The sequence below is a fragment of the Pseudochaenichthys georgianus genome, chromosome 14, assembly GCF_902827115.2.
Source record: "Pseudochaenichthys georgianus chromosome 14, fPseGeo1.2, whole genome shotgun sequence".
In the NCBI taxonomy this organism is placed as follows: Eukaryota; Metazoa; Chordata; class Actinopteri; order Perciformes; family Channichthyidae; genus Pseudochaenichthys; species Pseudochaenichthys georgianus.
Window position 1 is genome coordinate 28523024 of NC_047516.1, and position 144179 is coordinate 28667202.

Genomic DNA, 144179 nt, shown 5'->3' on the forward strand with positions numbered 1-144179 from the left:
TGGCTGGTCTACCTGCCAGTGCCATCAGACCTCTGCAGCTCATCCAGTAGGCCTATGCAGTATCGCTCTTCAACTCTCTGTCTACCAGTTGGTGTCCAAATCTGTGCCTTGAATGGATCAGGCTCCTTCTACATCCCATAAATAGTTAAAACATATCTAGCCTTCTCACTTTGCTTCCCATCGACTAATCGGCTTGCTTCTCCCGTAATGCGACTAGGATCAAGGAATCAAAAACATGTATGCTTCCCATTGAACTCAGGACAGCATAGAGTCTACACATCTTTTGTTGCGGACTGAAAAAAACAACCTTTTTCGCCCGCACCTAGCCTTACATGTTTAAAAGAAATCTCTATTCAGTACTCAATGTTTGACCTATTTGAAGCCAATGCAGTAGCACTTACAATGGTATTACAAGCTCAGTTACTTGCAGCATTCTTTTTTATTCTTCAGTTCATCATTGTTGATTGCACTTGTACAATGTAATAATGTAATAACAATGGACATATTCAATCCATTAAGTATATGCGCAGTTTGTCAATTTATGTATTATTTATGATAAGCATGATAAGACACTAAACTGTTTAAATAATACAGTGTCATATATGTTATTTTGTGATAAGGAAAACAAGTGGTTCTCCACCATGGTGATGTACACGAGTCCTGGGCCTTGATCTCTGCAGCTGGACACTATTGTTCAAGTTTATGGATGTTTTACATATTGCCCTTGGACTTTGTGCATTTCCTTCTAAAGAACAATGTGTTAAATTCCATCCCATCACTGAAGCTCTCATTTAATCTGCAGTCTAATTAAAATATGGCCATGGTTATGGCAAATCACATTTAGCAACAAACAAACAAAAGCCAGATACACACAACCTTCAAGGACAGCAACGTCATCAGCCATCATCATCATCATCATCATCATCATCATCATCATCATCATCATCATCATCATCATCATCATCATCATCATCATCATCATCATCATCATCATCATCATCATCATCATCATCATCATCATCATCATCATCATCATCATCATCATCATAGCCTTTATTCTGAGAACCAGGTACATTTAATTAGCACATTTGAGAACGTGCAAGCTTATGTACGTCCACATTAAATGCTGACGAGCTGTGAACTCAAACCAGATTGTGGACATTAGCCAGTAAGAAACAACTGGCGTATTAGTCCTCTCAGGTCTTATGCATGCAGACTAGGCAGCCAAATAAATGAAGCAGAGTCCATAATGCTCAGCTCACCTTACGATTGCACAGCAGCGGTTAAAATCAACAGTCAGCCTGCAGAGCCCCTGAATTGTCTGGACCTGCCAGCATGACAGTGATTGGACTATCGATGACTTGCCTGCACAAAATGTCAGGTAGCTTTTCTCACAGCCGATGTAGTATATATCTAGTAGCACTGGAGCGTGAACATCTAACTAAACTAACAGTCTGCCAGGGGCATGTACTTTTTATAAACACACACAAACAAGCCTTCTCACCCACCAACCAAAACATAAAAAGTTGTTACATTTTAATGAAGATTTTGGCAGCCGAAAGGGATAGTTCAGATGTTTTGAAGTTGTATGAGATCCATATTTGGTGTTTTACCTAGAAGAGGTGGCGATCACGGAAACTAAGCAGTGTATGGCTGAGTACGGGCGGCAGCAGCAATTCCGACTATTGAAGCCTTGATTACTTTATTAACTTCGAAAGACACCAGACCTCTTTGCCAAAAACATGTATTTTACTTCGCAAACCAAAGGGGTTGCTGGTATGCCTGAATAATTACGTTTGTTGAGTTAATGTGTGTCTTTGGTGTTTTTAAAGCGTTAGTTAGAATTCGCCAAGGTCACACAAAACGCCAACCAACTAACGGATCGAGCCAGCGTTTGACAAACACAGTTATTCTACCTTGTACTCGTCTACGTCTGGATGTGTTCACTTAGGTGCTGACTGACAGCAAGGTAAAGCATTGAAGTGTTAAACTAAACACGATTCCTTTGGGCTGCTAAAATACATTTTGCCGCCGCTGTGTCCGCTTCATTACATTGCTTTGCTCCTGTGCCTCAACTCTGTTCGTCCAAAATGAGGGACGTGGAGGTGGAGACCACAGAGAGTACACAGACAGGGATAAGTACCTTAAACAACCCCATTTCATAACTACATTTTTTAATAAAAAGGTATAATTAAAAGGGGTTATTAAACTGCATCCTAGACTTCAAGTCATTTCAACGATCTGGCAAACCATTTTCTCAAACAGGTTATTTTATGCCTCCTTGACTTTCTGTGGAACTTCATCTCTCAGTGAGGAGAGCCAGGCACTCCAAAGTCCCTTGTGCTCTTTGTTCAAAGGGCTATGGTTATCATCATTTCCCAGGCTATAGCACTCTCAGATGTTACAGTAATTGTTTCGCTGAGAAAACACATGCATCAATCCGAAGCTTACAAGATAACATTAAATGCAACGCAAGCACAGGAGAATCATTTGAGTATAGTTGCATTTTTCATGTTTCAAGGTCCTACTGAATCATTGATGTTATATGCTGACGCTCTGCATTGTAATTATAGGAGACACTGATCTTTGCTTACATTTCTGTCTTTTATGTATACAAACGGTTGAAGTCGTGGCAGACCTGCACACACACCAGAATATTCGTGGAGAGCTCTTAAGCAAACTATTATTGTTTTTGATGCACAACTGAAATGTAAGCAGCTGGTTTAATCTCGGCGATGAGTTTCACAACACGGCCCAGGTCCCCATCCCACAGCGAGCCGGGGTCCACATCCACTCTGGGGACCCGAGCAGCAGATGTCTGACCAATTTGTGGACCACTTTGCAAACACTCGCTGTCAAAGCTCGGGCTAACAGTGCCTTGATTAGGCGGAATCATAACCTGCCCAACATGCTGCGCAGATCAGAGTGGAGGTCTGATTAAAAACCATCACTAAAAACATCCATCAGTCTGACAGAGAGGGAGTGAGACGGAGACGAGCAAGAGCCAAAACCATTCCCAAAATGCAAGTGAGACTCCCAGTGATATTATTTATTCACAAGGATTGATTTCTAGACACTGCAGGTAGAGATAGATAGATAGATGGATACATAGATAGATGGATATATAGGTAGATGGATAGATGGATACATATGGATGACTTTACATTTGCAGCATTATCAATGATCTGTGCGGCTTTTTATGCACAAGTTCACACTTCAGTTGGAACACAGGAAGCAGCTGAAAGAGAGACAGAGAGACTTGGGAAGATATGCACCGTGTCTCACTGTTATTCAAAGGACATATACATTAGAGGAAAGGCTTTCACAAATGTGCAGCCTCCTCCTCCCTCTGCTTTAATCCTCTCCATCCTTTACGCCTCAGTCTCTTCTTCTCCAGCCTCAGCCGGCACATTACATTGAGCTTTTTCTCCCTCTTTCCCCCCAGAAAATAAAGCAGCATCTCGGGGCTAATTTATTCAGTGCAAATAGCGGATATAGTTGAGAGCCAGCAGATTTTTTTGTATCAGAGGTGCATGGATGAGCGGGCACGGACCGGTCCGGTGACTAATTGTCATAATAAGGCGCGCAAGTTCGCCAGCGACTCGGGCACGTTTTTTATTTATTTCTCCGTATTACCATGTAGCAGTGCCGCAGCGGGGAGATAATCGGGCGGAGGGAGCAGTTACAGAGAGAGGGAGAGAGAAAGGAGCACATGATCACACAGGCTATCCAGTCACTGATCAACTGGAGCATTCATAATTGCGCTGGCGACAACATATGGGAATACAACAAGGCGAGATTGTGGTCACACCTGCTTCGGAGGACACCGGAGGACCCGTGCGGGGGGAAAAGGGCGGCCAGAATCTGAGGGACTTTGCATCAAACACAGCCGAGAGAAAGCGTGGCATCCGAACGAAGCTTCATCCGGTAGGTGAGCTTTGATTGATGTGCACCGACTGCCAATATGCCGTTCATCATCGGATCTGTCCAAAATATATAATAATAATGATGATCACCCGATTGATTACGATGGCACCAACAAGTATTTGACTCGTATTGGTTGAGGCTCGGTGCAAGAGATAATCAGGTCTGTGATTGAAACAATGCAATCGCCTCTTGATTGAGGAATCGTGTTTTATTGAATAACTGGCATACAGCTGCACATATAGGCAGTGGTTTCTGGATCCAGGGCCCAGTTTGGACATAAATCCAAAAAAAGGAGAAGAGACAATAATTAGGCTACATTCATCTACAATAGGCCAGTGAGGGGTATGAAAGATAGAAAGCAGCATATTGAAGCAGCAAAATGTAAGTTTCCTATTGTGACATTTTATATTTGTACTTTGTATTTAATGTCTGGATTAATTACAATTATTGAAGAGACAATCTAAGCAGTGATTTCATTGAACATTCTGTATGTACTGAAATACTCTATAGACCAATATTCTGGTTTAGGTGAGGACTGTAAAGTTGGTGAGTTCTTCTGTATAACCGGAACGTGCACACACACCCCACCCCCACTGCCGGGTTCCCATTGAGTTATCTGACTTGTGGACAGAATGACTGCATATATTACTCCTGCAGCAGTGCCTCCTACCATGAATGCCCATTAAATTGCTATTAACTTGGTAAAACAGTTGAATGTAATAATGCCGCAGGCTGAAATCAAGACAACGTGCAGTAAATCTAAACATGTAACATATAAATGTTGTGCTTCAGAGCATCAGCCATGGGAAGTGCTCATGTGTGTCCACATAGAATGCTTAATCTGAATTTAAATGAAAAACGTGTCCTATTTTAACAGTTTTGCAGCATCTTGTTATGTGTGCAAACAAAGCAATGTTCCATCAATATAATCAATAGCTCTTTCATTCCCAAATTTCACACATAAGTGTCTGATTATGACGTCCAACATTTCCAATGCAACTCATTTAATAATCCTTTTTGCTGGGGATCAGGATGAAGGTAGATGTGTCTTGAGAAACCTCAGAGGGGCACTTCACAGAAGCAAAACATAAGACTGATTATGAATCATAAGAATAAGGAACTGCAGAGACTTGAGACATGCCTGCTGCAATAACTTGATCTAACCTGTGCACATGGTACGCGGGCGATAGACAAACAGATGGCATCTCCAGAGGAATTCATCTTGTGAAAGTTGGAAGAGATATTCTTGGATGGACTGCCCTCTGACTCGCTGGCACAGAGCCGCGGGTCTGGCAGCAATGATGGCATTCACGTTGAATGGCCTCGCTGATTGCATTGCTCACTTTTAGGACCTGACCGTACCTTTTAAAACGAAAGTAAAAATCACTGTAGTTGCATTGTAACTGATGCTGCTGCTGCAGAGGGTTGCTGACTTCATTTGCAGGGCTTCATCATCTATCAATACATGTGCAGAAATTGTGATTTGCAATTGGTGGTCTATCTCAGGCACAATGCAGCCTCTTCAAGTTGTATTAGGCAATAATACAGTTATTGAAGAGGCCTGAGCAATAATTCAAAATGGTATTATATGTATTGTGCTGAAATCGTATATCCAGATATCTTTATACTATAGAGATAATGTTAAAAACACAAAAAAGAAAGCAATTTACTAATTTCTTAGAAAATCTGAATTGCCACTCAGTTCAATGCAATGAACATAAAGTGCATATTTGGAAATATTTTTTCAATATTTCTCTGTAATTTCACTTGAAATTGTCCTGTAATTTTACACTAAAGTTTTTAGTCTAATGAGAAACATTATGAGAAAATTGGAAAATATTGAATTCACACTGACTGGAGTACATATTATATAGGTTTTAGCAGTATTTCCGAAAATGTATTTTGTGCTGTATATCGTTATTGAGATATCAAATGACCTATAGCATGGAAGATTATACGCCATATAATCCAGCACGATCATTAAATAGTGTGGTTTTCTTATCCATTTGTTTGTAGTCCCATCAGGCACAATTAAGTGCAAGGTATTCGTGATGTAAGGGTCTTTGTGTGGCTTGGCTGCGTGTTATTTGCTAATTTGAAGTTATGCGTAGATACTGCGAGACCCCATTCGAGCATGGGGGTATGGATTTATCTGGAGAAAGCACATGGCGGTCTTGTTGGATTTGTGATGTGTTGCTGTTGTTCACAGTGACTGCACTACCGCTGTCTTTTTAATTACTTAAATTCCATCAGGAGAGACTTATTTCTGAGGCAACGAATATGTATTGACATGTGCACAAGGTGATTGCGATTTGGCCCCATCATACAATATATTTTAAGTGGGAGGTGAAGCTGTAAGTAGAATAGGAAACCCCCCATTAAGTCTACACTGATGGTGATCTACCGTTATGAAATGAAGACAATGATGAAGATCTGACGAGAAGTGGTTGAGCTCAACCTGGGCCTTGGATATGATGCAATATCAGCTTTTAATGACAGCTGATGGGAGAATATAGAAGAATAGATATAACAGAAGAGACACGATTGGATATTGGAGATCATGGCTAAATGTAATTGGTTACAGCTGATTAGATGCAGCTGTAGTATAAGAGGGAGAAAAGAGAATGAATGAATGCATTGAACTAGGCTTCATTCGATCAAAGGAAAAAAACAGATGGGTTAAAGAAAATTGTCAGATTTAATAATGTATTTGGTAAGCAGCTATGTAATAGGTGGCATAATATATAGGCAGCCATTCATTATTGTGTCTTTGGATAATGGCCACCTCGCTGTGACTGTAGCAGATCAGAGACTCATGTTGTTGCTGCCAGTGGTAATCCAGTCTCGAATCATTAGGGCTACTTGCAATTGGCTGTTAAAGCAAGTTAACATTAAAACATGCATCAAAGATTTAACAGACAGACACAAATGAAATGATCCCTACTGGCTTTGTTTCACCTTTTTCCTTCTTGTTACACAACTGATTCAGATAGCACTGATGACCAAGCTAGCTGCCCTCAGCTGCAGCACTTTTTGCTCATACAGGAAATATGTGAACTCTCTGTCCATAAAACATAACGGCGTACCCATTATATTCATGACAGCACAGTCATTATAGGACCGACAGCCTTCCCGCTACCCGTTGTTGCCATTACAGCTGAAAAATGGATGGTTTGCAGTGTCTGTGGTGGGCAGTCAGTGGAAACCTGTCAGAACAGACTGGAGGTGGACTGAGAAGCAGGAAAAATAAATAAAGTTCAGATTGATTTGGATGGAAAGCACCAGTGTTAACTCATTGCAATATAATGCTGGGCGACTGTGAGTGTGTGTGTCTTTATGATGAGTCACTCTGGGCCCCTGTTCGCTAGCTTCCTATAGCTTATCAGGGTGTCATATTTAGTTTGGTGTGTGTGTTGCTAACAAGCAAAGGCAGTAAAGTGCCAAGCTCTAATGTATTTGGATCAGCGGTTCTGTAGAGAATTTGGTTAGCGCATCTGCTATAGATGCGCATCATAATCCACACAACAGCGCCGCCACATCGCTAACTATGTTTTCTTTTTCTCCCGTGTTGCAGTACCACTCTCTGCCTGTAGGGTTACTAATGCGTTGGCGCTGTATTACCAAAACACAAATAACGCTCTGATATTGACGGATGTTTAATTTAAATATCTGGCTCTTTCTTGACTTAATCCAAGAGGAATTGGGGCAGGAATGCAGGACATGTGTCTTTGGGACGACCATTTACTGTATATAAAAAGACAACCCGAGACAACTCGCCTCTTTTTATCTTTTCAAATTTGCTCATCCATTAAAAAATGTAACTTGGTGACGCCTGGAGAGAAAAATCTGTATCTTTCTTATCCTATGTTTTGAAGAAATATTAGTTTTAACTGATACAACAAAGCTGAGACACAAGAATACTAATTTTACCCAGTAACACAATGCAACACAAATGAGCAAGTATTCAAAGAAAAGAACAAATGCTCTTATATATGCATAGTCTTTTACGCAATAGAAGACAGTTTCAACCTTTTAAGAGATTGAATTCTTGCAAAATGCCTGTGGCAATGCTCCACATTTTATTAAGTTATTTGTCATCTTTTAACTGCTCTTTGCATCCAACTGTTTTTGTTGTCTAAAAAAAAAAGAAGCCGTTCTTGAGCTTCTTGCAGGAGCAGGGACGAACACAGTCCCTCTCTTCTCCAGGGAGAGCACTAGAGGAAACAGAAAATGAAAGAAAGGAATTGGAAGGAATGTCTTTTTGGAACCAGCGAGGTCTTTTCTTGGGTGTTTATGCCCTTGCCACAGGCCTGCGCTGAGCTGGACAGCCTCTTTCTTTGGCCACGTCCACAAAATAATTAGTTACATTACATGTGCAGGGTAAACAGCACGATGAAGCACTGCTGACAAAACTGAGGCTCATTCTCGCAGCGTTAGTCAGCTGGCTGGGAGACAGGAAAAGGGGGCAGCTTGTGACAGGATGTGTCTCTCTACCACCAGCTAATGAAGCATCTCTGTAGCCCAGTCTTAGCTCACTAATCCAGCTCTCTCTGTTTCATGCAGTGAATCCTTCCATTCCGATGATAAATACATATTGATTTATATGTAAATGCTGGTATTGCATCATCTTCCTTGTGAGACTTTTTGAGCAGCCATTAGTGTATTTCATTTGAGAAAAGTTGGTAACACTGTCTTTTGTGGATTTATCCAGACATTTATTGTAAACTTCCTGCCATCCTGTGCAGCAGACGCCTGAGTTTTACGAGTGCTATTTCTTTGGCAGAGCGGGAATGGCGATATCAGCACATGCGCTCCAAAACCCTAACCCTTCCAAGGCAAATAAAACACTAGTGGACACGAATACTGTTCCAATTGTATTCTAATTGATGTTGATAGCTGTAATGCTGTTTGCAAATCAGAATGAAATATGATATACAAATGAATCAATACCAATCAACAGAAAAGGAGTACATTTTCAACAGACATTGTGGTCATTTTGGATATAATTCATAGGCGGTTTAGTAAAATAAAAATGTAAACATGTTTTCTATACCAGCTTCAATTCGGCATGTAATTTAGAGGCCACTAAAATACATATTTTCAGGTGCTTTGATGCATGAAATGGACATGCAAACATATCACTTTATATGTCATATCCAAGTATCATAATGTTAATTAATGAATTCAAGCACTGAAAGCATGCAAATAAACCATAATGACCATAAGCATGACATACACAGTGCAAGGTACATTACACAGTGCAAAGTGTTTAATAGTGCTGATACGCTTATGAGTCACACTCAAAGAGACAGGTTATGTCTTTTTGAGTCAACCGTCACATATTGTACGTGCACAACTGAGAGAAAAACACAGTCACTCTTAATTTCAACAGACCAACATGGATGTTCATAAACATTATCTTTATTTTATTATCAGTACGATGTCACTGTGAAGAGCAGTAAATACCAAAGCATGTCAACATAATAACCCCCCTACTCTAAACATGACTTGACTCCAATTTCGTCCGGCTCACATCAGGCTTCCATGGAAAAGTAGCTCGCCAAAATATGAGTGATGGCAGGGCATAGATCAGTGAGTCCCAACCTCTAGTTAGAGAGCATGGAAAGATTGTGAAGTGGCTCGAAAACACATAATGTTTTCATTTAGCAATATATGCAAAAATGTACACCAAGCTTTGCAGAGGTGTTGATGCAGTTCAATTGGAATTCATGAATAGATATTGAAGTAGTTCGCTGTGGGTTTAACTTTATTGTCAATGCACATTGTACAAGTACTCAGACAACGAAGTGCAGTTAGCATCTCTATAAAGTGCAGTAGAAGCAGTAGTGCAGTGTCATGTAGTATCATATAAGTTTAAATATGATACAAGTAACGCAAAAGTATGTACATTCTGAACAGTATAGTAGTCCTATAGTATAGAAAGTGTATAAACACTATAAACAGTAATATAGAAATGTAATACACTAAAAAGCTGGTATAAATTAATGAAACCGTACAATATAGAATCTATCAGTGGTGAAAAGTCACTAAGTACATTTACTCAAGTATTCTACTTGAGTACTATTTACACATAATTGTAGGATGCGACTTCTAATCGTTACGTTTTTAGAAGCAAATATTGTCCTTTTTACTCATGATATGCTTTTGTAATATCATGCAGCGCTTTACTACTACCCAGTGTTTTCTCAACATTGACAATTTACAACATTCAAATGTATATGTTAATTAGTTGGGTGGGTAGAAGGGGGTATCATGCACCCCCTGAAATATACTTTTGATCAGCTTTTCTAGATTGAAAAAATTGTGTAGAAAACGATTAGCTATGTTAAAAAGTTGAAAAATTGTCCCACGTATATATTTTTACCCAAATTAGTGTTTATTTACCCTAAAAATCGAGTTTCACTCTTTTTACACCTTTCACTATATCTCAGCCATTATTGCAGATAACTGAACAAATAAGGTATCCAGATCCATATCTTTAGGGTCAAGGAACACAATACAACTATTCTTAAAGTGATCACATGTGTCTGTGGCATGCTATTATGCCAATTAGTGCAGCCATTACAAGAAAATAGCATTTTAGTCTTGTACCAAGAAGGGTGTATTTTGCACCGACACAGAAATATACTTATAATCAGTGTTTGCGAAGTGGAAAAAGTATGTAGAAAATGATGAGCTATGTTAAAATGTTGTCTGGATGTCCCACATGTATTTTTTATGCAAATTAGTGTCACCATTACCAAAAACTGAATTTTCACACTTTTCACTCTATCTCAGCCAATATTGCAGATAAATGAACAAATAATGTGTCCAGACCCATGTTTTGAGGGTCAAAGATCACAATAATACCATTCCCAAAGTGATCACATGTATCTGTGGCATGCTATGCAAATTAAGAGATGCCAATATTGCAGTACAGTAAGTGAACACATAAGGTGTCTAGACAGATGTTGTGTATTTAACCAATATTTATTTGTTTTGTACTAGCCTACAGCAAGGGTCAAACATCATAATATAAGTATTGATGTGACTACTCTTTCCCATTCCAGATAAGCAGTCAAGGTTTGGCTCTCCACTATCTGATTAATACTCAATCATCGTTTTCAATGCTATCATCAGAGTCAAATTCCACTTCCTCTTCCTCCTCGTCTTCCTGTTCACGCTCTGTCGTGTCCAGGAGATCAACCAGGGAGGTTGGTAGGACAGGACCACAGGACCACACCGGTCTCAACACTCCATCAGTCCTCATCCATCCCTGCTCCTCTTCATAGGGGTTTGGTTTTTCTAAAATGGATTCATCAGCTCGCTTGTACAGGGCGACGCGATGGTTCACACGTTGGACGTGCGGCTTCAGAGCATCATAGCATGGAGGAAGGCGAGCCAGGTCAACCTTAGACTTGGCAGTGAGTTTATCGTCCTGCCCCACCATTTTGCGCAGCAACTTGGCATGGACTACGTCCACTGAAGACTCACGACTCTCTCCATATAACAGACAGGTGAATTGCTCCAACAGCTTCAGCACCTCAGGCTTGACATTCCAGTTGTCACCGAGTTGACTGAACGCCCTGTGAAACTTTGGGTTCTTCTCCTGCTTTTTCAAGGGCCCCACCTTCCCCTTCCCTTTAAAGGCACTGTTGCAGTCTTCTCCGCTGAACACATGGAATCCAAGAAGTGTGGCACAGTAGTCTTCTCCCAGGGATTTTGCGAGCTCAGAGAGGTTGAGAAGTTGTCTATGTTTCCCTGACCCCGTATCCAGGTATATAGTCAGCCTGATGGCATGAGCGTGGTAAAGAAGAATCACAAAGATATCTGTGTCAGGTGTTCAGACTACAGCATTCTTGTACCCAAGGGCAGCAGCATGATGAAGGTAGAGTACCACCCTTGTATCAGTCTCTTCCTGGTTGCTGTAGATTGTGGGGAGCTCACTTACCTCAACCTGATACACAATGGGACATTGCACTTTGATCAATAATGAGATCAGACACTAGACTAGACACAAATCACAGATAATCACTTAGAGTATAATTAAACCATCAATCACTTTTAATATGGGCTTTCAATTTACCTTGCCATTTGAGGAGAGAAGTTGATGGGCTCTCCCTTCCACGACCAGCACTGCCATTACTGTTCTTTCCAGCCTTGAAGCTGCCTGTTGATCACTCCATACTCATAGCAGGAGCTGGCAGAGTTGCTTTTTGTTGTCATCATTTGTGAGAAACATCTTGAAGTCATATGGCTTCCTGGTTGCTGGTCCAGCCAAAATGATCTTCTCTGAACTGCCACGTCTCAAGCTCTCCTGTGCTTTGATAGATCCTGGATGGTAACTGTCAGTCGAGAACAAAAAGTGTTTTTTGGCCACCATCTGATCAAGCACTTGTAGGCATATCTCCCCACAGATTGGGGGAAGGTTGGTGAGGACATGGAGCAGAGCCATGCCATCCTGAATGAACAGGGCGTCCTTAGGGTATGGCAGATCCTTTGGGGTGGTGTCCGCCAGAATGTAAAGAAAGGGTCCAATCATAACCACATGACGGACAAATGTATCTGGCCAATACCAGATGATGGGTAGGGCTTTCATACAGACACCAAGATCAAATGTATTCAGGACCCACCTATGATCCACCTGATCAGTGGCTAGCTCAGAACGCTTCAGTAGCTCACGAACAACTGTATTGTCAGTGATCGGTTGATGGATGGGCGTGAAGTAGTCCACTGTTGATTTTCTGAGTGGAGGAGTACCAGTTGCAGAGGTGAAGTCCCCTAGTCCAGGCACAGGCTGCTGTCCATTGCTTCCGATGTACCTGATAAAGAGCCAGATGTAGTACACTTGCATCTCAGTTGCATTAGGGCTGTCCCGAATACCATTTTTCGGGCTCCGGATATTCGGTAGTAATCAGCAGCGAATATTCGGTGCGGAAAGATTATTATTATTTTTTTTTAAATAACATTTTTTTTTTACAAAAAAATGTCATAACACGCTCCGAGACACCTGACAACATGCTGTTAAGCAGAAGTGCAGAAAGAGCATACTATTACGATTTATATTTATTTATTGTCTCAGTACATACATACATACATACATACATACATACATACATTAAAACTAAATGTGTCCTCTGCATTTAACCGAGCCGCAGTGCAGCGCCTGGGGACCAAATCTGGTTCCAAATTACGTTTTACAACCTGAAGATACAAAACACATATTTATGTTATAACAACAATGCTTTTAATAACATAGCCGTAACAGTAGGCCTAACAGTGTAATACTTGTTACCGATACAGTAAACAGTATTTAAATAAATGAAGAAAGAAAAATAAATGAACGAACAGTATGCCAATAATTGCCTTAGTCCCAGATGTTCCCACATTGCTCCTATTATTTTCACTATTCGGATCAAATTGAAAAACTAATATAAAAAAACAATTCGCTTGCTTGCTTGCAACTATTTTCCAAGCAAAGTAAGTGCACGATTTTATCATGTGTAACGTTACTGTTTAAACGGCAGATAAAGCAGCTTCATCATGGCAACTTGACAACAGCTAAGCTAAGCTAAGCTAGGCTAGTACTTACAGCATCCGGTGACTTTTCAGAGTTGTTGTGCCACCGTGGTAGGCCAGTTTCTTGTCGCATATTTGGCACACTGCCTTCTTCTTACCATCGTCCAATTTAAAATGGTCCCACACAGCTGAAGTCTTCGGCATTTTGTGTTCAGGTGTGTGAAACGAGGTGAAGCGAGGTGAAGCGTGCCGTTTGCGTTCGTGACTGTGAGTGAACGCGATGTCAGGAGCACAGGCTGAGATTGTATATATTTCCGCATTTTAACAGTGCAATTCAAAAGTATAAATATAGTATAAGAATATGGAAATTCGCCTTTATTGATAGCATACATTTAGGAAAAAATTTTAAAAAACGAATATCCGAATAATGAAATTAAAACCCGAATAGTTGACCAACGAACGAATATTCGAATAGTCGAATATTCGGGTACAGCCCTAAGTTGCATAGACTGTGTCATTCTCTGCTGGCGGTGTGAATGATGAGCCATCATTAAACTTTGTGTCGATGACGGGTAGCATTCGGACCTTGTTGCTCTCAAACCCAGGCTTGACCACCTGGACCATGATTCCCCCGGCACTGTTGACAATGTTGCTGCCGTGCACACTGGGCGTGGTTTTATTCAAATTGTCCCACTCACAGTGGAATACCATGTTTCCCTCTCCTATCACAATTGCGGGTGTCCGATAGGATGAGACTTTGTCCAGGACCTTTGCCAGGGCAGTTTCCAACTCCAAACCAAATCCGTAGCTCTCAGAGTGGCCAAGCCTGTGTAATATTGTGGTGAGCTGCTTGCTTCTGAACAAGTGCCTGACAGTCACTCAGAGTATAATGTGTTTTGGTAACTTCCATTCTCCCTCTGACACTGCACGGCACAGTTCTTGCCCAATGGAGAATACCAGGCGCTTCATCTTTTCATTCGTCTCCATGTCTTCCTTGCCAGCCATAACCATGCTGAGAAACCAGACGAGGTCTGTGGGTAGGAGGTTTTCAGGAGTGAGCTCCATGTCGTCAGCTGTTGGCAGCCACTGTAGGTCTTTGGACTCTCTAAAAGCCTGCAGAATATTCTGGCGGAGTAGGAGAGCAACGTTTTTGTACTTGTCTGTGGTTCTGAGAGTGTAAGCTCGTGCAACGGCATTCGATACCGTGAATTTCAAGCTGTTTCATTTCAAACCTTTATTTATACAGATAAATCCCATTGAGATCATTGATCTCTTTTTCAAGGGAGACCTGCTCAAGTAGTTCCACATGAAACATAAAAACATAAATAGAACAAAAGGACATCATCCAGCATCATTTACATAATTATCCACATAAACAGGTACCAATAGCTTCCGATTGAGTAGCATCCAACCGAGCTTTAAAAACATTTAGTGGCACGAGATTGTTCAGTTTCCATTTAATTTGCAGACTATTCCAAGACAGAGGAGCTGCGCATCTAAAAGCTGTCTACCCATTCAATTTAAGCTGTACACTAGCCAGAAAGAAATGGCATCAGCATTGTCGTGGTCAACTCTCGTAAACTGGATATGCTCCTAGATTGGATCTTTCTGTAGCCGTTTCAGGAGTTTCTCTAAGCGATAATTTGTGTTCTCGTACCCATTCAATTTCAGCTCTTCCACATACAGCAAGCGCAAGGAAGATAGCTGTAGGACCTCAATTTGCTGGACTACATGAGTTCCAATGTGTTCCAGTACTGAAACAAATTCCTATTCATAGGAGGCTGACATGAAAGCTTGGTTGGTATCCTTAGCTCTTGCTTTAAGAATACTGCTGCGCTCATAATTGGCTAATGCTGTGCGGAAAGATTTAAAGCATGACTGATGGTGTTTAGCCTCACAAGCAAAGAGGTCTTTGCCCTTCACTTGTCTTTGAAGTCAAACTAGACCCATTTTCTCAGCCCGTGATTCTATTTGCTCCCATGCATTTTCTTTGTTCTTATAAGATGGGAAGTATTCAGGTCTCTCAGTTTTACGATGACCATCTTTGATCTAAACTTTGTCACAACTAACTAATTTTAGTTCGGTTTTTTTTTGGTGTGAACGCAACTTTTCAGAACTATATCGGAACTATTGTGGGAAAAGTAGCCAAAAGCAGCCATCATGTTCCACAGTTTAACCTGTTAAGCCCTGGGCCTATTTTTCAGGCCTCAGGCTCGAAAATGACATGCCCAGAATGAATGATTATATCTTCACAACTAAAAGGGGTATATGAATAATATTTTGTATCAAAGCAATGATACAATAATTAAATCTATCACTATACGATATATTTAAAAAAATGAATGCCATTTTAGTTTTTTGTTACTTTGTTCTGAAAGCTGAACCTGCTGCTCCTCACAGAGAGAAGAGGGAAGAGGCTGTGTGAATTACTTTACATTGTGGATAAGGGTGGATAGCCCCCATTGTTCTGTGTGTCAAAATGAAAGACAGCCCACACATGCAACATGATTCTAGTTGAGTTAGCTACTTACCTTGTTTGTTTGAAGGTTGAATGTGTGTGTGTAGTCAAGTTAGCTACTTGTTTGTTTTTGGCGGGAAAAAATGTTACTGCCGGAGCTGTATGCCACAGATACATGTGATCACTTTGGGAATAGTATTATTGTGATCTTTGACCCTCAAAACATGGGTCTAGACACATTATTTGTTCATGTATCTGCAATATTGGCTGAGATAGAGTGAAAAGTGTGAAAATTCAGTTTTTGGTAATGGTGACACTAATTTGCATAACAAATACATGTGGGACATCCAGACAACATTTTAACATAGCTCATCATTTTCTACATACTTTTCCCACTTCGCAAACACTGATTATAAGTATATTTCTGTGTCGGTGCAAAATACATCGTTCTTGGTACAAGACTAAAATGCTATTTTCTTGAAATGGCGGCACTAATTAGCATAATAGCATGCCACAGACACATGTGATCACTTTAAGAATAGTTGTATTGTGTTCCTTGACCCTCAAAACATGGATCTGGATACATTATTTGTTCAGTTATCTGCAATAATGGCTGAGATATAGTGAAAGGTGTAAAAAGAGTGAAACTCGATTTTTAGGATAAATAAACACTAATTTGGGAAAAAAATATATACGTGGGACAATTTTTCAACTTTTTAACATAGCTAATCGTTTTCTACACAATTTTTACAATAGAAAAGCTGATTAAAAGTATATTTCAGGGGGTGCATGATACCCCCTTCTACCCACTCATTAACATGATTAATATTCATTAGCATGATTCATATTCATTAGCATGATTAATATTCTATAATAATACAACACTGGGAACATATCCATTCTGCGCACTGATTACTGATTTGATACAAGAAACAACAGAAAATAGTAGCAGTACTTTATTTCTGAGACACGAAATTACATAAATTAAAAAAAACAATAATGTGTGTGTAGTGGCCTTTCCTGGTATTGGCTCGATGAAATACTAGAATGAATAAATCATTAACCTCTTGAGAGCAGTTAAAGGCTGATGCCAATTAGCTCTAAATGGCTATAATTGGCCTGATGAATTGGCCTACCACGAGTAAATAAGTAAAGGAAGTTGTGATGTTCAGGCTCACATTGTGAAAGTGAATCACACATATGAGTAGAAAGAGTAGACAGGAACTGCCCCCCCCTCTCTGCTGTGCTCGGGCTGTGTGTGCTGTGCATATCTCTCCCTGATTACATCAGCTGTGGCGCTGATATAACCATTTACTGTGGTTCCAGGCTAAAGAAACACAGCTTCCTGCATTCATTTGTCTTTCTGACTATTTTGAATGTCTGCCATTTCGAAAATAAGGAAAAAAAACCTCTTGCTGTGCCTCCGAAAACAGGCGATGTGACGCTGTGTGCAGCGATACTGGGGCTGTGCATGCAGAGTGACCGGTTCATCCTCAGATGAAAGCTCTGCCCAGATAAAAGCTGTGTGAGAGCGGGGGTGAGGGGGGTCGCGGTCGCCGTTGCATTGACGTTTTGCAATATGGAGTTTAAAAGTGGTATCCTGCTCTGCAAATTGAAAGTGCAATAACACTAGTTGTGGGAACAATCATCAATAGCTTGCAGCTGCTTGTGAGAGCGTACTGAGCTGGAATTAAATCGCAATTCTTCTGTCTCAAAAGAGCCTCTGCTGCTCGACCACAGGCAATATTATTTCCTCCTTCATACTGCCATGTTGAGAGAGTGGGAAAAAGCAAATGACATCCTCACTCCATTTGAATTTGTCCTTCATTTTTAGAAACAGGCTATGGCTACATTGATGCAGGAGAAGCATGATGCATCAACGCGGCAAATCAAACCTTCTGCTAGCTTTTCCCATTGGAAATATGTAGTTCTGGCATTTGGTCTTAATTTGCTCTGTCCTACGCATTCTTTTATTCCCACACTGACATCTTTTAGATATGCATCTCATAACTGGATTTCAATACAAAAGATCAACTGAATATAAAAAGCTGGTTTTATCTGAGTATAAAATAACAATACCTCTTTCACAATGCAGTCTCATGCATGCAGCCTTGAAAAATAGTGAAATATTGTTCATATGTTAATAGAATTATATTGTGTAACACAGGAGAGACTGCTGGAAGTTGAGGTCAACTTAAATGAAAAGTCACAATAGTAATAATTAATGACATTTCAATCCTAATGTCCAAAAGAACAGCAGCAAACAGTGTTTTTTCTGTCCCTATGTCGAGGCTCTAAATGAGACATGGAGGAAGCTTCCTCTGGCCCGATATAGTATTGACATTTGTCGACACTAAAGCGTTTAAATCCAGCACAAGTCACAGAATGTGTCTCGCAGTGATTTAGTGATCTGTTAAACCCCCTTGTACTCTGTAAATCACGGAAATCAGCGTCTTATGAAGAGCCGAAGCATTCATGCTCGGTTCAGTTTGTTCGTAATAAAGCTGTATCTGACATGTGTCGACGAATACCCACAAACACTGTCTGCTCACTCTAGCTGCAGATTGACGCACAGTTTGCTTTGTATGAGCCAAATGTATTAAATATGAATAATTCCCATGGGATGGAATATGAGAAAGTTGTATGTGTGTGTCATGGCCGGGCATGTAACATGAAAGGCTTCAGGAAATCTATTAATCTGTAAATCTGCTGCAGCAGAGCGAAGAATATCAAATAACGTCATGTCAAATCCAATGTACAGTATGTGATGAAATAGAGTATATTCCACCCACACATGATGTGGACAGACACTCTTCAAAAGAGTTGCTAAGCTAAACATTTTTCTGTGCAGCGCGTGATTGTATAATTTGATTGATGGAGCCATAGTCAAAGAGAAGAAAAAAGGCTTTTCCTGTCTCTCAAAATCTAAGGTAATGTCTTTAAATCTCCTTTTTTGTCCATCTAAAACCAAAATAAAATCACTTCAAAAAATATAAAACAGTGAAAAGCAAGTAACCTCAATATTTCAGAATTTTTAAACAGCTTTTCCTTCAATTTTTTGCGTTTAAAATGACTACATAAGGCTTAACAACTGAACAATTTGTTTTGCTGTTAAGCAATGTACTTGTGTTTGGAATATAATGGGAACAGCACCACAATGGGAATGACTCCATCAGCATGATTTCTTTACTGGAGTGCAATTATAATAATGATACACATTTATTTGTATAGCAGCTTTTATACAAGAAATCCAAAATGCAAAATGCTTTCACAATAACAGAAAATAGACATAGTGTGGAGATATAAACAGAGATAGAATTTCATAATTTTGCAATGCCAAATTGACATAAAGGTGAGACCTCTCACATAATTTGTCATGTATTAAAATAAAAGCATTCACAAATAACACATCGGTATATACATGTATAGGCTTAATGTTGTGGTTCGTGCACTTATCCGGACTAATGCATGAACAATCGCTTTGATTCTTTTTCACCATTAACATGAAAAAAGCTACTTTTATTTCCTTTCCATATCACGCTCACTCCTTCCCCTCAGCATTATTGCCTCCTCTCTCTCTCTGATGTCTACCTCTCTTATGTCAGGCTGCCATTTTTTTGGTTATCATCAGAGATAAATGAGAAACAAGAGAGAAAGAAAGCCGTGGGGCTCATGTCCTCACATCATCACCAACTCCCTTTATCCCCCCCTCCTTCCTCTTGTTCTCCATCCTCCATCTCTGTCTTCCTGAGTGACAGCTGGCAGCCGGTAGGGTACAGCGGGCATGCCAACACAAGTGCAGATATTTGCCAACTGACTTGAGAAAATACACATTTGAACGGGACTCCTGCCTGCTGTAGCTCTGGATCTCCTTTTGCTGCTCTTCTGTGGAAAGCTTAAACACACGAAGAACACTTTAATGTTCCTCCTGCCCGCAGAGCTGTGCGGCCATTAAAACATGCAACAGTTCATCCACAAAAGGCCAGTAAAAGAATCCAGCGGGGACGGGATGGAGGCAGAGTCCACGCTGGAGGACGCCATAAAATCATCCATTGAAGGCAGCACTGCGTGGAGAAGAATTGATTAAAGAAAAACAACAAAAAAACAATACATGTGGGCGGATTTAAAATGTAAATAGATTTTTTTCTAAAGATAAAGTTAGATTGACACCTTAAAATCTATTCCTTATATGATTAGGATGTGCATTCTTTCTGGAAGGCTGCTATGAATAGTTCCTTTTCTGTTTTGACTGGAGCAATAATTTAGATCTGCTTTGTTCCCGCTACAGCGTTATTCCGTCCTTTTTTCTTTCCCTAAATTAAAAATTAAAAAGCATTGACGTTTTCAATTAAGGAGTTTCATATCACAAAGCTAAAGGAAGACCTCTCCTGTAATGACTCTGCAATATGCAAACAGCACCTTTCATTATACAAACAGCATGTGCAGCCTTCTTTTTCAGAAACGCACATATATGAAAAATGCAGCTTCACACTACAGAGAGCACAGCTGATACTGAGTCTTGAATATGTGAATGTGCAGCAGTGATTTTTTAATAATTCCCACCATTTTCTCGTTTTCATGAATTCCCCAATGCCAAACCTCTCTTTCATTTCATTACAGCACTCTAAATGGAAAGTGGCATTTGGGTCAGGTTCTCTGGTTGATGTAGACTGGCTTTGGAAAAACACAGGATTTGATTAGTGCTTTGTGGAGGCCCGATTGCAGAATTTTACAACAATTTATGGCGGTGCGGAGGTCACTGGTTGCAGAGAGAAAATGACAAGACACAAGATTACATAAAGTACACAGAGTTTAAGAATCTGTGTGCCATTTAATGGAGTGCTTATAAACACACTAAATATCCCAACGTGTAATCTGGGATTACTGTTGTGCAGAAGGAGAGCATGTCTAGCACTTCATGCGACTCAAAAATGCGCAAAATAAAAAATAAATGAAACACAAGGCTTAGACTTGGACCTTAAGGGATAAAGCAGGAGAGGTGCTGATGAAAAACAGAGATGCAGGGATTTGTTGTTTTGCTTTGATGGAGGAGACAGACACAGGCAGAATCAGAGACTGAGACAGAAACAGCAGCAGCGATAATCTCCTGGAAACATAACATCTGATATCAGAGTGAAAGTTGCTTTTGGTGCCAGTTAAAGGTGTAAACATCCAGCAGCAATCTAGCAAGTCCTAGCTACCAGGATCGTCGTTGGCCTCGGACATTTTATATATAGCCCTGGATCTCAAGATCTTCTTTTTTATCCCAACATATATAGAATATAAAATAGGGAAGCTCCGATCGGGCATTTTGGGGCCGATCGCCGGAATCAGTATCGGCCGATACCGATCGCTGGTCCGATCATTGGGTGGGTCCCCCCACCTACCTATGGGGATCTTCCATTTAAAGTGATGTTTAAAACTCAGTTAATGGGGCTCATTTTTATATTGCTTCAGTTTATAATCGTAACGGATCGAACAATTCAGATTAATTTTTCAATACATGATGCGCTTCCACAAACAACATAATTATTACATTCAAATGAAGTACATTATTCAAGTTTACATTCACTTTGGAGAATAACACGGGAGAAATGAGTGGAAGCGCTCTCTTTTCCTCTCTCCCTCTCTCTCTCTCTCTCTCTCTCTCTCTCTCTCTCTCTCTCTCTCTCTCTCTCTCTCTCTCTCCTGACAGCCTGTCAGTATCTCATGCAGCTCGCTGATCCAGTAATGATTGACCTGACAGTGAATAATAAATATATTAATAACTAGTTTAGCTTGTTCCAGAGGTAGATAAAATAGCTAAGTGTGTTAGGTCTAACTCTTAGTGTGTGTTTCGCTCCGCTCACCGGTCCGTCACAGCGGGCGGAGCTGCAGGATTTCTCCTTCACACACGTTGCATACCGCTATTTTATTGTCTTTTTCGGACACCATAAAATACTGCCAGACCGGTGAAGCCATTTTGGCGAGCTTCTTTTGCCGCGCACAGAGAAAAGTGTCATGTATTTTACATCATGTGATCGGCTCTCCTGATCGGCCTTTATAGAGAGCACCGATCAATCGGCCGAGAGTGAATATCGGCCGATAACGATCGATCGGAGCATCCCTAATATAAAAGAAAATAGCTAGGATCCATCTGTCATACAGAGCATACCATAAAGCCCTCAAAATTACAAATATATATATTATATGTTTGGGTCCTCTCTTTGTGTCATTTAAACTTGGCTGTGTGTGTGCGTGACCTAGCATTGCTATCCTTGTGGGGACCTAAATCTGTTTACACAGTGATGTGTGGGGACTCGCCATTTTAGGGTGAAGACATGGTTAGGGTTAGGGTAAGGGTAAGGGTTAGGGTTAGGCATGTGTTGGTTATGGTTAGGCCTGTCGCGATAATCAATAAATTGACTTATCGTACAATAAATAAAAATAATAATAATAATAATAATAATCCTTATATTTATTATAGCGCTTTATCAAAGACTCTCAAAGCGCTTTACAAATACACATTACACATACAGATCATACATGTAATGGTCATCTACTGTGGACAATACCCACAGGAGCAAATTCGGGTGAAGTGTCTTGCCCAAGGACACAACGGCCTGACGCAGTGGGGCGGGAGCAGGTTTCGAACTGGAGTTCCCCAACGCCCTCTTGATCTGATGATCAAACGCACAGACCACTGCGCCACCCATCCCTGTTAAAAATAAAAAAATGGACTCGATAACTTTTCTGAGCTTGATAAATTGGCGTTTACATGCGTGTTTGTTTATATACAATATATATATATATATATATATGATGTATTTATACTTCGTGTGCAGCAGTGCAGCCAAATTAATAATATACATGTAGAGACAAGCAGGAGACAACTTGTGACTTAATCGAGGGGAATTTGAAGTTAAATGGAAGTGGTTGCAAAACCTAATACCACATCTCCGGTGTGGGAATATTTTGGATTTAAGCCAAATCAACGAGGCGAACCTACAGACTTGAATGAGCCGGGCGGTGTGTCGCATTTGTTTAAAAAAGGTAGCAACAAAAGCTAGCAATACGACCAACCTTAAACTGCGCCTGAAACACAACCACCCTATTCCGTTTTCCCAGCTGGGAGCAAACACGGCAGCTGGAGATGGAGAGACCCCACCTTCCCTACAGTTTGCAATCAAAGATGCATTTCCCATTTGAGGTTTCGTTTATGCATAGGGTAGATTCTTTTAATTACATTTCCTTTTTTGTTTTGTGTATTTTTTACATTTTGGATTTGCTTGGCGAGCTATTTTTAGAACATGCCCCGCGGGTGACTCACGTTGCCCCTGCAGCCACCGTGTTGGCTACCCCTGCCCTAGAGTATATGGAGTCCACCCCCCAATTGAAAACATGGATGTAGGATACTTTATACATTTGCACACTTTTTTTATGTATATAGTAAACTATGTCGTTATGTTTCTGTTTTTGTGGTATTGGTCTATTATACAGAGTTCTTATTTATTCTTTATTCTTCATATTTTGTATTCTTTGGAAACTCTATTGATATATTGATATATATATATTATAGTAGTATGATGTTCAGGCTGGGCTGGGCTGGGTCTCATTAGATCATAAACGCCTACAGGTCCTTTACACCTATGTGTCTATATTTCAGTCAAAAGCCACGTTCACACCGCAGTACTTTGCCCACTTTAGTTCAGAAATGTCGCGTTCACACCAAAAAGAGCCGGAACTAAAATTAGTTAATCAGAACCTTTTTTACCCCCTTTTCCGTCCCTGCTAGAGAGCAGGTACTTTCATGGGAGAAAAAGGTTCCTATGTCTGATTGGCTGGACGGAATGGAAACCAAAATTCCCAAAAACTTTTGTGAAGCCGCCATTTTGTTATCCTCGCATTAGCATTATTAGCATTAGCCCAGCGCACAAACGCAGAAAGACTAACTTATGGCAACACAAAAGAAAACATGGGAGCGGTGGAGATGAGGAGGTGTCGGCGTTCTGGCGATTTACTCGGAAGGCTTCAGTAGAAGCTGCTGGGAGTCCCAGCAGCTTTTAGTGAAGCCAGTCCCCAACTCCGGGGACTTCGGGTGGCAGTATACGCCGTGAAGTTGTTTGCGGCCTGTCAGTAAACCCAAAGCAGAAGAAGACAAAGTGACGTCAGCGGATGCATTTGCCTAATCCAGGGGTCGGCAACCCGCGGCCCACGGGCCGCATGCGGCCCTTTAAGCCCTCTGCTCTGGCTCCCTTGAGCTTAGACAAAAATAAGAAGGAAATAAAATAAAAGTATTTGTAGGACTTGTAGGTATTTGTGTTGCATGGTTGAAAATGTTTCGTATCTTGTATTTTGAGGTGATACTGTGACACATAAATAAAAAACAAAACGGTTTTAATTAGGTCAACTAAAATACGCGTCACATCCTGCTACGGTCCCGCGCGAGCGCCTTTTCTTGGAGGCGAATAACCTGACCCCCGGCTCGATGAGCGAACTGTGGATAAATCAAAGAAAAGTACCGGAGGAACACAGGATTTCATTCTGTGTGGACAGAGTTATCTGCTTTCACAGCAAACGATGCTGGTTTACCGGTATGTCTGATATGTAGAGAGAAGTTGTCAAAGGTGCTGCAGCCTTTAGAGGAGAGGAAGACAGCTGACGATCTTCAGTCATAATTCAATGAGGTATGTCATTTATTGGAGAAAACACTTTTTGTTATATTCCATGGAATGCTCTTAACGTCCCGATAGCAATGAATATATGAAATGCTTTGACAATAAATACATACAAAAATTAATCTCTGGAAGCCGTAGCGCTAGGGGTGGGCGATATGACGATATATCGTGGTGGCGATATTAGGTCTCCACGATATGCTTTTTCAGAGATATCGTATCTATCGTGATACATTTTTTTTAATTATTATTTTTTTGAACAAAAAAAAAACTATAAAAAAAATAAACTGATGTGAAATAAATGCTCTAAAGCTGTCTAGTCAGGATTCAGACAGTATTGCACTTCATTTATTGTCTTGGTTGATTCTGTTGGCTTATATTTATTTTATTTGCGTGCATATGAAACGCTAACCATTCCCATTGAGATCATTAAAACTGTCATTTGAACGGCGATCAAGCCTGAAGCCACAGAGACGGACACGATCCCCTGTCCGGCTAGGGTTAGGTTTAGCCAACACACTCTCACTCCATAATCGTCCAGGAGCGACGTTTGGTCAGTGTCCGTGGCGTGCAGTTGTGATGCTCCTAGGCTCCTTCAGCTTCATAAAGGGACGCAAATAGCTTTCAACTGATTGCAATGTATTCCCATCTGCGTCGGGATTTGACGCTCATGGAAGCACGGCATTCGTTTGTGTCGGCTGCCCTTAAAGGCAATGTGAGCGTCCATTCTCATTGGATAAGGGAGAATTGTACACCCGGAAGTAAGTACTCCTCTTACTGTCGATTGATTTTACAGTGATATCTGCACTACTCATCGACTAAAACACACCAGATTATCCTTGTTAATTACACAACATTGATTGGTTTAAATTGTGTGGAATGCTTTTTTTGATGTTTATTGATGTTCACTGCTAGTGCTACCTCAGAAAGTTCATTTTTATACTGAGAAACTGTGCCTTGAAGCCATATCAAAATGTTGAATTGTTCATTCAGGGTTTCATTTCAGAAATAAAACCAGCTTGAAATGCTATTTTGGTCTGTTACTCCTTTTTGTTTTAGTTTCTGTTACCTTGTAGGTGCTTGTACTGTTAAGTAACTTGAAAAATAACCATAATAACCGACATGAAAAAATATCGTGATATATATCGTCTATCGTGATACTGCTTGAAAAATATCGTGATAATATATTTTTCAATATCGCCCACCCCTACCTAGCGCTGTAAAAAGCACGACCAATCATCTGAGCCGGCCCGGCTAAAGTAACTGGATGGCCTACCTGCCTGTCAGCCTTCCTCTGTGCACAAACTTATCTCGTGCCTTCATTGGTCATGTGCGCGTTCGTGTGTGTTGGAGGAGGGGCTCTGTAAGGAAGTCTGAAGGAAGGAGGCATATTTTTTCCGGTTGTGTACTTTCAAATTCTAGCGCACTCGAGCTGGTTTCTCCATTCTTACCTACCCCACCTTTAACTCTTTTTAGGGTGCAGCTATATGTTTTATTTATTTCAAAGTGGGTCCATTTTAATAATATTTTGTTTTCCTTCGAATGTGCAGAGGACTCCCCCAAGTGAGTGTTTAATTTATTTTAATAAGAGTTCTTTGTTTCTTATTAGAGATTAACAGTTTTATATCATGTAATAAATAGCCTAATAAATGCAAAAAAACTGTAGTTTTTGTCTGATATAACAATAAAAAACTATGAAATATGTTTTGCGGCTCCAGACAAAAAGATGTTTTGGAAAAAGGAGCAAAATGGCTCTTTTGTTGAAAAAGGTTGCAGACCCCTGGCCTAATCCTTCATGAGAACTAAAGAGTTCTCATGAACCTTTGTGGGAAAAGTACTGCGGTGTGAATGCGCCTACGTCTAAATTAACAGCTTCCAGCTTCTTTTCTGCTTTTCTTTCTAAGTACAATGAATATCTTCTGTTTTGGGACATGCATTTTTTCACAATTTACTGACATTTTAACACAATCCATTAGTATATTAAACAAGGAACTACTCAGTAGATAATGAAATAATTGCTCGCTGCAGCCCTAATCTTTACCCTCTTCATTAAAGTGACAGAAAACCCTTTTTCATAAGTATTTCCAGATCCATTGGGCGCATTACCAAATTGTTCACCGTTTTTCCTTTCTTCTTTTTTTTAGCCTCTAACAAATATCCAACTGTTCCTACCACTTTTCTTTTTTCTTACCGACAAAGTAAAAGGATGCATTTTCAACCCCCTCTGGTTGAGCACGGCGGCCTGCAGGATTGCTGCTCCGCCCCTCAGTCATTTAAGTAACACTTAGGTTCCAGTGGTCATTGGAATTCCTTTTTACGAGCCCACTGATCAATCAATCCCGTAATTCAATCCCCTGGTCAATCATGTTTAAATGAATAATTTACAAACCGTGACAGAAATGGCTCACAAGCAGAGGCACTGCCCTTACACTACAAAGAGACCTGCAAGGAATCATTAAAAGAAATGGTGGTTTAAGATGAAAATGAAAACAAAAAGATGTATGCGGTTGCTCTTCTTACATTTCATTGTCAAATAAAAAAAGACCAGGTTGCCTTCAATAGAACAGAAATATTAAAGGCCCTGAAAATCTATTTTCCTTTGACTAAAATGTGATGGGATCCTCGACTTTTTTTCCTCACTGTTTTGAAGTAGGCAGGACTCATACACAAAATGGCAATATCCTGTACTTCTGTGCACCAATCAGGATTGTGATGCTGACTTGTTTGGTTACTGTCAATTAAATCTGAAACAAACGCAAACCAGTAGAGTCGCAATTAGGGCTGATTCGTTATTTTATTTTTTTTAACTAAAATAAAAACCTTTTTTTTACTTGATTGTTCCTTATTTACTCATGAATATTTAATGTGGCTGTAAACAAACAAAGTAAGAACATTAGAGTTTAAACAAAAGAAAAAACTACTGTGAAAAAGATGAATAAAAGAATACAAATATAATAATTAAGAAAAATGTAGACGGATGCAAAACATTTTTGAAAGTAAGAGATGTTGCTTTGCTTCTAAATTGTACTGTAGCTTAACTTGGGTGTGCAACAGTAGTTTTCACGTTGTACTCTACAAAAGAGACATTTCGACTTGGCGAACAACTTTTTGTTAAATACTCATAGTCTTCACATAAAACCATTGCTGTTCATTATAAAAGTGACCGTTTATTTGTTCACAGCTCTTTTGAAGTTTTTCTATGTGTCGTTTCAGATTGATACTTCCCATTTAGTGCTCGCGTGCAGTCTGCTATGGTCAATGCTATGGTAAAGCAGCATAGAAACATTAATAACTCACCGTTTCTAAACTTCGTAGCTTCACGCGAACGGAAGCAATCATGGCTTGTCGCAGCGCCCACACCGGGTCAGATTACAGCAACACATCCGTGTGGAGCCCCGCTAGGGTGCAATAACCAGCAGCCCACACACACGGCACCCAGATGGACAGGTTTACTGTTTCTGATTTCCTTCCCTCCTCCTGCCATCCAGCTCTCCTCTCTCCACACTCCAGGATTTGTGCCTTGTGAAATGATTGTGCTGAACATTTCTCAGAAGGTTTAAATTGGAGTTCTGTGGTCCCGGTCTGCCTCCTGAATCTTTTAACTTTCCTCCACACAGAAAGACAAATGGCTGCCCTTTATGGAACAGCCTTGAGCAGTTTGATTGTTAATACTGTAGGTGTTAAATATTGCAGTAGGTAGTTGTTAAATATCTAAACACATTACACTTATAATTTATGAGCTTTTTACAAAAATTACATCAGACCTTTTTTATACAAGAGTCTGCTTTCTTTACTTTTAAACTAATAACGTGCTTTACAGTCATATGGCCATGGATCTCTTCCAGAAAGCACACTCTCTGAGAATAAATGAATGAAAAGGCTATACAAAAATAGGCCAGGAATACATAACATTTCTTGACTTTGAGTGGCGGTTCTAGACCAATTTGACTGGGGGGGGGCCAGTTATTTTCTGAGGGGGGCACAATAAATGCAGGACGAAAAAGAGAACTAGACAGTATGAAGTAATTGCGCATAAGAAAACAATGCAATACAGTTATTGGTATTTGTTTCAGTACACTTATTTATTTCAAATAGATCTTATAGTTATTACTGTTAACTTCAGCTTAAGTTATAGTGCAATGTTTGCACTAACGCCATATTTATATAAAAATAAGGGCAATGAACAATTACATCTCTACTTTACATAAGGGTGTCTGCAAAATCTCACATTACAGCAACAAAATCCTGCGGTTTTTGGCAAACCGAGTACCAGAAAATATACATTAAAAAAAACAAAATTGTCATTGTTAGGGGGGCCACAGGGGGGTCAGAGGACAGTGTTACGGGGGCACTGCCCCCCCCCTAGAACCGCCCCTGACTTTGAGGTTATTGGCTTTGTGACTGGAGAGAAGCTTTATGGCAGGGAGCTTTCCAGAGGATAAAGGGAGACAAAGGAAGCTAATCTCACTTAGACGGTAAAATCTGCCATATAGCTAATGAAGTATTATACTGTGGTCAATGAGGTAGAGGCACTGCAGAAAGCCTATGCATGAGTGTGTGTGTGTCCTTTGTTGTATGAGTGGGGGGGTTGTTTTTCAGGGGGCTGCAGTGATAATGCTGCAATAGGGAAGTGAAGTCTTTCAAGGGAGTGTACGAGCAAAATTGGAAGCAGAAGGCAATGAAAAAAACCATACAGTATCTTGACATTAATATTCCACTGTCAGTGTTAAATACAATTTACTGCAGATTTTCTGCACTCCTCCTCTAGCTGTTCAATTATTTGCTTTTACCGGCTTAGTTATTATACCCACATGGCTGATGATTATTTAGCAAAATTCTAATTTTGTGAAAGTGGTCATCCCAACAATATTTTCATCAATATCAATTTGGAGGGATTTGGTCAAAACATTTCATATTTTATGATATTTCTTGCATTTTTCTCAGCCTTAATCTGTATACCATGTTCGTGTATTTGAACAAAAATGAAGTGACAGGTGCTTTAACTCCGTGAATCAGAGGTTAAAACTACTTTTTTTATCTCCATTAAAAAAAAGATCCAGGTATTCTGAAATCATTGAGATTACACACTTCTCATAGCTATATCGTTCAAGAACAGATGTCAAAATGGAAAAATAAAGGATTTAAAAACAAGAACATGGCTATGCTGAAACGATTCATCTTGTGAAAGAATTGCATTTTTATTTAGTTCTGAAAAATTGCTGTCGGTGTGATGTTCAGACACAAAGTCAAGGTTGAGTTGCTCTGTAGGCTGAGTCAAGGGCAGGCATTTTGAAGGATGACGACTACATTTCCCATAGCAGGAGAGGACATGTCATCAGTCCTGGAAATATGTTGTGGTCAAAGGTCATGAGAGAGACACTGTTCACACATAGAATTGTTTTTCTCCCCAGAAACCAAATGATGATTATATGGAGGTCAACAGGTTTAATGATAGACATAACAACTTGTTGGACTTTATAGATTGAGCTCAGACATTGACCTCTCAAAGAACTCCCCATAAATAGTGAAACCCTTACCATCCAAATACAACAATGATACACACTGATGAAACCTCCAAAATATGATTTTTAAAATGTCATGGAAATGTATATATTGTCAATTTAATTTTAGATTTTTCGTTTTGTTGCGCATTGTATCATCACATAACTGTTGATGATATGATACGCAAGAAATACACATTTTTCTTGCGTTCTCCTACGAATTCACAGCAACATGTGTCATTTTCTGCTTAGTTAAAGGGGACCTATCATGCAAAATGCACTTTTGTACGTCTTTTATACATGAATATGTGTCCCTGGTGTGTCAGGGAACTCACGAAGTGTCAGAAAACACAACCCTCTCTCTTTTCCTCCATACCCAAATCTCTAAAAACGGGGCTTCAACGGATCTGATACAGACTGATACAGATTTGAAATATCTCTGACATCAGAAACGGGGAGCTCCGCCTATATGGGCAACTCTCCACCAATCAGGGGAATGAGAGGTTGCCGTGGCATGGTAACAGCATGGTAACAGCATGGTAACAGCATGGTAACAGCATGGTAACAGCATGGTAACAGCATGGTAACATGACGCTCGTGCCTCCTTTGCAGGGGGGCGTGATCAGCTGCAGCTCATTTGCCACAGACTCAGCCCTTGTGAAGACAGGGCTGGAATAGAGCGAAATGAGGCATGGCTAAAATGCATGATCTGTTTGGTATTTTGAAAAAGAAACTTCACAGACATGTTTTATATAGGTATGGCCCTACAATATATTATTCAGATATAGCATGATAGGTCCACTTTAAATTCATACAATCAAACTGCTTTGTGATATTTGGAAAAGATTGGTTTTGGGTTGAAAACATCTACAGAAGTTGGAAGATTAATTAGATGAATCAACATTTGTGTTAAAATAACTCCACAGAGGACATATTATGCTCATTGTCATGTTAATATTCGTATTTAGTGCCTATACTCTGACATTTTTCCATGCTTTAATGTTAAAAAAAGGTCTTTATTTTTCTCATACTGCCTGTTCTGCAGCACCTCTTTTCACCCTCTGTCTGAAACCAGAGCCATGTGCTTTCTGCCGCTATACATTTGTCAAGACCTGCTCTATCATTTTATGCTTGACTCTCTTTTCCCATTACCTCAGGTGCAGACAGTATGGCCGCTCATGGGATCTGTCAACCTGAGGACGTATTAAATGATTAGACCTTGTTTATTGTGAACTGGCTGCTTAATATTCATGCAGCACGACGTGATGCTAACAGGACCACGCAGAAACAAATTATATAGCTTTGTTATTATAACTACTGCTACGGGTCAGGATAAAGATACACACAATGCCCATAATGAGGACCTTTACAAAGATGGAGTCTGCTCTGTGCTGCAGCCAGGTCAGGTTGACATGGCCAGTTGGATCAGTTTGGGCTATTTCTGTCTTTTTTAGTTGGTGTCGCTGCAGGCAGGAGAGGTTGAACACTGTCCGCTTGGCTGAGTGGTCCAGTGAGGGCGACCCATCACACAAAGAGGGAAGACCTTTTTGCCGGATACATTTTGGAAGGTGAAAGCTCTCACTGAACTGCAACTCCTGTGAGCTGCAGGCCTCTGAAGCTAGCAAGTGAGCAGCAGAAACTGGATATGGTAGTTTGGTTATAACACGCTCTGTTGCTCTCTCTCTCACTGGGCTGTTAATTTGTCATTAAACAGGCCATCCAGACATGAGTCATCTGTGAGATTAGTCTTTGTTTTACTGCATGCCCTCTGTCCCTCTCTATTCTTATCCTTTCTAATTTCCTCCCCATCTCACACGTTTTTTTCTTTCCCCCAGCATGTTGACCTTGTCCCTTATTCCAGCTTGTTCGATTGTGAGATATTGCACAGTGTTCGTGTGTGCGTGCGTGCGTGCGTGCGTGCGTGTGCGTGTGTGTGTGTGTGTGTGTGTGTGTGTGTGTGTGTGTGTGAGGAGACAAAGAGGAAAGGTTGAGGAGAGCAGTGGAGAGGGAGAGAGCAGTGAGGTGTCCAGCACTTAAATTGCCTGTTTATTTCCAGTCATTGCATCAATTACACCATACAGCTTACAAACGGCTGAGCTGAGTGTGTTTGTGTGTATATGTGAGACAGGGGTGGACCAGAGAAACAATTAAGAATGGTAGATATGGATATTTTTGTGCTGTACTCTGCATTTTTCTGGTTTCATGTTAGTCCCCAAAATATGGGGGGCTGTTACCAGCGAACGAAACAGGAGGAAATGAGTTAGATTCATGGATGTGAGTGTGTGTTATTGAGCCGACCTGAGATCAAGAGTGTGCTCCTCGTCTCTCTGGGGAAGGGGGGCGTGTCTGTGACAGGCTGCAGTGATTAGTGGAGCTCGGCGGGCAGAATTTATCAGACTCAGCCGAGGCCATGAACCATTTCGGTCTGCAACGCTGCAATTTGTCTCCCACTACGCGTCATATAACAGCCTCAAATGCGGCTCGCTTGTGAGCGTTTGCAACATTCAGTGTGCCGTGACTTGAGCATTTCTGATTGGCCTCCTATAGGTATATTTGAATTCATGAACGGTGTTACGACAAGGAGTGTACTACAGGAAGATGTATAGTACAGTATTCCTCTTAATAAAAAATGTTTAATAGCTTACTTCAGTTCTTCTGTGGGCTGTAGAAGGGTTGCAGGAGATCTTTTTGTCCGTTAAAGACATTATGAAGAAGTGCTGAAACAAATTGTCGGTGAACCAATAAGCCAATTTGTGGGGCTGCAATTTAGGATGATTTTCATTATTGATCAACCTGCCAATTGTATTCCCGATTTTTCTTCTAGTCTGTAAACTGTCAGAAAAATGTTTGTTGCAATTCCTCACAGGTGTCATCTCCAATAATGTCTTGCTTTGTCCAATAATCCAAAACCCAAAGATATCTAGTCTAGAATTGTTAAAGATTCTAAAAGGTATAAAGTCTTCACATTGGAGAAGCTGGACCTGTTTTTGACAAAGAAAAATGTATTCAATTATATAAATTAGTCTATCAGCTAATAGATGACTTGACAAAAATATAAATGCAACACTTTTGTTTTAGCTCCCATTTTTCATGAGATGAACTCAAAGATCTAAAACATTTTCTATATACACAAAATAACCATTTCTCTCAAATATTGTTCACAAATCTGAAAAAATCTGTGATAGTGAGCACTTCTCCTTTGCCGAGATAATCCATCCCACCTCACAGGTGTGGCATATCAAGATGCTGATTAGACAGCATGATCATTGCACAGGTGTGACTTAGGCTGGCCACAATAACACTCGGACAGCTGCTGCAACAATCGGTTTGCATAACCAAAGAATTTCTGCACAAATTGTCAGAAACCATCTCAGGGAAGCTCACCTGCATGCTCGTCGTCCTCATCGGGGTCTCGACCTGACTCCGGTTCGTCGTCGTAACCGACTTGAGTGGGCCAATGCTCACATTCGATGGCGTCTGGCACGTTGGAGAGGTGTTCTCTTCACGGATGAATCCCGGTTTTCACTGTTCAGGGCAGATGGCAGACAGCGTGTGTGGCGTCGTGTGGGTGAGAGGTTTTCTGATGTCAATGTTGTGAATCGAGTGGCCCATGGTGGTGGTGGGGTTATGGTATGGGCAGGCATATGTTATGGACGACGAACACAGGTGCATTTTATTGATGGCATTGTGAATGCACAGAGATACCGTGACGAGATCCTGAGGCCCATTGTTGTGCCATTCATCCACGACCATCACCTCATGTTGCAGCATGATAATGCACGGCCCCATGTTGCAAGGATCTGTACACGATTCCTGGAGGCTGAAAACATCCCAGTTCTTGCATGGCCAGCATACTCACCGGACATGTGAGGGATGCTCTGGATCGGCGTATACGACAGCGTGTTCCAGTTCCTGCCAATATCCAGCAACTTCGCACAGCCATTGAAGAGGAGTGGACCAACATTCCACAGGCCACAATCAACAACCTGATCAACTCTATGCGAAGGAGATGTGTTGCACTGCGTGAGGCAAATGGTGGTCACACCGGTTACTGACTGGTTTTCGGACCCCCCCAGACCCCCCCAATAAAGCAAAACTGCACGTTTCAGAGTGGCCTTTTATTGTGGCCAGCCTAAGGCACACCTGTGCAATAATCATGCTGTCTAATCAGCATCTTGATATGCCACACCTGTGAGGTGGGATGGATTATCTCGGCAAAGGAGAAGTGCTCACTGTCACAGATTTTTTCAGATTTGTGAACAATATTTGAGAGAAATGGTTATTTTGTGTACATAGAAAATGTTTTAGATCTTTGAGTTCATCTCATGAAAAATGGGAGCAAAAACAAAAGTGTTGCATTTATATTTTTGTTCAGTGTATGATAGCCAAATAATCGAAAGTTATTTTGCAAGTAAAGAAGCCAGAGTTTCATTGCCTCCAGCTTCTCAAAAGCTCTCTATTAGCTCTGTTTTTGGTCTCCACCATCTCCTGAGGGAAATATCTGGCTCTATCTGCTAAACACTCGCTGTGTTTGTTAGTCTCTATGTGTCATCTGCTTTTTGATGCAGAGCAGGAAGTGTGCAGTGGGTTTATCTGAACTTTTTCTCCCAAAACAACTGCCTGCTGGAGCTAAAACAAGATAAAAAAAGTGTGAACTAAAACAGTAAAGTTGTGGGCCGGACTGCCAAACCATGAGCTGCAGATCCAGGCGATTATTTTCTCTGGGTTCATCACAACAAGCGACCCATTTTATTTTCACATTCTTCAAATTAAAATATAAGCTATATCCATCACCTTGGTCTCCTTTTTACTGTTCTTTAACCTTTAAAAGATGAAATAGTTCTTTTAATGATCAGTACGACAGCTAAAAGACGAACTGCCAAAGAAAATAATTATTACTTCCTATACTGTTATGAAACCATTAGATTCCCTGTGTTAGAAATGCCAAAGTTAATCCATGTATTAGAGGAAACTACTTTTAATCAGGCGCTGAGCAGCCAATCATACCGGCCCGAGTCATTACTGTCAAAAGCAGAGAGCAGGAAAAACATGGGTGACAGATGTCGGGGCGTGCTTCTCTCCCTCTGGGATGCATGTCGTTTTTATGGTAAGGGGCGCAATTCATCACATGGCAATTAATCAGTGGATACATTTAAATTAACGTTCCAACGTGCAGACCTTTAGAACGGCAACCTCGGCTCGACCTCCACCTCTGTTTTATTCTCCTAACATGCACACATCTTCCTTTTATTTTTCCTCTCTTTCCTTTAATGCTGGTAGGTCTATTTACTAATCTGTGTTTCACGTAACACCGTCCCACTCAGTTTCCACAGCCCTTATTTTCCTCTCTATATTCCCCTCCTGTGTATAATTCACTGCTCAATACCTGCCAATGTTTGTTTTGTGGCCCCTATTTTCAGCTTTTTATCATCTCAATATCTTTTCCAACCGGTTAATTTGTCTCCCTATGTCCATTTTTCCTCTCTCTCTCTCTCTCTCTCTCTCTCTCTCTCTCTCTAGCAGGAGGGTTAAAAGCAATGGACGATCAGAGAGCGCTGTTGAAGAGGGAGAGTATTGGAAAGGCTCAGAATGAAGCCGGAGTGAGCAAAGTAGACATGCACACATCATAATAAGGGAACAAAGAGAGATTAATAATGATTGAAATTAAAGAAGACAAGAGGGAGAAAGAGATGAGTAAATTGAGCATTACAGGGTCTCTTAATTAACCACGTAGAAGCTTTCTTATTAGAACTGATGCAGTCCTCAGTTAACGAGAGAGAGAATGCTCTTTCAGTCGTCATTGAGACGGGCGTCAGAGGGAATAGTGAAACTACTGAATGTGAAAGAACGAGTACAACTTCAGGACAATGATGGAGAAAAAGGTCTGCGCTAACTGTTCATGTGAAATCATCTCACTTAGCGAGCTTTGTCTCAATTATCTGCCATCTTTGTTATCCCGGCGTACTCCGCCCTCCGCCACCTCCTTGTCGGTGAATAGACATTATGCTCAGCTGCATTGAAAGTCCGATCACATCGCAGGGTATCTGTGTGCGCAGTAGTGTGTGTGTGTGTGTGTGTGTGTGTGTGTGTGTGTGTGTGTGTGTGTGTGTGTGTGTGTGTGTGTGTGTGTGTGTGTGTGTGTGTGTGTGTGTGTGTGTGTGTGCTTCAAATAATTTCCCTGGCAGGTTTTGTACCTCTGCTGTCTATGACGATTAAATCACATCAGGGTAAAAACACACACATTTAATATTTTATTTGTACCCACATGGAATCAATGACCAAAGGGTTCACAGCAACAGAGAAATATAATCTCGCCTGATCCCGATTGTGTTCACTCCATGAGTGGTCATAAGCTGTTTTTTTATTGCAACCTTTCCTCTTTCCACACACACACACACACACTGTGCAATATCTCACAATCGAACACTCTAGACTTTGAATAATAGATAATGTTTGGGAGATATCCGTGTGAGCTTACTTCCTGGAAGTAAGCTGAGAAGAGTACATGCCCTGTTTGTTCAAAAGAAACTCGCAGGTCGATTTTCTTACTGACTCTATACCCCACATTTCAGAGAAATGATTGTATGCAAAGAGAAGTACGATTTTAAGTGCTTTTACAAGATAAAAGGGAGATCGAAGAACCACTTCATCAGCCGTCTTTAGAAACTGTTTGCAAAAAACACTTGATGGGATGAAGGAAGAAGAGCACAACATATTTTCCGTTACAAAAAGCTTTAAGATACATTCTTTCAATGAAGGAATTCTCCTTCTGCTCTTTTATAACTCATGGTATTGCAGCATATAGAGTGGTGCAGTGACTTTTATCATTTTTTAATCATAAATCTAATCGATAGATTTATGAGTCGAAAATTCTAAAGGTAGGGTAGACATGTGGAGATTATCCGACAAAACGTGATCCGTCTCTTAAATGTGTGACAACCACAGACCTCATTTCGAGCTATTTTCCAAAATCCTATGGAGAAATTGCTTCGCTTTTTTTGTCGAGGGAACCGGAAGGTACCCATGCGCAGCTCACTTCCGGGTTTTAGGACGCGTCACTGCACCACTCTATACGCTAACCTCTTTAGGAGCAGTCACCTCCCCATGTCTTCACACACGTTCTGATTGTCTACTTTGTCCACTGGTGCTCTGGACATTTCATCACTCAAAGCCTGACATGATATATTTCAGGTCATACAAAGAATATAAATCATGCAACAAGAAAATTGGTATTAGTAAATGTGTATTAAACTCTGGACAAAGCAGTTGTTTCCCCAGTTCCAGTCATCCAGCTGTCAGAATGTACACTTCATACTAAACTCAGACATATAAGAGCCTAGCTTAGCACAAAGGACGCCAGTGGAAACAGCTAGCCTGGGTCTGTTTGAATTGAAAAATCCACAACTCTCGAACTGTCCTCTCTGCATGTAAATGGACACAGTTTGTTTACTAGTGAACTTTAGAGGTTTACAGGTTGCTAACCTACTTCATGTTAAACTAAGCTAACCCTGTTGCTGGCTATACCTTCATATTTAGCACACAGACATGAGATTAACAATCTTCTCTTCCAACTCTTGTAAAGAGAGTGACATGACATACTTAACAAAATGTTAATGCTATTCTATTCCCCCGCCCCCCACTATGGATTTATAAACATTCACCAAACAAAAGGGGTGGATACACTGGCAGGAACTCTTGCCTAGCAAATTTACAAAGAAGCCCTTTATTAGCACTTTAGAAATTCTGTTTGATGCCTCATTTGAGAAAGACTAATTCTTAGTCTTAGTCTTTAGAGTTGGTTAAGAGTAAATATGTTGACAGGAGGTCAGCATGGCAATATAGGAGTAATTATAAGATCTGGTGACGGTGCCAAGGGACTTAGTCAAAGAAGACGGTTTTGCCCCATTGGACCTCTGTTGAAAGGGAAATGCAGACCCTTTTCATGTACCTCCTCTCTCTTCTTATGCTGTCACCTCCTGCAAAATGCCACTGTGTTTACTTGAGGTACTCCTCTAACAGGCCATAGTTACACAAATTAATATTATATTATTACCTTTGCAAATGAGGCTTGTTGGTCTGTTTGTCAGCAGGATTAAATAAAAACGACTGGCCAGACTTTCATGAAAATGGTTTGAAGGATGTATCATTTGGCCATGGAAGAACCCATTAAACTCGGAGTGGATCCGAATCACTCGGCCGATTCACTCCTTAGGTTTCACTTTTGTTAACATTTTAGAATAGGATCTTTGTGCTACATTCAAGTTATATCAAAATTATCAAAAATGTATTCCTGTGTGTGAGTAATAAAATGGTAAAAAGAATGCATCTATATCTTTCTAGTCTTTGCAACAAGTCAACGCTCTTTAAAATTAGTCATCATTCCCAAAACACTTATATTTAGAGTCTACCATACAACCTGCTTATAAAGGGAGAGCACTTTCACATGCATTCTTCATCACTTGATATCTTGAACATCAACAGAACCAAATGCCTTTTATCAGCACTTTAGAAATGTGCTTTTAAATTCCTCATTTGAGAAGAAAATATCTGAAGCCTCAAAGTTGGATGCGGGTAATGCAGTGTACAGTAAATATGTTGACGTGAAGCCTGTTTCAATAGCAAGCTCGAGCACATTTTTAAGTGGAGTTTGACAACTGTTTTGTTGCAGTTATTTTCAGGTTGCTCAGCCAGATCGGAGCCACAGCAGTCCAGATGGAAGACAAAGACTGTTCGTACAAGCTGCGCCTGAGTCAGCAGATTTTACACACAGCAAATCTGCTACCGCAGCTTTAGCAATTGGTTGTCTAAGATCAAACTAAACATTCGTCTGGGAAGGTGGGACTGTGCGGGTGTCATTGTGATTGACGGCTCTTGTTAAGGGCGGGATTTCAGAGGAGGGGAACAGCAGCTCAGGCTCGTCAAGGTCAATCGGGAGGTGTTTGGCAGGAATCCAATTGGAGATTTCAGCTAGAACATTTGAGATACGCAACCCAACCTGTGTGTCAGAGCTGGGAATCTAAAGGTCAGTTAAGTGTCATGGCAAAGATAGGAGGAATTATGGGATGTGGTGACAGTGCCAAGGGACTTAGTGTAGTCAAAAAGACCGTTTAGCCCCATTGGACCTCCTTGGAGAGGAAGATGCGGACCCTTTTCATGCTCCTCCTCAATCTCTGCTTATAGTGTCATCTCCTACAAAATGCCACAGTGTTTACTTGAGGTAGTCCTCTTACAGGCCATAGTGAGTTACAACGTTATTACCGCCGCCAAGGAATCTTGTTGGTCTGTTTGTCAACAGAGTGACATAAAAAACTACTGGCCAGATTTTCATGAAACATGTTTGAAGGATATATCATTGGCCATGGAAGAACCTACTCATGCAGTGGATCTGAATCACTTGGCGGAAACACCCTTAAGTTTCACTGTTGTTACAATCTCTAGATAACATATTTGTGCTACATTCATGTAATGTCAAAAATAATGACTTCCTACCTGAGCAAAAATATGATACATGGACTGCAACCACTCAAGCACTTTACAATAACATAAGTCATAATTCACACACATTTATACATAGTTAGAGTCCACCATACAACCTTCTTGACAAGGGAGACCACTTTCACATGCATCAGCCATCATGTGGCCTCTTGCAAAATGGGAACCCTCCCATTGGTCACGACTGCTCTTTCTCATTGTCCACACCTACGCAAAAAGCAAAACATCTTCTATGATCATGAACAAACCCAAGTCAAACCCGTCCGAGGAGCATGTGAATGCAGATTTGGGAGTTGGGCACTCTCCGAGTGCAGTTCTAGCTATGATGATACATCGGTTGATGTCCTCAGAATGTGTTTGTTTGTAGCTGAAACAGGTGTTACAAGTTGCCCTTTCCTCTGACATCTACGTTGAACATAAGCACCATCTAACCACACCCTTGTAATGCCCTTGTTTGTCGCTATCATTTGGCTCAGTTTGCTGATCTGCCACCTGGCATGGAAGATGTTGAATCACAGCACTTTGTTTTACTGATAGTTTAGTGGAATTAAATCATAGGCGAGATCCTCAACAGGAAAATATTATGCAGCTGTTGTTTCAGTTCCAATTTAGGTACAATATCACATATACAACTACCCCAGGGGGTAGTGGGAGATTTGAAAGAAGAAAGATAAGTAGGAGGTAAAATCAACAGATGTTCAGAAAACAATGGTAAATAGTTATTGCAGTTTATCTCACTGATTTGTCCCAATCATCAACACAATCAACAGTTTTGCAGCAACTGTTGTGACACACAGCCCACAAAGTCGATTACAGTTTTTCTCGATTGCTAACACACATTTTTTTGAAATTGCTCAGTTTCTCAGAACACTCAACACAATTCACAAAACCACACACCCAAAGTGCAAAACTCCTCATTTCTCCTGCACTCAAAACTACATAAACACTTTCCGAATGCAAACTTTTGCACCACATATAACACACTTCATTCATAAGACTAGATGGTTTGACCACCCAGCTACACACTGCTGAGCATACTCTAAAGCACTTCCATCTGTTGTGGGCTGTGCTCTGTACAGAGAGGTTTCTGCAGAGAAAGATTGCTTGAGTTTACAGAAATACAGTAAATGAAGAAATACAAATGAGTTGTTGAAAAAAATCATATTTTATTCAAAGATAACACCGTGCAGCATGCATCTCAGCACATGGCTACTCTGCTTCGGATCTCTCTAAGTGATGGCATTGTTTGCCAACACCAAGTTTGTAACTGCTGCTTCCTGTGCCTCATTGAACATCCTGAGCCTTCCACCTCTTTGTTTCTCAGTCCAAAGATATAGTGGTTGGTCAGTGTCTGTGTTGCATCAAAGTAAGTTTACCACAGTACATTGTGCAGGATGTCTGTACAGTTATAGTATGCAACAATTCAATTACAGTAATGAAGTAAATACGTTTCACACAACAGATATAAGCACTGATATATCATGAATTATGCAGAGCTACAAACTGGTAACTAACCTGTTTTCAAGTCTAAGTGTCCGGATTACAGAGGCAACAGTACATCGGCTTAGATTAGGCTGAACCCTCCGTCCAGCCTCTCTCATCGTCAAACCATGGTTGATAACATTTCATTTCATTAGAGAGTATTCTTCTTTGTCCACGTCCTCTCCCTCCAGCTCTACCTCTACCTCTCATTCTTCCTCCTCTCACTCTCACCCCACCTCTTCCTCCTCCTCTCACTCTCAGCTCAGCTCTTCCCTTTTTTCAGTTTTCTTCAGTATAAAAGTAATCCAGTGACAGCTATCTGGGTACAAATAGAAATGGCTAATAGCTCATTTAACATACTTTTACCAGCAGTTGTCTTGATTTATTTTCTGAGGCAGGAGGCCCCACATTGTCAGACTTTAAAAACCTGATATACATGGTTAAATTGTGCAGTTACCTTGGAAAACTTTTTTAAACGGCTCATTGGAGACGGCATGTTGAGGATTAAATGTTAAAGGAGCAATTCGGCTCTGTAGTTTGAGATGTCTGATCAGATGAGTTTAGGTTTGACAAGAGGAGTAAATTGAACTGACTCAAAGGAAGATGGCGTGCTGTCACAAAGCAGTTGATGTTAGCTGTGAGAAAGAAACATGATCGGCATCGATGTGGAGGAGAGGCAGAGAGATAAGGACTGGGGAGAGTGGGGGTTATATATCACACAGGCTCCGCCCTCTACTGGACTCTATGGGTACTACTCTCTATCATGCTATGCGGGCATTCACCTATTGAGTTGCATAAACGTAGCTGGCCAATCGGGTGAGCCTACCTGAATGCGCGTGCAGGCCCACAGTATAAAAGGCGACTACGCCTCCCGACTGTCATCCTTTTTCTCTTCAGCGAGAGGCAACAACTGAACTAAACGTAAAAGAAGATAAAGAAATAGGAAAATAATATGGACTCTCCACTCCTTGAACCTCGGCCTTGCCCTGGCTTAATTGCGGGCGTTGATCCCCACCGCTTGTGTTTCGAGTGTTTGGGGCCCGACCACACTGTGGAGGGCATCAAACATTCTCCGTCCTGCAGTGCCTGTCGTGCGCTCCCGTGGCTCAGACGCCAGCATCGCCTGGAACATTTCCAGGCGCATTATGTTTCGCCGGACGAGGCGCAGGACCAGAAGGAGCTCAAGGTGGTGGAAATGGAGGACTAGAAGGTGACCGAGGAGGTGCCATTTGTGTTCGCCATACCGGTGGGCCGGGCGGCCCCATTTGTCGAGGAGGAGGAAGACGAGGACTTCTCGTTGTCGGGCGCTTCTGGGTCCGGCGTCCACGAGGGTCCACCGCGCAGGTCTGCCCGTCAGGATTTCCCGTCAGGATTTCCCGCTGGTGATGGCCATGGCAGCAGAGCGTGTGGGTCTAACGCTCCCCCCTCCGCTACCACCCAAACCAGTGAGGGGACGTGGCGGCGTGGAGGCGACACCCTCTGAAAACAAGGGCTCAAGAAGACAGGAGAATTCAGGCCCATTCTGGATCTTCGCAGCCTGAATCGGCTCACTGCCTGCAAAAAGTTCCATATGTTAACTATAAAACAGTTACTGGGGCTAGTGCAGCCGGGCGATTGGTTCACAACCATCCTAGAGCTGCAGGCAGTGATGTTGGTCCTACAGCACTTCAAAACCTTAATACAGGACAAACATGTGCTAGTGAGGAGCGACAACCGCACCACAGTGGCGTACATCAACAGGCAGGGCGGAGTCCGCTCCGTAGCCTTGTTGACCGCAGTAGAGAACCTGTGGTTGTGGGCTTCACAGAATGTGTTGTCTCTAAGGGCCCTGCACATCCCGGGCGGGAGAACGGGGGGCCGACCTCATGTCAAGAGGCGGACCCCTGCCAGACGAGTGGAGGCTTCACCCGGAGGTGGTGAAGCAGGTCTGGACTCAGTTCGGGAGAGCAGAAGTGGACCTGTTCTCCAACCGGCGCAACAGCCACTGTGCCCTGTGGTTTCCCCTGGCCCGGCGGGACAATCCTCCCTTGGGGGTGGACGTATTTGCACACGAGCCATTTCCACCGCTGCATCTCATTCCCCCCCTCCTGGAGAGGGTGAGCCGATTCCTCAGGTCTGGGGGGCGCTGTCTCAGGACGCAGGTGCAATAGGGGCATTACCCACTATGGGCCAATCTCTCCAGGCTTGGCTCCAGAGAGGCACAGGCTGAGACAGGTGGGGCTATCTGACAACGTTATTCAGACTATCCAGGCAGCAAGAACAGGATCCCCCACAGCCTGTTACAGGCCGAAGTGGGCGGGATTCCAGTGATGGTGTGAAGAAAGGAGTCTAGAGCCTCTATTGTGTACGTTGGGCTCTATTCTGTCCTACTTGACAGGGGGCTTGCTTATTCCGCAATTAAGGTGTATGCAGCAGCCATTTCGTCCTGCCATGAGGGATTTGGCAGCAGGTCAGCCTTTCGTCAGCCTGTAGCGGGGCGACACTCAGACCAAACCCCTCCCAAGAGCCTAAGGAGTTCGTTCAGGTCAAGGGCTATTCAGTCAGGTAGCTTTAATCTTCCACCCCATATTGGGGACAGGGAGGCTAAATTGCACACTCTATCGGGTCTATGCACACTCTACACGTGGTATGGCTGTGTCAACAGCCTTATTCAACGGCGTGAGTGTGGAGGGCATATGCACGGCGGCGTCCTGGTCTACGCCAGGCCCCTTCATAACGTTTTATCTCTTGGACATGTCTGGCTCCTTCTCGTCGTCTGAGCTTGCCGGGGCAACACATTACTGGTGAGAGGGGGGGGGCTGTGGGTCAGTAGATGGCTGACCCGTGACCCCCCCCTGGGATAGAGTGCACTTATGTTTTTCCCATGCTCCTTAGGGACCTGGAGAACATGATGTGCAGTAAGCTCCATACAGAGTCTTCCGCACTATTTTTTCCATGCACACTCTACACGAGGTAAGCGTGTGTGAGTGGGCCTTATCCAAGCTACGGCCCCGACTTCTCCACGGTCACAACCGGATTGGAGGAAGTGGGGGTGCGGTGGCTGTGCGGTGGCTAGACCGGTCAGGGGCAATGTGATGGGTCGATGTTGTTGGACGACAGGGCGTTTATACATCGGGGCTCCACCCACTGTACCCATAGAGTCCAGTAGAGGGCGGAGCCTGTGTGATATATAACTAGTTATATAAGCACAGGTGGAGCCCTCTACCTGTGGGCCCTGTCTTTCCTATGCCGCTCGCTGAAGAGGGTGTAGGATGACAGTCGGGAGGCGTAGCCGGCGTATATACTGTGGGCCTGCGCACGCATTCAGGTAGGCTCGCCCCGATTGGCCGGCTACGTTTATGCAACTCAGTAGGTGAATGTCCGCATAGCATGATAGAGAGTAGTACCCATAGAGTCCAGTAGAGGGCTCCGCCTGTGCTTATATAGCTAGGGTTACAATACTAGGGTTACAATATGTAATCCCCCGTTTCCAAAAGGCTAGAAGCAAACATTGGGAAATCTTAATAATTTACTTTATAACCTTATGACTTTCATGCTAATGAAGGTATTGATTTAGCATAAACGAGGATACCATTAAATTATAAGAAAAAAAAATTTATTGGCAGATTTGTAGCTTTATATTTGGCGTTGAAATCACTTTTTCAAACCGTTTTTTGGGTTTCTTTCTAATAAATGTAATCTCTGTGATCGCAAATACACATCTGTTTTTTTCCTTTCTTAAATAAATGTCATGCAAGTTTGGCAAATAAAAACCACATCATTTAATCCTCTAACCAAGAGTAGATTAAGAAAAGTAATAAAGATAAAAAAAAGTGCAACACTACATACAGTGACATACAGTAAGGACATGCATGGCAGTCACGCAAAAAGAAAGAAAGTGTAATGCCATTAAATATTCATCAGAACCAGTTGACATGTGAGTGGCACTGACGGTCAGCTGCGTCCCCTTATGATTTTTCTGTCACTCTCTTTCTGCACAGAGAACCGATCTGAAGCCAGCGGAGACAACTGATCGACACCAAGGCTGAACAGAAAAACACAGAACAAGGAGCTGTGTCTGAAAACGCACCCCTACGCACCAGAGTTTATGGACTGCATGTCAACAAAATCCGGAGAAAATACAGCCCGCTGACTTTGAAGGAGCCGTGTTGGGAAGTTTGTGCAAATGGTGTCACAGCACCTCCTCCCCTGGAAGCCTCACAAAAAGTAAGCATGTATTCAGGTACCCCTCCTGTGAAATATCAAGAGTTTATACATTTTTCTGTGATCAAACCATAGCAAAGTATTTTGAATTTGAAATGCTCACCTGTGTTGTATGTATTGTCTCCTTGTGCTATTTAAACCCTATTGCCCAACATGAAGTAACAGAACATTTAAGAGTGCTAGGCATCTGTCTCTTTTAAAAATAAATACCTGGAGTCAGCTGGAAATCCTAGAAAGTCAATCCTCAACAAATAAGAAGATTTTTCCAGAACCTACAGTACAATGAATTTTCTACTGCAAAAACAATTAAGCTGTTTATTTTTCTCCTATTCCAAACAACATGGTTGCTGGTAATGACATTTCTTTGGATCAGAACTCAGTTATACTGATGTTTCTTTCCTATATTTTATATTTTATATTTTCATACCTAGTATTTTTGCTTTTGTTTTACAAAAGTTACATTTGGACCAAAATTCAATATTTTATGAACAGTTATACTGATGTTTCTTTCCTATATTTTATATTTTCATGCCTTATAATGCCTTTAATATAATTTTTTTACGAAAATATTGCAAAAGAAACTCGCGACTGGGGAAACTCGCAACTGAGGGCAACTGGGTTGAACAATTATTGTTAGAAAATATATTTTCACTACAAAAGGAATGTCATTCAGTCGATAAGTGAAGTCTCTTTAGAATCTGGGTTTTTTTAAATCAGAAATGATTATGTTTCAGAGTAATGAAAGCTTAGTGCTGTGTCTGGAATGAATGTGCTCCCGCTATTTAAACACCATCTATTGTTAAGCTAACTCAATGAACCTTTGTTTTAGGATCAAGATTTCTAAAGCATTAGCCTACAACAGACTTCTATGAAACCCCCAAATTACAATATAATTTCTGCTCTGAAATAAGACAACTGTCTCTGTACCGGCAGTTTCCTTTCTTCTCTGAAATAAAGGAAGTTCCTCTGGTTCAACTCCAAAAGTTACGAGACCTTACATCTAAAGCCAATAGAAACAAGGCCAGAGGAGCACCTTGGCTGTTGCATCTTCTTAATGGTGCCAGTAATTAAACAAGAGATAAAGGAAGCCGTTAAACAAACTATCACTTATCAACGGTTAGTGGCCAATAAAGCTCGATTATCACCCTCATTTTCTCCTTTTGGGCCGGGGGCCAAAAAAAGCAATCAGTAACAAAACGAAATATACTAACTCCATGATACCTCAATTTGTTTTTTAGTTCCAAAGCCAACACATATTGGTTTACAAGGACAGGATTTATTTGTTTTAGACATTTTCGACTCTTATTTTAAATTAAAGAAGCACTTCAAAATAGTAAAACCACTCTGTTCCAAGTAAAAATCCTGCGCTTGTGACCTACCTTAAGTAAAAGTACAAAGGCATTGACATGAAAGTTTACTTAAAAGTGTAAGTACTCAGTATTATGTAATGTTCTGTTTATTTATTAGTTAATTAACAGGGAGATTGCACATTATTAAGTTAGACCTGTTACATAGTATAAGTTACAATACAAGTACCTTACAATTGTACTTAAGTAGCATACTTGAGTTAATGTACTTTGTGACATTCCAGTTCTGATTTTCGTATATAAACCATGTTAAAGATAACCAATAAGTCTGAAGCAATAATATTTTAATCTTTAAAAAAGATTTATCAACAATAATACTTGTTTTGGAGCCCAGTCCGACCAGCTTTCTGGGGTAAAAGTGATACTGTGGGAAGTCATAAGAGTGTGAAGAGTTTTCAATGAACACACACACACACACACACACACACACACACACACACACACACACACACACACACACACACACACACACACACACACACACACACACACACACACACACACACACACACACACACACACACACACACACACACACACACACACACACACACACACACACACACACACACACACACACACACACACACACACACACACACACACACACACACACACACACACACATTGAGGAGCCCAAGTGTAAGATGTTTTCTGAGCCCTGGAGGCGGCCTGTACGTATCTATCAATCCACTGTTATTTTTCATATGGTGAGAGTCAAACTTAAACGGCTTCAAACACAAACAAAAGGAGTGCGAGTGCTTTTAATACACATCTCCAGCTCAGAGAAACGCCTGCGCACATTTTCTTCCATTCCTTAATTTAATGGTTCTGTAATTCATTTTGCAAAGTCGAATTGCTACAGAAACGAAGATTTGATAAGAGAAGTTGGATTTTAACAAGATGGGATTTGCCAACATTTGTTATTTAATCAGTGAAAGGCAAGCATTAGTTTTCCTTTTTAGATTTCTCTTGTGGCGATATAAAGACTGTATACAATGGGATTAAGCCAATGTTGCATCAAAAGGAGTTAGGTAGAGGGAAAGAGATAGAGAAGCTGCAACAGATTCAATGCTCTGGAATAGAATATGCAGAGAAACATGGAAGATGAAGAACATTAAAGGGGCCATATTATGCTTCATGGGTTTCCCTTTTCTGGAGTGTGTTATATTGGTTTCTGTGCATGTAAATGGTCTGCAAAGGCTAAAATCCCTGAGTTTCTACTCGCACTTATAGCCGGCATATGTGATCTGCTAAGGGGCGAGACATCTCTAAGCGGTTGACCAATCACAACAGAGCCAGCCAGCTAACCAATCAGAGCAGACTGGGCTCTGGTTTCAGACAGAGGGTGAAAAGAGGTGCTGCAGCACAGGCAGTATGAGAGAAATAAAGAGCTTTTTGAACATTAAAGCATGGAGACATGTCACAAGAGGCACAAAATACAACTTTGAAACCTGAAAATGAGCATAAAAGGGCCTCTTTAAGGCAACAGTGAAAAACATGATTGTAAGGGACGGTGTGAGGATGAAGGATGAGTGGCTCTCAGTCAGCATCCTCATTGTTCCCACATGTCACAAATACAAGAAAGAGTGAGAAGACAAATGTTGAGATACGCAAGTACTTTTTTCAATCAATGCAGGATGAGATTGGTTCCTCAGACATCCGCACTGCATGCATGAAAACGTGCACCAACATGTTTTGATTTTGGGGAGTACAGTGTGGGATTGGCAGTAAGTGTAAATTGTGCTGTGGAGGGTGTAGATGAGAATATGAATAAGCCGGCAGGGAGGTGAGCAATACAGTTGATTGGGAGCAGCAGGCTGAGATCATGGCAGCAACATGTGATGGAAACAGATCTGCTAGTACTTTCCTATTTTGGGGTTGTAGGATGTGAATTTGTTTCAGGTTAGAAGAATTTGTACTGTTTTCTGTAGAGAAAAGAGAAATGTACGTACAAATTATAATTGAAACAAGGGAGTGGAAATGGCCTTGCTACACATTGCAGAGAAATCTAACACAAAACTAAATATACTGATACATCTGCAATAATATTATATAAACTGATATCATCCTATTTCTTTAACACACAGCTTTACTGTGAACATCTGTATATAACATGCTGGAATATAACAAAAAACCTTTCCTTTGACATAAATGAAAACAAAATAATGATGTGGCTCTTTAAATAGAAAAACAGTCCATTGAATGTCCAATTGACTTTTAATGGGAACATTACTTTTAGTTAGACACAGAAACACAGACCTGCTGATAAAAAGCACAATGCGAGTTCCTCACAATTATTTTTGAATAATACAGCCACATCTGATTACATTTAGAATGAATGATTGAATTGCATTTAAAAAAAGAGGAAAGATGCAGTTGTTAATATTTCAAAGTTTCCTCAGTTGCTGCTGTCGATGTGTGAAGGTGTTTCCACTACATGACAGGGGGAGTTAGCAGCAGTGAAGTGATCAGTTTACACTAGTACACATACATCCCTCACACCATTTTAGCAGTGGTGAGATTACATTACATTGCATTTTTTTTTTTTTTTTTTTTACAGCTGTTCTAATCTCCAGTATGGCTGGCAGACATAACCTGACAGCACTGCTATCTTTTTCTTGCTCGTGATGTTTTTTCTGATGTGGGTACATTTGAAACCCTGGAAGCACAACCTTGTCATGTGACTCAGCTGCTGGTGCCTCCCAAAGTTCATTTAAATTCAACCAATTAAGCTAACAAACCTCCCTCTCTCCTTCTCAAAATAAGAATCTGAGCCCTAGCTTAAGTGTGACACCCACATCCGACTCCTTGACTCAAAGGCAGAAGATCAATTTGCCTTTAAAGTCCCATTTAAAATGATCAAGTATGTTTCTCAAAATGGAGAAGACTCTTCTTAGGAATAAACTGTTTCCTCTATTTAGCGCTGCACCAACATTACTGGAAGAAGCAGCAACATTAAAAGCAGTGGAGGTGATTTAAGAAGTCAGCGTGGCATTGATCAAAGACTGCATTATGATCACTGGCACAGACTGACACATCTGAGGTTTATTTTACAGCTAGACTATCACACTAACTGAACCATCCAGCAATGTGGCACAGCAGCAAGTCTCCCATTAAATATCAAGACCTTTCTTTTCAATAGCTCCAAAGAAATCCTGTTGTTTTGTTTCCTTAATTGGCATACGGAAGGGGAAGTCATTTGATAAAAAGGCCCTATGGGAGAAGAAATAAAAAATCCAATCCTTTTACAACAAACACATTATGCTCTTTTTAGTTTTTTGGTATCAGTAACTTTTCTGTGTAACTAAGCGGATACAGCTACATTTCTTTCCCCTTACATGTGATTTGTTACTCACCAAACCTGCCTGTAATCTGGCTGTCTGGAGGAAGAAACACCAAACTAAAATAATTCCGGATGCAGCAGCGGCAGAGGGGAGGACAGGGAATAAGACTGGTACCACGACAGAACACATAACAGTGCTGTACAAATAAAACGTGTTATAGTGCTGAAGCGCTATATATATCAAGTCACTTGAAGACCCTGTGAGCCACATACCGAACAGTAAACAAAAGGAAAGCTGAAAGAACAGCTTATATGAATTATGTGAAGAACTCCTTTGCTGCTTTACTACCTCTATCACTCTGCTGCAGGATCATTTCAAAGCAATATTGATTAAAAATAAGCACTATGAACATGTTTTAGGGCCAATATTGATTAGTATTTTTCTGTTTTTCATGTTAATATGGCAATTGATTGAAAATATGCTCTCTCAAAGTGCCTTGCCTTCTCATAATCGTAAATATCCAAATATTTGGTTTAACGGTTACGAGCCATAGCCAATTTTAAATGTGTAATGTGTTATTATAAATGGAATTAAACTGTTGTTTTTTGTACATGTTATTGAAGAATTTAAGCTCTTGGTGGAGTTTTTCATTCAAATCTTAATCCATTTTCACACAAGAGAAAATACAGCGCTCTTCACTTGCGTTATACTGTATAGACTTTATGACAAAAATAGGAACACTTATTTCATCCGGAAACACAAATCTCTATGTATGTCACATATGTCACATACCCTGGGTCTGTGCGTCAGCATTTTAGATGAGAAACTGCTTAGCGCAAATCCAATCTCTCCCACATGGCAGGAAATTGGTGCTGAAACCAAGAAAAAATGACTTAGTATGGGTTGGGATGAATTTATTTCATATTTAGCCTTTAACATGTCATTCAATCTGCCTCTATAGCATTCTCACAGAGCATATCTTCAAAGAATAGAAGATAAAAAGATATTTCAAAAGGATTTTAATGCTTTTGCACATCAAATAATTCAGAATTCAAATGTGTTGTGAGCCACTAACGCAGGAACTCATTTTGTTTCATGTGTTATGCGAGGCGCTGATTATGGATTGTATTCAAAACACTTGAACGTCATTTGTGATGATGACCGTAGTTTGTAGTAGTTTGTTTATTTGACACAAAAGTGACAATGAAGCTCATGTTTTTGCATTTTTCAAGGAAGCGAAAACGTTTTGGGCATAGCGCTGTGCATATTTTTGTCTTATTTGTTTATTTCAGGGCCTTTATATCTCCATGTTTTAATAGCTTGAAATTATAGTACATTATTGCAAAGACATGGTATCTAAATTAGATTATTTCAAGAACTATTACAGAAATAAAACCCTCTACGATATACCCAAAATGAATAGGCCATGCTAATCTGGCCTCTTTTTTTTCTCTCTCAGATCCATTTTTTCTGTCATCACCATAACCATCATGTATTGCGTCATCCCTTCCACATGTCCAATCTTTAGATCTAAAATGCGATCCATGGGCATGCCATGTAAAATAAGCTGTGGGCCACTATTATCTTTTCCCAGCCATCAGTCAAATGGATTTCCTGATACATCAGCAGCCCATTTGGTCAATCCAAAATCTGCTTCTTCAAGATTTCCCAGTCCTCTGTGGGTGACTTAATGGTGAGATGGGATTAAAAGGTCTTGCTCAAAGCTGCTTTCTGTCCCTCTCTCTCCCTCCCTGTTTTTTTCTTTTTTGTAAATTGATCCAGTCTTAGGTTCCAGTATTAGCTCGGGGGGTTGTCGTACTGTGCCTGAGGCGGCTGGCTGTCTAGCTAACACATTGCCCCACATCCCCGCTTCACTCCCCACTAAAGATAACTGAAATGTAGACTGCGACCTTATAGATTGTTCCCATATGGGTTAATGTTTTGCAATTTGAGCATGCATGGACAGACAAACACACAACACATCCAAAGCAGAAATATCCACAAACACAAAGAGCACTGAGAAGCTTTTTATACTTTTCATTTTATAATAGAGGAAGAAAAATGAGCAACCATAGGGCAAAGACATCCTGAAATGACCGTCTGCCATTCTTCGTAGAACCTGATTAATCCAGAGAATCACGGCTCAATATGCTCCGTTAATCCCTCAGGCTCTGGTCTGCACCATTTCAATCTCACACCACATCTATGTTGTTTTTAAAGGGCTGACCCAAATACTCCACTGTTCAAGAGACTCTACTGAAGCTCCTGGGAATCAAAAGTCATCCATTCTTTAGCACTACTCAGCCAAACACATATACACAAGGTTGTGAAAATGCTCCACAGAATTTGATGCATAGACATATAAAAAAGTTTATAAACAGCATTATCTTTTTATATTTAATTAATTATGGTACTCTTCAAGCTCCAATGAGAGTGCACTGACCCAACTTCAGTGTCTTGGAAAGGATTGGAGTAGAGAGGCAATTGAGTTTCATGATCAGTGAGCACTGAGTCGGGAAATGGTGGAGATGACCATAAATCGAAGAAGAAATTAGTAATAGTAAGGCTTGAGCTTCGAAGATAATGCAGTGACAATAGATGTTGTTAATAACAACACTTAAAAATGCACGTATTTAATACCAAAGCTATGCAGTCCAAAGCCTCAAATACAATGAAAAGTGTACTGTATTACAATATCCTACAGAAGAACAGAGGAAAGAAGCATGAACATTGAACCCAAATTATAAGTCACAAATATGTTATCCAACTACAAAGAATACAACTGAACCAAAATATAGTTTTTCATAAACCTTATATTATTTTTTTCTTGAAATGGTTAAAACCAACGATTTCCAAAATATAAATCTAAGCATGAGACTGCATTTACTGCGATATCCAACTACTTTAGCATACTGGCACATAGGCTTTATTTACTTTGAAATATACTATAATAGTGAATGACACGGTCTTTCTGATATCCATTCTCCCTGGAAAATAAAATACAATCAATCAATGTTTATTTACAGTGGGGCAAAAAAGTATTTAGTCAGCCACCAATTGTGCAAGTTCTCCCACTTAAAAAGATGAGAGAGGCCTGTAATTGTCATTCTAGGTATACCTCAACTATGAGAGACAACATGAGAAAAAAAAATCCAGAAAATCACATTGTCTGATTTTTAAAGAATTTATTTGCAAATTATGGTGGAAAATAAGTATTTGGTCAATAACAAGAGTTCATCTCAATACTTTGTTATATACCCTTTGTTGGCAATGACAGAGGTCAAACGTTTTCTGTAAGTCTTCACAAGGTTTTCACACACTGTTGCTGGTATTTTGGCCCATTCTTCCATGCAGATCTCCTCTAGAGCAGTGATGTTTTGGGGCTGTCGCTGGGCAACACGGACTTTCAACTCCCTCCAAAGATTTTCTATGGGGTTGAGATCTGGAGACTGGCTAGGCCACTCCAGGACCTTGAAATGCTTCTTACGAAGCCACTCCTTCGTTGCCCGGGCGGTGTGTTTGCGATCATTGTCATGCTGAAAGACCCAGCCACGTTTCATCTTCAATGCCCTTGCTGATGGAAGGAGGTTGTCACTCAAAATCTCACGATACATGGCCGCATTCATTCTTTCTTTTACACGGATCAGTCGTCCTGGTCCCTTTGCAGAAAAACAGCCCCAAAGCATGATGTTTCCACCCCCATGTTTCACAGTAGGTATGGTGTTCTTTGGATGCAACTCAGCATTCTTTCTCCTCCAAACACGTCTAGTTGAGTTTTTACCAAAAAGTTCTATTTTGGTTTCATCTGACCATATGACATTCTCCCAATCCTCTTCTGGATCATCTAAAATTTAAATGCTCTCTAGCAAACTTCAGACGGGCCTGGACATGTACTGGCTTAAGCAGGGGGACACGTCTGGCACTGCAGGATTTGAGTCCCTGGCGGCGTAGTGTGTTACTGATGGTAGCCTTTGTTACTTTGGTCCCAGCTCTCTGCAGGTCATTGACTAGGTCCCCCCGTGTGGTTCTGGGATTTTTGCTCACCGTTCTTGTGATAATTTTGACCCCACAGGGTGAGATCTTGCGTGGAGCCCCAGATCGAGGGAGATTATCAGTGGTCTTGTATGTCTTCCATTTTCTAATAATTGCTCCCACAGTTGAATTCTTCACACCTATTGCAGATTCAGTCTTCCCAGCCTGGTGCAGGTCTACAATTTTGTTTCTGGTGTCCTTTGACAGCTCTTTGGTCTTGGCCATAGAGGAGTTTGGAGTGTGACTGTTTGAGGTTGTGGACAGATGTCTTTTATACTGATAACGAGTTCAAACAGGTGCCATTAATACAGTTAACAAGTGGAGGACAGAGGAGGCTCTTAAAGAAGAAGTTACAGGTCTGTGAGAGCCAGAAATCTTGTTTGTTTGTAGGTGACCAAATACTTATTTTACCGAGGAATTCACCAATTAATTCATTAAAAATCCTACAATGTGATTTCCTGGATTCTTTCCCCCCATTCTGTCTCTCATAGAACACAAACTGGAAGCTGATTCCACAAATGTGGAGCTTGATAAGAAAAGGCTCTGGCTCCCATTGTACTTTTAGAGACTCTAGGAACAACCAACAACCCTGCATTCTTGGAACGCAATGCCCTAGTAGGACAGTAGGGTATAATGAGTTCTTTAAGGCAGTGGTTCCCAAACTTTTTCAGTCGGGCCCCCCTTGGGTAATTGGAAATATTTCCGGGACCCCCCCCAACCCGGTTCCCATCTATATTGGTAGGATTAATTGTATATTGTTGTAAAAACATTACATTTTCTCTGCTAATAATAAGAAGATACAAAGATCCAACTATAATTTTATATTTTATTATGGATTACACATGAACAAAAGTGCTTGTAATAGATACTGTGAATTAATTAAAACTGGTTGGCCTTCTTCCCTGAGTAGTACATTTTTAAATTCAAATTTCTTTAAGGAAAATATATTAATTAACTACTATTTCTACTGCAGGTTGCAAACGATCACATCACTTTACCATTCCTATTCCACACATAGCTTATGAATTACTTGTGTGTGCTTGCTTTCCCTTGCAGATCTTCTCAAACCGGGGCTGTTGTTTTGAGACTGCCACTCTCAGTTCATTCTCAATGTTCAGCTTTGATCTGTATTTCGTTTTGATGGCAGCAACAGCAGAAAAGCCTATCTCACACAAGTAGGATGTTGCAAAAGGCAGCATTATGCCCACAGCTCTCTGACCAATGAGATATTTTAAAGCAGTGTTTGTTTACAAGTGAATAATAATAATAATAATAATAATAATAATAATACATTTGATTTATATAGCACACTTTAAAAACAACATCATCTCAAGGTGCTTCACAAAGCTAAAAGGAGAAAATAATAAAATAAAAATATCTTCCCGCGCCCCCCCTGCAGTACCTCCCCGACCCACCAGGGGTCACGCCCCACAGTTTGAAAACCACTGCTTTAAGGTAAGATGGCGCCTGCCCATTAAGGGCTTTGTAGGCGAGAAGAAGAATTTTAAATGATATCCTGTGTTCTATAGGGAGCCAGTGTAAGGCAGCCAGAACAGGAGTAATGTGGTCCCTTTTCCTAACTCTGGTTAGTACACGAGCTGCAGCATTTTGAATCAGCTGAAGCAACTTGACTGACTTCTTGGTACTCCCTGATAATAAAGAGTTACAATAATCCAGCCTTGAAGTAACAAATGCATGGACTAGTTTCTCTGCATCGTTTTGAGGCAAGATATGCCTGATTTTTGCAATGTTACGTAGATGGAAGTAGGCGGTCCTTGAAATTGATTTTATGTGGGCGTTAAAGGATAAATCCTGATCAAATATAACACCAAGATTCCTTACAGTCTCATAGTTGAGTATCATCCGCATAACAATGAAAATGTACAGAATGATTCCTTATAATATTGCCTAACGGAAGCATATATAATGTGAACAAAATAGGTCCGAGCACTGAGCCCTGTGGCACACCATGGCTAACTTTGGTTTGCGTGGAAGATTCATCGTTGACACGTACAAACTGAGAGCGTTCAGATAGATAGGACCTAAACCAGCCTAAAGCAGTTCCCTGTATGCCAACTAAGTGCTCTAGTCTTTGCAATAAGATATCATGGTCGATAGTATCAAATGCAGCACTGAGATCAAGCAAGACAAGAATAGAGACAAGTCCTTTGTCTGAGGCTATTAGAATGTCATTTGTGACTTTAACCAGAGCTGTCTCTCTGCTATGATGTGTTCTAAAGCCAGACTGAAAATCTTCAAATAAATCATTGTTTTTTAAGTAATCACACAACTGTTTTGCGACTGCTTTCTGAAGAATCTTTTAGAGGAACGGAAGATTATAAATAGGTCTATAGTTGGCTAAAATCTCTGGATTGAGGTTGTGCTTTTTAAGAAGCGGTTTTATCACTGCTACTTTGAATGATTGTGGAACCTGATAATAAATGATTGTGGAACCTGATAATAAAGACATATTCATAATGTTTAATAAAGAAGTGCTAATTAATGGAAAAACTTCCTTCAACAGCTTAGTTGGAATTGGGTCTAAGATACACGTTGATGGTTTAGAAGAGAGAATCATTGAATTTAATTGTTCAAGGTTTATGGCTGAAAAGCATTCTAGTTTACTATCTAGTGTAATATTAGAACTTACGTTTCCGGGAGCAGTGTTTGTTTACAAGTGAATAATAATAATAATAATAATAATAATAATAATAATAATAATACATTTGATTTATATAGCACACTTTAAAAACAACATCATCTCAAGGTGCTTCACAAAGCTAAAAGGAGAAAATAATAAAATAAAAATATCTTCCCGCGCCCCCCCTGCAGTACCTCCGCGACCCACCAGGGGTCACGCCCCACAGTTTGAAAACCACTGCTTTAAGGTAAGATGGCGCCTGCCCATTAAGGGCTTTGTAGGCGAGAAGAAGAATTTTAAATGATATCCTGTGTTCTATAGGGAGCCAGTGTAAGGCAGCCAGAACAGCAGTAATGTGGTCCCTTTTCCTAACTCTGGTTAGTACACGAGCTGCAGCATTTTGAATCAGCTGAAGCAACTTGACTGACTTCTTGGTACTCCCTCATAATAAAGAGTTACAATAATCCAGCCTTGAAGTAACAAATGCATGGACTAGTTTCTCTGCATCGTTTTGAGGCAAGATATGCCTGATTTTTGCAATGTTACGTAGATGGAAGTAGGCGGTCCTTGAAATTGATTTTATGTGGGCGTTAAAGGATAAATCCTGATCAAATATAACACCAAGATTCCTTACAGTCTCATAGTTGAGTATCATCCGCATAACAATGAAAATGTACAGAATGATTCCTTATAATATTGCCTAACGGAAGCATATATAATGTGAACAAAATAGGTCCGAGCACTGAGCCCTGTGGCACACCATGGCTAACTTTGGTTTGCGTGGAAGATTCATCGTTGACACGTACAAACTGAGAGCGTTCAGATAGATAGGACCTAAACCAGCCTAAAGCAGTTCCCTGTATGCCAACTAAGTGCTCTAGTCTTTGCAATAAGATATCATGGTCGATAGTATCAAATGCAGCACTGAGATCAAGCAAGACAAGAATAGAGACAAGTCCTTTGTCTGAGGCTATTAGAATGTCATTTGTGACTTTAACCAGAGCTGTCTCTCTGCTATGATGTGTTCTAAAGCCAGACTGAAAATCTTCAAATAAATCATTGTTTTTTAAGTAATCACACAACTGTTTTGCGACTGCTTTCTGAAGAATCTTTTAGAGGAACGGAAGATTATAAATAGGTCTATAGTTGGCTAAAATCTCTGGATTGAGGTTGTGCTTTTTAAGAAGCGGTTTTATCACTGCTACTTTGAATGATTGTGGAACCTGATAATAAATGATTGTGGAACCTGATAATAAAGACATATTCATAATGTTTAATAAAGAAGTGCTAATTAATGGAAAAACTTCCTTCAACAGCTTAGTTGGAATTGGGTCTAAGATACACGTTGATGGTTTAGAAGAGAGAATCATTGAATTTAATTGTTCAAGGTTTATGGCTGAAAAGCATTCTAGTTTACTATCTAGTGTAATATTAGAACTTACGTTTCCGGGAGCTGTTGATAACACTATACTGGTCAAAGGCAAGAGGTAATTAATTTAGTTTCTAAGAGTAACAATTTTATCGTTAAAAAAGCACATAAAATCATTACTACTGAGTGCTATGGGAATAGAAGGCTCAATCCTCTTATTTGTACAAAAAGTGTACTTAAGTTTTAGCTGACAAAAAATATCAGAATTTGACCTGACCAATGGAAGAATCTAGTAAGTGAAATTAATGGAATGGAAATAATAACCCTAATAACAAAAAACCAAGTTCATATCTTTATGAAAGATGGGGAAAATGGGTTAGTTATAGAATAGCTGACATTAATGATGGAAGGAAGGACAATTAATGTATGTGTGAGTATTAATGTTGTATCTAATGTTGAACGTCATCAGCTCGCGCATCACAGAAGGTAAACAACACCGTAGAGTGAACGTGTGGAGCTCACACGAGAGAGAAAACACCAAGATGAAAAAATCTTAATCCATCTCATTTACCGACGAACATCTTTGCTAAAGATCGGGCAAAGCAGTACCCCGATGTCTTGCACGAAAGTGGGGGGAAACTATTCTGCACCCCGTGCAACTGTGTGTTGGAGCATAAGAGAACATCGACGGTGACGACCCACTTTGATTCATTCAAACATTCGAAAATGCTTTCTGCTGCTGCGGACAAGAAAGCCAAACAACTCACGTTCACCGAGGCATCAACAGCCCAATTGCTTTTACAATAAATAAACATTGAATGTGTTTCATTGAATAGTAAAGGGGTTTAACGTTAGTGGCAGGTTGTATGTATAAGACAGCCCAATATTTATTTTTTCCGCATTTTTCACAACTTCCCGCAATTTCACCGCATAAAATCACATAAAACCCCGCATGCTTGATCGCATAATCAAGGATTTTTGCCCGCGTTTTTCTGGAGGGTCTATTTTTTCTCTTTTTCCTTTTCTTCTTTTTTATTTCTTCTCTTTTTCTCAATTGTTGATTCTTATGTAGTTATTTAGTGTATTAAAGTGTGCCCTGTAACCAAACAATTTCTTAAAAGGCAAATTAAATTAAAAAAACATACAAAGACAATAATTATTTTAGAACTGTAGAACAACTGTTAGAGGGTTCGGTACTTGAACAGCGATTCTTTACTCTTGAAAATGATTGCAAGGTCAACGATCATTTCTCTCATCATTTTCAATATTGTGATAACGATTAAGCACAGATAAATGTTTGCAAATATGTATTCAATAAAGTCAACCTCCAGCAGAATTGTCATTCATTTGGTTAATTATCGTGACCTACACTCCTGGGAATCCTGTAATTTACATGAGAGCCGACTGGCTGTGGCAGATCACCTCAGATTCGTGAGGAAATCAATAACACAGCCTGACCATGTTTGCTGCTGTGTGGGCCTTAATGGTTTGACTAATGGCTCTGGTTATTGAAGACTGGAATGGGCTCATGTTGTCACTCTATTGCAATTTACCAGTTTTAAAATCTGTATTCAATAATGTTCTTACTGTTATCTTAGTTTAAAGGAGACCTATCATGCTATATTTGAATAATATATTGTAGGGCCATACCTATATAAGATATATTTATACGTTTTTTTTTTCAAAATACCAAACAGATCATGCATTTTAGCCATGCCTCATTTCGCTCTATTTTCCTCTCCTCCACCCTGTCTTTGCATGCGCTGCAGCTGACCACGCCACCCTGCAAAGGAGGGGGCCGAGTTACGAGCGTCATGTTACCACCATGCTGTTACCATACCATGGCAACCTCTCATTCCCCTGATTGGTGGAGAGTTGGCCATATAGGCGGAGCTCCTCGTCACTGACGTCACACTATTTTCAAATCTGTATCAGTCTGTATCAGATCCGTTAAAGCCCCGTTTTTAGAGATTTGGGTATGGAGGAAAAGAGAGACGGTTGTGTTTTCTGACACTTGGTGAGTTCCCTGACACACCGGGGACACATATTCATGTATAAAAGACTTACAAAAGTGCATTTTGCATGATAGGTCCCCTTTAATTAATAACAGCAGCAAACTGTGATGCCAATCAAGTTCTGAGTCGAGCTCATGAACACTCCCAAACGACTTGTGGTCATTACAAATAGTTAATTAGTTGTCTCATCATGTGCATTTCACTACAGATTAAATATTTCCTTTACTGTTTTATGGTACTTAATTTGAAGCAACTACATTAGGAAGACATGATTTGTGTTGTTGTGCAAGTTTTATAGTGCCGGGTGCCATCTTGACTCCCTTGATGTGACTTCAGCTATTGAAGATGACGGCTCTGAGCTAAAACATGTTGTTCTGTCTTGATAATGAAACGTATCTTCAGCTCTGTCTGGCTAATGCAGCCATCTGCTGGAAACTTCTAATGGAGTTATAGAGCCTCTCCAGATCTATTTAAATAATTCAGCAGGGGAGAATATTCTCATCATATGTATGCACAAGGCTTAATTCTAAATGTGGGATTTGATTTGTCAATACAGATTTGCTTTTCCAAACTTTTTGTTACAGGAAATGCTCAAGTTTAGTCTAACTGTCTGTTATCTTGGATTACTGTGGCTAATTCCTCATTATGATGGACTGCGCAGTTCTCTCATTTTTGTTTATTTTCTGCTTTGAATAAATGTTTTGAGAAGCTGAGCGGATTCTGCAAAGACCTCGCCATATGTGAACAACTCTTTGATGCTATGACCAGTAATTGTAGAGCAAGAACAACCTTGTTATGAGTGCAAGATTTGTGTTCTGTTAAGATAAGAGAGTTGTAGCATTTTCTTAGGCTCTTATATTGTTAAGACAGACAAGAATAAAAGTGCTGTCTGAAACTAATCAGAAAAAGTTTAGCTGAAATCCCCTCACATGCCTAGTCACCTGTACCTATTAACTTATTCATTTGTGCCTCAATGCTGACTCTAATTTCTCTTTCTCTCACAGGATGGAGCTCACAGGAATCCAGCTCATTGCAAGCATTTGAGGATTGACAACACACCTGGAAAAGTGAGACAGTGCTTATGTTCACCATAATGGCACCTGTAGGTGTGGCTAAGCTTCGGGCTCGGCTCTTCCTGCTGTTTCTTTGCTTGACACTACGTGCTGGCATGCTTCAGTTTGCCTCAGCCACGATACAAGGGTACATTGGAGACAGGGACATGATATGCCCATCCGTATGCAGGTGCGATGAGGACTTTATCTACTGTAATGACCGTGGTCTGAGCTCCATCCCATCACTTCCTCCTTCGGCGTCCGTCCTCTACCTTCAGAACAACCAGATAAACAACCCGGGTTTGCCCACGTCCTTGGAGCGCCAGCTTGCCATCCGTGTGGTCTACTTGTATGATAATGAACTGGACGAATTCCCTGTGCACCTGCCACCATCCATCCGTGAACTGCATTTGCAGGACAACAACATACGCACTATTCCTCGTAGTGCGCTGGCTAGGATGCCCTTGCTAGAGAAGCTCCACCTGGATGACAATTCAATTTCCACTGTAAGCATCGAGGACCAGGCCTTCGCTGACAACCCACGGTTGCGCCTACTTTTCCTTTCACGCAACCACCTGTCCAGTATCCCTTCAGGACTGCCTGCCTCCCTGGAAGAACTCCGTCTAGATGACAACCGAATCTCCACAATCCCTACCCATGCCTTCCGAGGGCTTTCCTCACTTAGGTGTCTCGTCCTGGACGGAAACCTTTTGGCAAACCAGCGCATTGCCGATGACACATTCTCCCGCCTTGCCAACTTGACCGAGTTGTCCCTAGTCCGTAACTCCCTCCAGACCCCACCGGTCAACCTGCCCAGCGCCCATCTGCAGCGCCTGTCTCTACAGGAAAATGCCCTGACTCATATGCCACGTGGTTCCTTGGAGGGTATGCACAGGCTGCTTAGATTGGACCTATCAGGAAACAATCTGACGACCCTACCGAGGGGACTGTTCAAAGACCTAGATAGCCTGGGCCAGTTGCTGGTGCGAGGCAATCCCTGGCACTGTGGCTGCAACCTGCGTTGGCTGTATGACTGGCTGCATGCCCGCGGTAACACCATCACTGTCAGAGGCCTCAACTGCCATGGACCTGACAGGGTGCGAGACATGGCTTTGAAAGACCTGGCCAGCGAGATGGAGGAGTGTGAGTTGGTGAGGACTGCGGGGACCAGAGACAGAGTGGGCGGAGGTGGAGTCGATACCTCTACCACTCACACCCCTCCACAGGGCTCTCTCTTCACCCTTCGATCAAAGCGACCTGGCCTGGGGCTTCCTGACTCTGGCTTAGACTACACTCTCAGCAGCAGCGGAGTGGGGAAGAGCCTGGCCCTCAATGTGAAGCCTCTCTCGCACAACAGTGTCCGTGTTACCTGGAGCGTGGCCCAACCCAGCTCGTCCTTTAGGCTGAGCTGGCTCCGACTGGGAAATGGGAACGCAATGGGATCAATTACAGAGACTCTGGTCCGGGGGGACCGTCGTGAGTACCTGCTTACCTCCCTCCAACCACGCTCCAGTTACATTATTTGCATGGTGCCCCTGGCTGCAAGTTCTGAAAGCAAGGGAGCAATTTCTGGAGATGCTGACCCCGATGAAGCTCTTGTGTGTGCAAAAGCTGAAACGTCTGACCCCACCCCTTTGGAGGAGGATGAGAATGAAGACTCAAAGCAGATGACAGTTCTGCCCTTGGCAGGGATTGTTGGTGGGGCTACCGCCATTGTGTCCTTGGCTCTTATTTGTGGCATCTTCTGCTGGTATGGACATAGGACTGGGCATTTGTGCACCCGTGACCACTACACTCGCAAACACTCGCGAAAAAAGAAGAGCTGTGATGACTATATTGAGTCAGGCACCAAGAAGGACAATACCATTTTGGAGATCCGCAGTCCAGGGTTCCAGATGACGCCACTGGCAGCCGGCCAGCCAATGCAGCCTAAACCCCTACGAGAGGATTACATCATTCATACCATATACCCCTCTAATGGCACTGGCCTGTACAAAGGAGACAACCATGTTTCTGATGCAGGTCATGGCACCAACCGCGGCTATAGAGAAGGAGGAATCCCGGATATAGACTACTGTTACACATGATGTACTATATATCCAGTTCAGTGTTATTGGTAAACTGTATGGATGCACAATTTCCGTTAGCATGGACACTTATGAAGCACCCCTCTGTGCCTTCTTCTACTGGTATCTCATTCCAAAATACCTGCTGTTCACTGCACTGAGAGTACTGTATGTGATTAACTGGAACTGAAACCTTGTGGGAACAGATCACTGCAGGAAGCAGCAGCCAGAGTCCCAGGTGTGAATGCACAGCTGACTGTTTCCTTACCATCTTAGTAAAGGACTGTGTATGCTTTCTTTTCTGCTCTTTCCATGTGACATGTAAGCAAAGAATGTATACACTGTGGAAAGGTCAAACTTATAAGCATATGTGCAGGTAGGGTTCCTCTCACACACAGGCGCCACAGCAGGCAATTCAAAATGGATTAGGAAATGATGACCTAACATTTTTGGTAGTATTTTCCTGCTCACTGGTCATACACAGTATGTAGTCGTATAAAGTCATTTTTCAAAATGCCTCAACTATATTGATGTGCCCTACCAGCTATCCAAGGAAAGGGCTTTGTAAAGCTGTGAATTGTTCTATTTCAAACAACCCAATAACCACTTGTCTTAAATTAGGCTTGTTATTACCTTATTCAGTAGTTGGCAGAGTGAAGATCTTATCATGGCTGGTCAGCCTTGGTTATACCTCTCCAGATCATTCACCTAAGATCAGTATTTTAGTGTTGCGTCAGATGAGGTGCAGCACAAGCGTGTAGATAATTCACTGAGGTACTGACTGGGCTGTGTTTGGAAAATGCTTTGCTATTTTTATCCGTGGTTTGTTAAGTAATCAAAACCTGCACAGCTCTCTTTATTTATTTTGTCCCGTATGTGATGCTTTTTGTCTTTACTAAAATTGCTTTTAATTTTTTCACTCATGTAACTGATGAAACCCAGCTTTGAAGACAGTGGATTTAAACAAAATAAGAGATGTGAAGAAAATAACATGAAGGCCAATTGCAGGTTAATCTTTCATGAAATGCAGCATAGTTAATTCTTGATTCAGAATGTTTATAAAATGTAATTGGAAAATTAGACCCCAAAAGACAAGCATGTAAGTCACCTGAGACTGGAGAGACCAGCCTGTATCCCTCTTTTCCCATGTTGTGCCTGTGTGCTTAACCTGTGACTTCACTTGATAACTTTTGGTTACAAAATGTTTCCTCCACACACCTAAAGCGACAACAGCATGCACAGAGAATCCAGTCTGGACAAATGTGGATCCTCCTGTGCGAAACAGACTCTTGTGAGTGAACCCTGAAATGATGGCGAGAATTGTGAGTGAAACTGAGGAGACTCAAACCGCAACACTGTTGACCTGCACTGTGTAGCGGTGGCCAAGCTGAGAGTGGGTGGATGGACTATCGGGGGCCTCTTGAAGGCGGGGTGGCTCCTCCGTGGATGAGTTCATTGATGTTTGTTTTAGCAATGGTAAAAGGCCTCCACTCATCCCACCTATTTTATTACTGAGCAGCACTACAAATGTAAATGTATTAGCACTTAGCAGGGATAAATGTTATGACAGGCGCGGTGAGACGGAGGCTGAAGAAACTTTTAAAGATGGAGAATTGATGGCTCTGGCGCAGTGGAGTTCACCCATGCATAAATCTGCTTGTCATACTCAGCTTCTCCCCCTTGTGTTTAATATTGTCCATCAGTTGTTTACCACTGTGTTGCTTCCAAAGGGGAAACCAATTGTGCTTCCTCAACTGTTTTGTCCGCCGGAGTTTTACCATGGTGTCAGGCAACCTGTCAGTGGAATGTATATTTTTCCTTGCATCCGAAATCACTGGCTTCAACATCTTACTGGCCCGGCTAATTATTTTTTTCTTGGGGAATGTTGATATAGTGTAATTGCTATTTTACAGTGGGTCTACATGTACTTCCTCATCATTTGTATAAAATAAAACAATGGCCACAGCCACATCAATATTTTTTTCTGGTGAAATTATAGAAAGTAATGGTACCATAACTTTGCGTAAAAAAAAATGAAATGTGAACCTGAGATATGTGTGGAATTTGCTTTATAAATTCATCTTCAGAGGGGATCAATAAAAAGTTTTATAATCTTGTTATTTCTGCAACCGTTCATTTCATCTCATGCCTGAGGAAGCTGAATATTTTATCACTCACAGAGGTATTGATGGGCGATAAAAATTCATTCAGCTTTCACCCAAAAATTAACCTTACTTTTTGTTTTACTTTGATGAGTATTTGGAGTAGCTCTGGGATAAAGCATTGCCAGCTACAGCCTGAGGCCAGACACTTGGAACCAGCAGAGTTTAAAACTGAAGCTAAGAAGAGTCATAGGCTGCTGCTCTCAGTGACTTGACGTTAACATGCAGCCTGGAACTCCATAAGGATGAACGAGCTCAACTCTGAATAAACAACTTCATCAAGGCAGATGAAATCGAGTAATCAGCCTCTCCTGGGTTGGAACTTCAGACTTGTTTAAGGACTGTGCCTGTGTTTCAGCAGGATACCCTCCTGTTACCTCTTAATTTCATCAACCTAAAGAGTTGTTTAATTTGGCTTTGTTGCATTTTTAACCAGGAGAGAACATTCGCAAAGTGAAGCCAGTGGCCAGCAAAAATATTCATCAGGTTTTAAATTACTCTATTACCAGTATACAAACACATTTCTCATATTTGTTTTTGCAAATTTCAATTTCTCATTGTAAATTGGAATGAGACGTGTCCAAAAAGATAGATTCACTCTTTAATTTGGAGTGAAATTGGGTCTGTCACATAATACTTTTGGCTGTTGTGCTTGGAAGAAAAAAGTAAAACATTTGTCTATTGCGTGATTGCAAGCTGTAGACACAGAAACAGCACCTCACATTATTTCCTTGTGAACAATAAACATTGATTGAGAATGACAACATTCTGATCCCATTGGCAGCTCAACAATCACTCAAGCTGCATTCACATGGCAAGCGGTAAAACGAGAGAGCGGTGCCTCCCGACTAGGCTGAAGAGCAACACCTCTGCATCACGCAACGCACCAAGTTGTTGTTAGCAACCAATCCGCTGTGTGAAGCATAGCCATTAGCCAGCTAGCAGGGGACATAACTGCAAGGCCCCAGGCTCAACCCTTACAAAAATCACATATCATGAATGCAGCTTTAGCTCGGCTTTCTCCTGAATAGTTAAATTACCGGGTGTTAGGACTGAAAGAGAACCACCAATTCTGAACTTAAAAGTCCCCTATCATACTGTTTTACATCAATATATGATAGGTCTCAGATATATACAAACATGTCTCTGAAGTGTTTGGCTCGAAATACCAAACAGATCATTGCAGCATTACCCATAATCCCCTCTGTTTCAGCCCTGTTTCAAAAGTGCTGATTCTCAGTCTGTTACTTTAGAAGAAAATAAGGAGCAACACCCCACGCCCCTCCGAGAGATATTTGGTTAGAAATAACACAATGGTGCTCTAGGAGGAGATTCAGGTGATAGGGGGGGGGGGGGGGTTAGGGTTAGTTATTGGCTAATGGTTACACAAGCCACAAAATCGTTGATGACATCATAGAGTGGCCAAAATCTGATCAGCTCATTTTCAGACAGGTTTTTATATAAATGGATCAGGACAAAAAGAGAGCGAATCTTTTTTCCTTTTTACATGTTGATGTATAAAATACATGAAAAAGTGGATTTTGCATAATAGGTGACCTTTCAGTAACACATTTTGAAACATCCATTGTTTTATTTTGTTTAATCTTCCTTCTTAAATGCAACTTGAATTTATCCATTGCTAAAGAGCTGCGATGTGCTGCAATTTGTGTTACTATCTACGCCCATGGGATGGTGGTAGGTCTGTGGGAGATTTAATGAGTATCAGCACGGATCAACAATGTAACATGCTGTTGTGAAGCATTGCGAACAGTTTGTAAAGGCAGCTCAATTCCCCGTGCAGAGCAACAGAAGACTATTGGATTACCACCTCCCCCCTGATCTGAATCCTAAATGCAACTGCTCTAAGATATTCTTTTATTTTCCTTTAATACCAATATGGATGGTGTGGAAAATAACTTTTTCTTTCTCTAAGTTTATTTAACATTATATTGATTTCAATACTGCTGACGTTCTTTTTTTACTTACAGAGTGTTTTGGGGTCATCCCTCCAAAAAATGGAAACCTGCCATATGCCTCCAAATTATGATCAAGGGATCATCATTCAGCACGCCTGTGAAAGAATGTATTTGGATGGTAAGAACATTCGGTGCATCTGGAGTCTACCTCTATTATTGTTTTTCTTTTATCCTGTTATTTATAACTGTAAATTGTGAATTTGTAATACATTTGTGGAGTACTATTACTTTAAAGTTAGCGAAACTTGAAGAAGATATTCCTACTTTATAGTGAGGTAAACTTGTGAGTCAAAGAATTTGAGATTGACTTATGTAGAGCCACATCCCCTTGGAGATGAAGATGCTTCCATCAAAAATCAGTTGTCTTACAGCCAATGATAAGTGTGGGTCGGCCCTAGACTTATGGGGGGCCCAAGCCTAAGCGAGCTTTGGCTTGGCCCCCCGCGCGTTCTCACTACACACAACAAGGAACCAACTTTTATCTTATGATGTTAGCATAAGCACACATATTGTATAAATAACCATGTAAACACCGTGGACCTAACCTCCTCTAGGGGGTCCGGGGGCATGTTCCCCCGGGAAGATTTTTTTTAAATATTGCAGTTAAAAGCATCAATCTGGTGCACTTTGAGAGCAAAATGAAGAGATCTATGGATAAATCTCTCAACACCCATATGAAACAGAACAGATTTTTCTTTATGGATATTTTACAAATCACTCCCCTTTTAAACTGTATTCTTGTTTTGTCATAGTATTTCATAACTGTTTTTCATGTATTCTCTCTGGCTGTCCATCTCATAATGTTCACATAGCAGTCAACAGGAATATCATTCAGAAGAATTATAATTTCTTGCAAAAATTGTCACAAAAAGAGGTTGCACATTTAAATGCAGGTGATGTTATGGCAACATCAGTGGCCAAACAGCCACATTTACTGCTGCAAATACGTTCAAACATGCTGTCGACACGTACAACAGTGGCAACGATGCCACGATTTCAGCTGACTTTTTCTCAGAAATACTGTCACATAACATCCATATATTTCAGTGCTAGGTTGATGCTTAGCTAAGCTAACTATGAAACACTTTAACTGACACGACTCCGGATCAACTGTGTACTGTAAGGTAGCTTCTAGCTTCATGTTGAACAGTAACGGCCCGTCCACACACAGGCATGAAAAAAAACGTTCAAAGCTTTGCCCATTCACTTGAATGGGGTGGCGTAGAAGATTTTTGAATCTTCGCCGAACTGCATTGTGGGGAGCGGAGCATGGCTTTGCAAGCCTCGTGAGCATCAAAAGTTGAGCAAATCCTGTTTATGCAAATCCCGCCAGTACAAGCGCTAGCCAATCAAACCGCGTGCAAGCTGGGAGAGCCAGACCTCAGTTAATTTCCTCATATTCCAAACGAGAAATTACGGTAGCAAATCACCCGGTTCTTTACGACCAGAACTATTTACCGGGATACAAACCGAAGGAACCAGGCATGAGATGGCAGAGACAGTAGGTGAAACTGGTAGGTTTTTGCCTGTTTGGGGATTTTATATCCAGTTTACTTCGTTTTAATATTGCTATTGCTTTGTATGTCGGGGGCGGGAGATTCATGTGATTGGTTGTTGGTCGCGTTGTTCGCAAAAAATCGCCAAGCTTCAGACACGCCCAGCATCAAGATTTTTCAAGATTTGTTTCATGCTTGTGTGTGGACGAGCCGTTTAGTCAACATTTCCCAGAGAGCTTTCTTTGAAATCACCAGGTAACGCTAAAAAACATTACATTTAGATTGTAAGTGTTTATTTAATATCTCTAACTATAGCTACTTGCTAACGGTTTAGCTTACCCCCGCGTTTCAAAGTAACGTCAACGTAGCTGTAATTTATGCTTTGCTTACATGTTCGCATAGCTTGGAAGTTTACTGACATTTACATACCTTGTTTACCTGGCTCAAGTGGTGGCTCTGGGGGTGTTGTGTGAGCCACCACTTGAGAATTGTCGTCTTTTTTAAGAAAATGTTTTCTTATGTCCATCTTCAAAAACTCTGTCCGTTACTCAATCGCGAGGATGCTTGCTTGGTAGCAGATGTCTTCCGAGTCACTTCCTTCAGAAGCTAGGCAAGAATCCTTCCTGGCATTCGGAAAACGAAGAGTGGAACAGGCTAGCAAGTGTGCAGGTGTGCGTCATATGAGAGGCCCCGCCTTACATTTTCCGCAACAGATTTGGGGAAATTGGTCCGTGCGCAAAGCATTGTGGGGATTTGAAGGACGCGAAGTCTACCCATGTGCAGCCTCGAAATTACCCCCAAACCAAGGACGTGGCCTCTGTGGAATTCCAAGTATGCTGGAGATTGGAACAGTCCTTCGGCGGCACTCGATGACGTAGTATCCTTGAAATATTGGCTTGGAAGCCAGTTTCCTCGCGATTGAGAAACGGCCCCTGAGTCCGACTGACAGTTTAAACATGGTCACAGCTCAATGGATAGGTACCTGTCAGCCAATAAGACAGATGTTTATTTCCATTCAACTCTCTGGTTGGCCTGGTGTCTTGCCTCTGTTGCATTCACTAAACACGGGAAATTACAATCCTGCCGTCCTCTCTAGTGTCATGATGAGGTTCAGGTGAAGCACGGTTAATGTATTATAATATTGATTCAATAATATAATACATGACTTTGAGAGTAGGCAATCTAGGCATATTAACACAATTAATTAAACATACTTATCACGGCGACAGTGTACTGAGATATTTTTTTTTTTTTCATTTTTGTTGTTGTTGCTAGGGGGCCCCTTGTGGCTGCGGGGCCATAAGCAGCCGCTTATGTCGCTTAATGGGTCGGGCCAGCTCTGGGTGTACTCTAGGATTGCAACAACAAAGTCCATTATTTGCCCATTGCAGCCTTTGTCTAATGGAAAGCCCTTTCTGACCTCATGGTTATCTTGGATAGCGCCAGTACATATGTCTTTGCAGATCTTTTGACAGGGCACTCACCCTCCCGAAGCCCTTTTGTGCTCATAGAAATGAAAAAGTATCCTTTTGTCAGAGTCAGCCAGATCACAACTCAAATAACTGTGACCTGAAGGTTGGGCCCTAACCTCTTTCTTGTCTCTCTCATGGACGATTTAAGACCGTCCCCTGTAAATCTCATTGTGCAGGGAGAAAAAACGCAAGGGGAATGAAATATGAGAAATATGACACAGGAAATTAGGCCAAAAGAGGTTATCTTGCAGAGATAGAGATGGTGGAGATGGGAGTCGTTGAGGAGTCTCACAGCAGATGGGCTTGCCTGGTTTCCAAAGCAGATGGTTTAATAAGGTTTTTCCAAGATTTCAACAGTTAAGGCTTGCTTAGCTGGCAGTCCGATCATCTTGGATAAGAGCAATATAATGTGTATTTAAATAGGAACACCTTGTCTTCTAAGGAGAATACATTGGCTGGGTGATTCTCTGAATCGGGTGCCTTTTGGGTCTTCGCCTTTTTTAAGAAAATACCTTAAAATATTGCATTTTTTATCATAACATCTGGTAGAGGACTACTTAAACCTTTGAGAAAACACATTTTCCCACCTCAGGCATACAATCCCAATAATTACTAGGAGTTTCCTTCTTACAAAAAGTTGTTTGGAGTTCACAGACAACTTGGAGTCTGTGTGAATATGATTCAAAAAGATATTCAAGTTAATTCTTGTTGAACCTTAATCATCAGAAGTCCCTTGTTTAGGATCACCTATGTTAAGTAGATTTTTTTCTAGACCATAAGTAGACCATTTGGCTGCAAAAGGGGATCATTAGAACTTTATCCAACATCGGCCTTCAAATGTTATCAAAAATATGCATTCAACTTAGAATTTTGTTTAGGTTTCATATTTTGTCTGATTAATATTGTGGTGAAACAGGTTGGTTCTTGGATGCCACCTACATACCCCTGTATGCAGTGTTGCCTGCTGGTGGGATGATACAAAGTGCACTGCTTGGATTTCCAAATTGTACTTGCAGGTAAAGTTCTCAGAAAAATCTACGTGAATTAGGCATTCATCAGTGGCCATGCTCTTCCTTAGCTCACGGTAGTAGGCATACTGCTGCCTAATATTAAAAGAATGCTTCTTGAACTTGCTCAGGAGTGTTTGGAACTGCTCAGCAAGTTGCTCCTGGGTGCCCTCAACAATCTGTTTAACAGTTATCTTCACTGTTGGCCCCTCCTGGTCATTCATTGTTGCCTTATCTTCTGTTCCCCACTGAGTATAGGACACCCTTTCTGCACTGTCATATGTACTTGAGAGTGGAACTGTTTTGTCTCTGCAGTGTTCACACTCCCCATACATACAGTCCTTTCTAATAGTATCACAGCACACAATTTTAGTGAGTACCTCAAGATTTGAGGTCTCAATCAACTTCAACTGACTAAGCTTTTCTGCCAGAAAGCGAATTCTCATGCAGTTTGCACATGCACGTGACGTGTCACAGTCAGACAGGGACGGGTGCACAACCCAAAAGGGACGTTGGCGGCAAAATGCAGGGTATGAGATCCTCCCATTGTTCTCTGCCAGAAATCTTCTGTGGAGGTTTCTTATTGTGTCTACAAGGAACCTTTTTTGCATCTTTACCTTGTTTCTTGTAATGGTTTGTTTTCTTCCTGTAGTTATCCTGCATGTCCTCTATGTAGCATGCATCTGGATTCTCATAAACTCACAAAAATAAAGACTTCCTATATATTGGACCATCTTAGGAGCACAATAATTGGCCTTGGCAGAAGTCTGCCTTTCAGAATGCCATTCGTTTGTTAGATTTGATGTGTTGATACACAGTTAAACTGCCAGTTCTTTTTTTCTATATAATAGCCTGTGACCAACATTTATCAGCCACGATTTCCTGCCTTCAGACTTTTTACTTTTACAATGATCCTACCCTACAGTAAAAACTAAATCAGCCCACTCCTGTTCTTCTTGTCTGCTCCAAGGTCTCAAAGTCAATGTGTGGCAAAGACTCTTTAAACTGCAGACAACATGTATCGTGTTCTTGAGTTGCGTCTATAAAGCCATAAAGCATTCTCTTCTTGAATTAGCTAATGGAAACAGAATGTGTAGGTGTGAGGTTATTCTCCCAGAGTGTATTGAATCAGAATAATAACAAGGAGGAATGTGTTTGTACACATCTACTCTAGGTAACCCGACATCCTTATGAAGTGAGCTATTTATTTTGAAGTGGCAGTAATCATGATGATGTGGCTCAAATGACTAAGGTAGTGCTCCAACCTGGAATAAAATTACATTGTGTAGAACAATTTAGCCTAGCTGTTTTACAATTAGATTAGGGGGATATTACTTAGGTTGTTCTGGATGGGCTCAGATAGTAAATAGACTCTGCAGGAGACCCTTAATACAAACTAATGCCATTAAGAAAAAGCTTATTTGCTTGCTTTGAGCATTTGGGCTGCATAAAGTTCTTTATATTTCAAACAACAAAAAGCATCTGCTGTTATTCACAGCTTAAGTATTCTGTCCAGATTTCTGTCATATTACCTGTGTAAGTTTTTGTAAACTGTACCCGACTCCATATAAGCGGTAGAAGATGGATGGAGGGATTTCTGTAAATTAATGAGGGAAAATACATATTTTTCGAGAGGATTTCTTGTTCCCAGGTGACGAAAAAAAAAACCTTACCTTGGTTTCCTTTATATAATTTAAGGTTTATCTGTCTATAAACAAAAGCTAATGATTTTCACTCTTTGTTCAAAGATGTTTGTGGCCATACGCGTTCTGATGTTTTATGAAGCACCTTCCCCAGATCCAATTGTATTTGTCCAATGCTTTATCACCAACACTTCCATCAGCCTCAGCTGAAGCCTTCTTACCATGCCAACAAGCTATTCTAAGATGGAGAGCATGGCAAACAATATACGGAGCCAAGGGAGAGATATTTTGAGAAAACACTCAAGATTCAAGTCGTAAATTAACAACTAAAAAGCCTTGGATATTCTCCAATATATGGTTCTCGGAATATCGCCCCCTCCTCCCGCGTCACGTTTTCCTCTTTTTACCTAAAATGGCCTTGACGCCTTTGTAATTAAATGCTGAATATAGCAACCTGTGGTTTTGTAAGAACGTTGTTGCTTATTTTCTCAGGATGCAGTGACTGTTTTGTTCAAAGTGTTCCTGTCACTTTTCTCTTCTTTGCATTGATGAATTCCTGAAAATAAAATGGTGGTGTGTGTAGTGGATCCATTGATTTCCATTGTTGTTGTTTCTCAGTTGCCTGGATATCACACAGCAGCCCAGCTACCGACAACATTCTAACTCCTATAACATCCCTACCAATGAAATAAATATCTTTATTTTTTGCCCTCATTCATGACTTTCAGAACACGTTTCTGTAAACTAGAATGCAAATATCGAATTGATATCTAAAAGATAAAAAACGAAATCATAATCACTCTTTAGCAACTGGCACACTGTTTACATTGTTAGGTCTTTCAACAGTTTTGTAACAAGGCCCTGAGTCATACATTTTTGTGACACATTCATAGTGACTACTCATCTTTATATCAAGAGTCATTTTCTCTTTATGATAAATCATTTTAGTATTTTTCGACAAATCCATTCTGATCAAACACCCCCAAGGTACGTGATGCTGATACATCACTTTAATGGTTCATCTCTGTCCGCTCTGACTGAACAGTTCCATTACACTGTTCAAATCATTGTCAAGTGTGATAAAAACAACAGTATCCTCTGGGTTTTTGCTCACATCTTTTTTTCCTCTACATCCCATAAAGCAGCGGGTGGACATACAAGGTTTTAACATGACTTTGGCTTGACATGTCTATGGTGTTCAGGCTTTGACATTGAATGGTCAAATGCAATTTAAGCTCGGTTAAACAGGGTCCTCCAGAGCCATTGGGTGAGGACGGTCACAGATGGCTCACTAACTCTCTGACAGCTGCTGGACATTGCATCGGAACAAAGAGTTCACAGTTCATAGCAGGCAAAGCCCAGCATTCTCCCTTTGTTCCATATAGGATGAAACGCAACAAAGCTATGTTATAACTATGGATACATTATTTCTACCAATACACTATATATAAAAGGAGGATGTAGACAGCTTCATGTCGTTCATTGGTTCGTAGACTATCTTTGAAGCTTCTAGTTTAGCATTTTGGCTGTTGCCTTGTTGGCTACTGTTAGGGAAATAATTGTCCTAGACTCCTAGATATGTCGTGCATGACCAACCCTGACGTCTGTTATCTCCTTTAAGGAGATAGGCTGCTTCAGCCATAATGTTGTTATTCCCATTCTATGACCGGTCAACACTAGGTCACAGTCAGATGGTTTATTGTTGTGGGTACACTGGGACACTTCCTTCTCTGTGTTTGTGGACTCCAAGGTGTGAAATCTTCGAGGCCATAAGTGTCAGACGCAAGTAACTCAGTGTTCCCAACTGTTTAGGCCATCTTCTCAAATATGTTGATTACTCTCTGCGAAACCAGTTAAATGGGCTAACGAGAGAGAGGCGCTCCAGAATTGACGTGGCAACTCTCCCGTGAAGTCAGAACCTCTGGCTCTTGGACTTGTGATGTGAATTCTCCGGCCGAAGCTCCTAAATAAACCATCAGTGTTTGACATCAAAGCTCCTGCTCTTCCCGTGTCTCCTTCATGAGTCGGTGACTCCCACTGCATTGCTACACAGAAGTTTCCCTTACAGCTATACATGGCAACCAGAAGTGACATGGGCGGTGAAAATAATAATGCTGAAGAAGACAATTTAGGTGGCCACAATGTCACAATTTACCTTCATGAACCTAAAACCCAATAAAAGGTCAAAATCCTGGACGAAAACTCTGTGGTAGTGGCCTGTCCATCATAAGGTGACAACGCGCTTAAAGAGCAACTTGCAGGTTTGTTTTTTTACTAGATTTATGCTTAACCTTTCCTGAAAATTACAATTAAAAATGCAGGATTTGATATGTATTACGAGACATAAGGGTTTCACTGAAGTGCTTCACGGCAGACATAACATAATAAAATATAATATTACAATAATAGATAAAAGGCACACATAAGAATAGATGAAAAGGCATACATAAGAATAGATAAAAAGGCATACATAAGAATAGATAAAAGGCATAACAATCGATAAAACATAGCTTAAACTGTCTCGAAAGCGAGGGAAAATAGGTGGGTCTTCAGGCGGGACTTAAACGTTTGAAGGGTGGGTGACAATTTGACATGGGGGGACAGGTCGTTCCAGAGCCTGGGGGCTACCGCTGAGAAGGCTCGGTCTCCCCTGGTCTTTTCCCTAGTTTTTGGGACTACCAGCAGCAGCTGATCAGCCGACCTCAAAGCCCTTGAGGGGGTGTACACCTGTAGAAGGTCTGAGATGTACTCTGGGGCCAGCCCATTAAGCGATTTAAAAACAAATAATAAAATCTTAAAATGTACTCTAAAATGGACAGGAAGCCAGTGGAGGGAAGCCAGAATTGGTGTGATGTGTTCATGCTTGCGTGTTCCTGTAAGCAGCCGAGCCGCAGCGTTTTGTACCAGCTGCAGGCTGCATGCCGGCATACAGTGCATTACAGTAATCTAGATGCATAGAAACAAAGGCATGAATTACACGCTCAAAGTCTAAAAAGGATAATACTGGTTTAATTTTGGACAGGAGCCTCAAGTGATAAAAACTGGACTGAACCACTGAGTTGATTTGTTTATCCAATTTAAAAGCACTCTCAATTTTAACGCCCAGATTTGTGACCATGGGTTTTGCATATGCTAAATTGAAGTACAATTGAAACAAGCGATCAAGATCATAAACTCGTTGGGAAATTGTTTAATGAGGTAATACATGAACTGAACCTTCATTTTTTCATAGAGTCCTATACAATCACATTTCTTTTTGCAACCAGTTTCCCATGCTTGCCAGTAGAGAGAATGCAGTGGCATTGTCTGGTCAACATTTGAATTTGTCTATGACCAATTATTTAAAAACTAACATTTGTATCAGTTTTAGATATGTTTTGTGCTGTTGAAGATGGTAAACATCACTCCTCCCTAAAATCAGCATGTTATTTTTATTGTGTGAACATTTTAGCATGTTAATGTTAGCATTATTCTTAAAGCATCAATATGTCCACAACCATAGCCTCTACGGGGGCTTTAGTCTTGTTATAATTACAGACAAGTTTATAATGATGGTTACATCCTGCACCACATCAAATGTCATAAATGTCTAACTCTGGTAATAATCAATCAAGTGGGCGGACCACAATCTCCTACACCCTGCTCAAGGTTTCTTTATCCATCATGAGATCTTAGTGGAAGCGCCATCTCGTACTCACTGCGGATCGCACACTGGGGAGTGTCAATTTAATTTACTGTCTCATAAATCCCAGAAGACTTAAACAGTGATTGCAGGCCATCCAGAGGACCAATAACAGCTGAGTGTTTGTATAGGGAGGGTGCCTATATTCTCTGCACACCTTCACTCCCTTTCAGCCAGAGCACTTGATCCGTGCATGCATGCTGTTTCTCTGCTTTAAACACTATAGGCACTGCCTCATCTGATTCATGCAGGTATTTTTTTTTTATGCAGAGCTTGCATCCTCTTTGTGTCTGTCATTTCAAGAAGTTTGGATAATTGAACGTTGGGTCAATCTGGTCGTTATGCACCTTGTATTTGCATAAAGCCTGGTGCTTCTCCCTAATTGGAATGTATGGGATTTCTTTTTGTCTTAAACGGCAGGAGGAACCAATTATAAGGCTCATGGGGAACGACTTCTAGGTGGAATATAGCACATTTTAGCTGATTGCTGTAGTGCAATGAAAATGTAGATTGCTGGAAAAAAGCATTGCCCAGAGCAATTGAATGCACCAGGCATCTGTCAAAGAAATTCTTCTTTAGAAAATGCTGGTGCATTTTGTCTCTTAGCCATAAGGACATATTAAATTGAGTCTGTCAGACAGAAAATAAATACTGTTTGTTTTTATTCTTTCTTATTAATTTCTTTAAAATGCAGCCCTTTCTATTTGTTCAACCAAATGACACCAGTAAAGCAAATGCACAAAAATGCACTTTCTATTATATTCACAACCTCAGGATGCATAGTACAGCAGTGATGTTGTACGTTTTAACTCAGACTTTCCTCGCCGAGCTCAGTGACGATGACTGTCTAAGTGCTCCAGACCTTTCAGACTTTTATAAGATTACAGGGCCCGAAATTAAATAGAGGCATGTGCAAAGGTTGGAAGGCCAGGGAGGAGTCAGGACCGAGGTAATGTCACTGTGTTTCTGATCTTTATTAAGAGCGACAGACAGAACCTCCCTCCCTCCCTCCAAACAAGCACGTATACACACCCACGCACACAACCACCCACACACACACTCTATGCATTTCCTTCTATTGATTAGTTGAGTAAAAAAGGGTTTAGGTCAGCAGGCATATGTCTGAATTTCTTTCTCTCTGTCTCTCACACTCCATTTATCTCTGTCTGATTCAATGCTCTTCGTCCCCCATCAGGGGGCCATGCTTCATCCATATATCTGCGACTCCCCTCCCCTGACCCACTCTCACACTCTACGGTTTCTTTTGTCCGTCTCTTTGCCCTTCACTTGACATACATAAATCAATCACTCAATCCAATTTCGTTCAGAGCAAATCCATCAGGATTTGGTCCTCAGCCACCATCCTGATAAAGTAACAGTATCCACAGTGTGATTACATTACCAATTAAATGTGGTTATGACCATGAATTAAATGTTTGCTTCATTTTCATTTTTCACAGACGCAAAGGAAAAAAAACCCACAAACAAACGAAGTACACATCACACAACAACTACAAAGAGGAACATTTCATTCTCAAGCTCACTGTGAAATGGGGTAAACAACGTAGTTTTCATCCTGGAGACTTGGACCCCTGAGGGATTTTAGATTGCTTCAGATGATTATGGAATAACCCCCCGCACCACTGAAACACTTGTAGTCCACGCCCACCTCGGGCCTCCTTCCGGTATAAATAGGAAGGTGGCCCGGCAATCTGCTCCCATACAATATAACTTTTCTTCAGCTATTCGTAGAGCCAGTGGGGCCCGGCGCTTAGAGGGCTGCGCCATTTACTCATAGAAGCTGGGTTACAGTAGGTAACCTCAGGTCTATTTCGTATATGGCTCGCCCTCTAAGGTTATCGCTATTGGGTTAAGGGCGAAGCATGATGTAGTCTGCGCCCCACTGGGTCCGTCCAGCACTAGAAGCACAGACACACCTGCTCAATAACACATCCCTGCCTGTTGTGCCATGCGTAATGGCGCATCACCGTCCCTGGAACATAGCAAAACATGCCTGTCTTCCCGACGGGGTGAAGGCTGGGAACAATACATACTGGCCGCTGTGAGAAAGTAGAGACGAAGGTCCCACCTTATCCTGCGATCATAGAGGGGGAACAGCTGCTCTCTGCGTGTCAGACAGGTAGGAGAGCGCTCAGCTGGATCCCTGACGTCACTCACTCTGACAAGACACCCAGTACAGGGTGCGTCAGAGAGGAATGGGAGACCTCCCTCAAATATCTTCCACTGACATTCCTCCGTGCAACGCAGTGGAGGAGGAAATTCCTCTTTGATATTCTCCGGGGGCTCCACCCCAGAGGAGACATATGCCTGTGACACAGCCTCACACAGCCAGTGTGACAGCCGTTGTGCCGACAGAGGTTGCCCGATCGAGCGCCGCCACGCCATGCCGCGGTGCGCGCCACATAGCAGGCCAGCGCGCGCACCGGACAGAGGAGATGAGATGTGGCTTCTTCCTCCGATTTATGAGGAGGCGGAAAAAACTCGTCCAGGGTGATCACTCTTGACCTAAAAGAGCTTGTGATGACCTTTGACATAAAGGCTGGGTTAGGACATAACACAGCCGAACTGCCATCCCCTTGGATCCGGAGGCATGACGGGGCCACAGAGAGAGCAGATAAATCACTTTTCGCCGATGTTAGAGCCAAAAGCAGTACTACTTTAGCTGATAACATGTTGAGGGGAACCTGCTCTAAAGGTTCAAATGGGGCTTTGCTTAGTGCCCGTAACACCAAAGCCAAATCCCACTGAGGCGCCAGTGCGCGTGACACCGGTCTGAGTCTTCGTACCCCTTGCAGAAACCGTTTCGTCAGGGGGTGACTGAACAACGTCCCTGCTCCGAAACCCACGTCACAAGATGATATGGCAGCTGCATATACCTTGATTGTGCTGAACGCCAAATTCCTGTCCAACAACAGCTGGAGGAATGACAGCACGTGAGGCAGGGGGCACGTAATGGGGTCCAGGCTTCTTTCTACACACCAACGTTGGAACGCTGCCCACTTGGCTGTGTAGGACGCTCTGGTAGACGCGGCCCTGGCTCCCTGAATGGTGCGTACAACATCTTGAGAAAGACCCAACCTCTCTAAGTGTTCCCGCTCAGGGGCCATGCCCATAAGGGCTGGCCTATCACTGGGTGACTGTAGATCGCTCCCTCCACCTGTGAGAGAGCGTCCCCCCTCCACGGAATTTCCCACGGCCTGCCTGACAGCGTACGCTGTAGGCATGGAAACCAGGAAGCTCCCGTGCGCTCCGGGGCAATTAGGATCACTGACAGCCGCTCCTCCTGCACTCGGTCCAGGAACCGAGGAATCAGCGGGACTGGTGGGAAGGCGTACAGCAGTCCCCTGGGCCATGGCCGATGTGCGAACGCGTCCACCCCCAGGGGGGGGGTGGACGGTGGTCCCGTGCTGGAGAACCAGAGGGCGCATTGCGCGTTCCCGCGTGCAGCGAACAGATCCACCTCCGCCCTCCCAAACCGGCTCCAAACCTCGGCGATCAGCTCGGGATGGAGGCTCCAGTCCCCCTGGCAAGGACCTCCTCTGGACATGAGGTCTGCCCCTTTGTTCAGCTCTCCGGGCACATACAGTGCTCTGATGGAGAGTATGTGTGCGCGCGCCCAGATCAACAGCCGTCTGGCTGTGTTCAGAAGCTGCGCTGAGCGTACACCGCCCTGGCGATTGATGTAGGCTGCCGCGGCTCTGTTGTCTGTGCGAATCAACACATGCTGATTCCGCAGCAACGGGGCAAAATGCTGAATTACTCTCCGTACGGAGATCAATTCCAGCACGTTTATGTGGAAAGACATGTGAGCCGGCCACTGTCCTCCCACTGCCAACGACATGCACGTTCCTCCCCACCCTGAGAGAGATGCGTCTGTGAACACCGAGATGTGTGACGTAACTCTGCCCAGGGCTACCCCCTCTGACAGGACGTGGGGACTTTTCCAATAGGTTAAGTCTGAACCCACGGACAGAGGGATGATCACCCTGCGCCTCTTCTGTCGTACGGGGTCGATGCGTAGGCTGATAAACCACCTCTGTAGTCTCCTCATGTGCAGGAGACCCAGGGGAATCAGAGTGACGTCACCACGCTGCGGGGTGTGACGCGTCGAAGGAGAGCTGTCAGCGTCTCCACTCTCTGCCGTGAGAGTCGTGCTCTCATGCGGGCTGAGTTCAATTCCACCCCCAGGTAAACCATACTCTGGGCAGGAAGAGGACAGCTATTTTTCCAGTTTATTATGAAACCCAGCTTTGACAGATGCTATATGAGTTGTACCGTCTGTAAAGCCGCTTCCTCCCTGGAGCGAGCCAGCAGCAGCAGGTCGTCCAGGTAAAATAGTACTCTCATCCCTCCTCTGTGTAGCGGCTGCAGAGCCGTCTCTACACACTTTGTAAAAGTGCGAGGAGTCAGGGAATAACCGAACGGCAGACGGTTGTACTGGTACGATATTCCCTGGAATGAAAACCGCAGGAATTTCCTGTGTTGCGGGATGATGGGTACATGGAAGTATGCATCCTTTAGATCTAGGTGAACCAGTCTCCCTGGTGAACACACTCTAGCACCTTTTTGACCGTCAGCATGTGAAAAGGCCTTTTCATTATTGCCTTGTTGAAAGCTGACAGGTCGAGGATGGGTCTCATTCCCCCCGTCTTTTTCGGGATAAGAAAATAGCGGGAGTAATACCCCTGATTTTCTTCCTCTTGGGGAACCCTGGAAATAGCCTCTTTCAACAGGAGTTCCCGTAGCTCTGCTTGGAGCGCAAGACACTGTTCTCGGGATGACAGGCGTGTCACCTGTATCCCGTTGAACTAGGGGGGGAACTGCAGGGTGTACCCTCTGCTGATCAGCCTGCTCATCCATCTGTCCATCAGACACACGCGCTGCCACTCCGAGAAACACTCTGAGAGCGGGTGCACACGCTCGAGATGTGTTGTGGTCGTCATGACAACGAGCCACGCCAGAGCCCTCGCCGCCGCTGCCCGTGAGGCAACCCAAGGTGGGCCTAGAGCGAAAGGGCTGTGAGGATATCCACATGAGGCGTTACCACGGCGCTCATGGGCTTATTGTGACCGTGTGTAGGTGGTGTATCTCGGACAGAGGAATGCCGCGGGGTCTGTGGTTTAATAACCGAAAAGTTATAACCACCAGGCCTCTGCAGCGAACCCTGCTGCCTACTAATCAACAGATTGGAGGCAGCTGGTGTAGTTACTGTGCTCCGCAGTTTATTAATCGATAGATTAAATTGCGCAGGCTTTTGTAACGAACCCTGCTGGCTATTAACCGATAGGTCATAGGCAGCCGGTTCACCCAGGGTGGGGGATATGTGAAACACATTTGCAACTGATGACTCAGACAACATGTTGGGAAATAATCTTGTTTTATTTCCCTCACACTCCCCCCCAAACCGTCAGGGCCGGCTCTGTTTTCTCGGGAGTACCTCACTCCCTTCTTACCCCCCTTCTCTGGGGGGGCGGAGGCGCGGGACGGTGCCCCAGCTGCCGCTGACGGACGAGTCTGACGCCTCGGCTGCTGTTGCTGCGAGTGTCTCTCTGTCTGCCGCTGTGGCCGGGTTGGCTGCTGCTGCTGCCGCTGGTGTTGCTGATGCTTCACCGCTGGCTGGAGCCAGCCGACGTGCTGGCGGATGTCATCCACCTGCTCCGCTGCCGCCAACCATGGCCAGGAACTGGGGTCCGAACAGCCCGTCCGGGCTGACCGGAGCGGGGTTGCAAAACCTTCCTGGCTGGCTCTGTAACCGCTGCTTGTTGCAGCCAGAGGTGGCGCTGGATCTGCGTCATGCTGCGATCCTTGCCTGGGAGACCGCCACGGCTGCGCACAGCGTGAGTGCCGTGCTGGCCGCCTTGCCGATCTCTTCCGCCTCCTCTGGTGCCGCGGTTCACCCTCTGGGGTGAACCGCTCGACCAGCGTCACCACCGAGTTGGTCAGCAACGCGATGTTGTTTGCTGCTGCAGACGCCTGAAACGCACATTGGTGCGCCCGGTCAGCCTGGCGGGAGACATACTGGTCTTTGGGGGTGGCCAACATAGGGCACCGTCCGACGATCAAGTTGGCCTGCCTAACCCCGAAGAACGCCGTTAAGCTCGGTTCCAGAGCGGGGGTGGTTGGAAAACCCTCCTCTGTGAATCCCTCCACCTTAGTGAAGGGGACAAAGGTGGCCACCGGAGCCCTCAGGGTCCTCGGGTTCGCCGCTGCCCCTTCCTGGTATCTCCTAATGGCGGGGAAGCGCTGCCAGATCGGGACACTCCGGCCATGTCATCCAGAGCCACCCTCTCCTGTCCTCGGGGAACGGGGAGGCCTCTGCATGCTGCTGCTTTGCTGATTATTTCCGGCAGCTCCAGCATAATGCCACCCAACGCCGGTAGCGCCGTGGCTACGGAGAAGGGGAGCGCGTGCTCGGCCCCCACCCCTGTATCTCGCTCCGACCCCGTCTCCCCCGTCCAGGGAAGAGGGGGGAGGGGAGAGCCGCATGGCGAGCCATGGAGTGAGACGGGGTAGGAGTCGTCCGACTCCTGCCCCCCACTCACCTCTAGAAACAGGCTGCCCCTGTTCTGGATGGGCCAATCGTCCTCCTCACCCGCAGCAGCTAGAGCGTCCGCCCTTCGCTTCCTGTCTGATGATGGGAGACGAACACAATGTGAACATGCGACCTGCTGGCTGAGAGCCGCGTCCGCGTGCTCTGGCCCCAGGCACGATTCGCATATTGGGTGAAAATCATAGCTCATGATGTATCCCGTTTTGCACGAGGGACACTCGCGGACACTATCATTGCTCATGATTTGATCTTCCTGTGCTTCAGTAGGCCTACTGCTGGTTGCTGAAGAAAAGAGGGAGCAGATTACCCGGCCGCCTTCCTATTTATACCGGAAGGAGGCCCGAGGGTGGGGCCCACCTAGCGGGTGGGCGTGGACTACAAGTGTTTCAGTGCTGCGCGGGGGGGCATTGAAGCATTGAACTGAAACCTCAGTGTTGAACGAATCATATTCCAATATTGATACGTTAAGCCTTATTTAAAATAAAAATGTACTGTAGGACCCGAAATAAATGAAACACTTCCAGATTGTGTCGATCGCCTGTGTGTGTAGAGCAGATGTGAAGGGAATAGCAGGGCTACCGTAAATGTGCAAGACTGCATTTAAGGCTATTTATAAACCAATATGTCATGATGTTGAAAAGTTTGTTCTGTGAGAAACCTGAATCATTGTTACTAACTAAACTGGCTGAATGTAATCAAAGGGGCCCTATTATGCTATTATGATGATTATTATTATGCCCCCCTGCCTGAAACACAGTTCGACTCATTTGTTGAGTCATTTGTTGGACTCATTTGTTTCCTCCTCTGACATCACGACGTAACAGTAACACTCGTCGTTTTATTGGCTAGTGCTCCAATACATTGTACGTGATTGGTTAAGGGGCGGGACATTTCCGACACATCTCCAAGCGGTTTACCAGTCACAACAGAGCCGGCCAGCTAACCAATCAGAGCAGACTTGGCTCCTGTTTCAGACAGAGGGTGAAAAGAGGTGCTGCAGGCTGTATGGGGGAAAAGCACCTTTTTCCCCGCACATTATCTAAACTATCACAGTAGAGGCACATAATACAACAACAAGCATGTGTTTCTGAACAGTTGACATTTCTTCCATTTTTTCTTTGCAAAATGTTTCGAAGGTATTACACATCCAAATGTCATAATTCAAGTAAGAATTAGCAACCGCACCGCTCTGATTTATAGGGCCAATCCCTTTACAGTAACATCAGGGAATGATTAATTAAACAAGCCATGGCCAAATCTTCACGCTTTCCCTCACAGATAGAGCTAATAGCTGATCAATAGTTGCCAGACAAAATCAATCACCGTCCCCCTGCCCAACCAGACAACCCCTTCAGACCCCACTGCCTCAGCTCCAGGGAAGATTTGTCCTCCAATGCCTATCATTTGTCTTTAGATTTCCCTTCCATCTGATAGCTCTGGTGCTTTTCAAATGCCCTCTCCACATGTCCTTACCCCCTGTCAGTGATTTATGTGTCTAGTCATCACTGAGGACACTACAAGTTTATGCTCATTTGCACCAAGTCATTAAGTCTCATAATGTATTCGTATTTAGTTTTTTCAAAGAAGTTAAACAATTTGCCACTGGCGGTGTGATAATCCCACATAAATCCAGAGTTGTTTAAGTAGGTATAGGGTAGGTAGGGTAGGTAAGAATGGAGAAACCAGCTGGAGTGCGCAAGAATTTGAAAGTACGCAGCCGGAAAAAATCTGCCCCTTCCTTCAGACTTCCTTACAGACCCCCTCCTCCAACACACACGAACGCGCACATGACCGATGAGGGCACGAGATAAGTTTGTGCACGAGATGGAAGGCTGACAGGTAGGTAGGACATCCAATTATTTGCCCCGGCCGCGGGGCAGATGATTGGTCGTGCTTTTTACAACGCCACGGCTTCCACAGATGAAATTCAGGTATTTATTGTCAAAGGATTTAATTTATTCATTGCTATCGGGATGTTAAGAGCATTCCATGGAATATAACAACAAGTGTTTCCGAAGTGAATTACCATACCCTACCTTTAATTGTTAAATGTCACTTTATTGAAAGAATTAAGCGAGTTAATTTGCAAATTAATTTTGTTCCCACTGCATGCTAAGCAAATTTGAAGAATAATTTTACATTCAATGCTTCATTAAGCACTTTTTATTTTATGCGGCATAATTTGATTCAGTGCCTTAGACCTTGTAATGAATCTGCCTCCTCCCCGCCCTCTTAGACCATAGCTGTTTATTTTTCATTTTCCCACTTGCCACTTCCCTCTACAGGCAATTCACATGTGCAGTGAACTGTGAAGGGGAAAAATGGAACCCTCTCAAATACATGCATGGCTATTTACACACACAAGCATACTGTAGATGCATAGCCTACTGTAAAGATAAAAAGTCATTATTATGCATGGACAGGCAGCTTACTGCACACATCGATGTCATTACCATCCTTTAAAAAAATGCTTGTCATGGCTGTTCATGTATATCAAGGATGGCCTATAGGTTTTTTGTGACAAGTCATTTCCTGCATTTATAGTCCCTTACTATCTCTTACATTCTTTATTGGAGAAATTTGGCAGACATTGTCCGCCAGACCGACTTCAAATGTTCTCATTAGGACTATACCATCAGATCTAATGAAGACACATGTTGCTCCATTCAAATGGTCCCAGTGATCTGCTTCTTGTAAGTTCAAGAAAAACGACATGTCTTTATAACATCTGTTCTTCTCTGCCTTTTTACTATTTGTAATTAAGCCATTGCAGTAAATCACAGGCTTAGACATAGGCCTATGATAATCTATTTATCTACACATACACATAAATGATTTATATCTGACTTTGTGATGAAAGGTTAATATCTTTATTTCCACAGGCAAAGCTGATGGGTGAATGATTGAACAGCCTTCTGTGTAATTTTGGTAATAACCAATATTTTATTGGTTGTCAGTTTGTACACCATCTGCTGACTAAACACACTAACTGCAATCTGACACAAACGTGCCAAGTACAAAAGGGCAAGAGCACAACAAAACAACATTTTTGTTGTTGTCTAGACAGGCAAATGGAAATGTGTTTTTCACAAGTTTGTTTCCTCTTTTCCACACTGAAGAACATAAACATGTTCGCTTGAATAAATGCATGTGTGAAATTTGATATGATTATAATCTTTTATCCATTGAAGTTTGAAATCAAGAGTTAGGATTTAAAGGCGGTAGTCTTGATGCCATTTAGCAAATGCATGGCTGCACAAGGGTACAAACATTTAATGGCACGATTAAAATAAATAAATCTGCTATCATGAACTTTGATTTATTGTTAAATCTTTATCACTGTGCTGAAGAGATTTAGAAAAGCTTACTATTCCTAAAGTGAAGTAACACCAGTGACAACAATATGGGACATATATATACACAAAATATATATTTTCATTAAGCTGTCAATTTTTGTGTAGTCATTAAGCCAATAAATTATGAGACAATTAAAAATAAATACATTTTAGAACATCTTGCCATTCCCATAGTGGACATCATATACATCTTGTGTGAATACACAAAGTCAAATAGAAGGTTGTAGGAAACTGGAGCACAAAATAAATGAGGTCGCATTATGATATTCATTCATATAATTCACAGTTAGGATGCTATGAAGGACCTGTGCACATAGAATTAAGCAGAGCCTCGTCCAGTACAGATGTGAAGTGATAAGCTTTTTCACACTGATTGAGGATGTGCAGTTAACAAGAGAAGAAGAAAGACACAAAATGGCGGTGTTTAGAGGATAATACTTGCCTACAATGTAGATGTAGTTGAACCGTGGGTCATCGATCTAACATAGTTTTATTGTTGCATAAAAAGCATACTCTGAAATAGCCTAATTGAAAAAATAATGGCATCTGTATCTTATTTTTATTTGTATCTAAAGTAGCACTCCGGCTCAGTAGGTGGCAGAGTGGACCTGTTAGTTTATAATGAAACACACGAAGAATACGCAGAAGCGAGATCAAAGTATATTAGAGGATGCTGGGGGTTCACTGCAACACAAAGTAATATGGTGTGGGGATTTTAATTCACATAGCTCGCTATGGGGAAGCAGTAGCACAGATGCAAATGGTGCAGTAGTTGAGGAATTTATAGATGACCACGGGCTAGTGTGCATTAACACTGGAGAAGGAACACGATATAATTGCACAAAGAATATAGAAACAGTACTCGATCTGACATTTGTATCTAGAGCAATAGCAGGTATAAGTACATGGAATGTGGTAAAGCATACTACAGTGGGCAGCGATCATTATCCGGTAATGATTAAAGTTGGGACCAACATAAGGTTTGAAAAGGTAAAGAAAATTCCTAGATGGAAATTGGGAAAGGCTAATTGGGATGCCTTCCAAGTTGTAAGTACGAATAGATGTAAAACACTTCAAGAGGAAAATTATGATGCTATAAATAAATTCAATGATGAGCTGGTTAAGGTTATCATTCATTCAGCTAAAGAAACAATTCCGGAAATTGCAGGAGTTAGGCGCACCAAGAGTGTACGCTGGTGGAATGGTGAATGTAGCAAATCCATTAAAGACAGAAATAAAGCATTCAGGCAACTCAAAAAACTCCATTCTCAGGAAGCTTTGAATCAGTATAAAAGGGCCCAGGCTATAGTGAGGAGAACAATAAGAACGCAAAAACGCACTTTTTGGAGGCAATATTGCAATAGTATTGGAAGAGAAGTACAGCTTGCAGATTAGCAGATGGCATGATTAGGAGAGTGGGGGGAATTCGAAGGAATTATGAGTTGCCAGTTTTGAGCAGCGGGGACATAATGGCTGTCACAAACTTAGGAAAGGCGGAACTTCTAGCTCAAACATTTAGGAAAGTTCATAGTTCAGATAACCTTACAGAGGAAGCCAGGCAGTGCAGACATAATACACTCATGGAAAACCCTAGAATATTGGATAGAGTAGAAGTGTTAGGAGATCAGTTGGACCGGCATTTTAGTATGTTTGAGTTGAGAAGAGCAATTATTAGTGCTCGTCAAACCACTCCTGGGAAAGATGGTGTTGTTATAAAATGTTAGAACACATGACAGATAACACTCTAGTCATTGTGTTAAGGTTGTTTAATAGGGTGTGGGATTCTGGCCAACTTCCTTCAGTGTTGAAACAAGCGATAATAGTGCCCATCCTAAAGCCAGGGAAAGACCCTTCAGATCCATCTAGCTACAGGCCTATTGCCCTGACATCTCATTTATGCAAAAATCATGGAGAGAATGGTTACAGAAAGGTTAACATATATCTTAAAAAGTAAAGATCTGTTGTCCCCATATCAAAGTGGGTTCTGTAGGGGTAGGAATACAATGGATTCTATATTGTGCTTAGAGTCAGGCATCAGGAAAGCACAGACCAATAAGGAAGTAGTGATTGCAGTCTTCTTTGATGTTGAAAAGGCTTATGACATGCTCTGGAAGGAAGGACTACTAATCAAGTTAAAATCATTGGGAATTGGTGGTAAAGCATATAATTGGGTTATGAATTTTTTACTAGACAGAAAAATACAAGTAAGAGTAGGTGCAGAATATTCAAGTGTTTATGTTGTGGAAAATGGTACTCCGCAAGGTAGTGTATGTAGTCCGTTGCTGTTCAATATAATGATACATGACATCTTTAATCAAGTTCATCCAAGTGTGGGAAAATCTTTGTATGCAGATGATGGGGCGTTGTGGGCAAAAGGCCGCAATGTAGCACATGTTGGAAAGAAAATACAAGCTGCAATAGTTGAAGTGGAGAAATGGACAAATAAATGGGGATTCAAACTGTCAGTAGCTAAGACGCGGGTCATTTGTTTTACAAAACGGCATAACATTGCTCCTATATCGTTAAAATTGTATGAGCAACCTCTTGAACAGGTTAATACAATAATATTTCTTGGTGTTTGGTTTGACGGAGAGTTAACATGGAGCAATCATATAGGAAACATTCAAAATAAATGTAAAAAGGTCAACAATGTACTTCGGTGTTTGGCGGGACAGGAGTGGGGAGCGAGTAGGTCATCACTTCTGAATATATATTGGGCACTCATGAGACCTGTATTTGATTATGGGTGTATAGCGTTCATGGCAGCAGCAGAATCAAACCTTAAAAAGCTGGATTTCCTACAAGCTCAGGCCCTGAGAATATGTAGTGGAGTTTTTAAAACATCTCCAGTATCAGCAATACAGGTGGAAATGGGAGAAATGCCTTTAAGGTTAAGAAGAGTGAAGTTAATGTTGGCATACTGGGTAAACCTTCAGGGGCATAGTGATAGTCATCCTGCGAAAAGTATCTTGAAAGATTGCTGGGAGCACAATGAGTCACATTTAACAAGTTTTGGATGGATTGGCGATGTTAAAGCAGCAAGTATAGTTTTGAATCAAATACAGTATTGCCCCACAGTTCCAATCTCATCCATTCCACCCTGGTTGTTCCCATTGCCAAGTGTAGACCTCAATATACGAGAGGAGTTAAAGGAAAAGATAGAACTACCAGTATGGCGCATAGTCCAGAATTATTTTGCAAGATATCACTCAGACTCAACAATCATATTTACAGATGGTTCCAAAGATCCAGAGACAGGGCGTGCAGCGGCAGCAGTGTATATCCCAGTGAGTAATACACATATAAAGAAAAGGGTAACAGACCATGTGTCAGTATACACCACAGAGTTGTTGGCATTGGTGTTGTCATTGAAATGGATAGAGGAGAAAGAAATACATAATAGTATAATTGCATCTGACAGCTTTTCAGCATTATCAAGTATACGATCAGGCAGATCTTCATTTAGAATGGACATAATAAATTAAATATTTCTAATTTTATATAAAATACAAAACAAAGGCATAGCAACTCGTTTCATCTGGGTTCCTGCTCATGTTGGTGTGGAGGGAAATGAACAGGTGGATATTCTGGCCAAACAAACACTCAGAATTATGAACATAGAGGTGAGATGACGTGCAACAACAACACCTTTCTGTTGGTCGCTTGTTAGCAGACCCTTCACGCGATGGCAGAGCGAACAGGTACAGGCAGGGCCCATAATGATAGCCCTATAGTTTAAATCTACTACCCACACATGACCATATGGAAATGGGTTACTATTTAAAAAAATAAATGTATTTATAAATGTATTTAGGAACCTATCCATGTGATTTTTAGTGGGGGGAGACCTCAAATCCTCTATGGGGGTCCAGGGGCATGCCCCCCGGTAAGATTTTATTTTTTATTTTGGAGTTAAATGCATCAATCTGGTGCATTTTGAGGGGAAAATATAGAGACTAGATCTATGGAAACACCTATATTAAACAGAACTGTATACATTTCAATAATCATAAAATAATGGCCATAACCAATAACATACCATTTCCAATATGAAAAAAACACTGAAACTTGTTTATTAATTTATTTTTGGTTCATTTATAGTTGTGAGTGTGTCTGTGCTCCTGAATCAGCCTCTCCTGTCTCCCTCCTCTCCCCCCTGCTCCTCTTTGAGGCAGCAGCAAAGACTAGTTTTCTCTCAACAAGTTTTAAAAGTGTAACTTACCTTTTTCACCTTAATATGTGTTTACATAAATGGTGACCACACCGTTTGAGACCCACTGAGAACTTAGACTAAGTTAACTATCTAAACACTCAGAGAGTCCTTTACCTCACCTGAGCTGAGCTTATCCCGAGCTTGAATGACACACAGAGACCAATCAAGGGCTTTGATTTATGATCTGTATGACAGTGTCATACAGATCATAAATCAAAGCCCTTGATGGCCACTGTCAGTGGCCATGTCGGCAGGCCACATCATGTGGACAGCCAGTCACCCTGTGTGAGGCAGGCCACTTAACAGGCCAGAAGGAGGCGAGATCAGTGCAAGGGAGCGAGGGATCATTGTCCACAAGTTAATCGATCGCAGATGGCGTCGTGGTCACGGACGAATAAAAAAAAAAAATTATAAAAAAAAATTATAAAAAAATTATATTTAAAAAAAAAAAAAAAAAGCTAAATGGGTCGCGAAATATACTTGGGCGGCCGTTAATATACCTGGGCGGCCCGCCCAAGTATAGTCTATGCGTGGGAAACCCTGGAAAGCATCCAACCGGAAAGTGTATACACTGTAGCCAGCCAGAAACTGTTGAGCATGTTTTACTGCTTTGCAGGAAATATAGTACTCCGAGAAATGTGCTTTTCCAGACACTCAAGAAAGCAAAATTCCATGACTTGTCGCTATCAGGGCTGTTAGGGAAAAAATCAGGCAATATATATTGTGAGATTATTACGTTTCTAAGAGAAATTGATACATTTAAAATAATCTAGAGTTTTGTTTGTTTTGTTTGTTTTGTTTATTGTTTTCTGCAGTCTCTTGTCCACACACCAGTCCAGTTGATGGCGGTAATGCACCTAAAAGTTGGTTTGCCAACCGCCAATAAACACTAAAGAAGAAGAAGAAGAAGATACGCAGAAGCGGAAGAGACGTGGCACATAAACAGAGGGAGGAAGCTAGCTGCAGTGAAGTTTACTGATGACAGCTTCTGGACCTGCCTTCCACGTCATTTCGACTAGGAAGCTTAAATGACAGCCGTACACCATTACCTACAACGAACAGGGCTTGATTGAAGTCTGTCTGACAGGTAACATGTCATGTATTTATTGTATAAATTGGAACTTCCTTTACTGTAACTGCTAGCTAGCTACATTAGCTTGCTAACGCTCCCTCCATGTTACCTTACCTGATAACTTAGGTAGCAGGCAGCTAACTAATGTTAGCTCAGATCAGTGTTGGAACTGATCTTGTGTTTTTGTTAAAACAAATACCTGGTTACCTCTGTTGAATAATGAAGTAAGTACCAAAATGCTTACGATAACTTATTTGAAGTTAGCAAAAACCACAGCATTAGATTAGTAGCCACTAGCCAAGGAAGTACGAATCACGCCCATGGACAGTTTGAGCAGCAGCTGGTGCGGGGTGCCCTCATTAACTGCCTAATAATAAGTAAATGATAAGGTATGTTGACTTGATTGATTGGTCTTTAACGAAACATGATTTAGCTGTCAAAATGTGCTGCTGTTATACAGCATCACAATCTGCCACATTTGGGACTGCCCCAGGTAACTCGTGTGTTATTTGTTATAAAATACATTTATATTTTTAATTAGATCTTCCTTTTAGGAATATTAAATCAAAGTCATAATACATTCATGATACATTGACCCTTCCATAGCCTTTTAGTAAAGGTACAGTTGCAAAAAACAATGAAGGATTTTGTCTGGTAATAAATCACATAATGATCATTCTTTTTCATATTGACAAGAATAATGATGAAAAACTAGTTGAGCAGGTATTATGTCTTTATATATACAGTCTATGTATTATGTAAAGCTGTTCCAGTAAATAACAACAATTTAGTAACATGTCATTCATTTGTTCCAGACAAGAACAAAAACTCCACACATAGTAAATGTTTATATTATGATTTTATAATTTATCTGATTATTTCACTATCCACATGATACATATTTATAATGGATTTGGCTGTTATACACAGTGTACAACACTGGCTTCAAACTCTTCTCATAACTTTGTATTAAGAATTAAGGAAGCTTGTGCACAAGGCACTCGTATGAACAACTATGCCAACAGCCAGGGTTTTTTGGGAACAAGGATTACAGGGTCAAGGGAAGGTATACAGTCCTTTCAATCTTTGCCTCTATTGTTTCACTTATATCTGTAAAATTAGAATAATCAGGATAAGTACATTGATTGCAAACCTTTAGTGTCACATGCTTTTTCTCATGAATGAAGACGGATTCATCTTACTTTTGTTATACTTAACACAAAGCAAGTCAGTAATTAACAGAATAATGAGAACTAGGACTTTTAGTTGTATACATTCATAACAATCCTGCCTTTTCTTTGTTTGTCCTCAACACAGCACAGGTGACTATGGGTCTCTGCAAGTGTCCCAAGCGAAAGGTGACCAATCTATTCTGCTTCGAACATCGTGTAAATGTGTGCGAGCATTGCCTGGTCTCCAATCACAACAAGGTCAGTGAATGGACAAGTATCAGACAGTTTGTAAAAATGTGTAACACCATATTAATATTCTTTATCTCTCCATGCCCATTCAGTGTATCGTGCAGTCATATTTGCAATGGCTTCAGGACAGCGATTACAACCCCAACTGTACTCTGTGTAGTACTCCACTGAATGCTCAAGACACTGTGAGGCTCGTCTGCTACGGTAAGATTATCAAGTTTCTGTCTATTACAATGTCATTGGAAAGAACATGATCAACTCTGTCAAATAAATACACATATTAAGATAGACTTGTATCTCAAATGACAAGTGTAATGTTTTGATTTTTTTTTTACTGTGAAGTTAAATATTTTTTTCTTTCCACAGATGTGTTCCACTGGTCCTGTCTCAATGACCTGGCCTCTCGGCTGCCCCTCCACACGGCTCCAGCGGGGTATCAGTGCCCCACCTGTCAGAGTCCACTGTTTCCCCCTTCCAACCTGGCCAGCCCGATTGCTGATGTGCTGAAAGAACAGCTGTCGTCTGTTAACTGGGCAAGAGCTGGTTTAGGTCTGCCGCTGGTAAGGGCCTTTTTTATTGTTATGTTGCTGTGTTTATGTCTCTTGTTTAGTGATCTCACAATCATTACACAAAGTGTCCTGTAAACAAATCAAGTGACAAGAAAGTACACATTCAGTATTGTGTGTTTTCTGGTTGTATTTAAAAGCTAAAATTGTATATATGAAAAAAGTTGGGGTGTCCCCGATTAAGATTTGACATAGTTTATTTGATTTGATTTGTTATTATCATTTATTGAATGCCTTTGTCTTGTGCAGAATGCGTGGTCTTGATGCAACCCTGTGTGCTTTGATAGTTATAATGCGATTGCTCTCAGATTTAATAAATACATTTGAAACAGTAGCCTTACCAAGTGGAAAAAAACAACTGGCAACAATCACAGAATAATTACAAACTACAGACAAGGAGTGCAGAGAGAAGCAGTAACGGTGCACAGAAACATTACAGTACATAGAATGTTTACGCTTACTATGTAGAGGTCACACCTTTCTTGTGTAGACAGGACGACAACAGATACACCCTCACTCCAACACAGGTTAAGCTCGAACGCTAAAATACCAGTTGGGTTTCCAAATGTTCAGTCATTAAGGCAGGAAGTTGTAACGGATGCGGCAAAGGGAAATGACACCCATGTTTATAGCCTGAAAGGAACAATCCTTTATTCAATAATGAATTTATTTCCGCCACTGCAACGATTTTACTGTGAGACAGTTCTTAAAGGTGGGGTAGGTAATTCACTTCAGAAACTCTTTTTGTTATATTCCATGGAATGCTCTTAACATCCCGATAGCAATGAATACATTAAATGCTTTGACAATAAATACATAAAAATAATTCATCTGTGGAAGCTGTAACGCTGTAAAAAGCACGACCAATCATCTGAGCTGGCCCGGCTAAAGTAACTGGACGGCCTACCTGCCTGTCAGCCTTCCATCTTGTGCACACACTTATCTCGTGCCCTCATTGGTCATGTGCACGTTCGTGTGTGTTGGAGGCGGGGCTCTCTAAGGAAGTCTGAAGGAAGGGGCAGATTTTGTTCAGCTGCGTCGTTTCAAATTCTAGCGCACTCGAGCTGGTTTCTCCATTCTTACCTACCCTACCATTAAGGGGAAATCTTCAAAGAATCGTCTTTCGTGATCAAATGTATTCTTAATAAAAGGCCGTATTTCACTGACAGATTGAAGAGCCCATTGGGGTCCTTGAGGAGATGGCTGCTCACGATGTCACTGATTATACTGACTGGTCGACATTTGAGGGTGAGCCTCAATGTTAACTTTGTTTATTAGGGACTGTCTTTTACCCGTTTATTATACAGTATTTTTTAAGTGTTTTAATCATACTCTCTTCGTTCCCACAGCACAAGAACAAAGTAACATTTACCCCAGCAGCTCTTACAACCCCAGCCTCAACCCACCACCACCAGAGTCTGTCTCACCTCCAGCACAGGAAGAGGTTGTAGTCCCTCGTAAAAATGGGGATCCAAATATCCAGGAGCAGTCTGTGGTCAACTTCTCTACCGCTACAACCCGTGACACAATTACACTACACACAGGTAAAGCATTGGAAAGCCCTTTTAATCTATTATCTCCCACTTTTTTTTTAAAGAACATCTAACATTGTCTTACTTTAATGTATAGTATATTTTGTGTGCGGTGTATCACCTACAGTAGAGGATTTTTGGCGATAACTGTCCTTTTAAGCCCCAAAATACATTTAAAGGTCTCATGTCATGGCCATTTCTACTGATCATAATTCCAATGTTGAGTTATACTAACATAGATTTAAATTGTGCAATTTTCCAAAATCACATTGGTTTCTCATACAGCATCTCTGTATTGGATGTGTATTCACTCTGTCCTACACGGCTTGTTGGAGCTCCTACCCCCCCCCTCCCTCCCTATGAGCCCAGTGGCTGTCTGCGAGACAGCGAAACCCAGCCCAAAACCAGCCCAAACACACACACACCTGCAGCCTGGCTGGGAGTTTGTGTGTGCTCAAACTCACAGCCTCGCCGTGTCCCGCCGTCTCAGGGAGGAGAAATCGGCGGAGCTGCAGCTGAGAATCCACAGACTTAACCTAATGGCTCCGCAGACGTAACGGCTCCACGGATTGGTCCATTTGGACCAATGGGTCCATTTGGGTATGGGCACGTCACTGTACCCAGGAAGAAAATGAGAAATCTCCAACGAGGCTTTCTGGGGCAGCACAGACAGGTCTTTTCTGTGTTAGAGTTTTACTCGCTACAGGGTGTACTTTGAGGGTTTGTGACTTTGCAGACCGTTTACATGCAGAAAAAGCTTCTTAACCAGGGGTGCACATCACTTTTTTGCCCTGGTTCTCAAAGGAGCACCTTGAGATGTTGCTTGGTGCTCATCCTTAAAATGAAATAAACCGTAACTTTTGAGGGGGTCTTGACTTTATTTGCCAGACACACGGCACTGAACACACATGCAGAGGTGAACACAGAACACGCATGCAGAGGTGAACACAGAACACGCATGCAGAGGTGAACACAGAACACGCATGCAGAGGTGAACACAGAACACGCATGCAGAGGTGAACACAAGACAACATTAGCACGACCAGTAATCCTACAAGCTGTCATCACTACACTCCTGACTGTTCTCCTCACTGTCTTCCTCTCTGTCAGACATGGTAGCTGATGATGTAGGCCTACTACTTTCTCTCTGGTTGAGTCTGCGATTAGATGCTTGCATCCACAAGTCAACAGCTGGTTTTGGGTCGAAAGTCTCTGTTGTCATCTTAGACAAGTGGATGTAATCAAATAAGTATGTGAACATAACCAATAACCTACCATAGCCAATAACACATGAATGTGTAACTTATTTTATTTGTGTTGTTCATTCATATCTTATTTTACCTTAACATTTATTTATGCTTTTTTTTTTTTTTATCTCCAGTTTTAAAGGATATTTTTGGTTACTGTCCTATAGTATACATTGGAATGATTTCAAACCTGTTTATCCCAATAATTATAAAGGAGTGCCTTGGAAATATGTGTTTACATAAATTGTGACCAAACTGTTTGAACTTAGACTAAACTGAACTATCGAAACACTGAGAGTCCTTACCTCACTGAGTTGTAGTATCAGCCTCTCAGTCTGACTGGAGAGAGCTCTCCTCCACATTATTGTAGAAACATATTCTTCTTATATCCGTTAGAGCAGCTAGCACCAGATTCTAATAACAACAGCGCCGGTACCGGGCGGTGCACCCTTCTCTCTCTCCCTCGCTCACTCGCATTTTGGCTGTGAGCTGCGGGCGCCAGATAAGCCAACATCCCCCATTTTCATTACTTACAGCGCCCATCGTACAGGGCAAATGAAACGTGTAACCAGGGTGAAAAGGGTGTTACATTTATTTAATTATGAGTATTGTTACATCAAGGCCGAAAATTAGGATGAGCCCCAACGGTCAAAAATGTTTTCTTCCCTCCCAGAACTGTCAGCGCAGCGCCCCCCAGATCTGGCGCCCTAGGCGAACATCTATAACGCGGCTACGGGCCGGCCCTGACTTCATATCATAGGTTCATATGCAACTCGCAAATATCTTTTTCTCTCTCTCTTCTCTTCTCTTCTCTCTCTCTCTCTCTCTCTCTCTCTCTCTCTCTCTCTCTCAATGTTGGTACGCAAATGCGCCTTTTTTCAAATGACCCGGTGCTCTTTTTTTGCATGCGCACCTCCGCACCAGTTATGTGCAGCCCTGTTCATAACACACAAGGGGACGGGTAATGACCGGAAAAGCATGGGACCTTTCATAATAATTTTGAGGTCAATTTTTTTGCACATACCAAGCTTAACATACTATAATAATCTGTTGTTTATCTCCAGCATCGTCACCAAGAAAGATCTACGACACGCGGGACGTTGGTCACAGCTCCGTCACACAGATTGACTTTGACGATGACAAGTACCGGCGACGACCAACGTTAAGTTGGTTTGCTCAAATTCTCAAGTGAGTATTATGATCTACTGTGGAACTGCAGCTCTCTTTTCTTGTTTTCTCACCAAGAATAAGTCACTACAAATATAATTGTGATCCCTGATTTTCTGACATGGTTGATCTTTTCAGAAATCGCACAGGCGGAAAGCGGACATCTCTGTCCTGGAAACAGCGGGTCTTCATGCTCCTTGTGGTCGGAGTTCTCGGTTTCTTTACGTTGATCATCATCATGGCTAAACTGGGACGTGCCTCCGCGGGCAACGACCCAAATTTAGATCCTCTGCTTAACCCCAACATCCGTGTGGGCAAAAACTGATAAACAAGCGTTGATTTCTTCTTTTCCTTCTGTGTAACAACATATACAGTATACCTGTGTAGAACAAAATGAAATGGGTGCTCAGTGACACTGGCAGCCCAACAGAGGGAGCCCTTTACCCAACTTGAATGAGAATGAAAAAGAGACGCTGCACCTTTTTTGAGAATGGAGGCAAACTCTGGCTCTATTCATTTCCATCAGGCAGTGGGACCCGGCAGGAAGAGCCCGCCGCAACAAAATCTCTGAAGGTGACCAAGGCCCGGTGCAAAGACGAGGGATCCGGTTATTGTTGCTTTTGAAAGCTTATGAAGAAGAAGTGGGGTAGCATTTATATTTACAATTCCAGCTAACATATGTCAATGATCTTTGTTATTTGGGTTTTTAAGTTCAGTAGACACTAAATAAATACTTTTGATGTTAAAAAAACATCTTTAGCTCGCAGAAAAGTCATGATGTATATGATACATTTAATAATGTCTCCCGTTACAGATTCCACTTGCTGATTTGATTTCAGTGACCTTGTTTCTCCTTTAGAGAAGTTGTGGCCCTCACAACTGGAATGAAATGCTCCAAACTACTAATAACTTATTATGGGTGTCTGCATCACTTCTGAAATTGAGTACATTGCTTTTAGGTTTGCCATAAATACTGTATGTATATTTCCTGATGTTTTTGTCTGTCTATTAAATGGGAAAAACTGCAGAATTTAAGCATTATGTTTTTTTAAAGTCCATGAATCGTGTTCATTATTTACTGATGTGCAAAGGCAAATACAGTGAAGGATTTCATGTCAGTTGCGTTGTGCTTCACTTAGAATAAATGTCAGAAAACTAGGAGTATATTTATAAATTATATATATTACATTTGAGTTCAGTTGCTCAAACTGGTATTATATTGCCTAGTTCTAATGAAGCAACTATAAGCATGATAGTGTTATCACAGACTTTTGATCAAAGTAAACAATATCCCATGGAGTAGATGTAATGTTTGGGTCTGTATACTGTAAACTGCTGCACTCCTTTTTAATCAATATTTGCACTAAATTGACAACATTTATGAATTGTTAAAAAATTATTGAGAACAAATCACTTGTTTATTACTCGCTAATATAGTGTTTCTCTACAGCAGGACCCTGCTTTTATGTTTTTCTTCAAATATAAAGAAGATCTACGGTTTAAGAAGTGCAGATTGTACTTTATCCCAACTGGTAAAAGGCGTCACTCAATCAATCTGAAAAATGTGCAGGCATCACCTAGTGGGAATAGTTACATAATGAGACAGTTTGATCAAGTTCCTGTTTGATTTTTGATCCTAATCTGCAGTTCGTCCAAACCCCATCTTTATTTGATATTTTTTCGAAAACATGGTCAACTTTTCAACATTGGCCAAAGATGCAGTGGTGGAATGCAAATAGGAAAATCAGAAAGTGAAAAGTGTATTTGTTCTTCAGCCTTTTTTGAAATGTATTTAGTGCATTATATAAATGACTTAAACCAGATGTGAGCAATTCTTGCCCTAGACATTTTGGTGCCCTAGCCCCCCCCCCCCCCCCTTTCAAGCAATACACAATAGAATAAATGAAAAATCTACAAAAACTGAAACGTATTGACATGTTGGTTATATACATAAAGAAGGTTTCAAATGTATTCATTATTGTATGAACATGTCAGGCATGACAACGGGTCAGGGGTGAAAAAGGTGAGAAGGATATTATCCCTCTAGGGGGGTCCAGGGGCATGCTCCCAGGAAGAACATTTTGAATATTCCATATTTTAAAGCATCAATCTGATGCATTTTGAGATGCATTTTTTTGCCAACCTGGGGAGAGCTGGAGAAACTTAACTTCAGCCATGAGTCAAAAATATTATGGCCTCCTTACCAAGTATTATCAGGGATGCAAACTCATCAGGTATGGAAAAGGTGACAAGGACCCAAGCCCCCCGACCCCACGGACTATCGGCTTTAAAATTAGGAATAACAGAGGATTTTAGCAGTCAAAACAACTAAAGCAGCAGTGTTAATAATAACAGAAACGCTAAAGAGTCACATCTAATAGAAATATATAAAAGCATTTATTTTAATTGTGTAGCAGTCAGTTTATAATTTTGGCAGCACTGTTGAGCATTTTGAAAATCTATTGTCATGCCTCTGTGCAAGGCTGAGTCTGTCTATCTGTATGGCATCTGGTGTGAAGTAACTAAATTCATAAACTCAAGTACTATACTTGGGTACAATTTTGAGATACTTGTACTTTATTTAAGTATTTCAATGTTTTGCTACTTTGTTCTTCTTCTCCTCTACAGTTCAGAGGTAAATGGTGTACTTTGACTCCACTACATGTATTAATACCTTTAGTTACTTTACAGATGTGGATGAATGATGTGAAATCTAATCAAGTGTTGAATCAGACTTTAGTTCCACCTGGAGTAAATTCACAAGCTACCCTGCAGTATACAAAGCCATTCAAACTAGCTGCACCTTCACCAGCTTTGAGAACACTTTCATGATCAATCATTATAAAACATATCATATATATTATTCTGAAATGGACCAATCTGCACAACGACTACTTTTACTGTCGCTACTTTCACTATATTTTGATGAGAATACTTTTCTACTTTTACTAGAGGAACATTTTGAATGCAGTACTTTTACTAACAGAGTATTCCTACACTCTGGTACTTCTACTTTTACTCAAGTACAAGACCTGAGTACTTCTACTTTTACTCAAGTACAAGACCTGAGTACTTCTACTTTTAATCAAGTACAAGATCTGAGTACTTCTACTTTTAATCAAGTACAAGATCTGAGTATTTCTGCTTTTAATCAAGTACAAGATCTGAGTGCTTCCACTTTTAATCAAGTACAAGATCTGAGTACTTCTACTTTTACTCAAGTACAAGATCTGAGTACTTCTACTTTTAATCAAGTACAAGATCTGAGTGCTTCTACTTTTAATCAAGTACAAGATCTGAGTAGGCCTACTTCTACTTTTACTCAAGTACAAGATCTGAGTATTTCTGCTTTTAATCAAGTACAAGATCTGAGTACTTCTACTTTTACTCTAGTACAATATCTGAGTGCTTCTACTTTTACTCAAGTACAAGATCTATACTTATACCACCTCCGTTTATCGCCTATGAAAAAAATATTAGAAAACGAAGGCTAAAGCTAACGTTAGCAGATAGTGACAATGTATGCTAGCTAGCTAGCTCAACGATAATATTGCGACAGAAACACTTTTCAGTGCACATCACGCTCTGCGCTCCGACAGGGAGCTCTGCTCTGAACACCTGCACGGCCCGTTATAACAGCTGTTCACCAGCGGTCCAGTCTGTGCCACAGTGACTCCGGACCGCACAGTTAATATTAACGAACGCACCCGTAGCTAATGTGGCTGCTGAAGCTAGACCATCATCGCGGAGCAGCAGAGCCGACAGGCAGGAAGACTCGAGCACACAGCTCGCGCTGCATTTATAATATATAAAAAAAGAACACCATGCGTGTCATGATGGCACATAACAGCTCGCGGCCGCAGATTACTCCGGGTCCCACCCAGACCCCCCCATACCTCAAAAATATTTTTATTGCAGATCTACATGAATCACACAAACGACCTATTTTGGATTAAAAACGGCGAATTTCGCCGAAAGGTGAGTGGTTCTCATGCCTTAATTGGGGGGTGGACGTCACATCCTCTAGGGGGGTCCGGGGGCATGCCCTACCGGAAAAAAATATTTTAACATTTTAAAGTAAAATGCTTCAATCTGGTGCACTTTGAGCAGAATTACTAGAGACTAGATCTAGGGGGTACAACTATAAACACCCATATAAAAAGATCGGTTTACATTTTAATAATCAAATAATATGTGAACATAACCAATAACCTACCATAGCCATTAACAAATAAATGTAACATATTTTATTTTAGTTGTTCATTCACATCTTATTTTACCTAGTTAACATTTATTTAGTCATGCATATTTTTTAATATCTCCAGTTTTAAACGATATTTTTGGTTACTGTCCTATAGTATACATTGGAATGATTTCAAACCTGTTGTTATTTATACAATAATTATAAAGGTGTGCCTTGGAAATATTTGTTTACATAAATTGTGACCAAACCGTTTGAGACCCATGAGATAACTTAGACTAAACTATCTAAACACTCAGAGTCCTTTACCTCACTGAGCTGTAGTTATCAGCCTCAATCCAACAACAATCCGCGGTACCGATCCATGTGCGCCCTCTCTCTCTCTTGCTCGCTCGGAGGCTATCTCTCACTTTGGCTGTGAGCTGCGGGCGCCTGATAAGTCAACATCCCCCACTTTCATCACTTACAGCGCACATCGTACGGGGCAAATGCAAAATGTAGACGGCCCGGGGTGCAAAGGGTGTTTACTTTATTCAATTATTAATGTAAATGTATTACATCAAGGGCAGAAAATTAGGCAGAATAAAAATTAATTAATAAAAGTTTTTTTAAATCTCCCAGTGCAGCGCCCCTCCAGACCCAGTGCCTAGGGCCGGCCCTGAAAACTATGTAAAAAAGCAGACCGACCTGCCCCTTAGGAACATACCTAATGAGTTAACTCACTGTGGCTCTCAGCCATGACTTATACTTCTCTACAAACATGTTGAACAGCATTCCCCTTGGTGGTGAGTCCAGCCCAGGAGTAATGTCCTGTGGGAGAGCAGGGGCAACCAGCTCTGCTGCTTCAACTTAGCTCTGAATCATGTATTATATTTATCTCAATGACATTGGTTGCATTTAGTCAATTTGGACCTACAATCACTTTATACTGTAATTTCTTCCATAAAATAATTGCGACATTTTAGTAAATATTCACAAAATCAGCAATATTATATTGTCATTCTATTACAACGATTATCTTTTTTCATACTACTTACAAATACATCAGTAACCTCTCTAGAAAAATGTATTTGTTTCTTTGTGTTTTTTTATTAATATTCAGTTTAAACTTTACCCCATTGCCCATTCATATATTTTTTTTCTTATGTTCAAAATGTTAAAAGGTAATTTAATTAGTAGTTTAAAAAATGCATGTGAAAGATCACCATATCATTCAATATGATACTGGTAGTGTGCTTCAATACTTAGAGTGCTGCATTATGACATCCTTTATTTCGTAACGTTGTCACATGCTGTCCTTGGGAATCCTCGTAATAACCCCCCTTTCAAGTGTAGACATCTGTGTTCTAAATATTCACCAATACATCCTGTCTTTACACGTACGTGTGAGTGTTAGTTTCCTCTTCTGAATTTCCATTACGTTAGCCAAACAGTCACACAGTGTGTCAGCCATTGATTGTTGGGTGCTCTGAGCCATATGACATTGATGCAGGGAAAGCTGCCGGCGGCAATGAACAGACGTGTTGCGAAAATACAAAAAAAGATTAGAGATCTGTCACTTCTGTGCATAACAAAGCAATGTTTTTTACTGTCTGATATATTCTTTGAGAAAATGGTTTGAATCCCTAGTAGCTTAATATATTGTCACAATGCCTAGTGATATGTAATTACCTTGGTCACACTATTGGAATTCGATGTATTTCTCAATACCTCTGAGTTATTAGGTTGCCCATTGCACTGACATAATAGGAACATCCTGATCAATACTCTGACACTGTAGATACAATTAATACTGTAGGCAGCACAGCTTTTCTGCTCTGTTCACATGATGACACTGAGAATTTGAAAAATAATCTTCCTGATATGATGTTATTTGTTTATTCTCCACATAAGTGTATAGTTTTTGGCATGACGTTCACACCGGAATATTTTCCCTAAAGCAAAGCAAGCCAGGCACTAACATTTTCTGACTTTAAAGAAAAGAAAAGTTGACATCTGACACCCACCCACTTACATGCCTCAAGTTATTCAGAAGAGTTTCTGCTTCTTTAGATGAGCAACACCGAAAGTAGAGTTATACAACACTAGCCAGTGTCTTTTCTTTTGTTTGGTACATTGACTCAGACCTTAAAGGTAGGGTAGGTAATTCACTTCAGAAACACTTTTTGTTATATTCCATGGAATGCTCTTAACATCCCGATAGCAATGAATAAATTAAATGCTTTGACAATAAATATATACAAATATTTCATCGGGGGAAGCTGTGGCGCTGTAAAAAGCTAGGTTGCTGTCGAATAGTCCATTTAGCTTAAACCTTCCTAACCGAGTGAAATGACCCGGAAGTACCTCAGTGGCAGCCATGACAAGTGCCGTTCTAGTTCTCTAGATGATAGGAAAGGAGGTTTCAAACTTCCTTTATAACCTCCTTTAGCTTAGGAACCACTGGACCTCCCTTTACGAAAGGAGAGGAGAAAATGCTGCCCCACAATGCCTTGCAGCCGCAGCAATTGCCGTCACACAACATTCGGCCGTTCACGGAAACAACCGATTATGACCGAGAAATGATATCATGAAAGTTACCGTGCTTATTAAGCTTTTTAAAACGGTAACTTGCCAAAGTGCTTTGTTTTGAACGTTCATCAGTATTATAATCAAAAAGAGAAATATTAAGTTAGTTTTTACTGAAATGATCAAATAAAGTCAACATTTCACAGTCTTTACTGAGCTGTGTGGGGTTTGTTCAACTTTTAAAAGATGTTTGAATGGTGATATACACAGTCTTATGTCTTTATTAGGATCCCCATTAGCACTAGCAGGAGCATTGGCTATTCTTCCTGGGGTCCTCATACACTCAAAACATACATAAACATATATACAACAAAATTAAAACAAAACAAAACAGCTCATAATTTCATGCAATTTAGAGTGAAATGAAGTGGAAACTAAAATGGTCATCCAATTATCATATAATTAACAGTGATAGATGTTAAGGACTAACGTTTATTATAAATACATTTGTATTGATTTTAAGATCTTTTCATAGTTCATACAATCTTTGGGATCATTTGTATTAATATGGACCGGAGGGAGAGGGTGACGAGCATAAGTTTCACTTTCCTTGTTTATTTCAATTCCAACTTTGGTCATGAAGAAAATGTTTCTCTGTTGTCCACATTCATAAAGCATAAAACAACAGCATCAGAGCACGGTGCAGAGTCTCTAGATGAGTTTACAGTAGTCCATCGTTCTTATTATACAGTAGTCCGCTGTATAGACAACTGTAGTTTCCATAGTTTCCCCACAGCAGCAGATGCACATTTATGACGTCCGCTGGCGCATCATAAACACGTCGGATAGCGAAAGTGCAGTAGAATTCTCTAAAGTACCACAGTCTCTTCTCCTAAATCCTTTTGAATTCTCCTATCCACTATCCCTTAACCCTGTGACGTTTCACACAGAGGTCAAGGGATAGACGATAGGGATAGACGTTAGGAGCTGATTTTTGGACTATTCGACTGCAACCCTAGACCAATTATCTGAGCCAGCCCGGGTCAGATAATTGGATGGACTACCTGCCTGTCAGCCTTCCATCTCGTGCACAAACTTATCTCGTGCCCTCATTGGTCATGTGCGTGTTCATGTGTGTTGGAGGAGGGGCTCTGTAAGGAAGTCTGAAGGAAGGGGCAGATTTTTTTCGGCTTCGTACTTTCAAATTCTAGCGCACTCGAGCTGGTTTCTCCATTATTACCTATCCTACCTTTAAAGGCCGCTACACACCAACCTGAGACCAAAGAACGTGTACCGAAGGCGTCCCGACTTTTATATCCGCTATGTCGCCTGCGTCGCCTACGCCGCCCGCCTACGAACACACTGCAAAGACAGTCGACGAGTGGCAATAACTGTCCTTACCAGCAGGCAGCGGTAGTGTGTATTCGTCATTCAAAAAAAGGCAACAACCGGAAGACAGACTGCGTTATACACCGAGAGAAGAAGAACAGACTGCGTGATATAAACACACAACAAATAGCGTCTGGGTTCCAAGCTGATTAGTTGGTTTTCACTTTCTTCATTCCAGGCTGGCATGATAAAAAAGAAACTCTTGCGTCCGGGTGAGATGCAAATGAAAAAGATTAGCCGTCTGTGTGTGCCTTCTTAATCGTTTGTTTTGGTCCCTCACTTCCGCTTCGCTTCTCATGCACTGATTCGCTAAGCTGAACAGCCAATCAGAGTGATTTCTTTGGCCGACTTCCTTTGGGCAACTGTCTACCGATTCAACAAGTTGAGTCGGCCACGGGAGGTGTGAACATTTGTCGTAAAGAGACGACTGTGTGGGACACACCAACCCAGAGCCGGCTTGACCCATTAAGCGACATAAGCGTCCGCTTAGGGCCCCGCAGCCACTAAAGGCCGCTACACACCAACCTGAGACCAAAGAACACGTACCGAAGGCGTCCCACCTGCACCGCCCGCCTACGCCGCCCGCCTACGCCGCCCGCCTACGCCGCCCGCCTACGAACACAATGCAAAGACTTCAGTCGACGAGTGGCAATAACTGTCCTTACCAGCAGGCAGCGGTAGTGTGTATTCGTCATTCAAAAGAGGCAACAGCCAATCAGAGTGATTTCTTTGGCCAACTTTCTTTGGCCGATTCAACATGCGGGAGGTGTGAAAATGTGCCGTAAAGCAACGACGGTGCGGGACACCTCTGACGGCCTCTGACTCCAAAAATCGGGTAGGTGTGTCAGGGCCTTAAGGGGCCCCCAAGCAAAATAAAAAAAAATAAAAAAATCTCAGTACACCGTCGCCGTGATAAATATGTTTAATTAATTGTGTTAATATGCCTAGATTGCCTACTCTCAAAGTAATGTATTATATTATTGAGTCAATATTATAATACATTAACCGTGCTTTACCTGAACCTCATCATGACACTAGAGAGGACGGCAGGATTGTAATTTCCCGTGTTCAGTGAATGCAACAGAGGCAAGACACCAGACCAACCAGAGAGTTGAATGGAAATAAACATCTGTCTCATTGGCTGACAGGTACCTATCCTGTGAGCTGTGACAATGTTTAAACTGTTCTGACTCAGAGTTTTTGAAGATGGACATAAGAAAAAAAATTCTTAAAAAAGAAAATTCTCAAGTGGTGGCTCACACAACAACCCCAGGGCCACCACTTGAGCCAGGTAAACAAGGTATGTAAATGTCAGTAAACTTCCAAGTTATGCGAACATGTAAGTAAAGCATAAATTACTACGTTGGCGTTACTTTGAATTCCGGGGGTAAGCTAAAGCTAGCTAGATATATTAAATAAACACTTTGTCATACAATCTAAATGTTATGTTTTTTAGCGTTACCTGGTGATTTCAAAGAAAGCTCTCTGGGAAATGTTGACTTACTGTTCGACATGAAGCTAGAAGCTACCTTACAGTACACAGTTGATCCGGAGTCCTGTCAGTTAAAGTGTTTCATTGTTAGCTTAGCTAAGCATCAACCTAGCACTGAAATATATGGATGTTATGTGACAGTATTTCTGAGAAAAAGTCAGCTGAAATGGTGGCATAGTTGCCACTGCTTTACGTGTCAACAGCATGTTTGAACGTATTTGCAGCAGTAAATGTGGCTGTTTGGCCACTGACGTTGCCATAACAACACCTGAATTTAAATGTGCAACCTCTTTTTGTGACAGATTTTTGCAGGAAATTATAATTCTTCTGAATGATATTCCTATTGACAGCTAGTTTCTATGTGAACATTATGATATGGACAGCCAGAGAGAATACATGAAAAACAGTTATTAAATACTATATGACAAAACAAGAATACAGTTTAAGTGATTTGTAAAATATCCATAAAGAAAAAAATCTGTTTACAGTTCTGTTTCATATGGGTGTTGAGAGATGTATCCATAGATCTCTCAATTTTGCTCTCAAAGTGCACCAGATTGATACTTTTAACTTTGATGTTTAAAAAAACAATCTTCCCGGGGAGCATGCCCCCGGACCCCCCTAGAGGAGGTTAGGTCCACGGTGTTTACATGCTTATTTATACAATATGTGTGCTTATGCTAACATCATAAGACTAAAGTTTGGACTACCTATGTTGCAAATGTATTATCTTTTCAATTTACACACGGCATCTATTGCATGTCTGTCCGTCCTGGGAGAGGGATCCCTCCTCTGTTGCTCTCCCTGAGGTTTCTCCTCTTTAAACTGTGGGTTTTCTCAGGAAGTTTTTCCTTGTACGTTGTGAGGGTCTAAGGACAGAGGGTGTCGTATTGTCATACTGATATTCTGTACAAACTGTGAAGTCCACTGAGACAAATGTAACATTGATTGATTGATTGATTGATTGATTGATTGATTGATTGATTGATTGATTGATTGAAAAGTTGGTTCCGTGTTATGTGTAGTGAGAATGTGCTAGAGTGAGGGGGGCCCCCAAGCCAAAGCTTGCGTAGGGCCCCCAAAAGTCTAGGGCCGGCCCTGCACCAACCTGAGTAGGGCGCCGCGAATGCCCGACTGCCTCTGACGGCCTCTGGCTCTGACTCCCAAAATCAGGTTGGTGTGTCAGGGCCTTAAGACATTCACAAATCATATTATGTGCTCAGGGCATCTCCAAATAAAAACATCATGCAGATTTACTGAAATCTCTGTAAAGCAAAACTGTGAGCATAATGTTGGTGAAGAAATGTTCGTTAGCCTGAGAGGTTTATTAACAAAATCCTAAATTATCACTTTGATAACTTTAAACTTGCCACCGTTGTCCAAAAAGCCATATAAGGAAAGTTTGTTGAGTTTATCAACAGCAATGCAGATACAGGAAGCTGTGCAGGGGAGACTGGGGTTGCTTGGCACACTTTTCCCTCTGCAATCTTTTTCAATCAATCAATCAATCAATCAATCAATCAATCAATCAATCAATCAATCAATGTTTATTTATATAGCCCAATATCACAAATGTTACATTTGTCTCAGTGGTCTTCACAGTGTGTACAGAATATCAGTATGACAATACGACACCCTCTGTCCTTAGACCCTCACATCGTACAAGGAAAAACTTCCAAAGAAAACCCAGTTTAAAGGGGAAAATGGGAGAAACCTCAGGGAGAGCAACAGAGGAGGGATCCCTCTCCCAGGACGGACAGACGTGCAATAGATGCCGTGTGTAAATTGAAAAGATAATACATTTGCAACATAGGTAGTCCAAATGTTTGGAAATGCATGTGTGTATATAATAGGAAGATGAATCCACGAGGATATCCATCCAGGACCGATGATCCAGGACCACAGCCACGACTCAAGATCCAGCGCTCGCGATCCAGGACACAGGACCGCAGGATCATCCATGACTCCGGATCCCAGCGTATATAGACACCAAAAATAAAGACATTTGGGGAAGCTGGGTTAATCGGAACATGAGTGTACACGGGTATAGACAGAGAGAAGGAAGAAGTAAGATGTCCCCCGACAAACTAAGCCGATATCAGCAAAACTAGGGGCTGAATCTAATCAGCCCTAACTATAAGCTTTATCAAAAAGGAAGGTCTTAAGCGCACTCTTAAAAACGGATAGGGTGTCTGCCGCCCGAACACAAACTGGAAGCTGATTCCACAAATGTGGAGCTTGATAAGAAAAGGCTCTGGCTCCCATTGTACTTTTAGAGATTCTAGGAACAACCAACAACCCTGCATTCTTGGAACGCAATGCCCTAGTAGGACAGTAGGGTATAATGAGTTCTTTAAGGTAAGATGGCGCCTGCCCATTAAGGGCTTTGTAGGCGAGAAGAAGAATTTTAAATTCTATCCTGTGTTCTATAGGGAGCCAGTGTAAGGCAGCCAGAACCGGAGTAATGTGGTCCCTTTTCCTAACTCTGGTTAGTACACGAGCCGCAGCATTTTGAATCAGCTGAAGCGACTTGATTGACTTCTTGGTACTCCCTGATAATAAAGAGTTACAATAATCCAGCCTAGAAGTAACAAATGCATGGACTAGTTTCTCTGCATCGTTTTGAGGCAAGATATGCCTGATCTTTGCAATGTTACGTAGATGGAAGTAGGCGGTCCTTGAAATTGATTTTATGTGGGCGTTAAAGGATAAATCCTGATCAAATATAACACCAAGATTCCTTACAGTCTCACTGGAGGCCAAATTAATGCCATCCATAGTTAGTATGTCTTTAGATAATTTGTTTCGTAGATTCTTCGGGCCAAGTACAATAACTTCAGTTTTGGTCGTGTTTAACATCAAAAAGTTTAAGGTCATCCACGTTTTTAAGTCCTTAAGGCAGTCTTGAATGTTATTTAGATGATTAATTTCATCAGGCTTAATTGATAAATATAGTTGAGTATCATCCGCATAACAATGAAAGTTTACAGAATGATTCCTTATAATATTGCCTAACGGAAGCATATATAATGTGAACAGAATAGGTCCGAGCACTGAGCCCTGTGGCACTCCATGGCTAACTTTGGTTTGCGTGGAAGATTCATCGTTAACACGTACAAACTGAGAGCGTTCAGATAGATAGGACCTAAACCAGCCTAAAGCAGTTCCCTGTATGCCAACTAAGTGCTCTAGTCTTTGCAATAGGATGTCATGGTCGATAGTATCAAATGCAGCACTGAGATCGAGCAAAACAAGAATAGAGACAAGTCCCTTGTCTGAGGCTATTAGAATATCATTTGTGACTTTAACCAGAGCTGTCTCTGTGCTATGATGTGTTCTAAAGCCAGACTGAAAATCTTCAAATAAATCATTGTTTTTTAAGTAATCACACAACTGTTTTGCGACCGCTTTCTCAAGAATTTTTGAGAGGAACGGAAGATTAGAAATAGGTCTATAGTTGGCTAAAACCTCTGGATCGAGGTTGTGCTTTTTAAGAAGCGGTTTTATCACTGCTACTTTGAATGATTGTGGAACATAGCCTGATAATAAAGACATATTCATAATATTTAATAAAGAAGTGCTAATTAATGGAAAAACTTCCTTCAACAGCTTAGTTGGAATTGGGTCTAACATGCACGTTGATGGTTTAGAAGAGAGAATCATTGAATGTAATTGTTCAAGGTTAATGGCTGAAAAGCATTCTAGTTTACTATCTAGTGTAATATTAGAACTTACGATTCCGGGAGCTGTTGATAACACTATACTGGTCGGAGGCAAGAGGTCATTAATTTTGTTTCTAAGAGTAACAATTTTATCGTTAAAAAAGCACATAAAATCATTACTACTGAGTGCTATGGGAATAGAAGGCTCAGTGGAGCTGTGGCTCTCTGTCAGCCTGGCTACAGTGCTGAAAAGAAATCTTGCATTATTCTTATTCTCATCTATTAATGAAGAGTAGTAGGCTGCTCTCGCTTTACGCAGTGCTTTCTTATATTCATTGAGAGTAATATGCCAAATTAAACGAGATTCTTCAAGTTTAGTGGAACGCCATATCCTTTCAAGTTGTCTAGACTTTTGCTTTATTTTGCGGGTTTCGGCATTATGCCATGGAGCTAATCTATGTTGTTTTATTTTCTTCTTTTTCAAAGGAGCAACAGAGTCTAATTTTATTCGCAGCGCATCTATAGCACTATCAACAACATGATCAATTTGGGGTGGTGTACATTTTGTATAAGTTTCCTCCCCTACATGCAGACATGCTATCGAGTTAAGTATTGGTGGAATCTCTTCCTTAAATGTGGCTATAGCACTAACAGATAGGTTTCTGCTGCAAGAGCTTTTGACTAATGCTTTGTAGTCTAGTAACAGTACTTCAAAAGTTACTAAGAAATGGTCGGATAAAGCAGGATTATGCGGTTCGACTAATAGTTGCTCAATTTCAATACCATAAGTCAGAACAAGGTCGAGAGTGTGATTATAACAGTGGGTTGGTTTATTTACACTCTGACAGAAACCAACAGAATCTAATATAGAGTTAAATGCAACAGTAAGGCTATTTTTATCATCGTCAACATGAATATTAAAGTCACCTACGATAATTACTTTGTCTGTTTTTCTGGCATGATGTGTGTTAGCTGGTTGGTTATTTGTCCAACCAGCAGAAATGTAAAGTTTATGTAACATCTATTTTAATGTGCGCATTTAAAAAAAGAAGAAGAAGCAAATAGGTCATTATGTACACGTTTATGAGTTGAAAAACATTACAACTTACCTGCAAATATAAACCATTTTCAAGCATTTTTACAGTTGCAAAGTCTAATTACATTTGCCTTTGACCATTTAAAATGATAATAATGATCAACTACGATATAAATAGTGTCTTTAATTGTTCAAAACTGTTTGAAATCTCACATAAAAAATAAACATAAACAGTATCATTAGTGGGCAAATGTGCAAACTAATCCCGATATCAGTGTTCAAACAAGCCCCGCTAACACTCGATTCAACTCTGTGATGAAATTATGTTAGCTATCATCTATTGCCATCAGCATTTAATTCATTCCTTTGTGTATTAACTAGAAGTAAGACATTTCCAATATCTCCAACTAACACACCATTATTATGTGTTCATTCCACAGACTACTTCCATACTTCTGATTCCATTTTTGTGTCGTGACCTTCAAAGGACCATAACAGAGTTGTGTGTCAGCCAACCCTAGTCTCAATATAGTCTGTATGGTTGATCTGTTTTTTGGTTTTGAAGCATGTATAGTAAATTATGTTACTCATTCATGCAGGTAACTTTAACATACTTGCATAAGCCATCATGTGAAGAACATTATACAGTGGAGTTACGTGCAAGAAGGGTCCCCTCTGTCATTGGATGGCACGGGAGTATATTGATGTGTGGGTTTCATATGTTCCTCCCAGTTCAATTAGACTGTGCATCGTTGAGAGAGAGACAGAGTTATTTTGTTCATCACCATTGTCTCATTCCTGTGGCTTCTTTGACGACGTAAGTACAGATGTTGGCTTCATGATAGATGTAGATAGTAAATCTGAATTCAATTCACTATAGCTGCTGAACTAGAATGAACTTGCAATCAAAACCTAGTACTTTTGGAGTTAAATATTCAATGTAATTTCTAATCATTTTAAAAGGCTGCATTTTGCACATAAAGACTGCATGGGATTTATTTATTTTTTTCCTTTTTATTGTATGTCACATTGCATTAATTATGTTTATAATAAATGTATTTTTATTTATAAAAGTTAGCTTTTTGTGTACAAAATACAAAAACAACTTTAATTAATTATTTCTGTGGATAGATAGACAATAAGGTCACATGCAACTAAGCTATGTGACATTTCCCCAGGGATCAATATTGTGCCAGTTTCTAAAGGTCCAGGCCCAGCACATGCAGCACCAGTTGATGGAAACATATTTCAGACCTTTACATCTTCATTGAGGGCACCGGTGGAGTTAAAGGGCACAAATCTGAAATGGGCGACCCTCAACAAAAGGACCACCGGCACGGAAAGACCACTACCTCAAAATCTAAACAAATGAAGCACCATCACCAAAATCAAGGCCATCGTCATCATCAAAAGTTACTTCAGTCAGATTACAATGAAAGCCCTGAGTAAGTCCGTTTTTTTTAACTGTATATTGACTTTCCTTATGTATAAATTATGTGATTAATATTAGACTGAACTATGATGTGTAAACATTTACCTTTTATTTTATTTGTTTTGGGTCAATTGTGCATTATGAGGGCATTCATAGTGAAATATAATCTACTCATAATGCTTTACTCATAATCAAATAATATACTTTATCAACAAACATTGTAATTTAAATGTCTAATTAATTCACTTTTGTATTTATAATAATAATACACTTTATTTATATAGCACCATTCAAAACATAGTACCAAAGTCCTTTCACTTAAAAATACACAAAGAGCAGTACTTTAGTACATCTAGTTACTTTACACCAAGTGATTATTATGTCTGAACAGGCATTTGACTTTACTGACCATCAGCAATTAAATGTTATGAGGATGGATGCACAATTATGGATGCATACGTTTTTACTTCCTTATAGTTGATTGGTGTGTAACTAGTTTAAGGCATCCATGAGATCCTTATGTAGTTCATTCAATAAATTACATCAATTATTTTTAATGACTATTGACATATCCTCGTTTTGGTATCCCTGCAAGTCTTTATAACATGTATTTACACGTGTTTTCTTTTTAAAATAGCACCCAATCAACAGCAGAGGACAGAATTTTCACTAATCATCCGCCCGACCATCAGCGTCATGAAGACAAGACTCAACATCATCACCATCACAAACACAACCATCGTCATGCTTCTCTTTCAGAAACCTCATTGAGTTCCTCCTCTGGTTCCTCCTCATCCTCATCCTCATCCTCTTCTTCATCTTCTTCATCATCATCATCAACATCTACACCCTCCTCCTCTTCTCCCTCTTCCTCCTCCCCTTCCTTTTCTTCCTCCTCTTCAAAATCGTCCTCTTCCACTAGCCTGTCCTCTGACACCAGCAGTAAGTGTTCAGACAAACATCAAATTAAGAAGCCCCAGCATTCACAGTCCTGCACTGACATTTCCAGGAAGTATTTTGAAGGTGACGACACAGCCCCTTTGATAGATAAAAGAGGGCATCAAAACAGGCTCTCTGCCAAACAAAGAAAGGATAAAGACAAGTCATCTCACAGTGGCACCCAAGGCACTCTTAAGAAGAAACAGAGGACTACAAAAGGCTTAGGAAAATATGGGAGTTTCCGCAAAGCAAAATCAATGGAGGCTCTCGCTGGACCCAAAAAGAGAGATTTGCATGGAAATGAAGATGGAAATGAACATGATGGGAGAAAAGGTGAAGCCACGAAGAATGTAATGAAGGAAAAAAAGGATTTCTCTGCCTTTCTGAATGAGATCACTCGACAGGTGCTCAGCCCTATGAGACTCAGCACTCTTGGAGTTAAAGATGCCAAAAAAACCTACAGTCCAGGACATGTCTCTGTTAGATCAAGTAGGGCGTCCAAACCTGAGAAACATAAACAGCCGAGGAGTCGGCTTGCCAGTAGAACCTCAGTTACCTCCAGCAAGTTCTCCCATACCAGCAAGCACTCCTCTCGTCTTTCTCACTCTCAAGAACATCAACGACACCACTCTACAGACTCACCTCTTAACCTGAGTCGCTCCCAATCACCGTCTAGTGAGCACTACCATCACTGTCACCAAGGACACCATCACAGTTCTAGTCATCATCATCATCATCACCATGGTAAATGCAACACCCATAAACATCACCATCATCACAAAACCCACCACAACGCAAGTCATCACCATGGTGATCATGGTCACTCATCCCGTCACCATCACTATGGTGACCATCATCACAGGGACCATTACAGCCCAAACCCACACCATGGAGAGCATCACAGTGCGATTCTTCAACCTCACCGGGGCAAACATCGTAGCCCTTCTAGTCGTCATCACCACCAACACAGTTCAAGTCACCATCACCATACCAACCACCCCAACATTAAACACCCTACAAAATCAGGTCACCATGGAGATCACCACAGTAAATCTCATTGGCACCACCATAGAGACGACCACAGCAAAGTTCATCAGCATCACCATGGAGACCACCACAGTGAATTGCATCAGGATCACCAAGGAGACCACAACAGTGATTCAAATCCCGATCACCATGGAGACCACCACAGTGAAGCAAACCAGCTTTCCCATAGAAACCATCATATTGAATCGCATCAGCATCACCATGGAGACCACAAGAGTTCGGGCCATCTGCATCACCATGGAGACCACCACAGTGAATCCCATCACCATGAAGACCACCACAGTGAATCACATCTGCGTCACCATGGAGATAACAACAGTGAACTTCATCACCATGGAGACCTCCCCAATAAATCCCATCACCATGGAGACCAGCACAGTGAATCGCATCCGCGTCACCATGGAGACAATCACACCAAAACTCTTCCGCATGACCATGGAGACCATCACAGCACAACTCTTCCGCGTCAGCATGGAGACCATCTCAGTAAAACTCTTCCGCATCACCACGGAGACCATCTCAGCAAAATTCTTCCGCAACATCATGGAGACCATCACAACAAAACTCTTCCACATCACCATGGAGACCATCACAGTGAATCTCATCAGCATTACCAGGAAGACCACCACAGTGAATCAAATCACCATGGAGACCACCAAAGTGAATTGCATCACCATGGAGATCACCACAGTGAATCACATCACCACGAAGACCACCACAGTGAATCGCATCTACGTCACCATGGAGACGAGAACAGTGAACTTCATCACCATAGTTCTGGCCCTCTGCATCACCATGGAGACCAGAACAGTGAATCCTATCCCCATGGAGACCACCACAGTTCAGGCCATCTCCATCATGGAGACCATCAAAATCCATCACATCCACATCACCATGGAGACCACCACAATGAATCGCATCACCATGGAGACCACCACAGTACTGGCCATCTCCATCACCATGGAGACCACCACAGTGAATTGCATCCACATCACCATGGAGACCACCACAATGAATCGCATCACCATGGAGACCACCACAGTACTGGCCATCCCCATCACCATGGAGACCACCACAGTGAATTGCATCCCCATCATAATGGAGACCACCACAATAAATCCCATCCGCATCACCATGGAGACCACCACAGTGCAGGACATCTACATCACCATGGAGATCACCACAGTGAATCGCATCAGCATCACCATGTTGATTACCATAGCACAAGGCATAACCAAGGACATCACCCTGAATCACATCTCAACCATCCCTACTCCAAAAAAAAAGATCTTGACCATGAGGATCTTAATGATCCTGATGATCACAACGCTCATTTAGAGCAGCATTCTGCTGGCAGCCCAGCTCTCTCCAGCATTGCAGATTTACCCAGGAGTACTAGCAGCCCCTCCAGTCAGGATGAGGAACAGACAAGCTGCACTGGCTCATCGTTACATAAAGTATGACATTCACTTGGGTTAAGCATATACTAATTAAATCCCCTATAACAGTATTTCCATAAAGTAATTATTGGTAAATCAATAGTTCCTTGTGTTATACATGCTTGATTAAATTCTTATATAATAATGTTCCACTCATTTGCTTGTTTATTGATTTGGGCACCAGTGTGCATGTAACCGTGAACTCTAGATTAAAGTTAAATTACAGAACAATAGATTGGTTATCATGTAGAAACCAATGGTAATCATAATTGACATTCCACATTTTTTTTTCACATTTCTTTAAATGTATTATTTTGTCATGATCAATAGTATTTCTGATTGTAATGTTTAAAGTTTTATTTTTTCCTTTCACGCAGGAAAAGAAACATGGACTGGGTAAAATCATGTAAGTGTGTTATAGTTATTTTGGGATTGTGAATGGTAATATTCCAAATAACAACCATGACCATGATAGTGTCCATAGACTTATTGGTTGCTCACTCAAATTGTTTTGGAAGTGAGTATCGTAAAAAAAGCATTGACCTGTGTAATGTACATCCAATGTGTAAAATTAGAGTGTGGAGTGATGACAGAATAGATTAAAAAGTACATATAATGCTAATTTCCATGCTTTAATATTAAAAAAGCCCTTTATTTTTCTCATACTGCCTGTTCTGCAGCACCTTTTTTCACCCTCTGTCTGAAACCAGAGCCCAGTCTGCTCTGATTGGTTAGCTGGCCAGCTCTGTTGTGATTGATCAAGCACTTAGAGATGTCCCGCCCCTTAGCCTATCACGTACAATATGTTGGAGCCCTAACCAATATTAGCATGAGTGATGTCACTATGTTACAGAAGTAAACAAAGGAATCCAATGGAGGCGTTTCAGGAAGGGGTGGTAGAGAAACTCCCTCTGGAGGGAACTTTGCGATTTTAGCCTTTCCAGACCATTTACATGCACGCAAACCTATATTACACAGGAAAGGGAAAACCCCAAAAGGCGTAATAGGGCCCCTTTAAGAATTGTTAAATTAATCTATCAAATGCTCATTCACATTTTCCTCAGTTGGGATTCTCTTTTGTGAAACTGTCCTGATAGGATCCTACAGGAGCAGAATGAAGGTCTGCATAAGACTTTGCTGAAGACCGCATTGAGGATGGAGTGTTTAGGAGAGGAATTCATGAGCAGCCAGAAGCTTTTGGAGGCAGAACTTCAGAGGACACGTATGGAGCTTAGCACCATTACAGAGAAGTTTGGGAGGTAATGAATGCGCAGAAAACACATTTTGTTCTTCTGATTTTAACCTCCTTCGCTCCTGACAAATATCATAATTCATATATACTATACATCATTCATCTTAGTATTTTTTCTCAAGGGAAGGAGGTCGTTTGTAGCAACTGCAAAAAAGTTACTTTGATTATTTCTCACTAAGTTATTTATATGGTGCCAAACATTTGACACTGCTTAATTAGCACACTATCAGTGTGTAGACGGTTTGGGGTTCCACAAATTATATTTAATAAGCTTAATAAATTAACCATAAACATGAAGTTGGGCTCATGCAGCTCCCTTCAATAACATGTAGTTGCAATGTATTTGTCCAAACAATGGAAATATATGCAATTTCAGAGATCTAAAAGAGTTAACATTCTAATAAAAGTGAATAAGACGTACAAAGCCAACCATCATCCATTTTCCTAAAAAGAAATAGATTTTTCCATTTTTTGGGATCTAAGATGATGCACAGCTATTACTTAACCCTAACATGTGTGTATACTGCAATATATTGTTGAGTAACTTTTCTGTCTTCCTTTACATCATTTCAGACTACATGAAAACTGCTCCTCAACACAACAGACTAATAGTGTTCTAGAGAATAAGCTTCAGTCAGCGGTAAGATTGGAAGACTTTCTATGCTTCTTGTGCGTGAGCTTAAGTATTTAGAATCATCAAAATGATTGTAAAACATTTAAAAGTTCTTGTACAATTCTTGGGAGGGGACGTTGTAACGTACATTACCCCCTTACTAATGACCTGCGACAACCGTGCTTCCTGTGCTCTCTCTGTCAGGCTCAGGGTATGGAAGGAGAACGTGAGAGCTTGAACCAGCGTATTTCTGGACTGACGAAGCACCTCGCTGATGCAAAATGTGCCAACAGTGTGGAAAAATTCAATGTAAGATCTTTACCTCAGTAAATATACATAGTGACAAAATATGTTACCTCTGCATTATTTAATCAATACAAATCTATCTGCAATCTCTACTTGATGAAGATAACTTCTGTGCTCCACAACCCTGAACTCTAATTCAGTTAGGTGATGCCATGAATCAGGTGGTTTCTCCTATCACCCCGCCTCCGGCTGAGTTCATGGACATCCATGACTACGACAACACCAACCCTGGAGGGCAGGACCAATGTCTGGGGCCAGTTCCAGAGGAGGAAGAATCTGACTGGTCAGAGATAGGAGATGATACCCCACGATTTGTACTGACAGGATCCAACAGAGGTCAGGTATGGAGACACCGGGATGCAGATATGGACAAAGACAGCGAGTCAGGTGGTGAGGAAATCCTCAGACGCCAAATGCAGATACCTCATCTCCAGTTCACCATCCACAATGAGAATCTGTCTGAAGCTTTGACAGGTGAAGGCACTTACAGGATCACCACCAGTCCAAACGTTGGCTCCACCATCCTGATACGGTCTGCTAGCCTTGAGGAAATCCCACTGGCACGCCATCATATGCAGAAGGAGCTAAGGGGCACGGAGGCCATGATGGACCTCCACCACCAAGGGGGCGAGGCCGTCGAAGATTTAGATAATGAGATCATTCATCACTGGAGAACCAGCAACGAGAGGAACGTGGCTGTTGTGAGGCCATCAGAGGCAGATCTAGCCGGCCTGCAGTCAGCAGAGCGGATGCTCAACCACTTCATAGGTGGACCGCAGGCTGGAGTAGAGCAGGGGCAGGGCAGGGCCGAGGTGAACGTCTGGACAGACGAGGGGATAAAAGCAGAGCGAACAAAGCTGTGACAGAAACATGAAGGCGCTGTTCACTGTGTCAAAACATATAGTACTTTTAGCTATATATTTATTAGTAAAGTTCAATTAAGCTCTTTCTTTCACAGGTTCAGTGGTTCTGCCCCGCTAATTAACATGTGTTTGGATTCAACTTAACCTTTTAATTAAAAATGTTTTAGTAGTTTTCTGAGGAGCTCCCCCCACAGCTTTAGGACTTCCTTAAAGAGACTAAAAATGAGTGTTAAGAAACCAGAGGGTGAATGGAGGTGTATTCAGGCTTGCATCATTAAAGAAATAACATGTCATTTGAACACTAAAGCATGATAAAATGTTCCCTTAAAAATGCTAAATAGAAGATGTAACCCCCCATGTCCCCTTTAACTCTTTCGGGTTCCTCATTTGTTTCTCAAAAAATATTTAAAATAAAAGAGACAATTGTATTACAGCGTATAAATTCAACCCCTATTCATGACTGTACTTTTCTGTAACTTGAAAAATCCCTTTAGATTTAGTCATCTAATGGAACCTTTTATTTTTTTAGTATAATCATCGATATACGCATGTCGTTTCATGTCTTTAAGCTGTTTGCTTTTTGCATGTAACATTATGTAATCATAAATGATTTTCTTCTTTTGTAGGTAGCCTCAATTATGCATTGTTGAATGCTATATAAATATATATACTTCAAGTAATCTAAAAGAAAAAGAAAATCCAGTGCTTTCTTGTTAATCCATTTGTTGTTGTCTTAGCGTGTACTATATAACAAAATGTAAACTTATAAATATAAAATACCTTTAAATATGTGTATATGCAAAACTTATTTCCTCAGGTTACATTCATTCACCTTTTAAAATAAATTCTTGCAAATAAACAAATTGTACAAGCTTGTGTAAATGTCATCCATGTACCATGGTCAATGTAACATCTTATAAACAAAATGAAGTATCAATTAAACATAATGTCAGCTGTTTGCTTTATTTTTAATCAACTTTCTTTGGATAGTTTGTCTTGATAAATACATAGAAGGATAGAAGATGGACAGCAGAGTGCTGCAAGGATGATGTACTTTGTTGGCTAACTTAGTTTAGAACAACACTTGGCAGAAGTTAAAAGACCCCAATAGGCTATCAACAAACTAGACCATGATCACATGACTTCACGTCATCTCCGCTAAGCTAAAGTTGGCCACTTGTTTAGAAATCACATAACATTCTGCTTGTGGTTTGTAAAGGAAACTGGCATTGTACCGGGATCAGTTTCAGGGTGTCGAAAAGAGCTTCCTCATGCTGTCTCGATTCTGCTTGAAACTTCCCTAAATTTAGCAAAGAGTCATTAACATTTCATCATTGTTAAACATGTTTGCTTACCATTGACACTTCTTTTTTACTTTGAACTCTTAAGGATTCACAAATAACTATATGAAACAAATAACATTTTAAAATAAAGTATGAATACAGGATACCATATAATATATTGTCTTTTTTTTAATATGAAATATGTAACATTAATAACAAATGAATTCCAGATCCATTTCAAATTGTGTCATGATGCTATGTGTAATATTTATAGATATACTGTATATCCATCTTCCTGTCAGCTTGGATTTGTTTTGTCCTCCATGTCCCTCTGTGTGTGTGATGGGTGCTGAGCAGACAATGGCCTGGATTCAGAGACAAGTTTAATTGGATAGGTAGGTATTAGTGGTAAGAAGCTCCCTGCATCAAGGTGCACCAAATCCAGTATGCCAAATCCACTGTGTGGTACACGGTGGTCAGTGGAGATAACTGGACTTTTTCAGCACTTTTTGGGGAGACATTAAAAGGTGAATTGTCATGCTGTGAAATATGTTTTATATTGGAGATGCACCACTTCTGAAGCTTTACAACGTTACTCTCCAAGGATTTGCTTTATAACATCTTACTTTTTTGGAGAAATCAATCAGAAAACTATTTTCCATGTGTTCTTTGAGTTTATTTGTGTGTACTTAGTGTTGAACTTAGCTTTTCCAGCCTGCATCTGACCCCTCCTTCTTCCTCGCAGACAAAGCACCACATCATCGGCACTCGTTGCCTCGTCCCTGTCCTTCCCCTATTCCCCTGGTAAGACCCGAATTCCCAGGCTGCAGCCATGGTGGTGATGAAGATGAAGTTCCCTTTTCAGAAAAGGGTGAAGCTAGCCCAGGGACTGTGGCTCCTCTCCTGGTGTGCCACAGTGGCCGGGGCCATCACCTTCACCCTGGGCTGCATCCTCAAGACGGAGCTCCGCAGGAGGGCAGAGGTAATCAAGTTTTACATTTAAAGACTATAATTCTAAAGGGAGTTATCAACCAAATACAAAAATCAGTAGAGTAATTACTTATGGTTTATTTGTTAAAGTTATCACAAGTAATCCCACTTTGTTACTGATATTCGGGGGGAAAACGACACGCCAAGTTGGTCTGATTATATTTTTGACAGAGAACACAGATAACCAGATAAAGTTATTCAGTACATACTGTATCTACAGTGAGGAACAGCAGTTTTGTGATGCAGTGACTAATTTGCCGATTTTCATGAATAACCTCAAGATACCCTCTGTGCCTGTCTTACCTTTAAACTGTTACAATTTAAAACATGACATTGCGTAAAAGTGTCTTATGGGATACATTCAATATAATATACTGTCCAAGAAATGTCCTTGATGGAGACTAACAAGTGGTAAAAACACCTGTGACCCACTTTGGATTCTGACTCATAATTTGAAAGCTGGCTTTGTCACTCTCAGTCAGCCTAACGCCTACTCCTGAATGCTGTAATCCTAATTTTGTATTAATAACAAACCTACATAGTTTTGTTTAGCTTATTGCTAATATTAATTATTTGCAGCCTCAAAAACATAATCTTTGCACAACTATGCATTTGTTTTGTTTTTTGCATTTTCTGCCCCAAAATAATTATTCTAAATCATAAGAATTTATCGTCAAGAAAGGGACTTTTTGATCTTCTCTGATTGATGTATGCTTTGAAAAGCTGATGGCTGTCTGTTTGCATGATTGTGTAAGTGTGGGTAAATGAATAAATTACAGAATCCATGAAGCTTATATCATTGTTCTTATATTACAATGTATATTGCAATGCATTGTAGTTTACACTTAATTTTATCTTATGATTTGTAGTAAAGATGATTAGTAAGAATGAGGATAAGAGAAGTCTGAATATTTTTAAAATGACATACAAAAGCTTTAGTTGTAAAGACAAATATGTCTCAAGTCTGGTAGAACTTTTGTGTTTTATAGTTGTATTTTAGGGGACATTCTTGGGAATTTCAGGCAAATAGCATCCATTATCTCTATCAGGTTCTAGTTTGAAACACCAGCACGTTTTCATAGCTTCGTATAAAGACTCTGTTTAATTCTTAGTAAGGCTGATGTTTTCTTACAGCAAACAAATGAAATATTTGTTGTTATCATTATTGTCTCACTTATTTACAGGTTATGGATAACTCAGACGTACATGTTGTGCCCAACACTCTCATGATTGTTGGTCTGGCCTCTTTGGGTATCAACATCTTTGCTTCAAAGATCTGTCAGGATGCTCTGGACGCCGAGAGATTTCCTCGCTGGAAGAACATGCTAAAGCCATATTTTGCCGTCTCTTGCTTCTTCACTGTCCTCATGCTGCTTGCTGTCATCATGAGCTATGCAATGAAGGGCAGTCTGGAGTCATCTCTGAAGGTCGGCCTGAAGAATGGCATCCGCTTCTACAAGGATACAGACACCCCGGGCCGCTGCTTCCAGAAACAGAACATCGACCGCCTGCAGATGGAGTTTCAGTGTTGTGGAAACAATGACTTCAGGGACTGGTTTGAGGTCCAGTGGATCAGCAACCGCTACCTTGATTTCAGCTCTAAGGAAGTGAAAGAGTAAGTTTAGCAGGTTATTATATAGTGCTGCACAGTTGTAGGCCAACCCGGAAGTCAGCATTACACTGTTTGTCTTGACAAAAAAACAATGGGATTTTTCTTTTATTGGAGAAAATAAGCTATGAGGCAGACACATGTTTAGGAGATTATTTTCTCAAATGAAAATGTTTTCATTTGGTAAATGCCCGAAGTAAAAAGCATTAGCCTAAAAACATACACAATATAATAGAATTGGGAGTGATGAAACCCCTCTTTAATGGTTACACATGCAGAGCAGCACACACAGTGACATTTGTTCTTTGCTTTTAACCCTTCCTAGAACCAGGAGTATAGTACTAGGAGCACTAGGCATTAGGTGAGGTTCCCTGTCTGTCCAAATTAAATGTGAAAATCACTTAAACTTGTGTTGAGCACAGACCTTATTTCAGGCATCCAACCAAGAAAAGAAACACAAACAATGAAAAAAATGTCTTCGTGACAATGGAACCAGAAGTGCAAAAATGCTGACTCATGCTTGGGTTTTACAACTCTTATAGAGTTCGGTTTAATGGCTTTACCATTTGTGGACGTTTATCGAAAAACAATATGTTAGATTACTGTAGGCCTACTGTATATATGAGCTCTGAAAAACCACCATTTTTTTCCCTTAGCCGCATCAAGAGCAACGTGGATGGTCGTTACTTGCTGGATGGAGTCCCATTCAGTTGCTGTAACCCCAGCTCTCCACGGCCATGCATCCAGTATCAACTGACAAACAACTCAGCTCACTTCAACTATGAATACCAAACGGAGGAACTCAACCTGTACCTCCGAGGCTGCAGAGAGGCCCTGGTCAGCTACTTCATGGGCTTGATGAACACCATTGGGGCTGGAGTACTGTCAGTCTTCCTCTTGCAGGTATACGACACAATAATTACAGTGGTTTCACAAGGATTTCAGGCAAACTTTGGGGTGAGCCTTTCAATTTGGAGTATCGTTGAGGAATACAACTGATTCCTAGGCATTGGTACAGCAACCAAGTTGTTTTAAAATCAGTATGCAACATTGTTTTACGTTTTTAATATCACTCTTGTTGGATAGTAAACCTCAATTTATTCCTCACTTATTCTTAGGGTCTGATGTTTACCGGTACATCTATGTATATCCATCAATTACCACTGCAATTTGGATCCTTGATGATGCTCTCTAATGGAAGCTGCTTGACAACTCTTTCCCCCCATTTCTTCCCCTTCCTCACTCCCAGGGCTCTGTGCTGGTGAGCTTGCGGTTCCTGCAGACGGCCATGGAGGCAGTGGCAGGGAATGAAAACACAGAGATTGAGACAGAAGGGTACTTGCTGGAGAAATCAGTGAAAGACACTGTGATGGAGTTCATTGAACCTGTGATGCAGTTCTTCCTGTTTAAAAACCAGGTGGGGGAGGGCTCTTCTGAAGCCCCAGCTGACCCCTAAACCACACAGGAAACCCACTTGTGAATATGTTTTCACACTGAGAGTGCAACAAATGAATGCTAATTGTTGACTTAAATATATATAAAAATAATTATTCATAAGAATTGCACATATAAAAAGAAAACATTCCTTATTGTAACCACATACTGTATATCATCAGAAAAGATACCCAACCACAAAACGTTTTTCAAGATGCATATCTCTGCCTTTCTTCTCCCTGTTAGTGAAAGCAATAGGATTATGAAGATTGATATAATCAATGTCAGTAATCCATCTAAAGCCATTAAGTGTGTCCCCTGTTAGGAAACCTTGCTAAAGCCTTTGATCCCATTTGTTAATACTCAACTTGCTGCCCTTGCAGTTGGACTCCTGCGTCAGGTGAATTTAGGATGGACAGTTAACTGTGCCCCTGCCCCTGCGTTTGCTTATGAAAATCTAAGAACAGGAACAAATATAATATTGAGATCTTACTTTTCAAATTTGGATGAGAAGTTTGTGTTCTACACTCATGTCCCTGGGCAGTTCATTTAATATAAAAGGTAATTTTACTTCTCTCTCTTTATTACCAGAAACAACAGAAACAATTTGTAATATCAACCCATGTAAATAGCTTAAATAAAGATTATTTTAAAAACATGACTGTCTTGAATGATTTTCTGGAGACATGCATACCTTAGTCTTCTACCCAAGTAGTCAATCCTATTCAGGTATACTATCACATACAGGCTAAAACATCATAACAGGCTAAAACATAACACAATCCCCTGCATACTAGCATTGTGATGAAAGTTATGTATGACTAATGGAATGAGGCATGGCATGGCCATTTCCACTGATCATAATTCCATTGTTGAGATCTACTAGAAAAGATGTGAGCCCAGTGTGCTCCGATTGGTCGGGACCAGTCGGGACGTTGTGAATCGCGCTAAGCTCCGTGGAGGTGTGATTTCCTTGTTTAGTGATACACAGCGAAACACAGCCGAACTCATCCTGAGCACACACAAAGTCACAGCCGAAGTAAAAACAATAAGTGTGGCTTGATATTGAGTAAGAAAAAGGTTGATAAACGCTGTGAGAATGGGTCTGCAGAGAGAATTTCGCTGCGATCCCAACTGTCTGTTATCAGCCTGCAGCCAGGGAGGAGAAATCAGCTGAGCTGCCTGCACTGAGTGTGTGAGGAAGTCCGTGGATTGGTCAATTTGGACTAATCAGCGGGGGCTTAACGTAACGGCTCCGCGGACGTAACTTAACGGATCCCTCATCTGTTAATAATTATAGGCCAATTTCAAAAGTATGTGTTGTAGCGAAGGTCCTCGAAAAGCTTCTCAGTGAACAACTTACATTATACTTGGACACAAATGATATTTTGTCAGAACACCAATCCGGTTTTAGAAAACAACACAGCACAACAACTTCTGCTATTAAAGTGGTGAACAACATAATTGAGGCATATGATTGGACTGTAAAAAGTATTGTGCAGCTCTATTTATTGATTTGTCAAAGGCATTTGACACAGTTGATCATATCATCCTGACGGAAAGACTTCACAGTATCGGCTTATCTAGGCATACTGTAGGTTGGTTTTTAAATTATTTATCAGCGAGAACCCAATGCGTCCAATTTTCTGGGTCCTTTTCTTCCTTCCTCCCGATAGCAAAGGGTGTGCCACAAGGTTCCATATTAGGACCCATTCTTTTTACCATATATGTAAATAATCTATGTAATAATTTAGCAAATGCTTCTTACCATTTTTATGCAGATGACACTGTTATTTATTGTTCCTCCGCTTCTATAGAGCAAAGTCTAGATTTCCTCCAGTCTGCCTTTGATGTCATACAAACCCATTTATATCAACTAAAGTTGGTATTAAATGCTGAAAAATCCAAAGTACTGATATTTTCGAATGGCAAAAAGTTACCATCTATTCTACCCAATATTTGTACTGCACAAGGGACTGACATTGAGAGGGTCACTACTTACAAATATCTGGAATTTCTTATTGAACAGAACTTGTCTTTCAAGTTACACACGGAAAATGTTGTTTCAAAGCTAAAAATAAAATTAGGTTTCTTTTACAGGAATAAATCCTGTTTCTCTCTTCAGACAAGGAAACATCTGATATCTGCAACGTTTTTACCTGTATTAGATTATGGTGACCTGCTATACATGAATGCCTCTGACCAATGCCTAAAGAGCTTGGATACTGTGTACCATTGTGCCTTACGATTTATCACTGGATGTGGATATCGAGTACGCCATTGCACTTTATATGCTGCTGCTAATTGGCCATATTTGTCTGCTCGCAGACTTTCCCATTGGTTGGGTTTTATTTATAAATCTCTGCTTGGGTTGGTTCCCTCCTACATTTGTACATATATGTGTCAAAGAGAAAGTCCATATGGCCTGCGCTCTCAAGATTTTATTCAGATGCTGGTTCCTACAGTGAGAACAAAACTGGGAAAAACAGCTTTTAGATATGCTGCCCCCACAGCTTGGAACAATGTACAGAAGGAGCTGAAACTCTCAGATTTAGTCACTATGGGGGAATTCAGGTCCATCTTAAAGGACAGAGAACACGACACCATTGGTCGATATCCTGAAATCGTTTTAAATGTTGCCAGTTTTTGAATGATTTTAATAGTTTGTTTTACTTCGCATATTGACTGGCTAATGTGCCATTTTATTTGTGTTTTACAGCTGTATTTGTCTGCCTTTCATGTCTGTGTTTTATATGTTGTAACTTTGTACATGCTGCCCTTCTTGGCCAGGTCACTCTTGGAAAAGAGATTTTAATCTCAATGAGTTTTTTTACCTGGTTAAATAAAGGATATATATAAACGGCTCCACGGATTGGTCCATTTCGTTCCGGGGACGACACGACATCATGATGTACCCGGAAGAATCAAATGGACAGTGACGTATCTCCAAGGAGGCGTTTTGGGGAGGTATTTTCTGTTTTAGAGTTCTCATTCATAACACTCCGTTCGATGTCTCACTATGGGATGCGCCTCATCGCGGAGCAAACAGAAGCATCAATCTCATTACGCCAATCCTGATTGGCTGGTGATCTTGAGACATTTAAAAAATATATGTCATATGTATTTATTGCTACATACACATTATATCGCAGTTTTAGTTTCACCAACTCCGTTTCTAATATGCAATAAGACTAAAACATGCGTCTATGATGTATTTTCGAGCTTTCCAATCCAGATGAGATCTCTCTGTCCCGTCTATGTGCGAGGGGGCGCCCCGTTTGTAAAGGTCTCCTGACTGTGTTACAGACTGTCATCCTGTTAGTGGGTACTCTGGGTTCTGTCTTCAGGACACAGTGTTGGATTTTTTTTGATAATTGGATGGGACTTGATTGGATTCAATATTAGAGTAATTTTCTCGTTTGTGTGTTTGTTTAAATATATTTGGCCTTTGTTTATGTGATTGAATGATTTACTAAAATAAAAAGGTTGATGAATTATCATCTAATGATTTGTATGATGTTTTATTTATGTTAAAGGTCACTTTGAATGATTTTAACTAATGATAATGTAGAAAAAAAGGGGAAAAAAATCGGGACGGTCCACATTAATTTCGGGACGGTTCCGGGAGGATGGGGAAAAAAGTTAGTCGAGAGCCCTGCCAGACACATGGCAGCAACGTTCCCTCTGCTTCATTCATTTCTCCTGTTCAACAGGTTAGTAGTGTGGACACCGATTATGTCATATTTCGATCTAAGAAGTGTGTTTGAAACTGTTTTATGTGTAGTTTAATGTCATTCTGTGAGTTACGCCACTAGCGTGTGGCTAATGCTAATGGCGTCCGCTAGCTTCTTTAGCACAGGCTGTTGCCCCCTGAATAATGAAACATGTTACCATGTGTATGACTCCCGTGCACTAGTCTGGCTTACATTTAAAGTTTATTCTGTTTGTATAAATATGTGAAATGCTGGTCTGAGGTCATAATTGTTCATATTATTTAAATGCTAAAGCGCTAATGCTATGCTAATAGTGTGCCTGTACAACATAGCCATGTTAAAGTGACTACAGTCAACCGGAGGGTGTGTTATCTGTAATCGCTGTAGGCTATTATATACTGTAAATGAAAAAGGCTTTAATCCTTCATGAAAGTCATAATATGGCATGTGGATTTATGTCCATTTTTGATTAGAGACAAATATGTCATACGGTTATTTTGATTTGCTAAATGTATGTTTACATTCTCAGTTAGCGTCAGGCCTCACTGAGGCGAAGTATTGAGGTAGAAAGCTGGTGAAGCCATTTCCTGCTGTCATTATATTCTGTTTGCACAGATAATAAACCTGGTTGGCACGAAGGAAGTCGTTTTCATTCGACACAACGCAGAGATACATGTGGCGTCAATCCAGACCGGTTACACAAAGAATGATTAGATAAATAGAAAAAACAGATATAATTTGTAAGTGAATTTATTAATTTGTTTAATACATTCTGGCTAGAACGACCACACAGACGGCAGCAACTTTCCCTCTGCTTCATTCTTTTCTCCTGATCAACAGGCTTATTATCTGCTTACCAGCTCTGCACAGCGGACTTGTAACACTAGCAGCAGTGGAGATGGAGCATCAGAACCTGGAGGCTTCGACTCTCCTGAAGAAGAAGAATACAGCAACAAGGATCCATTTGAAGATAGGTAAATGTAAATATTACAGTAATAGTGTACTTGCATTGTGTGGGTGTAAAGGTGTAACTTTGGTTTGAGAAGTGGGGGGGGGGGGGGACAGAACAGGGGGCAATGAAACATTTTCTCAATTTAATTCCATTTCCTGCCTTTCTACAAATATATTAGGGACTATAGTGTTAACAAATCCAAGACAAATGTGTAGTGTATATAATGAGTGTGCACACTTATCTAGTATCCTATCCATGTGAACCTGTTTTATTTGTGATGACCTCACATCCTCTAGGGGGGGTACTAGTATATATATTTCAATCATCAAAATCCATTAGAATATGCTCACAAGCAATAACACATATTTGATCAACTCCTCTCTCCTATCTTTATCTTACCTAGTCTGCATTCTTTCTTTTTATTTATGCATATTTTACTAATCACTCCCCTTTCAAATTGTGTTTTTTATTTTGTACTGACCTATTGCACACAGTGGAATGATTTATTAACTAATTTTATATACAACTAATATTACATAGATGGAAATGATGACCAAATCTCCCTGAGCTGACGTTATCTCTCTCAGTCCCACAGGAGAGAGCTCTCCCTCTCCTTATTGTTGAAACGGCTTCTAATTAGGGTTGCCAGAAACTGACCATGATCAAAATCGATTATTCGGCAGCCCTGGCGAATAATAATCGATTATTCATCTTTAGTCGCACGTGTGAGGGAGAGGGGGGGTGGGGTCGGTGTGTAGCGTGCTGCAGCAGCAGTCTGCTCTGCACGCAGGCTTCCTCCAAGTTTACAGTAAAACAAACTGGTGGTGTGACCAATGGCCATTTACAATTATTAATACTATTACTATTATTAGCATATATATATTTATATATTTTTTTTTTTTGGTTGAAACTAAGCCAGAAAAAAAATTCATAAATAATAAAAAAAATATATCAATAAAATCGATTTTTAAAAATAATATTCGATTACGGAGACTGTAACGAATAATCGAATAATCGCTGGCATCCCTACTTCTAATCTCCGTTAGCTCCGAGCTAGCACCAAATACTAACAACGGCCCATTCCCAAACCACCCCCTACCCCTCCGTTTGCGCGTTCACGCGGAGGGTCCGCCATATTGAGGGCTGTTCCAAAGCAACGAGTGTGGAGGGGGAGTGGGAGTGGGCTCTCAAGCCCTCAAACAGCGAGTCTGCAGCGGTGCTGACTTGAGACCGGTCTCTACCTGACCGGAGTCACACTGTGTGTGTCCGTCAGGAAACAAGCTGTTAACAAGTAGTTTCAGCAAACATCCACTGATAAACTACGATGTTAACAGCCTAATGATGACCTCATATGTTTTTAATTTAGGATCAAACCTGTGTTTAGTCTAGAAAAAGGTAAATGTGTGCATTTTATTATAAAGTTGTGTATATTCACAGACCGTTGCAAAAACTAAGAAGCTTATAAACATCAGGTTTAAAACTAAAAAGAGCTTTGAAACACAATGAAAGATGTTTGGAGTTTTATTTGAGTTATTCATTTAAACTTTTTGTCAAAGAGATGCTGATTTGAAACCGTTGTTACAAACAGTTACGGCATTTCCTGTTTCTGCCGGAGAGAGGGGAGGCCGTCCCAAAGCTTGCTGCTGTGTTTACTCCCTCCATCTGACAGGAGGAGGCTCGTTGAGCTGCGATTGTGGCTACAGACGGAGTTCACTCCATCACGGAGGGGTAGGGTCGAGGGAGTGGGCCAACGTCTCTCTTTCTATCTCTCACACGCTGCTGCTGCTGCTGCTGCTCCTGCTCCTCCTGCTCCTGCTCCTGCTCCTGCTCCTCCTCCTCCTCCTCCAGAGAGAGAGAGAATTTTATTTTGAGTTATGCTTGAGAAACATTCCACTTGAACTTTATTTTAACAAACTTAGTAGTAATTATTGTCCTATATTTTTTTTCAGATTTCAAAGCTTGCTGGGCCTAGCAGCAAGAACCTCCATCTGTCCCTGCCCCCAGTTCAAGATCTACCGTGGCTCAAGGGCCTTCACCACCAAGGACCAGAGGACCATCATCACTACAGTGGCCTCCATCTGCCACAAGATTAAGATACACCTCGGTACAAAGGCCTCCACCACAGCCATCACGATCAACCCAGCCAGCAAAGAAGTCTCGCCAAGCAGATGTACCTCCCACATGGCCACCAGCATCAACCTGGGACAATCACACCTACCTCCCTCCGACACAGCCACCAGCAGCCCATGCACCATCACCTACACAGCAGCCAGACCCCCTGTCCTGGAAGACAGACAAAGACCATGACACTGCTCCCCCTGTCTTTACATTTATAATGAATAATTGGTTGAAAAAGTTCTGATATTGTAAATATTGAGATTTTACAGTTTCTTATAATAACATAAATTGTTGGTTGAAAAAAAAAAAAGTTCTAATGCTCAATTTGTATTTGTACACATCACATGAACCTTGGTATGGAATATGAAGTGATGAATCAGTCCAGGGGCCTATACTGCGAACCTGGTTCAACCTAACCTGGATATGTTTGAGTTAGCCGGTTGGCCTAATCCAAAACATACGCGCTCTCGCTAAACTGTACTACGACGCTGGTTATCAAGTGGATCGCTCAAGCCAGCCGTGTCCTATCTAGTTAGGTGCGCGTTCACATGAAAGGGGTGGTATCTGGAGCATTCGACCAATCACAAACATGGAGAAGCGCACTGACAGCGCAGCGTCATACTTCCTGAATGAAAAGTGAACTTTAATACTAGTCAAAAATGAATAAGTTGAACTTTAAACATCCATGACTTAAACACTTTATCCAGGATCAAAGCCACAGAGCTGCACCTGCAAGGTGAATACAGCTGGTAAAAGAAAAAGTGTTTGAATGCGTACATTAACAGGTTTATGATATCACTGCCCCGTCTAAAACACGATCTGACTTCAATTACATTTGTCTCGAGTCTTTCGTCAACTTATGTGTTGCTTAAAATAATCCTTCTGCATACAGTATGTGACACTGTGAGTGTTGCACGGCCAGATACGGCTCAGCTGACTCAGATAAGGAGAGATATGATACATTATGAAGTGATATGCCGCGGACTGTACTTAATGTACTCTGATCCGGTTACTTATGTTGTGGCCGATATTTAAGTAAGCTTTCTTAACGCTAATGTTATAATAGTCAGATTGCTCTGAAGATGGGAGGTGATATTCTATTAATGTTCACGTTCACAGTCGGTGATTTTTGCCGGCCGTCTTTCCTGCGACGGCAGTTTTTCTGTATTTCCTTTCTCCTGTAATATGACTTGATGCTTTAAACTCCGCACACTGAGCTCTGATTGGTCAGCAGGCGGTGCTTTCACTGAGTTGAGCTCTTAGCCTGCAACCTAACCTGGTCCCGACCAGGTTAGCTGCTTAGCATATATTACCATGGAGATCTAGCCTGCTAAAAAGAGAACCAGCTTCGGATGACCGGAAAGCCGGAGTTTTCCCTGAATTTAGCCGGCTAAGCGAAAATCCTGCTTCGCAGTATACCCCCCTGATGTAACCTTTCTGTGGTGAAAGCAGAGGGATGGAACTATTTTACACATGAATAACATTTCATTTAATCTATATAGGCCTATAGTGTAATTCATATTATTTCACTACTTTTGTAAACCAAATCTAAAACGCCCCAAAAAATAGATGAGATGAGTACATGTGTTTTCACCTATGGTTTTCACAAGAGTTTTGAGGTTTTCCAAAAATCGGATTTCTCATTTTCAGCTAAGTATCTCATAAGACAGTGCTCTAAGGTGAGTGACTTGCATCTCTTGCAAGACCAGAGAGTGTCCTGAATATTTTGATAAGTAACATATGGGGTGCCATGTTATAAGTACATTTAAAAGGTGATTTAAGGAGACGTCTACATATCGAGAAAATATCCTTATACTCCATAGGGTTAAGGAAAAGGGTAAGGCAATTGTATTTTTTATATATATATTTTATATTGTTTGATTTATTGATTATATTCAAAGGAAAATTAGTTTCATCCCTGAATCTGGAATAATATACAATTTACAGCAAAGCCTAAAAATGTCAAGAACTTTTCAACTACAGATTGCTTTGGTCTGGCTTTACTCTTCACTGATTGGTTAAAGACACTTTAAACTTAGTGGCTATGGAAATCAGAAGGAGGCCCCTGGTCGGGCCGCTCAACGGTCAGTCTCACAAATGCATTTACACAAATATATTTATATATATTTTTACATTTATTAAACAATGACCAATAAAAAATAAACGTTCATTAAAAAAAATCTGAAATAACTGTTAATAGGAGTTAGTTAATGTCTAATATTGAATAATTCTTGATTAAGTTTGATAAAATCTGTAACGGATTTTAAAGTGTGTTTAAAAGTGATTTTAACTAATGAGAATGATGGAAAACAACAGCATCATCTGGTAAAATTAAGGGCCTGCTGCCATCTAGTGGTTGAGTCCTGAATCTCCACCAAAGATTAAGCAGCAACAACATCTGAGTAATGTAGGAGTGGAAAGGCTTGACCTGCTGTTTGTTGATCAATTAATGTCGTCTTCTTCCGTTTGCTTTAATGTTGAGTACGTAGTTGTGCAGCACTCCCACCGCCACAACGAAGAACCCTGTTACAGTTTTTTTCAGTTGCTAACACACACACACAAATCTCACATAAAGCATACTTATTTAAACCCACACTCAAAGAGCAAAACCTCAGCTCAAATCTCCAAAACTCTAAACACATTTTCAGCTCTGCACCCAATTTGCAATTCAACTTGGCACTTTTTGCAAAACACTGCACACGGTTCACTAAGTAAGACACAGAAATCTGGCATTTTCAAAAAACACTGCCATAAAAATGCTACACACATGAACCAATGAACAAATACACATGCCAAATGCAACCCGGTATCATGGCAAGACGTGAACATGTGACGATTTAACAAGCTGGGAGTGGTGAAGATGTCACGATTTCGTCCCTTCAAACGTGACAGTTACACGGTATTGTTAACATGGTCCAACCAGTGGAGATATACCCGGAAATGCCAAGCAAATGCTACCCCGACGGTCGGTTGTTATTGTCAATATTAATATAATTTATTTTGTAATAGTCACACTCGATTACGCTGATTTTCTTGTTACCCCAGCTGGTCGAGTAAATCCCCGTCAACAAGCGCTCCTGGCCCCAGCAGTGTGCATTACGGTTTAGTCCCCTTTTTGGTTTTCCTTATGTCATGAGCTTCTCGCAGCGTTATTAATTACAACCTTTAACCATAGACTGTATATATATAAAGCCTTTAACCGTTAACGTATGCAGCGTTTCATAGAACGTTGTTAATGTTCAGCCACCGTAGTTTTACACCTAACGTGATGACGTCATTCCTGGCGTCCTTCGAAGAGCCTTGATGTTTTGTGACGTAAGGAGTAATGTCATCTTCCCTGCAAGAGACTCACACATCTGAATTCGAAGTAGGCTACTCCCGGCTTGGTAATACTTAGTTTGTTCAGAGAGACTGTAGCTTTTGAAAAGACAGCAAGTAAGAAAAGATACAAACTTTAACATTTTCGATTTAATTTAAACATTAGGCTAAAAGTTGAATACATTCGAACTCCAGGAACAACATCAACTGTAGGTTGCACACACAAAACAACTAAAGGCAGCTTTATATTTCAAGGCTAACCCTTTGCTCCTGAAACTCAATTGTTTAGTTTAGACACATTTCTCAAAATGGAGGGAACTGAATATTCTAGCAAATTCCAGCTCCAGGTGGCAGAAGATGCATCAAAATATAAGCAGAAGCTGTTTGCTAAAGAACTGTTCTCACAAAGCCTCGAACTACAGTCTATGCAGTCTGAAAACAATGTTCTAAAGGCAACTATTGAGGAAAACAAGGATGAATTCACAAATAAGCTACAGTATATTAAGGACCTTCTTGACGAGAAAAAATATTCTAACAAAGAAGATAGATACGCAGTGGCAGTGGCAGAGGCAAAAATCGATGAGCTGCAGCGATCACTTGTCACTAAGGACACCCAATTTGAGGAACAGAAAAAAGAACTCATTGCAAAGTATGAGTCTCTCATGCAGACAATCTCAGCAGAGTGTGAAGAAAATGAGAGGAATCTGCTGGCAACTCATACAAGGGAAATAAGCAGGATATTGGGAGAGAAGAATGAAAAACTAGATAAAATATTGCAAGAGAAGATGCAAGAATGTGAAGCTGATGTGTTAAAGGAGACGGATAAAGTCCTTCAGAAGGAACAAGAGATGGCGAACTTAAGAGAGGGAATGGCTGCTGAAATCAAGACCGGTATTTTTCATAAAAGACTAAATGCACATGTGGAAAATTATATAGGCAAGAAACGCCAGGAGGACCTAGTTGAAAGACTGAGGAAAGAAGTAGTGAGACTAGATACTCGGCCAGATTTAACTAATGATTTGGCTAAGTCACGTACACATTGCGAGCATCTCAAGATGATTATTAAAAGAAAGAATATGGAAATATTCAATTTAAAGAAGGATGAAAAATCATTGGTAGAAGATTTGTCAAATGAAAAGGACCGAAACCTTATTACAAATCTTAAATTAAACAAAGAGAAGGAGAATTCCAGGATATTGGACCAAAACTTCAGAATCGCCGAGATTGAACACAGGAAGACCAGGGCAAGGCTGAACCAGAGCATGAATGAAAACAAGGTCCTGAAAGGAAAGGTCTTAGATCTATATTCTCAACTCAGGGGCTGTGAGCCACTCTTGATCAAAGAGCGCGCAAAAACCCAACACATGGCGAACTGCATCATGCGCTGTCAGGAAGATATACAAGCAGTGGCTGATATCACCAAACCCAAGAAGCTTATTTCCGCTGTTGCTCGCCTCAAAGCTAAGCACGTAGATGGCAATGACAGAGTGCCAATGGAGGAACACACGAGGACAGGGTATCGTCGTATGGTTGATGGTTTGAGGCGTAAGGTTACATTTATGACAAAGGTTCACACAGCCGATGCCAAGCTAGTGGAATGCATCAAGGAAGAGGTTGACTGTTTTAATCAAAGAAAGATGGACTTGTGTGTTGAAAAAACCAACATCATCAACGAGTCAACACGCGAGATCTTCGAGCTAAAATACAAACTCAGAACCACGGAAAATCTTCTTGAAAGGGCAACAGACACAACACCGAAGAGGGTGGACTCGTGGTTAGACGAAAAGTACCTGAGAAAACCCAAAACTGCTTCAGAAGAAACATTGTTTTTAGAGGAAACAATGGTTTCAGAGGAAACATTGGGACACTTCCCCCGAGGGAAAAGGACAAATGTGAGTCCTGAAAACTATTCGCATGAGGATATTGACCTTCCAACTATTTACCTGTAAATTGTAACTTGCGTACGGGTTTTCTCCGGGTTTTGTCCGGGTTTTGTCCCGCATCACTATATATTGCAAAAAAACAAAACAACTTTCAGACTGAGTAGATCTGAAGTTCAACCCGCTCCTCAAAACAGTCGAGAACAACCTTCAATCGTTGGATGAACTTCCCAATATCGACCATAGGTTATAGTGCTGCGTCTGTAAGGGTTTCCAGGGTTCGCTCTGCGTTTCGTCCCGCATCAGTATTTGTGATAGACAAATACAGTGTAAAAAAACTGTTAGAGTAAGTTAATCTGAACTCCAACCCACTCCTCAAAAACAGTAATAATAGAATCTTTGATTTATTTATTTAATTTACACACGTAAGAAGTCTTCTTTTGAGTCAAATTGTCGTTTACTCTTACATGTTTTGTATACTCTCGTGATGCATTTTGTACCCTCTGGACACCTTCGTGGCAAAAATGTACACGCCCATAATAACTGCTATTAAATCATTATAAATTATTTTTTTCTACTTTTTTTTTTTCATGAATCACTTAAACAACTTATAACGTACTCAAAACTACCAAACATTCAATAATATTCTGGATTTTAACCCTTTAAATGCCTGTTTCATTATTTGCATTATTTATTACAAAAAAACACAAAACCTTAAATGTTTTCAATATAATAATTAGTAGAGGGATGGGGCTTTGGTGGTTATTAGAGTCTTGGATGTGTCAAAGATTGACAATAAAATTGATTTCACTGCATTATTATTTTTTACGTAGTGTCAGATACTACCTCTGGACCCCTTCGTGGCAAAAATGTACACGCCCATAATAACTGCAATTAAATTATCATACATCAACATTTCTTTCTACTTTTTTTTTCAGAAATCACTTAAACAACTTATAAGATACTCAAATCTACCAAATATTCGATATTTTTCAGGATGTTAACCCATTAAATGCCTGTTTCATTATCTGAATAATCTCATTATTTATTAAAAAAGAACACACAAAATGAAAAATGTTCGATATAATAATTAGTAGAGGGATGGAACTTTGGTGGTTATTAGAGTCTTGGATATGTCAAAGATTAGCAACAAAACTGATTTGACTGAATTATTATTTTTTACGTAGTATCAGATACTACCTCTGGACACCTTCGTGGCAAAAAATGCCTCATTGACTGCCATTCAAACCACCTTTTTTGATCTCACTGCCATTGCAGTATAAAACCATGCATTTTGTAATGTCAGCATTTCGGGGCCCCAACAGTGTGTGTGTGTGTGTGTGTGTGTGTGTGTGTGTGTGTGTGTGTGTGTGTGTGTGTGTGTGTGTGTGTGTGTGTGTGTGTGTGTGTGTGTGTGTGTGTGTGTGTGTGTGTGTGTGTGTGTGTGTGTGTGTGTGTGTGTGTGTGTGTGTGTGTGTGTGTGTGTGTGTGTGTGTGTGTGTGTGTGTGTGTAAAAAAAGGGCATCTTTTGATCTTTTGAAGGATGCATTTCATGTGTCTTTGAAGAGTTGCTCAAGTAATTAAAAAAGAAAAACAACTGTTAGTTTGTTTACGCACCTGGCTGCTTTCACAGCCAAATGTTAACATGCGTTTGGCTGAGGGGTTATTTCATGAGTGAGCAGAGACGGAGAAAGTCCTGGAGCCAAGAGTAGGAGCTAAAATGAAGAGGCATTTCACTGCAGAAGAGGCCGTATAAATGGTCATGCAGCCTTCATCTGCAAGCGATGACTCTTCTTCTGAAGAAACAAGCTCCGAGTCTGACATTGAATTATCTCTGGGATCCTCCACAACTGAGAGTGCTTCTGAATGTTTGTCTGAAAGTGGGGAGGACACTGAGGATCCGGCCCATCCTAGCAGTGAGTGGACAGGGGAAAATGGGCAAGTCTCCATCTCATGCCGAGACGCTGCGCTACATTCAGGCACCCATCGGTGATTCCAGGGCCCACAAAATATGCCATATCAAGAATTTATGATGTGGCATCCTCTTTTGACCTTTTCTTCACTCCTGACATGATTCAGCTAATTTTACAGATGACAAATCTCTATGGGAGGCGTTCAGTGTCAGGATGGAACGATGTGGATGCTGAAGAGATTCGGGCTTACATGCGACTTCTCATCCTGGCGGGTGTGTACCGGTCCAAAGGGGAATCTACTGTTATGGAAATCTTAGACCTAGTCAATACTGTGGAGATATACAATTAGAATGATCAATCAATAAACTGGTGAAACAAATAGAGTTGTCTTTCTGGTTCTTTATTCGAGGCGCCTCGAAGGCACAGGTCTCACAGAGTAGGATAGTCTGCAGGAGTGTGCACAATAGTCACAAAATAGCAAAGCTTATATACAAGATAGGGCGGGCAGACAGTTTTATGTGTAGCTGTCGAAAGTATAACGGTTATCAGCATATGGAAGTTCAAACTTAGTGTGAAGAGGAGTATCAGCATAGTCTGCCAACTCAGCCCTGTGGCCTTGAAGCGCTTGAGATTAATGACCCTCTTTAGAGTATGCAGAGAAAACAGCACATATGAAGAAATGGTACAGTAGTGTTAGACAATGCTTTTAGAAGCATTTGGTTTTAGCATATAAGGTAACATAAGACATTTCCACTACACTACCCACAGCCTGTGGGATGACCAGAGTGGGAGACCATTCTTCAGGGCCACCCTGTCCCACAAACGCTTTGAAATGATAAGCGCCAGCCTCCGATTCGATGACCGACTCACTCGTCCCGCTCGATACAAGAAGGACAAGCGTACAGCTTTCCGAAATATGTGGAACAAGTGGACAGAGCGCCTCCCACTCTTGTTCAATCCAGGGGAAGACATCTGTGTCGATGAGCAGCTCGTAGCCTTCAGAGGCCGCTGCAAATTCCGGCAGTACATCCCCAGCAAGCCGGCGAGGTACGGGCTGAAAATCTGGATCACCGCAGATGTCGCCACATCATATGCCTGGAGGTGCCAGGTGTATACTGGAAAAGCCGCTGGTGAATCTCCGGAGAAAAGCCAGGGAAAGCGAGTCATCCTGGACATGACTGAGGGGCTCAAAGCAGACTAAGCAGAGAGCTGTCTTGTCATCTGTGTTTGCATTCACAACCACCACCACAGCAGTCAGCTACATCCCACGGCGGGGAAGAAATGTCCTACTTCTGAGCAGCAAACACAGAGAGCCAGCTGTACATCAGGATGACAAGAAGAAACCAAGTCATCATTGACTACAATCGCTGCAAGGGTGGCGTGGACAACCTTAACAAGGTATGTGATTATATGCTTTTATTACTATATGAATTGATTCCAAACGTAGTCTATTTATTCTCACTGATTGCATGTGTTTATTTGAGATAACTATGTATTTATTATAAGTGCTTATCATTCATTAGACATATTTCTTGCATTTATATAAATAATGAATTATATAAAATACTTGTGAATGCTGAGGAAGGATATTTATTTATATTCTATTTTTTTCCTTGATCGTTTGTAGGTGGTCAGTACCTACAGCTGTAGGAGGCGGACACTTCGGTGGCCTCTTGTCCTGTTCTTCAACCGCATTGATGTCTCCGCCTTCAATGCTTGTGTGCTGTTCACTGCAGTAAATCCCTCCTGGAACCAGCAAAGAACCTACAAACGGAGGTTGTTCTTAGAAGAGCTGGGGAAATCCATGGTGTCCTCACAGATCATGTGGAGAAAGCACCCCCTGAGAACAGCAGCTGCTGCTACCATGGTGGTGGAGTTACAGACCAATGTTGCTGCCCTCGCAGAAACCACCGAGACCGCCATCACCACTCGTGCCACGGGCTCGACCAGAAGGAGACGTGTGTGCTGGTTGTGCACAGGCCTAAAAAAGAGGTCTCGCTCAAACACACACACACACACACACACACACACACACACACACACACACACACACACACACACACACACACACACACACACACACACACACACACACACACACACACACACACACAAACATCACATATTCAAAGCCTGGATATTTCTGTTTCAAATGTGTTCCTATTTCATATGTTCTGTTGTGTTCTCTTTTGTTGTTGAAGTTTTCAAAGTTGTTGCAGTTTGCCCAATAAATGTTCACATCGATGACTCAGATGTTGATTTGAAAATTATTTCACATGCACAAATCACTGTTGGGCCCCCCTGGTAGTCACACGGCTCGATATTATAAACATAATTTCACGGATCGGCCTACAGAGGGAAAATGGTTGAATCTTGTGGAATACAGTACAAATGTCAAATATAACTACTTTTCTTCTAGATGAAATGCTGACATTACAAAATGCATGGTTTTATACTGCAATGGCAGTGAGATCAAAAAAGGTGGTTTGAATGGCAGTCAATGAGGCATGTTTTGCCACGAAGGTGTCCAGAGGTAGTATCTAATACTACGTAAACAATTATAATTCAGTCAAATCAATTTTGTTGCTAATCTTTGACATATCCAAGACTCTAACAACCACCAAAGTTCCATCCCTCTACTAATTATTATATCGAACATTTTTTGTGTTTTAAAACACAAATTAAATAATTCCAATAATTAAACAGGCACGCCTAGACTACTGCAACTCCCTCCTGGCTGGTCTACCTGCATGTGCCATCCGATCTCTGCAGCTCATCCAGAATGCAGCGGCTCGTCTGGTCTTCAACCTTCCTACATGTTCCCACACCACGCCGATCCTCCGCTCCCTTCACTGGCTTCCGGTAACTGCTAGAATCCACTTCAAGACAATGGTACTTGCGTACCATGCTGCGAATGGATCTGGCCCTTCCTACATCCAGGACATGGTTAAACTGTACCATGTCCTGTACATCACGTGCACTCCGCTCTGCATCAGCCAAACAACTCGCTGCACCCTCGCTGCGAGGGGGACCCAAGTTCCCATCAGCAAAAACACGTGGGTTTGCTATCCTGGCTCCAAAATGGTGGAATGAGCTCCCCATTGAAATCAGGACAGCAGATAGCTTGCACATCTTCCGGCGCAGACTGAAAACTCATCTCTTTCAACATAAGTAACCGGATCAGAGTAACATTAAGTGCAGTCCACGGCATATCACTTCATAATGTCATATATTGAGCAAGGAGAGAAAAACACTTCTTATTTCTTCAATTTTGAAAAGCAAAGACAAGTGAAAAAGAAAATCACAAAACTGAGTGTTAATGATGTCACTATTGAAAATCAAGACCAGATAAACGAAGAAATTAGACTTTTTTATAGAAATGTATATAACTCAAAGTTTTCTAAAGAAAACTGTGATAACTTTTTTAGTAAAATTACAGAATTCAAAAAGACAATAGATGATCCTATTAAACAGTATATGGACGATCAACTAAAAATTGAAGAATTAGATAGTGCATTACTGCAAATGTCTGGTGGCAAATCACCAGGGCTGGACGGTATAACCATAGAGTTCTACAAATATTTTTGGTCAGATGTGCGAAAAATGCTTTATAAGGCTTTCACAGATTGCATTTCAGCAGGAAACCTTTCGCCAACCATGAAACATGGCCTTATTACCTTAATTCCAAAACCAAATAAAAATAATCTTTTGTTGGATAATTGGAGACCTGCTATTACCCTACTATGTAATGATTACAAACTGTTAGCACATGTTTATGCTAACAGGTTAAACTCAGGTCTGAATCAACTAGATGAATGTCAATCAGCCTTTATTAAGGGCAGAAGTATTCATAACCATACCAGACTGATACTGGATATGCTCGATTACCAGAAGTTTATTGATACTGAAGGTCTCGTATTATTTCTGGATTTTTATAAGGCTTTTGATACTGTTGAACATTCCTTTTTAATGGAAACTCTAACATTTCTGGGTTTTGGTGAACATTTCTGCAACATAATTAGGATGCTCTATTCGGACATAGATAGTTCTGTATCTTTGAACCCTGGAATGAGCCCTAGGTTTAAGGTTTTACGTGGTATTCGACAGGATTGCCCTATTTCCCCAAAATTATTTATTCTGACCACCCAAGTTTTAACAACGCTTATTATAAAGAATCACAAAATATTAGGCATTACCCTCTTTGACAAAGAATTTAAAATTAGTCAATTCGCGGATGACACATCCATTTTCCTAAAGAATAAATCCATGGTAAAGGAAACTCTTAACACAATTTCAATTTTTTCAAAAGCATCAGGGTTATCTCTTAATCTTTCAAAATGTGAATTACTCCCTATCCATTCATGTGATGATTCCGTTATTGACTCTATTAGAGTGGTACCTGAAGTGAAATATTTAGGAATAACATTATCTAAAAATTATATCAGGAGAGAAGATCTTAATATTTGTAACCGTATCACAGATATGAAGAAATCTCTCAGTCGTTGGTTAACTAGAGATCTTACTATTTTTGGCAGAGTTCTTCTTACTAAAGCAGAAGGTATATCTAGACTGATTTATCCATGCCACTCATGTTTTGTCTCTTCGGCCAATATTAAAAAAAACAACTCAATTATTTTCCAATTCTTGTGGAGAAATAAAACTCACTACATTAAAAAGTCACAGCTTGTTAAAGAATATGATAAAGGCGGAATTAAAGCTTTAGACTTTGAATCAATGATTGGAACAATTAAAATAAAATGGTTGAAAGCTTTTTTGTCCCAGCCAGAATCCATGTGGATCCATATTCCAAAGGCCATATTTAAACGTCTAGGAGGGTTTGATTTTCTTTTAAAATGTGATTTTGAGGTTAATAAGATTCCGATCAAATTGTCAAATTTTCATAAGCAGATACTTCATTATTGGAAAATGATATTTACCCACAATTTTTCTCCTCATGGATCCACTTTATGGAACAATAGAGTGATTTATTATAAACAGAAAATCCTTGTTTAGGAGTGATTGGTATGAGAGGGGTATTTTGTTTGTTAGTGATTTACTAGATTGCAATGGTAAACTGCTAGATGTTTTGGCTTTTTCAACGAAATACAATATAACATGTACTGCTAAAGATTATAACAAAAT

At 41.1% G+C, this 144179-nt stretch overlaps 3 protein-coding genes and 1 long non-coding RNA gene across 6 annotated transcripts; 3 read left to right on the plus strand and 1 right to left on the minus strand.

Annotated features, from left to right (window-relative positions):
• Positions 1-3609: 3609 nt before the first annotated feature.
• On the plus strand, positions 3610-65151 carry flrt1a (fibronectin leucine rich transmembrane protein 1a). 2 transcript variants are annotated; one of them, XM_034098444.2, is made up of 3 exons: positions 3610-3931; positions 45014-45239; positions 60952-65151. In XM_034098444.2, exon 3 carries the CDS (start codon positions 61029-61031, stop codon positions 63084-63086), a length of 2058 nt encoding a protein of 685 aa, XP_033954335.1. In that variant the 5' UTR covers positions 3610-3931; positions 45014-45239; positions 60952-61028; the 3' UTR covers positions 63087-65151. The 2 variants fall into 2 exon arrangements, with proteins under 2 accessions (XP_033954335.1, XP_033954334.1); XM_034098443.2 differs by having other exon boundaries at positions 3610-3927.
• A 26402-nt stretch (positions 65152-91553) lies between these two features.
• On the plus strand, positions 91554-98678 carry zfpl1 (zinc finger protein-like 1). Of its 2 annotated transcripts, none has more exons than XM_034098925.2 (8): positions 91554-91730; positions 93038-93145; positions 93229-93340; positions 93503-93696; positions 94872-94950; positions 95052-95246; positions 97546-97669; positions 97787-98678. In XM_034098925.2, the coding sequence occupies exons 2-8, from the start codon at positions 93044-93046 to the stop codon at positions 97971-97973; spliced, it is 993 nt and encodes a 330-aa protein (XP_033954816.1). In that variant the 5' UTR covers positions 91554-91730; positions 93038-93043; the 3' UTR covers positions 97974-98678. The 2 variants fall into 2 exon arrangements, with proteins under 2 accessions (XP_033954816.1, XP_033954815.1); XM_034098924.2 differs by having other exon boundaries at positions 91555-91730; positions 93033-93145.
• Positions 98679-121942: 23264 nt separating this feature from the next.
• rom1a (retinal outer segment membrane protein 1a) lies at positions 121943-125165 on the plus strand. The gene is made up of 4 exons (XM_034098290.1): positions 121943-122092; positions 123285-123715; positions 124366-124612; positions 124959-125165. The coding sequence occupies exons 1-4, from the start codon at positions 121943-121945 to the stop codon at positions 125163-125165; spliced, it is 1035 nt and encodes a 344-aa protein (XP_033954181.1).
• A 6148-nt stretch (positions 125166-131313) lies between these two features.
• On the minus strand, positions 131314-138488 carry LOC139435133 (uncharacterized). The gene is made up of 2 exons (XR_011644405.1): positions 134967-138488; positions 131314-131650 (listed from the first exon to the last, which is right to left on the minus strand). It is a non-coding gene; the product is annotated as an uncharacterized lncRNA (long non-coding RNA).
• Between the last annotated feature and the right edge of the window lie 5691 nt (positions 138489-144179).

Coding starts and splice junctions, on each gene's coding strand:
- flrt1a (XM_034098444.2), top strand. CDS start 61,029: ATGTTCACCATAATGGCACCTGTAGGTGTGGCTAAGCTTCGGGCTCGG.
- zfpl1 (XM_034098925.2), top strand. CDS start 93,044: ATGGGTCTCTGCAAGTGTCCCAAGCGAAAGGTGACCAATCTATTCTGC. Junction 93,341..93,502: donor TGTGAGGCTCGTCTGCTACG/GTAAGATTATCA, acceptor TTCTTTCCACAG/ATGTGTTCCACTGGTCCTGT. Junction 93,697..94,871: donor CTGGTTTAGGTCTGCCGCTG/GTAAGGGCCTTT, acceptor TTTCACTGACAG/ATTGAAGAGCCCATTGGGGT.
- rom1a (XM_034098290.1), top strand. CDS start 121,943: ATGGTGGTGATGAAGATGAAGTTCCCTTTTCAGAAAAGGGTGAAGCTA. Junction 122,093..123,284: donor AGCTCCGCAGGAGGGCAGAG/GTAATCAAGTTT, acceptor ACTTATTTACAG/GTTATGGATAACTCAGACGT. Junction 123,716..124,365: donor AGCTCTAAGGAAGTGAAAGA/GTAAGTTTAGCA, acceptor TTTTTCCCTTAG/CCGCATCAAGAGCAACGTGG.